At 41.8% G+C, this 107,065-nt stretch overlaps 2 protein-coding genes, 1 long non-coding RNA gene and 1 pseudogene across 4 annotated transcripts; 1 reads left to right on the top strand and 3 right to left on the bottom strand.

Moving 5' to 3' along the window:
• Positions 1-16,884: 16,884 nt before the first annotated feature.
• On the bottom strand, positions 16,885-61,918 carry LOC129857049 (FHF complex subunit HOOK interacting protein 2A-like; annotated as a pseudogene).
• Positions 61,919-66,491: 4,573 nt separating this feature from the next.
• LOC129853916 (uncharacterized) lies at positions 66,492-70,624 on the bottom strand. The gene is made up of 2 exons (XR_008759201.1): positions 67,384-70,624; positions 66,492-67,131 (listed from the first exon to the last, which is right to left on the bottom strand). It is a non-coding gene; the product is annotated as an uncharacterized LOC129853916 (long non-coding RNA).
• Positions 70,625-80,376: 9,752 nt separating this feature from the next.
• Positions 80,377-87,557, top strand: znf511 (zinc finger protein 511). 2 transcript variants are annotated; one of them, XM_055920421.1, is made up of 6 exons: positions 80,377-80,914; positions 81,499-81,572; positions 82,276-82,477; positions 82,603-82,730; positions 82,870-83,151; positions 83,492-87,557. In XM_055920421.1, exons 1-6 carry the CDS (start codon positions 80,714-80,716, stop codon positions 83,559-83,561), a joined length of 957 nt encoding a protein of 318 aa, XP_055776396.1. In that variant the 5' UTR covers positions 80,377-80,713; the 3' UTR covers positions 83,562-87,557. The 2 variants fall into 2 exon arrangements, with proteins under 2 accessions (XP_055776396.1, XP_055776387.1); XM_055920412.1 differs by having other exon boundaries at positions 80,379-80,914; positions 82,597-82,730.
• Positions 87,558-99,509: 11,952 nt separating this feature from the next.
• Positions 99,510-102,311, bottom strand: sprn (shadow of prion protein). Its single transcript, XM_055920398.1, has 2 exons — positions 102,174-102,311; positions 99,510-100,300 (listed from the first exon to the last, which is right to left on the bottom strand). The coding sequence occupies exons 1-2, from the start codon at positions 102,213-102,215 to the stop codon at positions 99,836-99,838; spliced, it is 507 nt and encodes a 168-aa protein (XP_055776373.1). The 5' UTR covers positions 102,216-102,311; the 3' UTR covers positions 99,510-99,835.
• Positions 102,312-107,065: the final 4,754 nt, after the last annotated feature.

Here is a 107,065-nt window from a genome sequence, read left to right as displayed (position 1 = left end):
AAAAACATACCCAATTCCACTCCATGTTAAGCAGCAATGGAGGTTTTAACGATTAAATGCAGTAAAGATTTTTTAAATCAAAGATCTACAGTGATTGGTCTAAGGTGATACATAACAGGAAAGGAAACAAAATAAGTTGGCATCAGATTTTGCAATAATAATACTGCTAGAATCTTGCCCAGACAAAGAAATACAAGTCCTGTATACCTTCACAAATCAAACACAAAAGAGAGTGCATCCTGTGTAACAAACAAACCCAAGCAGTGAAACAATTGTCTATTTTTAAAAGTTATTGAGAACCACAGTGTGATTGGCATTGTTGTATTTCCCTGTCAGCTGTCAGCACTGCTCCTCTTCGGAAGACACTAAGAAATCATTATGGATGGGAAGAGAGAGCCCGGTTCCAGATCTGTTTGGCCCGTTTTCCCAATTCCTATGGTAATTTGCGTGACGTTGGCCAGACCGCACAAACTGATCTGGGACTATGCTAGGAAAGAGGCTGCTTTCCTCATTACTATAAATTATATGCAATGATATGCGTTTACACCCAGCAGCAGGTCCAGAAAAGTTTTTCTTCTATTAAAATAGAAAGGTCACTGCTACACTATATATACAAAGGTATGTGGATATGGCCATTTCAGCCACACCAGTTGCTGACAGGTGTATTTAATCGAGCACATAGCTATGCAATCTCCAAAGACAAACATTGGCAGTAGAATGGTCTTACTGAAGAGCTCAGTGACTTTCAAGTGGTACCGTCATAGGCTCCCACCTTTCAAAAAAGTCAGTTTGTCAAATTTCTGCCATGTTAGAGCTGCCCGGGTCAACTCTAAGTGCTGTTATTGTGAAGTGGAAACGTCTAGGAGCAACAACGGCTCAGCAGCTAAGTGCTCACAGAACGGGACCGCCGAGTGCTGAAGCGCGTAAAAATCCTCTGTCCTCAGTTGCAACACTCACTACTGAGTTCCAAACTGCCTATGGAAGCAACATCAGCACAAAAACTGTTTGTCGAGAGCTTCATGAAATGGGTTTCCATGGCCGAGCAACTACATACAAGCCATCACCATGCACAATGCCAAGCGTCGGCTGCAGTTGTGTAAAGCTTGCCGCCATTGGACTCTGGAGCAGTGGAAACGGGTTCTCTGGAGTGGTGAATCACGCTTCACCACCTGGCAGTCCAACGGACGAATCTGAGTTTGGCGGACGCCAGGACAACGTTACCTGCCCGAATGCAGTTTGGTGGAGGAGGAATAATGTCTGGGGCTGTTTTTCATGGTTCGGCCTAGACCCCTTAGTTCTAGTGAAAGGAAATCTTAACGCTACAGCATACAATGACATTCTAGACAATTCTGTGCTTCCAACGTAGGGAAGTTTAGGGAAGACCCTTTCCTACTGGAGCAACGTCCATACAGAAATGTTTTGTAGAGATCGGTATGGAAGAATTTGACTGGCCTGCCCAGAGCCCTGACCTCAACCCCATTGAACACCTTTGGGGTGAATTGGAACGCCGACTGCGAGCCAGGCACAATTGCCCAACACCAGTGCCCGACCTCACTACTGCTCTTGTGGCTGAATGGAAAGCAAGTCCCAGCAGCAATGTTTCAACATCTAGTGGAAAGCCTCTTCAATCAGAAGAGTGGAGGCTGTTATAGCAGCAAAATGGGGGACGATCTCCATATTAATACCCATGATTTTGGAATGTTCAACGAGCAGTTGTCCACATATCTTTGGTCATATAGTGTACATCCTAATTATTTTTTGGTTTATTAAAAACATTTTAACAGTAATAGTCAAAAGATTGGACACACCTACTCATTCATTTTTATTTACTTCAAAGTACCCACCCTTTGCCTTGATGACAGCTTTGCACACGCTTGGAATTCTCTCAACCAGCTTCACCTGGAATGCTTTCCCAAAAGTCTTGAAGAAGTTCCCACATATGCTGAGCAAGTAGAAAGAGGAGGAAAGGAAGCGCTACTAAGGTACACAATAGTACATTTTGGTAGACAGAAGGTACTCTTTGGTAAAAGGGGTGAATTGGTCATCAAAAAGGAGGACCAAGGCACTCCACATATAATTAATTAAAATGCCTTTATTTGTATGGCATGTTCAATAGAAACAATGTTCAATAGAAAAATGTTATATACAGTCGTGGCCAAAAGTTTTGAGAATCACACAAATATTAATTTCCACAAAGTTTGCTGCTTCAGTGTATTTAGATATTTTTGTCAGATGTTACTATGGAATACCGAAGTATAATTACAAGCATTTCATAACTGTCAAAGGCTTTTATTGACAATTACATGAAGTTGATGCAAAGAGTCAATATTTGCAGTGTTGACCCTTCTTTTTCAAGACCTCTGCAATCTGCCCTGGCATGCTGTCAATTAACTTCTGGGCCACTTCTTGACTGATGGCAGCCCATTCTTGCAAAACCAATGCTTGGAGTTTGTCAGAATTTGTGGGATTTTGTTTGTCCACCCGTCTCTTGAGGATTGACCACAAGTTCCCAATGGGATTAAGGTCTGGGGAGTTTCCTGGCCATGGACCCAGAATATCGATGTTTTGTTCCCCGAGCCACTTAGTTATCACGTTTGCCTTATGGCAAGGTGATCCATCATGCTGGAAATGGCATTGTTTGTCACCAAACTGTTCCTGGATGGATGGGAGAAGTTGCTCTCGAAGGATGTGTTGGTACCATTCTTTATTCATGTCTGTGTTCTTAGGCAAAATTGTGAGTGCCCCAAACAATCGGAAAGGGGATTCATCAGAGAAAATGACTTTACCCCAGTCCTCAGCAGTCCAATCCCTGAACCTTTTGCAGAATATCAGTCTGTCCCTGATGTTTGTCCTGGGGAGAAGTGGCTTCTTTGCTGCCCTTCTCGACACCAGGCCATCCTCCAAAAGTCTCCGCCTCACTGTGCGTGCAGATGCACTCACACCTGCCTGCTGCCATTCCTGAGCAAGCTCTGTACTGCTGGTGCCCCGATCCCGCAGCTGAATCAACTTTAGGAGACGGTACTTGCGCTTGCTGGACTTTCTTGGGTGCCCTGAAGCCTTCTTCACAACAATTGAACCGCTCTCCTTGAAGTTCTTGATGATCCGATAAATGGTTGATTTAGGTGCAATCTTACTGGCAGCAATATCCTTGCCTGTGAAGCCCTTTTTGTGCAAAGCAATGATGAAGGCACTTGTTTCCTTGCAGGTAACCATGGTTCACAGATGAAGAACAATGATTCCAAGCACCACCCTCCGTTTCAAACTTACAGTCTGTTATTCGAACTCAATCAGCATGACAGAGTGATCTCCAGCCTTGTCCTCGTCAACACTCACACCTGTGTTAACGAGAGAATCACTGACATGATGTCAGCTGATCCTTTTGTGGCAGGGCTGAAATGCAGCAGAAATGTTTTGGGGGGATTCAGTTCATTTGCATGGCAAAGAGGGACTTTGGAATTAATTGCAATTCATCTGATCACTCTTCATAACATTATGGAGTATATGCAAATTGCCGCCATACAAACTGTCATCGTCAAAACCTTTGGCCACGACTGTATATATACATACATATATACACACATACATACACATATATAAACACTGCTCAAAAAAATAAAGGGAACACTTAAACAACACAATGTAACTCCAAGTCAATCACACTTCTGTGAAATCAAACTGTCCACTTAGGAAGCAACACTGATTGACAATAAATTTCACATGCTGTTGTGCAAATGGAATAGACAAAAGGTGGAAATTATAGGCAATTAGCAAGACACCCCCAATAAAGGAGTGGTTCTGCAGCTGGTGACCACAGACCACTTCTCAGTTCCTATGCTTCCTGGCGGATGTTTTGGTCACTTTTGAATGCTGGCGGTGCTTTCACTCTAGTGGTAGCATGAGACGGAGTCTACAACCCACACAAGTGGCTCAGGTAGTGCAGCTCATCCAGGATGGCACATCAATGCGAGCTGTGGCAAGAAGGTTTGCTGTGTCTGTCAGCGTAGTGTCCAGAGCTTGGAGGCGCTACCAGGAGAAAGGCCAGTACATCAGGAGACGTGGAGGAGACCGTAGGAGGGCAACAACCCAGCAGCAGGACCGCTACCTCCGCCTTTGTGCAAGGAGGAGCACTGCCAGAGCCCTGCAAAATGACCTCCAGCAGGCCACAGATGTACTGGCCTGTCTCCTGGTAGCGCCTCCTTTATTTTTTTGAGCAGTGTATATATATATATGGACTGGTGCAATTCACAAAATAGATGTCATCATGCGGTAGGAAAATGATGTGGATATATTGAAGCAACATCTCAAGACATCAGTCAGGAAGTTAAAGCTTGGTTGCAAATGGGTCTTCCAAATGGACAATGACCCCAAGCATACTCCCAAAGTTGTGGCAAAATGGCTTAAGGACAACAAAGTCAAGGTTTTGGAGTGGCCATCACAAAGCCTTTACCTCAATCCTACAGAACATTTGTGGGCAGAACTGAAAAAACGTGTGTGAGCAAGGAGGCCTACAAACCTGACTCAGTTACACCAGCTCTGTCAGGAGGAATGGGCCAAAATTCACCTAACTTATTGTGGGAAGCTTGTGGAAGGCTACCCAACACGTTTGACCCAAGTTAACCTGTTTGGGGTGCAAGCCCGACCTCGGACCGAAAATGACACCCCTGCAGAGCGCGAAATTCAAAATCTATTTTTTAAAAATATTTAACTTTTACACATTAACAAGTCCAATACAGCATTTGAAAGATAAACATCTTGTCAATCCAGCCAACATGTCCGATTTTTTAAATGTTTTACAGAGAAAACACCACATATATTTATGTTAGCTCACCACCAAATACAAAAGTGGACAGACACGTATGAATTATGATTATGAAGTATGAATTATGATTGAAGTAGCATGCACAACCAACCGAAATAAACTAAAACCAACCTAAAGAGCCCAGAAAAAACGACCTCAGATGACAGTCATATAACATGTTACACAATAAATCTATGTTTTGTTCATAAAAAGTGCATATTTTAGCTATAAATCTGTTTTACATTGATGCTACCCAAAAATGCTAATACATAGCTACAGTCTGAATCCAGCCGGGAGTAGCCAGAGAAAATACATACACCAACGTCGGCTACTAATTACACCTCATAAAACATTTCAGAAAAACATATGGTGGATAACTAATGAAAGACAGATATCGTGTGAATACAGACAACATTTCCGATTTTCTAAGTGTTTTACAGCGAAAACACAATATATCGTTATATTAGCTAACATCATAAGCTAGCATAAGGCAGCATTGATTCTAGTCAAGCGCTAGCCTAGCATAGTTAGCAGAGTTAGCATTCAACAGTTCGACATATATATGAAAAAGCATCCCAAATTGGGTCTTATCTTTCTTGGTACTCCATCAGAATGTTGTAACGGGGTCCAATGTCCAGTAGAGTCTTTAGTTGGGTTCCAGAACGAATGATTTCCCTCTTTGGTTAGCTAGCACGGTAGCATTGCTGCGCCAGAAAGCGTTTCTTCAAAAAATTCTTCCGTCGTTTCACATCTAAAGTCCAGAATAAATTGCAATAATATAATTAAAGTATATTGAAAAAACCTACTTTAGGATGATTTTGTGACATGTAGCAAATAATATCGTAGTCAGGCATCATATTCAACGTTATCTACCTTGTTCCAGAAGCCGAGATCAAATTATCCTTCGCGCCCGGATTTTTATTTTAACTGCGCAGGTCTCACAAGAAGTTCTGTTATTCAGTCCAGCGACGAGATATTCGACTCCTTTCAATTCTCACTTCCGCATTACAGTCTGACGAACGCCTCTGACGTGTTAAAATGGTCCCAAGTCAAATGGCCTTTTATAGAGAAGGTCTTAAAGAGACACATCGCATTTTGGGAAACTCAATTCGGCTGGGAAAATGGCTGTAAAAATATTTCTGTTCGACTTAGAGAAACAATTCAAACCTTTTTAGAAACTACAGACTGTTATCTATCCAACAGTAGTAAATATATGCATATTGGAAAATAAAAAGTTTCTTAGGAGGCCGTTTGAAAATGTGCACACATTTTCCAGTTTTTTCAATATTCAGCGTGCAGCCCAAACAGGTTAAACAATTTAAAGGCAATGCTACCAAATACTAATTGAGTGTACGTAAACTTCTGACCCACTGGGAACGTGATGAAAGAAATAAAAGCTGAAATAAATCATTCTCTCTACTATTATTCTGACTAGAGGTCGACCGATTATGATTTTTCAACGCCGATACCGATTATTTGATGAACAAAAAAAGCCGATACCGATTAATTGGCCGATTTTTTTTACTATTTATTTGTGATAATGACAATTACAACAATACTGAATGACCACTTATTTTAATTCAATAAAATAAATTCAGCCTCAAATAAATAACGAAACATGTTCAATTTGGTTTAAATAATGCAAAAACAAAGTGTTGGAGAAGAAAGTAAAAGTGCAATATGTGCCGTGTAAAAAAGCTAACGTTTAAGTTCCTTGCTCAGAACATGAGAACATATGAAAGCTGGTGGTTCCTTTTAACATGAGTCTTCAATATTCCCAGGTAAGAAGTTTTAGGTTGTAGTTATTATAGGAATTATAGGACTATTTCTCTCTATACGATTTGTATTTCATATACCTTTGACTATTGGATGTTCTTATAGGCACGTTAGTATTGCCAATGTAACAGTATAGCTTCCGTCCCTATCCTCGCTCCTACCTGGGCTCGTACCAGGAACACATCGACGACAGCCACCCTCAAAGCAGCGTTACCCATGCAGAGCAAGGGGAACAACTACTCCAAGTCTCAGAGCGAGTCTGCGTTTACTCCATATAAAAGGAACTTAGCCATCCATTTACATCCTTTATTACCTTATTGGAGAGTAATACTGGGATCATTTGGATTGGGTAAAGTAGTCTAGGTAAAATGTTCATTTTCAAGAGGGATATTCTACCCAACCAGGAAATCGGGAGAGAGTTCAGATCCCAGATCCTGTCTTATTGTATCAAACAAGGGAACAAAATTGGCTTTGTACATTTGCTGGAATTTAGGAGTTACAAATATACCCAGATATGTAAAACCTGAGGGAGACCATTTAAAAGGGAACGGGGGAGAAGTATTAGGTACAGAGTGAAGGTTACCAAGTGGCATAGCCTCTGTGTTATGCTGATGAAGGAGGACCCAAAAGCGACGTAATAGAAACAGAGTCTTTATTCCAGTCTTAAACAAACAATGATGTTCCTGGATATTATCAAAGGTAATCCAAAACAGGAAACTGAAAACCTCTTGTCAGTAGAGAGGATCGACTGGAGACGCGACCACAGACTGCAGGTTGCTTCAGGAAGGCACAGACCGTAGCTGACATAGACACCTGCTCACACGCAGCTTCTGACAAATGCAAAAACACAACAGGGCGGAACAAGGACACAGAGCAGCTAACCTCAAACAAGAATCCGACAAAGACAGAAGCGGAAAACAGAGGGAGAAATAGGGACTCAAATCAGAGGGCAAAATAGGGGACAGGTGTGAAAGAGTAAATGAGGTCGTTAGGAGAAAGAGAAACAGCTGGGAGCAGGAACGGAACGATAGAGAGAGAGAGCGGGGGAGGGAGAGAGGGAGGAGGAGAGAGAGGAATAGAAAGAGGGAAAGAACCTAATAAGACCAGCAGAGGGAAGCACAGGGACAAGACATGAAAATCAAAGACAAAACATGACACTCTGATTTAGTTAAGCTTGTAGCCTGAGAATTCGCTGAATAATTCAATAATATTAATAAGAGATGTAGTTGAAGTCTCGGGACTAGAGATGAATATCAGGACATCATCAGCATACAAGCTTATTTTATGGTGAACATCACCAATGAGCAGCCCCTGTATAGCAGGCGTTACCCTGATGGCCTCGGCCTATGGTTCCATAACGAGTGAAGCCAGTTTGGTCTCCTTTCACAATTAGTGGCAGTGAGTCCTCTAATCTTGTGGCTAGAATTTTAGAAAGCAATTTTCTATCCACATTCAGAAGGGAAATTGGTCTGTACGAGGAACAAGACTCAAGAACAAGGACATTTTCCCTTTTTGAGAATAAGTGATATGTTGGCTTCTCTCAGCGTTTGAGGGAGCTGGTCATTTGAAAATGAGTGGTTAAACATATCACACAATGGCTCAAGGATCAGGCCATGGAACTCTTTATAGAACTCACTACAAAATCCGTCTGGTCCTTACCATTTTGCAGATTCTTAATTGCGAACATTATCTCTTCCTCTGTAATAGGGGCATTAAGGAGAGACCTCTGTTCTTCGGAGATAGTAGGGAGCTCAATCTTAGAAAATAAGTTCTCCATTCATTTGGGTGCATCATTTGGCAGTTCTGAGGCATAAAGATTTGAATAAAATTTCTTAAATTAGTAATTTATCAATTTATTTTCATATAAATGATTGCCATCAGACTCAGTAATAGTAGCTCAATATCAGCTCTCTTTTTAGCTAGGTACGCCAAGTACTTTCCTGGCTTATCGCCATGTTCATATAGCTTTTGCCTGACAAATCTCATTTTCTTTTCAGCGTCCTGTGTTAGGAGAGAGTCCAACGTTGATCTAAGAACTGATATTTCCTTTAATAGGGCAGGAGTGGGAGTTTTAATATAGTCCTTCTCTTCAGTTCCTAATTCACCCTCTAACGTTTTTTGCTTTTCACACTTTTTCCGCCTCTTAGAGGCTGTGTATGACATAATCAGACCCCTGTCGTATGCTTTACAGGTTTTCCAAAGGAGCGAGGGGTTATCTGTTGATTGAGAGTTAATAGAGAAAAATGCTTTAAACTCTGTAATAAAATATGTTGTGAATGTATGTTCTTTAAGGATGGTTATATTCAACCTCCAATGTCTTGACAGATTGAATGCCCCGTTGAGTTTTATGTCCAGGATCACCTCCGCATGATCAGATATGACTATGCTTCCTATCCTAGCGGATAAAACAGACTGCAAAGACATCCTGGGCATAAAAAAGTAATCTATTCTAGTCTGACATCCATGAGGTGCAGAGAAAAAAGTGAACTCTCTGTTGGAGTGGTGAAAAGTTCTCCAAACATCAGCATACCCCAGATCATCACAAATAGCTTTAAGTGACTTAGCTCGAGGAGAGAGTGAAGCTATACCGCTGGGAAACTTATCAATAAGGGGGTTCAACAAACAATTAAAATCTCCTCCAACCACTGCAGTGTCTTAGTTTAATTCTGAAAAGTCTAGAAATACCTTAGTGAGGAAATCAGGGGGGTGGGCAGGGGGGAAGTAAATTTTCATTCTGGAAATGTGCTGCCCTTGTAAAGTACCATTAATTATAACAAAGCGACCAAATGTATCTTTCACACAATTCAAGACCTTAAGTGGTAAGTTCTTTTTCACAATAATTGCTGCACCTCTACTTCTGGATGTAAATGATGAGAAAAACACTTGACTTTGTTGTAATTTCAGATGCTCCTTATCATCCAAATGAGTTTCTTGCAACAGGGCAATATCAATATTTTCTATTTTCAAAAAAGACAGTACCTTCTTCCTTTTAATGGGGTTATGGCTCCCTCTAATGTTCCATGTACATACACGCAGTCTGTTACCTGCCATTGCACTTTGACCATTCAATGTCCAGACTGAATCCTACTGTAAAAGTGGGGTGGTACCTTTTTCCATGTGTTGAACTCTCTTCTATCTCACCGAGCATAAACAAACGATATGAACCCTGAACTCTAACTATACTAAACCCAAAAATTAAACATGTAAAGATCCAAAAGGGGGTTTTCCCACTAGCTAACATGCAGGGGATTTCAACTTTCCAATGTAGACTCTTAAATCTGCATTGCCACTCAATAGCCCCATTCTTTATATATATGGAAATGAAAATCAATAGAAGATTGAGGCTCTTCCACCTAAAACCAAGCCTGGGCACCAATATAGATTCACACATATCTCAGCCTGAGCTATAGCGGCAGTTACTTTAGCAAGAAAAATAATAAAGATACGAATATTATTGAACCGGAGCACGTGAGAACTCACACCACTGTTTTTTAGGCAATCCGTTAAACATAATCTTCAATGTGGCCGGGTACAGCAGTGCGTAGTCCATCTTCATTCTCTTGAGTCGAGCCTTCGCCTCATCAAACCCTTTGCGTCTTCGTACAACCGCTGTGGAATAATCATTGAAGAATGAGACCTTTGGACCTTTACGTTGACTACCGTCAGAACCAATGTTTCTAGCCGCATCCATGACGCGCTGCTTGTCGGTGAAGTTGCTTGTCGGTGAAGTTGTGTAACTTTATAACCACTGGCCGTGGGTGCTGGTTGGGACCGGTTATCGGTGCTTGAGAGCGATGGGCTCTGTCCAGCTTCACACGACCAGCCTTAGTGTCAATTTGTAGGTAGTCAGGGTTCTATTCTTCCAAAAAATTTACTGTACGTGTCCCTTCAGAATTTTACGGGAGTCCCACGAATATTGCATCTGTGTCCTCGATTATCCAAGTCGTCAATGTGCTCCGCCATTTCGCGCACCTGTTTCTCGAGTGCTTTTATCTTAGTGTCCATAGATGTAGTCGAAGTTTCCACTGTAGCAATTCTTCCTTCCGCCTCATCAACATGTTTGACAACGCTCTGTAGTTCAGCTGAATGGCCTGCTATTGCTTCCAAGACCGTTCTTATCTTAACATCGATCACTTTAGTAATGTTATCAGTCATCTTTTGAATCATCAGGTCCATTGTGCCTGGATCCGCAATGGTGTTAGCTAGCTCCTCCTGCAAATCTACAGGGATGTTGGTTTTGGTTGAGTTCTTAGTAGTTCTGTTGGGCATGTTGTCGGAGATTTTTGAGAAATAGCCGTCAAGACTCATTGTAGGATAACTTATTTAGCCAATTCTACCACTTTTTCAAGCTAGGAGATTAATGTAAAAATATAAATTTACGAATGCCACGGGAGCTCGCTGAAACACAGTGTTCTCTCTACGGCGCCATTTTGTCCCCCCAGAATGCTGTTTATGGACTATAGCTCATCATCAAGCTTGAGGCCCTGGGTTCGAACCCTGCCCTGTGCAACTGGGTCCTGGACTTCCTGATAGCCCACCCCCAGGTGGTGAAGGTAGGAAACATCACCTCCACTCCCTACAAGGGTGCGTGCTCAGCCCCCTCCTGTACTCCCTGTTCACCCATGACGGCGTGGCCAAGCACACCTCCAACTCAATCATCAAGTTTGCAGACGAGACAACAGTAGTAGGCTTGATTACCAACGATGACGAGACAGCCTACAGAGAGGAGGTGAGGGCTCTGGGAGTGTGGTGCCTGAAAAACAACCTCTCACTCAACATCAACAAAACAAAGATGATGATTGTGGACTTCAGGAAACAGCAGAGGGTGTACCCCCCCCCCCCCCCCATCTACATCGACTGGACCGCAGTGGAATGCTTCAAGTTCCTTGCCGTACACATCACTGACAAACTGAAATGGACCACCCAAACATACAGTGTGGTGAAGGTGACGCAGCAGAGCCTCTTCAACCTCAGGAGGCTAAAGAAATGTCACCTAAAACCCTCACAAACTTTTATAGATGCACAATTGAAAGCATCCTGTCGGACTCTTTCACCGCCTGGTACGGCAACTGCACCGCCCGCAACCGCAAGGCTCTCCAGAGGGTGGTACGGTCTGCCCAACGTATTACCGGGGGCAAACTACCCCCCTCCCTACATCACCCAATGTCACAGGAAGGCCAACAAGATCATCAAGGACATCAACCACCCGAGCCACTGCCTGTTCACCCCGCTATCATCCAGAGGTCAGTACAGGTGCATCAAAGCTGGGACCGAGAGACTGAAAAACAGCTTCTATCTCAAGGCCATCAGACTGTTAAACAGCCATCACTAGCACATTAGAGGCTGCTGCCTACAAGCATAGACTAGAAATCACTAGCCACTTTAAGGAATGGAACACTAGTCACTTTAATTATGTTTACATATCTGGCATTACTCATCTCATATGTATACTGTGTTCTATACTATTATACTGTATCTTAGTTTGTTCTGCACTGACATTGCCCGTCCATATGTTTATAGTCTTAATTCATTCATACTTACGTTTGTGTGCATTGGGTATGTGTTGTGTAATTTGTCGGAGCTAGCACAAGCATTTTGCTCCACCCGCAATAACATCTGCTAATCACGTCTATGTGACCAATACAATTTGATTAGATTTTGATATGATTTGACAGCCTGCTTGGAGTTTGCCCAGAGGCACCTAAAGACTATAAGCTTGGCACACCTGTATTTGGGGAGTTTCTCCCATTTTTCTCTGCAGATACTCTCAAGCTCTGTCTGAGAGACCATGACAAAACAAGATTTTTTGGTCTGATAAAACCAAGATTGAACTCTTTGGCCTGAACGCCAAGTGTCACGTCTGGAGGAAACCTGGCACCATCCCTACAGTGAAGCACGGTGGTGGCAGCATCATGCAGTGGGGATGTTTTTCAGCGGCAGAGACTGGGAGACTAGTCAGGATCAAGGGAAAGACGAACGGAGCAAAGTACAGAGAGATCTTGATGAAAACCTTCTCCAGAGCGCTCAGGACCTTAGACTGGGGTGAAGGTTCACCTTCCAACAGGACATCGACCCTAAGCACACAGCCAAGACAACGCAGGAGTGGCTTCGGGACAAGTCTCTGAATGTCCTTGAGTGGCCCAGCCAGAGCCCGGACTTGAACCCGATAGAACATCTCTGGAAAAACCTCAATATGCCTGTGCAGCGACGCTCCCCATACAACCTGACAGAGCTTGAGAGGATCTGCAGAGAAAAATGGGATAAACTCCCCAAATACAGGTGTGCCAAGCTTATAGTGTCATACCCAAGAAGACTCGATGCTGAAATCGATGCCAAAGGTACTTCAACAAAGTACTGAGTAAAGGGTCTGAATACTTGTGTAAATGTGATGTAATTACATTTTTATTGGCAAAAATTTCTAAAAAACTATTTTTACTTTGTCATTATCGGGCATTGTGTGTAAATTGATGAGGGGAAAATACAATTTAATCAATTTTAGAATAAGGCTGTAAGTCTATGGGTATCTGCTACCATTGCCAAAATCATGAAGTACCCCTTTATTAAATATCATTTTGTGCTTGTTTATAAACTGTAAAATCAATCCACAACGGACCAGGACGATAATATTTTATGTCCCCAGCCAAATTGGATTTGATGACAAGGTAAAGACCATCAATACGATATGTGTTGCGATTCTCACGCAATTCTTACGTTTGGCATGTACATGTTCAGACTGCAATTTAGTAGGCCTACCTAGCACCTATATCAATGTGAATGCTATTGCCTGTTTAACAATGTATTTCCATTTTGATGCAATGCAAATAGAACAATGTAGACATGTTCAACATGTTCAACATATTTAGCAAATATGGGGCAGGCTATTTAACAAACTAGGCTATAACGGACTAACATTATAATTGGAGTTGATGATACATAAAAGCCCATAAATACACAACTTGAAGCAACCACATCTTTAGTCATGGAGCACGTTCTGATTGACCAATGAGGGGCCAAGCCTCGACACACCCACAACTTGTTTAGTCATACAAATCTAGCCCTGTCACGCCACTGCCAGCTACTGCGCCTGGTTGTGAAAATAGCAAAAATATTTCGGACACACCCCCGAACCTATAACGGTGCAACAAACACTCAGATGTACCATTGCGTTAGGTTTGTTCAAATAGCCCACTGTGTCAAACTTCAATATATCCACGTAAAGTACATTTGTTTTATTACATTTACATTTAAGTCATTTAGCAGACGCTCTTATCCAGAGCGACTTACAAATTGGTGCATTCACCTTATGATATCCAGTGGAACAACCACTTTACAATAGTGCATCTAACTCTTTTAAGGGGGGGGAGGTTAGAAGAATTACTTTATCCTATCCTAGGTATTCCTTAAAGAGGTGGGGTTTCAGGTGTCTCCGGAAGGTGGTGATTGACTCCGCTGACCTGGCGTCGTGAGGGAGTTTGTTCCACCATTGGGGTGCCAGAGCAGCGAACAGTTTTGACTGGGCTGAGCAGGAACTGTACTTCCTCAGAGGTAGGGAGGCGAGCAGGCCAGAGGTGGATGAACGCAGTGCCCTTGTTTGGGTGTAGGGCCTGATCAGAGCCTGAAGGTACGGAGGTGCCGTTCCCCTCACAGCTCCGTAGGCAAGCACCATGGTCTTGTAGCGGATGCGAGCTTCAACTGGAAGCCAGTGGAGAGAGCGGAGGAGCGGGGTGACGTGAGAGAACTTGGGAAAGTTGAACACCAGACGGGCTGCGGCGTTCTGGATGAGTTGTAGGGGTTTAATGGCACAGGCAGGGAGCCCAGCCAACAGCGAGTTGCAGTAATCCAGACGGGAGATGACAAGTGCCTGGATTAGGACCTGCGCCGCTTCCTGCGTGAGGCAGGGTCGTACTCTGCGAATGTTGTAGAGCATGAACCTACAGGAACGGGTCACCGCCTTGATGTTAGTTGAGAACGACAGGGTGTTGTCCAGGATCACTCCAAGGTTCTTAGCACTCTGGGAGGAGGACACAATGGAGTTGTCAACCGTGATGGCGAGATCATGGAACGGGCAGTCCTTCCCCGGGAGGAAGAGCAGCTCCGTCTTGCCGAGGTTCAGCTTGAGGTGGTGATCCGTCATCCACACTGATATGTCTGCCAGACATGCAGAGATGCGATTCACCACCTGGTTATCAGAGGGGGGAAAGGAGAAGATTAATTGTGTGTCGTCTGCATAGCAATGATAGGAGAGACCATGTGAGGATATGACAGAGCCAAGTGACTTGGTGTATAGCGAGAATAGGAGAGGGCCTAGAACAGAGCCCTGGGGGACACCAGTGGTGAGAGCACGTGGTGCGGAGACAGATTCTCGCCACGCCACCTGGTAGGAGCGACCTGTCAGGTAGGACGCAATCCAAGCGTGGGCCGCGCCGGAGATGCCCAGCTCGGAGAGGGTGGAGAGGAGGATCTGATGGTTCACAGTATCAAAGGCAGCCGATAGGTCTAGAAGGATGAGAGCAGAGGAAAGAGAGTTAGCTTTAGCAGTGCGGAGCGCCTCCGTGACACAGAGAAGAGCAGTCTCAGTTGAATGACTAGTCTTGAAACCTGACTGATTTGGATCAAGAAGGTCATTCTGAGAGAGATAGCAGGAGAGCTGTCCAAGGACGGCACGTTCAAGAGTTTTGGAGAGAAAAGAAAGAAGGGATACTGGTCTGTAGTTGTTAACATCGGAGGGATCGAGTGTAGGTTTTTTCAGAAGGGGTGCAACTCTCGCTCTCTTGAAGACGGAAGGGACGTAGCCAGCGGTCAAGGATGAGTTGATGAGCGAGGTGAGGTAAGGGAGAAGGTCTCCGGAAATGGTCTGGAGAAGAGAGGAGGGGATAGGGTCAAGCGGGCAGGTTGTTGGGCGGCCGGCCGTCACAAGACGCGAGATTTCATCTGGAGAGAGAGGGGAGAAAGAGGTCAAAGCACAGGGTAGGGCAGTGTGAGCAGAACCAGCGGTGTCGTTTGACTTAGCAAACGAGGATCGGATGTCGTCGACCTTCTTTTCAAAATGGTTGACGAAGTCATCAGCAGAGAGGGAGGAGGGGGGAGGAGGGGGAGGAGGATTCAGGAGGGAGGAGAAGGTGGCAAAGAGCTTCCTAGGGTTAGAGGCAGATGCTTGGAATTTAGAGTGGTAGAATTTGGCTTTAGCAGCAGAGACAGAAGAGGAGAATGTAGAGAGGAGGGAGTGAAAGGATGCCAGGTCCGCAGGGAGGCGAGTTTTCCTCCATTTCCGCTCGGCTGCCCGGAGCCCTGTTCTGTGAGCTCGCAATGAGTCGTCGAGCCACGGAGCAGGAGGGGAGGACCGAGCCGGCCTGGAGGATAGGGGACATAGAGAGTCAAAGGATGCAGAAAGGGAGGAGAGGAGGGTTGAGGAGGCAGAATCAGGAGATAGGTTGGAGAAGGTTTGAGCAGAGGGAAGAGATGATAGGATGGAAGAGGAGAGAGTAGCGGGGGAGAGAGAGCGAAGGTTGGGACGGCGCGATATCATCCGAGTAGGGGCAGTGTGGGAAGTGTTGGATGAGAGCGAGAGGGAAAAGGATACAAGGTAGTGGTCGGAGACTTGGAGGGGAGTTGCAATGAGATTAGTGGAAGAACAGCATCTAGTAAAGATGAGGTCAAGCGTATTGCCTGCCTTGTGAGTAGGGGGGGAAGGTGAGAGGGTGAGGTCAAAAGAGGAGAGGAGTGGAAAGAAGGAGGCAGAGAGGAATGAGTCAAAGGTAGACGTGGGGAGGTTAAAGTCACCCAGAACTGTGAGAGGTGAGCCATCCTCAGGAAAGGAACTTATCAGGGCGTCAAGCTCATTGATGAACTCTCCAAGGGAACCTGGAGGGCGATAAATGATAAGGATGTTAAGCTTGAAAGGGCTGGTAACTGTGACAGCATGGAATTCAAAGGAGGCGATAGACAGATGGGTCAGGGGAGAAAGAGAGAATGTCCACTTGGGAGAGATGAGGATCCCAGTGCCACCACCCCGCTGACCAGAAGCTCTCGGGGTGTGCGAGAACACGTGGGCAGACGAGGAGAGAGCAGTAGGAGTAGCAGTGTTATCAGTGGTAATCCATGTTTCCGTCAGTGCCAAGAAGTCGAGGGACTGGAGGGAAGCATAGGCTGAGATGAACTCTGCCTTGTTGGCCGCAGATCGGCAGTTCCAGAGGCTGCCTGAGACCTGGAACTCCACGTGGGTCGTGCGCGCTGGGACCACCAGGTTAGAGTAGCAGCGGCCACGCGGTGTGAAGCGTTTGTATGGTCTGTGCAGAGAGGAGAGAACAGGGATAGACAGACACATAGTTGACAGGCTACAGAAGAGGCTACGCTAATGCAAAGGAGATTGGAATGACAAGTGGACTACACGTCTCGAATGTTCAGAAAGTTAAGCTTACGTTGCAAAAAATCTTATTGACTAAAATGATATAGTACTGCTGGCTGGTGAAATAGGCTAGCTAGCAGTGGCTGCGTTGTTGACTTTGTTTGAAAGTGTAGCTGGCTAGGTAACCTCTAACTGGCTAGGTAACCTCGACAATTACTCTAGACTACACAATTATCTTGGATACAAAGACGGCTATGTAGCCAGCTAAGATCAAACAAATCAAACTGTTGTACTGTAATGAAATGAAAATGTAATACTACCTGTGGAGCAAAGCGGAATGCAACTACTCGCTACAACCCGGAAGTGCGTATCGTAGAGGGAGAGGCAATAGAAGTGTTGTTTCTTGTATTATTGTCTTTTGTGTCTTTAGAGGACTGCTTCACCTTAATGTCCCCTTTCCCCCCTTTCCCTTTTCTTCTGTCCTTATTTTGTCCCACTTTGTCCCTTCTTTGTCCCTTCTTCTCTTCTGCCAACTAGACACTCCTTGTTAGCTAGCTAGCTTCTTCCAGGAATGTCCCTAGCAACTGCCTAGCAACAGGTAAACAACTTAGCTAGCTAAGAAAACGGTATAATTTTATGAAAAAATTGTTACTTTTTCAAAAGCCTTTCTTCTTTGTTTGCTGCTTGTTTGGTCTCCTATTCAGTTTGCAGTTTTCTTTTGATTTTTTCGATGTACTTTACTCTAAAAAAACATTTAAATTTCAATATTTGTAGGAGCTCATCTTTTCAGCTGCTGCTGCTTAATTTGGAACTCCGGAACTTTTTTTCGACTTTTTTTTATTTTATTCTCTGCTTTAGCACACTCTGCCAACCCGGATGTCCTAGCCATGTCTGAATCCTGGCTTAGGAAGGCCACCAAAACCCCTGAAATTTCCATCCCTAACTATTAACATTTTCCGACAAGATAGAACTGCCAAAGGGGGCGGTGTTGCAATCTACTACAGAGATAGCCTGCAGAGTTCTGTCATACTATCCAGGTCTGTGCCCAAACAATTTGAGCTTCTACTTTTAAAAATCCACCTTTCCAGAAACAAGTCTCTCACCGTTGCCTTTTGCTATAGATCACCTTCTGTCCTCAGCTGTGCCCTGGACACCATATGTGAATTGATTACCCCCCATCTATCGTCAGAGCTCGTATCGTAAGGTGACCTAAACTGGGACATGCTTAACACCCCGGCATTCTACATTCTAAAGTAGATGCCCTCAATCTCACACAAATTATAAATTAACCTACCAGGTACAACCCCAAATCCGTAAACACGGGCACCCTCATAGATATTATCCTAACCAACCTGCCCTCCAAATACACCTCTGCTGTCTTCAACCAGGATCTCAGAGATCACTGCCTCATTGCCTGCGTCCGTAATGGGTCTGCGGTCAAACGACCACGCCTCATCACTGTCAAACGCTCCCTAAAACACTTTAGCGAGCAGGCCTTTCTAATCGACCTTGTCCAGGTATCCTGGAAGGATATTGACCTCATTCCATCAGTAGAGGATGCCTGGTTATTCTTTGAAAGTGCTTTCCTAACCATCTTAAATAAGCATGCCCCATTCAAAAAAAATTGAAACAGGAACAGATACAGCCCTTGGTTCACTCCAGACCTGACTGCCCTTGACCAGCACAAAAACATCCTGTGACGTACTGCATTAGCATCGAATAGCCCCCGCGATATGCAACTTTTCAGGAAAGTTAGGAACCAATGTACACAGGCAGTTAGGAAAGCAAAGGCTAGCTTTTTCAAACAGATATTTGCATCCTGTAGCACAAACTCCTGAAAGTTCTGGGACACTGTCAAGTCCATGGAGAATAAGAGCACCTCCTCCCAGCTGCCCACCGCACTGAGGCTAGGAAACACTGTCACCACTGATAAATCCACGATAATTGAGAATTTCAATCAGCATTTTCCTACGGCTGGCCATGCTTTACACCTGGCTACTCCTACCCCGGTCAACAGCCCTGCACCCCCCACAGCAACTTGCCCAAGCCTCCCCCATTACTCCTTCACCCAAATCCAGAGAGCCAATATTCTGAAAGAGCTGCAAAATCCGGACCCCTACAAATCAGCCGGGCTAGACAATCTGGACCCTCTCTTTCTATAAAATTATCCGCCGCAATTGTTGCAACCCCTATTACTAGCCTGTTCAACCTCTCTTTCGCATCGTCTGAGATCCCCAAAGATTGGAAAGCTGCCGCGGTCATTCCCCTCTTCAAAGGGGGAAACACTCTAGACCCAAACTGTTACAGACCTATATCTATCCTACCCTGCCTTTCTAAGGTTTTCGACTCTGTCAATCACTGTATTCTTATCGGCAGACTCAACAGCCTTGGTTTCTCAAATGACTGCCTCGCCTGGTTCACCAACTACTTCTCAGACAGAGTTCAGTGTGTCAAATCTGAGGGCCTGTTGTCCGGACCTCTGGCAGTCTCTATGGGGTGCCACAGGGTTCAATTCTCGGGCCGACTCTTTTCTATGTATACATTAATGATGTCTCTCTTGCTGCTGGTGATTCTCTGATACACCTTTACACAGACACCATTCTGTATACTTCTGGCCCTTCTTTGGACACTGTGTTAACTAACCTCCAGACGAGCTTCAATGCCACACAACTCTCCTTCCGTGGCCTCCAACTGCTCTTAAATGCACGTAAAACTAAATGCATGCTCTTCAACCGATCGCTGCCCGCACCTGCCAGCATCACTACTCTGGACGGTTCTGACTTAGAATATGTGGACAACTACAAATACCTAGGTGTCTGGTTAGATTGTGAACTCTCCATCCAGACTCACATTAAGCATCTCCAATCCAAAATTAAATCTATAATTGGCTTCCTATTTTGCAACAAAGAATCCTTCACCCATGCTGCCAAACATACCCTCGTAAAACTGACTATCCTACCAATTCTTGACTTCGGTGATATCATTTTTCAAAATAGCCTCCAACACTCTACTCTGCAAATGGATGCAGTCTATCACAGTGCCATCCGTTTTGTAACCAAATACTAAATATACACCAAATATACTACCCACCACTGCGACTTGTATGCTCTCGATGGCTGGCCCTCGCTTCATATTCGTCGCCAATCCCACTGGCTCCAGGTCATCTATAAGTCTTTGCTAGGTAAAGCCCCGCCTTATCTCAGTTCACTGGTCACCATAGCAGCACCCACCCGTAGCACGCGCTCCAGCAGGTATATTTCACTGGTCACCCCCAAAGCCAATTCCTCCTTTGGCCGCCTTTCCTTCCAGTTCTCTGCTGCCAATGACTGGAACAAATTGCAAAAATCATTGAAGCTACAAATTGCAAAAATCACTGAAGCTGGAGACTCATATCCCCCTCTCTAACTTTAAGCACCAGCTGTCAGAGCAGCTCGCAGATCACTGCACCTATTCATAGCCCATCTGTAAATAGCCCATCCAACTACCTCATCCCCATACTGTTATTTATTTTTGCTCCTTTGTACCCCAGTATCTCTACTTGCACATTAATCTTCTGCACATCTATCACTCCAGTGTTTAATTGCTAAATTGTAATTATTTCGCCACTATGGCCAATTTATTGCCTTACCTCCCTTATATTACCTCATTTGCACACACTGTACATATAATTTTCTATTGTGTTATTGACTGTATGTTTGTTTATCCCATATCCAACTCTGTGTTGTTGTTTGTGTCGCACTGCTTTGCTTTATCTTGGCCAGGTCACAGTAAATGAGAACTTGTTCTCAACTGGCCTACCTGGTTAAATAAAGGTTAAAAAAAAACATCTGGCTAGTGGCTAGCTGAATGCTGCCTGAATTCAACGCGTCTTACTATCTTTTGTGGGGAACAGAAACGTTTCACAGAGTACTTACTTCAAGCCCTCTGGTTCGAGGCCAAGCAGTCTCTTTCTCACCAGCAGGAGTTTGGGTGTGAAGTCTGGGATGAGCTGAATCCTCAACATGAGGTCCCCAACCACCTGATAGAGTGAAATGTACAGGGACAATCAGTATAAAGGCTCAGAGCAAGTTCAATAGTGACAATGTGGGATTTTTTTATGTTAACATAAATGTGACTATAACATCATTGCTATTACTAAATTGATACTCAAGATTTACTCTATTTAACAAGAACATTATACTTCCTCCATAGGCCCACAACCTTAATGGGGCAATCTGCAGTTGAAACAATATCAAAGCATTCTCAGCGCCACTGTTTTGGTAATAAGCTGAGGATTGGGGCTGGAGAAATGTAACCACTCTTAAATTTATAGACCGAGCTATGGATGCATGGATTGATCATCCATGATATCAAAATTATTTTTATTTTATATTTTTGTTTGTTTAAAAAACATTCAAGTAAACAAGCTTATACTTTGGGTTTTGATGGGCTACATTAGTTGAACTAAGCTCATGAGGCATTTAAAAGTTATATTAGAGCTGGGCGATATGCCCAAAATATTATCTCTACATTTTTTCACACTTATGGGTGATTCACGATATACATTATCTAACTTTTTAAAAATGGTATTCTCTCTAAATAAAGGTTAGTTGCACAATTAAAGGTCAATACACTGCATTAGGAATAATCTAATGTAAAATTATACCTAGGCTAAATATAAGCCTTCAACCATAAGACCCACTCATACACAACAAAAAATGGAAATGCAAAATGCAACAATTTCTAAGATTTTACCAAGTTAAAGTTCATATGAGGAAATCAGTCAATTGAAATAAATAAATTAGGCCCAAATCTATAGATTTCATACGACTGGGAATACAGATATGCATCTGTTAATCACAGAAATATTTTTTTTAAAGTTAGGGGCGTGGATCAGAAAACCAGTCAGTATCTGGTGTGACCACCATTTACCTCATGCTGCTCGACACATCTCCTTTGCACAGAGTTGATAAGGCTGTTGATTGTGGACTGTGGAATGTTGTCCCACTCCTCTTCAATGGCAGTGCAAAGTTGCTGGATATTGACGGGAAATGTAACACCCTATCGTACACTTCGATCCAGAGCATGGGTGGGTGACATGTCAATGGGTGACATGTCTGGTGGGTATGCAGGCCATGGAAGAACTGGGACATTTTAAGCTTTCAGAAATTGTGTACAGATCCTCGCGACATGCGGCCGTGCATTACTATGCTGATACATGAGGGGATGGCGGCGGATGAATGGCACAACAATGGGCCTCAGGATCTCGTCATGGAATCTCTGTGCATTCAAATTGCCATCGATAAAATGCAATTCTGTTCATTGTCTGTAGCTTATGCCTGCCCATACCATGACCCCATTGCCACCATGGGGCACTCTGTTCACAACGTCTACATCAGCAAACCGCTCGCCCACACGACACCATCTCCCCGGTACAGTTGAAACCGGGAGTCATCCGTGAAGAGCACACTTCTCCAGCGTGCCAGTGGCCATCGAAGGTGATACTTTGTTCACTGAAGTTGGTTACAACAAAGCACTGCAGTCACGCAAAGACCCCGGTGAGGACAACGAGCACACAAGTGAGCTTCCCTGAGACCGTTTCTGACAGTTTGTGAAGAAATTATTCGGTTGTGCAAACCCACAGCTTCATCAGCTGCCCGGGTGGCTGGTCTCAGAAGATCCCGCAGCTGAAGAAGCCGGATGTGGAGGTCCTGGGATGGCGTGGTTACATGTGGTCTGCAGTTGTGAGGCTGGTTGGACGTATTGCCAAATTCTCTGAAATGACGTTGATGGCAGAGAAACGAACATAAAATTATCTGGCAACAGCTCTGATGGACATGCCTGCAATGAACATGCCAATTGCACGCTCACTCAAACTTCAGACATCTGTGACATTGTGTTGTGTGACAAAACTGCACATTTTAGATTGGCCTTCTATTGTCCCCAGCACAAGGTGCACCTGCGTAATGATCATGCGGTTTAATCAGCTTCTTGATATGCTACATCTGTCAGGTGGATGGATTAGCTTAGCAAAGGAGAAGAGTTCACTAACAGGGATGTAAACAAATTAGTGCACAAAATTTGAGAGAAATAAGCTTTTTTTGTGCGTATGGTACATTTTTGTGATCTTTTATTTCAGCTCATGAACACTTTACATTTTGCGTTTATATTTTTTTCCGGTATAATTTAATTATTTTATAAAAATAGTTTAACCTGCTTTTTTTCAATAATCACTGATCTGGCTTTCAAGCCTGTCTATGGAAATGTAATTTTTGTTGAACCATGCACATCCACTAATAATGAGTGGTAGCAGGCATTATAGAAAATTAACACAGGTCTCATAAACAATCACTTAAGCACAAGCCCAATGCTAGTGAGTAGCCAGCAAATCTTTATATTTAAAGTCTAGCCAATTTGGATCCATTTGCTTGCTAAAAAGGTAGAACAGTTGAAGTGTTATGAATACACCCTCCTATCCATCTCCAACTGTTTGAACAATATAGCCTGTTCATTTTGTTTAGATGTTGAAATCAAGTGGCCTACCTGCATAACAAACATGCTAATTTCTCAAATTGAGAACGTGTTGCCAATTCCTTACACAAATGCATCTTTTTATGCTCATTGCACATTTATAAAACAAAGACTAGACAGCTAGCACAGCTGTGTGCGAGTGGGGGGTTCACAGTGCACACAGCATAGAAGAGCAAAGGAGACAAACTCATAAAAACTGAAGAAAAAAATGCAATACAGGCATTTGGAACATCGTCCAGCCCTATGTTATATTCTTCAAGAATCAATGGGGACAGATCATTCATTTATAAATCCAGTGAAAAAGGCTAGGGGTTGCAAATCCCAGAGCCCATGTGTGTTTGTGAGCAGGGGTTTTGAGAGAGAGCTTTCAATTTTGTGCAGATATGGGATATATATTTTTTAATACATTAGTAATATAGTTTATTTATTTACTGTCCTATCATGATGGAATGGTCCCCAACCCTATACACCCACCTGAGCAACCTATACACTAAAGAGAAGTCCTTATCTGTTTTATGGGCCTACTGTAAGTAGCCTATACGCAACCAAATCAGAAAGATGAATGTGATGAATGAATGTGTCAGAGACCTACTAAAGCAGCACCGCCCCCTTAAGATTCTGAGCCTGCCTGGCAGGGTTGGTCCTACAAAACAATGCCCCCTGATCGGAGAGCATAATATACAAGGAAATTCTCAAAGCTGCTAATGAGAACCTTGACGATGTTGTTCCTAGACAGTGGGGATTCCGGTAGGGTGCCCCCACCCAGGCAGTGGCAGTCCTGGCAACACTAGCTGCAGTAACCCATGGGGAGGGGGGGTCACACTCAGACATTCAGAGAGGGGGCATATTATTGTGGCCCTGGTGGCACAAAATCAAAGGTCTGACTGCACAGAGAAGCTTGGGAATATGGTCACAATGGGGGACCAGTGTGTGGGTGTTTCAGGGGAAGGGGGTGTATCTGATCTCCCTTACCTAGGATTTGACAAAGGTTAATCAAATCTCTCAATTATTGCATGCCTTCTCATACAGCTGCAACTGTTTATGCATTCGTAAATCAAGTCCTTTCTTGAATTGGGCTCTGGGATGGAACAACTGTTGAGCATCTGAGTTTATGGTTGTTTATGTGGGAAAGGGGTTGAGTGTGTATGAGTGTTTGTGTGTATCCCACAACTGTTGCTAGGGAGTAAAGATGTTAGGGACAACATAGGATGAATCACAATAATTGTTTGCTAAAATAATAACTGCTTGCCAAAATGTAATTTTTGTAATGGCAATCCTGGTAAGAGGCAACAATCCTTTGCATGAACTACCTACATATTTACATATATTAATTGTTAATTATGGAAATTAAGATAAGCAGGATTTCTATATATTTTTTTTAATAGCTATATATAATACAAATTGAAGTGAGAGCGATGGAAATACTTTTTGGCAGCTGATCTGCTTCTGTTCTGTGGGTGGTACTGTGTGCTCTTTTTTTCGAAGGATTTGGTCACGGTCTCTCGGGGGCCTTGGTATCCGGGGTGGTCTGCCGGTCACTGGGATGACAACCCAACTTCGGATGTGGAGAAGTTTTAGCAGGTGGAAAAGTGGGGAACAATTGGGGGTTTACTTAGTAGCAATGCAAATATCATGGTATAGCTATATGGACACTCAATCACTATGGTACATTTTAATGGTGCGTTTACAAACATATATTATGATAAATAGATTTGAAACTTGTATTTCATTATGGTAAATGGTGAAATAAGTGCAGCCAGTTATAATTATAATGGCTTAGCAGATAATAAGAAAAGAGTCAGTATTTACATGGCTAAAAGACAAGGAATATAATATCTATTGTTTACGGGAAACTCATTCAGCAATTTCAGATGAAGTTGTGTGGTAAAAGGACTGGGGGGGGTGCGAAATATATTTCTCCCATGGGCAAAGAAATTCAAAAGGCGTGATGATATTAATCCAAATGTGCAAATTGACCACAGATCCTCAAGGTAGATGGATGATCTTAAATATGTTATTGGACCATAAACAGATATGACTCATTAACCTATACGGTCCAAATAATGATGATCCACGTTTCTTTGAAAATATATATAATAATTTATCAACGCTACAAGCAATACAATACTCTATTATTAAGGTGGGAGATTATAATATGGTTTTAAAAACATTTACGGACCGTAAAGGAAATCACACTACAAACTATCACCCTCATGCCCTTAAGGAAATCATGAATGTCATGGTTATATTGGAATTAGTGGATATATGGAGGCTTAAATATCCTGACCTAGTGAGATATACATGGCGGAGGCTCAATTAAGCTAGTCGTCTTGAGTACATTCTTATGTCATTCTCTCTGGCACCAAAAGTTTAAAAAGTGTTGATAGGGGACAGAATGAGGTCAGACCATCACATAATTGGCATATATATTATTCTTACAGAATTTCCACATGGGTTGGAAATTGAATCAGTCTATTGGATGATAACTTGTTTTTAACTAGGACAGAGGAATGTATAACGGACTTTTTCCGACATAGCATACGTACAGCAGATCCCCTTATTGTATGGGACACTTTTAAAATGTGCCTTTAGAGGTACTCATCTCTAAAACAAAAGCAATTTAGGTCAAAAGAGTCCATATTAACAAAAGAAATGGAAGGACTAATAGTACAGATAGATAGCAATAAAAACTGCACCATAAAGGCTCAGAATAAGTTAAAGGAAAAACAAAAAATAAATTGAGGCTAATATATTATAAAAATAAGGCGAACTGGATGGAATGTGTGGAAAAAGCACCGTATATTTAAAAAAATCTTCATAGAAATTACACCAAAAATTATTTACTGCAACTTGTTACAAATGATGGAGTAACCCATGATTCACCAAACAATATTTTGAAAGAGGAAGTACTTTAAGCATGTTTTCGTTTCATTTTCCTCCATCTCCACTAACCAAAGCTAATTGTATGGCTTTCTTTTACTATTGTAAAATGATGCATTATTATGCAATTAAAGCCTTCAAGTCTGGGAAAACTCCAGGGCTGGATGGCATACCAGTGGAGGTATACCAAACCTTGATATACTCAGAGGACCGTTATCAGCAAGTTTGAACCATTCCTATATAAAATGGTAGATTATCAGACACTTAACAAGGTCTGATTTCATTATTACTGAAACAGGATCCAAGTGGTAAATAAACTCAGCAAAAAAAGAAAAGCCCCTTTTTCAGGACCCTGTCTTTCAAAGACAATTCATAAAAATCCAAATAACTTCACAGATCTTCATTGTAAAGGGTTTAAACATTGTTTCCCATGCTTGTTCAATGAACCACAAACAATTAATGAACATGCAGCTATGGAACAGTCGTTAAGACCCAAACAGCAGACGGTAGACAATTAAGGTCACAGTTATCGAAACTTAGGACACTAAAGAGGCCTTTCTACTGACTCTGAAAAACACCTAAAGAAAAATGCCCAGGGTCCCTGCTCATCTGCGTGAACGTGCCTTAGGCATGCTGCAAGGAGGCATGAGGACTGCAGATGTGGCCAGGGCAATACATTGCAATGTTCGTACATACTGTGAGACGCCTAAGATAGTGCTACAGGGAGACAGGACGGACAGCCGATCGTCCTCGCAGTGTCAGACCACGTGTAACAACACCTGCACAGGATTGGTACATCCGAACATCACACCTGCGGGACAGGTACAGGACGGCAACAACTGCCCGAGTTACACCAGGAACGCACAATCCCTCCATCAATGCTCAGACTGTCCGCAATAGGCTGAGAGAGGCTGGACTGAGGGCTTGTAGGCCTGTTGTAAGGCAGGTCCTCACCAGACATCACCGGCAACAACGTCACCCTATGGGCACAAACCCACCGTCGCTGAAGCAAACCCACCGTCTCTGAACCAGACGCTGAACCAGAAGAGCAAAAAGTGCTCTTCACTGAGGAGTCACGGTTTTGTCTCACCAGGGGGGATGGTCGGATTCGTGTTTATCGTCGAAGGAATGAGCGTTACATCGAGGCCTGTACTCTGGAGCGGGATCGATTTGGAGGTGGAGGGTCCGTCATGGTCTGGGGCGGTGTGTCACGGCATCATCGGACTGAGCTTGTTGTCATTGCAGGCAAATTTCAATCCTGTGCGTTACAGGGAAGACATCCTCCTCCCTCATGTGCTACCCTTCCTGCAGGCTCATCCTGACATGACCCTCCAGCATGACAATACCACCAGCCATACTGCTCGTTATGTGCCTGATTTCCTGCGTTCTGCCATGGCCAGCGAAGAGCCCGGATCTCAATCCCATTGAGCCCGTCTGGGACCTGCTGGATCAGAAGGTGAGGGCTAGGGCCATTCTCCCCAGAAATGTCCGGGAACTTGCAGGTGCCTTGGTGGAAGAGTGGGGTAACATCTCACAGCAAGAACTGGCAAATCTGGTGCAGTCCATGAGGAGATGCACTGCAGTACTTAATGCAGCTGGTGGCCACACCAAATACTGACTGTTACTTTAGATTTTGACCCCCCCCCTTTGTTCAGGGACACATTATTCAATTTCTGTGGAACTTGTTCAGTTTATGTCTCAGTTGTTGAAACTTGTTATGTTCATACAAATATTTACACGTTAAATTTGCTGGAAATAAACACAGTTGACAGTGAGAGGACCTTTCTTTGTTTGCTGAGTTAACACACACATCCAAAAATGGACGCAGCAACTACAGATTGCCCCTTTAACAACCTTCCTACAATCACTTCAATATCAATTCAAGATAGATCAATACTGGGTATCTGAGAATCTGCTCATGTTGATTCCTCAACATACCCTGACAATGACAGAAAAGAGGGACCTGCAGCCAGGGCCCAGGTTGATGTAGGGATCCAGCAAGGACTCATGCATGTGTGGGTGGGGTAACAGAGACAGCTTGGACAGCACTGACGTCACCTGCAGGTTCACATCATAAGGCTGGAGGACAGAGAAGGGACAGTCAGTGAGCTCAGGTACACCTAAGTGAATGTAGATCTAGACACCACAATATCGCTAAACTCACAAAGCAGATTTAAGTGTTTAATCCAATTGATGCCCCGGTTGAACATTCTGAGCCGGTTTCCCTGACAGAGATTAAAGTGCTTCTTAGAGTCTTGGACTAAGAAGCACTTTCAATGAACAGGATATTTTAGTCTAGGACTACACTAAAACTGTGTCCGGGAAAACATCCCTCTGAGATCTTTCCTTACTTCAAACTCACCTGATCCAAAATACGGCCCATCATGTCGAAGAGGACTTTAAGGAAGTGGCCCTCAAAGAAGGGACTGTCCAGGTTACACTTATCTAGGGCTTTGGGGGTGCCGCGCCAGTCCCATCTCTGACATATCCCACAGTAGTCCCTGAACTGAAAGAGATGAGGACAATGATAAAATGTTGAGTATAACATTGGGTAGACAACAGGGCTTCAAACTAACATTGTCCCCTAAGTTTTTCAGTTTTCGGCACAAGCCCATGATTTGGTTGCAAACATTTCTTCCTACGGCATCACACAATATAATTTTTTTTGTATCATCTTATAAAGTCATTCACAGTGCTTTATTAATAAGTGTAATAGACTGCTGAGATATATTTTCATGTGCAACCTAATCCAGTGATTGTCATGCATTTTGGGTTGACAATTAGGCTATTGTTATATTTTACTGTTAAAATAGTGCTTCAGTATTTTTTGGGGTTCAATAGAGGTGAATTTACCTGCATCTTTATGTGTACTAATATTACAGGCAAATGTATTTGGGGCTAATTCACCATCTGAGTAAGTGGAAACTTTAAACACATTAGCTAGATTGCGAATTGTAAATATAATACCCACTGCTAATAGCAATGTATTCATCTAACAGTAAATGTAATGTCCTAAAATAACTTTGCAGTTGTAGCCTACCACCCAATGAGGCCTATGCAATCGCAATGGCCAATGCTAGGGCCCTATAAAATCCATTTTATTTTTTGCCTGATTCCGTTTACTTATTTCAGGTTTCTGTTTTTAGCTCTTAAAATCATACTTTTTTTAATCCCTTACAATCATGGAAATTTGCCTATATGGATAGGGCCACATTTTTATGTTTCTAACAGAAGAAATATAAAAAGCATATGCATGACCATGGTAGCAATTGAAAGAGAAAACTTTGGAGATTATGGGGAAATTATGATACCAGAAGGTGAGACAAGACTGAATACAAACATTACACATTTGATTGTACATGCATTTTACATTTATTGTACTTTTTACAGCATCTGTCAATAATGAAATCTGAAAATACTCTGGATACATTCAGTGACATAATAAGAATATTCATAGACATTTTGGAGGAGGTGCAAGATAAGAAAAAACTATTAGAAGTGGTCTAACTGGTGTCCCTAAGAGGCCACACACCCATCCAAACAGTACACAGTTCCTAAGTAATTTCAATGCACTTTTATGACTCAAGGAAAGAGCCTTCAACTATAAAAGGTGCTTTTTGAACTCTCCTAGCTTTGCCATTGAGGAACTGAAGCAAGCACACTTACAATTACTGTTGTTGTTTTTACGCAATCCAAAAACGTTCTATTATAAATCGCAATCTGGGTCAGGTGGGCATAATTCGAAAACGTATTCTATTACAAACATGGCTAGCTAAGTTATAACATACAATCTTGCAGTATTAGGCTTTCAAAAGGCACTAAAGGCACTAAAGATTGTAATTTTGGTGCGCATAGAATTAAGTCCTGAGTGCAATCAAGTGCATGTTCCACGGCAAATTTTCTTCACAATATAACAAACATAGGCTCATTCTGTTCAGGACAATCAAGGGTATAACGCAAGTCATCCTTCTAACTGTGGATCAAACATGGCGATCATAAAGGTTGATAGTGTAAATGACATGCGTTTTCAAATATGGAAATGTGAAGTGGACATTTGGACTCATGGGTGTGTGGTTTGCTTGTATGACATCAAAGTGGTATTTATTATAATGCTCAATCTCTCATCTTTCAGAACACATCGACCCTATCGATTTACAGCATTTCCCTCACTCAGACAGCAACAAATGTGCAAAAGTAGACCAATTAGCGGGAGGGATGGGGGAATCTTCTTGTCACGTGCTGTACTCAAGTTTATAACAGCTTTCAGTCCAAACCCATCCAGCGCTGTGAAGCGGAGAACCTGAGCTCTGATGTCATGTCTAGCATGTTACTGTACAGGCAATGCGTTCCAATTTAGGCACTTGTCAATGAAAAATGACAAGGGCTGTGAGTGGAAAGGGTTAATAAAAAGTCCATAACAATGCTTAAACTACATCAGGAGACCACTTCTGAGGTCTGGGAAAAATCAAAGAAATGTTGCTTTTAGGGTGTAGTGACCATTTAATGCAAGTGTGCACCAGCAAGAGACCTTGTTTGATTAATGATGTTTCTGTAGCGCTCACGTGATTGCAGAGTTTGCTAAACAAATGGCCACAGGATTAATGCAAATTATCATGATATCATTATGCCAGTGTCTTGTCAAAACTATCTTTAAATGTGAAGACTTATTTTATCAAATCAATTCTACGTGTAATTATTATTACGTGATTAAACTAACTCATGTAAACTTTAAGTAACTAGGAAGTCGGGGCACCACAGAAATTTCTTTATATAGTGTCAATTTCCCGAATATAACTTCTCAGATATTTTATCTTATCGATTAGTCATTCTCATTAATGTATTATTATTACCTCATCAGTTCTCATTACTGAACATTGCAAACCCTTGGATATCTGCACAAACCCTAGCCTAAATCATGAATCAGCGATATACAAATTGGCTTTACTAACTAGCAAAATAATCACACAGAATTACAAACAAACACTAAATCATGAATCAGCGATATACAAATTGGCTTTACTAAATAACTAAATAATCACACAGAATTACAAACAAACAGTAGCTATTTGGATTATTACATGATGCAAAGAAAAATTCCCTAGCGGACGAAGCCGATATGATGGCTTGCTAGACAAAGGAAAGGGGTGGGGACTGAGAAAGAGCGGGAAAGACCAAATGGATTCACTAAACACAGTTGATAATTATATCCATTGAAATGCTAATACTTTGCACATGAATGACCGCTCATTCGAGAGGGGGAGCAATGATATACAACCCAAAGGGCCATGTCGTGACACCAGGTAGGCAGACAACTCTGCAGGTTACATTTAATTGAGAAGGTTTTATGGAAAGCCTTTCCATCTCTACCAGAAGAAGTTCATCATAGCATCATCGCTAACGACATACGCGTGCACCACACACATACAGACGGGCATTCCTGAAGTTGCAGGAAAATACAAATCACTGACGCATTTTGTTCATGTCTTATGATTAACTTGGTTCAATACACTGAGTTTCCTACTAAGTTCAATAAATTGTTGAATAATGTTGAATTACGTTTTGATGTCTGGATCGGAGCGAAGAGCTTACAATGAAATGCTTACTTACGAGCCTCTATCCAACAATGCAGTTTAAAAAAAATATGGATAAGAATAAGAAATAAAAGTGACAAGTAGTTAAAGATCAGCAGTAAAATAACAATAGCAAAACTATATTCAGGGGAGTACCGGTACAGTCAACATGCGGGTGCACCGGTTATTTGAGGTAATACGTACATGTAGGTAAAGTTATTAAAGTGACCATGCATAGATGATAACAACAGAGTAGCAGCGGTGTAAAGGCGGGGGGGGGACAATGCAAATAGTCTGGGTAGCCATTTGATTTGGTGTTCAGGAGTCTTATAGCTTGGAGGTAGAAGCTGTTTAGAAGCCTCTTGGACATAGACTTCGCGCTCCGGTACAGCTTGCTGTGCGGTATCAGAGAGGACAGTCTATGACTAGGGTGGCTGGGGTCTTTGACAATTTTTAGGGCCTTCCTCTGACACCGCCTGCTATAGAAGTCCTGGATGGCAGGAAGCTTGGCCCCAGTGATGTACTGGGCCGTTTGCACTACCCTCTGTAGTGCGAGGCGGTCGGAGGCTGAGCAGTTGCCATACCAGGATGTGATGCAACCAGTCAGGATGCTCTCGATGGTGCAGCTGTAGAACCGTTTGAGGATCTGAGGACCCATGCCAAATCTTTTCAGTCTACTGAGGGGGAATAGGTATTGTCGTGCCCTCTTCACGACTGTCTTGGTGTGCTTGGACCATATTAGTTTGTTGGTGATGTGGACACCAAGGAACTTGAAGCTCTCAACCTGCTCCACTGCAGCTGTCGATGAGAATGGGGGCGTGCTTGGTCCTCTTTTTCCTGTAGTCCACAATCATCTCTTTTGTCTTGATCATGTTGAGGGAGAGGTTGTTGGCCTGGCTAGGTCTCTGACCTCCTCCCTATAGGCTGTCTCGTCGTTGTCAGTGATCGGACCACAGTTGTGTCACCGGCAAATGTAATAATGGTGTTGGAGTTGTAACTGGCCGTGCAGTTATGAGTGAACAGGGAGTACAGGAGGGGACTGAGCACGCGCCCCTGAGGGGCCCCTGTGTTGAGGATCAGTGTGGCAGAAGTGTTGTTAACTACCCTTACCACCTGGGGGCAGCCCGTCAGGAAGTCCAGGATCCAGTTGCAGAGGGAGGTGTTTAGTCCTAGGGTTCTTAGCTGGGCCTGAGGATCTGGGCCTGTTCCCGAGAAAGCAGTATATCTTTCACGTCGGGCTCGTCAGACTCGTTAAAGGATTCTGCCAGTTCTTGGAGAGTAATCGCAGTCCTGATGGCCAGAAGTTATTTTCGGTCATAATAAACGGTAGCGGCAACATTATGTACAAAATATATATATATGTTACAAACAACGCAAATAAACAAACAAAAAAACACAATCGTTTGGGGACACGTAAAACGTCTGCCTTCTCCGGCATCATCCTTTCAGTTTTAGTTACAAATCAGAGATCCAGGGCAGTGTTCATTAGGCTCGAATCAGAAGCCAACAGTCCAAAGCCAAGTGACATGGGCAGATACAATCTGAACAATTAGAAACATGTGCAAAACGGTTTCCAACGGTGTACCCTAATGTACACAACCCAGATGTCTATTGAGTTCAGTGAATAAGTGAAAGCTAGGAAACATGAGGGACCTGGAGAGAACTCACCTGTCTGTGTGCATCTCTTAGGTATGTGTCATAACCAGTTCACTCCACATGAGATGAGGATTTGGCCTCATCAGGCACCAAACACAGGAAACTGAAGTGAACACATTTAAAACTGAATAAGGTTATATGATGCCTGTAAAACACTTGCTAAAAATAGTTTTAAATATATAACAAGATGCGGCCCATGTTACATAGGAAATTATGGACCTGTTTACAATCTTGTGGACCTCAGTCTTCCCATCAGGCTTATCATGGTCAGGGCTAAGTGTCGAGGAGTTGCTCAACCAATCAGGCCTGGACAACCTGTTGTTGGCAGAGAGGTCGTCCCCGAACAAAGGGTCCTCTTCAAGGTCTCTGAAAAAGACAACAATACACTCAGTTTACACATTCACTATAAAAAAAACATGACATTTTACACTAAGGATATTGGCTACATTTAGCTTAGGGATGTAAAATTGGTAACTATCTTATATAAAAAGGAGGAGTTTCTGACAATATGCTTTCACATTATTGGTAATTTCAACCTAATGTTTGTATACTAGGCATGGGTAATGTATTTTCTAATTCAAAAAGACAGTGGATCACAGTGAGATGCAGTCTCTCTTATTAGTCATTTTGTTAACCGATTATTTTTTTTGTTGTTGCCATAATTCAGTAAGGAGTGATATTCCATGACATTTTCATTAGCGGGCCAAACTAATCTCGGCACCCAGAACCAAATCTCACATGTGCACTGGCCAGGCCAGCTAATGTTTCATCTGTTCCGAGGGACTAGGCCTCAACATACTGAGGAACCATGCACATTAATTTCACATATTCACATTCCATGACGTCTATGCTCAAGTCACTATGATGGTATTCATTAAAAAAAAATGTGTGGTTGTTGTAGTGCATTGCCATTTTATTAATGGTTCCAAGTTATGGACAGCACAACAAAAAAACATTCTGTGAAGTACTGTGTATTGTGGCAGAAGGAACAAATACACTTTTTATTAATTTTGCTTCTATAAATAAATGTGCTTCTATAAATGCAGTTAGATAGTTAGACCCCCAGCTCTCATGTAGCCAGCTCTGAGGATAGTCTCGTTGGATGGATCCCTTACACAGTGTCATGGGGCTGGCTATTCTCCAGGTGTTCCTTCTCCTGGGGCTTGTTCTCCAGGTAGTTCCTCTCCTCCAGGCTGCGTAGCACCAAGCTGTGGAGGATGTGCTGGTTGGGTTTCTGGATTAGGTGCTCAAACAACCGCAAAGTCATGATGCTGATCTGTGAGAAATATGGTTCAAGGCAATGAGATTAGGTTTTCTCCTGTTTAATGAAAAGCCTCAAGGAGCTACGCTATAAGTGGGAAGCCCAAACTGTATTTTGTTCTTAATAATGGGATATACACAAGGCAGAGGGGCACAGATATGAAAGTGGCAGAGATGGGGCTCAAACCCATAGAGATTATATTATTCTATGCTCAAACCATTGTCACCTGAAGGGATATATAGTCTGGAGTCGGCAGCACTACCACTAGACCAGACTCAAGCACTGGTCCAAACTTTCTTCTCTACTTCAGCAGCATCGCACTGAAAAGGCAGTACATATGTCCTATGTACAACCCACCACCAGAGTTTGTGTATCACGGTCTACACATGATCTAGGCATTTCAAAGTGTAAGAAAAAAATCTAGAAATTTGCTGAAATATAATAAATAAAAAGTCTTTACACCCCTTGCTGTGGCACATCTAAACAAGTTAAGGAGTAAATATTTATAAGCACTAAGCCTATATACAGTGACTTTTTCCAAATTTTGTTAACGTTACAGCTCTTACAGCCATTCTAAAATTGATTCAATAGTTTTTCCCCCCTCATCAATCTACACATCAATCTACCCCATAATGCAAAAGCAAAAACAGGTTTAGACATTTTTGCAAATGTAAATACAATTTAAAAAATTAAAAATCAAAATATATTTATGAGAATTCAGACTCTTTACTCAGTATTTTGTTGAAGCACCTTCGGCAGTGATTACAGCATCGAGTCTTCTTGGGTTTGACACTACAAACTTGGCACACCTGTATTTGCGTAGTTTATCCCATTTCTCTCTGCAGATATGCTCAAGCTCTGTCAGGTTGGATGGGGAGCGTTGCTGCACAGCAATTTTCAGGTCTCTCCTGAGATGTTTGATCAGATTCAAGTCTGGGCTCTGGCTATGCCACTCAAGGACATTCAGAGACTTGTCTTGAAGCCACTCCTGCTTTGTCTTAGCTGTGTGCTCAGGGTCGTTGTCCTGTTGGAAGGTGAACCTTCATCCCAGTATGATGTCCTGAGCGCTCTGGAGCAGGTTTTCATCATGGATCTCTCTACTTTGCTCCATTCATCTTTCCCTCGAACCTGGCTAGTCTCCCAGTACCTGCTGCTGAAAAACATCCCCACAGCATGGTGCTGCCACCACCATGCTTCACCGTAGGGATGGTAACAGGCTTGCTGTAGATGTGACGCTTGGCCTTCAGGCAAAAGAGTTCAATCTTGGTTTCATCAGACCAGAGAATCTTGTTTCTCATGGTCTGAGTCCTTTAGGTGCCCTTTGGCAAACTCCAAGTGGGCTGTCATGTGCCTTTTACTGAGGAGTGGCTTCCATCTGGCCACTCTACCATAAAGGCCTGATTGGTGGACTACTGCAGAGATGGTTGTCCTTCTCGAAGGTTCTCCTATCTCCACAGAGGAACTCTAGAGCTCTGTCAGACTGACCATTGGGTTCTTGATCACCTCCCTGACCAAGGCCCTTCTCAACCGATTGCTCAGTTTGGCTGGGCGGCCAGCTGTAGGAAGAGTCTTGGTGGTTTTAAACTTCATCCATTTAAGAACGATGGAGGCCACTGTGTCCTTGGGGACCTTCAACGCAGCAGAAATGTTTAGGTACCCTTCCCGAGATCTGTGCCCTGACACAATCCTGTCTCGGAGCTCTATGAACAAATCGTTCGACCTCATGGTTTGGTTTTGCTCTGACATGCACTAACAACTGTGGGACCTTATATAGACAGGTTTGTGCCTTTCCAAATCATGTCCAATCAATTGAATTTACTACAGGTGGACTCCAATCAAGTTATAGAAACATCAAGGATGATCAATGGAAACAGGATGCACCTGAGCTCAATTTCGAGTCTCATAGCAGGGTCTGAATACTTATGTAAATAAGTATTTCTGTTTTACACTTATGGGGTATTGCGTGTAGATTGCTAAGGATTTCTTTATTTTATTACTTTTTTTATCCATTTTTTTAATAAGGTTGTAACATAACAAAATAGACACCAAGTAGTGGTTATGATGATTCAATAAAAACGTCCTCTGTCTTTCAAACAATAATTCAACCTCAGAGCCACCAATGCTTTTAAAACATGTTAGTGATACATTTTTAGGCATGCACATGTCAGGGGAGGTTACAAAATAATTCCAAGACACTGAATATCCCTTTGAGTATGGTAAGGAGATAATTGTTTCACTGAAAAATACAAGTATGCACATTTTAAGACTAAAGACACACCAGAATGGCGTTCCAAGAGGTGTTGAGGGTCCCTGAGTGGTCCAGTGTCACTCAGTGTTGACATAAATCTGTTCAATAAGACTTTAAATACTGATGTTGATTAATGATCCCCAACCAAATTGACTGACCTTGAGCAATTCTGTCAAAAACAATGGATATATGTTGCTCCAAGAGTTGTGCAAAGTTGGTGAAATCTTTTTCAATACGATTCACAACTGTAATTGCTGCAAAAGGTGCTTCAAACAAGTATTAAACTCTGGGGTGTGAAGACATATGCAATTCAGACATCTTCGTTTTCTATTTTTCATTAATTAATTCTAATGTGAATTTGACTTTGAAATATGTCAAATCAAACTTTGTCACGTGCCGAATACAACATTAGCGTGAAATGCTTACTTACAAGCCCTTAACCAACAGTGCAGTTCAAGAAAGAGTTTAAGAAAATATTTATCAACTAAATAAATATTTAGAACTTGTTGAGGATCTGGGGACCCATGCCAAATCTTTCTTTCCTGAGGGGAAAAATGTGTTGTCATGCCCTCTTCACGACTGTCTTGGTGTGTTTGGACATTGATAGTTTGTTAGTAATGTGGACACCAAGAAACTTGAAAACTCTCGACCCGCTCCACTACAGCCCCGTCGATGTTAATGGGGGCCTGTTCGGCCCGCATTTTCCTGTAGTCCACGATCAGCTCCTTTGAGGGAGAGGTTGTTGTCCTGGCACCACACTGCCAGTTCTCTGACCTCCTCCCTATAGGCTGTCTCATCGTTGTCGGTGATCAGGCCTACTACTGTTATGTTGTCAGCAAACTTAATGATGGTGTTGGTGTTGTGTATGGCCACGCAGTCGTGGATGAACAGGGAGTACAGGAAGGGACTAAGAACACACTCCTGAGGGGCCCAGAGTTGAGGATCAGCGTGGCAGACGTGTTGTTGCCTACCCTTACCACCTGGGGGGGGGGGCGGCCCGTCAGGAAGTCCAAGATCCAGTTGCAGAGGGAGGTGTTTAGTCCCAGAGTCCTTAGCTTAGTGATGAGCTTCGTTGGCACCATGGTGTTGAACGCTGAGCTGTAGTCAATGAACAGCATTCTCACATAGGTGTTCCTTTTGTCCAGGTGGGAAAGGGCAGTGTGGAGTGCGATTGAGACATCTGTGGATATGTTGGGGCGGTATGCGAATTAGAGTGATTCTAGGAAATCCGGGAGGATGCTGTTGATGTGAGCCATGACCAGCCTTTCAAAGCACTTTATGGCTACCGACATGAGTGCTACGGAGCGGTAATCGTTTAGGCAGGTTACATTCCTTTCCTTGGGCACAGGGACTATGGTGGTCTGCTTGAAACATGTAGGTATTACAAACTCGGTCAGAGAGAGGTTAAAAATGACAGCAAAGACACATGCCAGTTGGTCCACTCATGCTTTTGAGTACACGTCCTGGTAATATTATGTTATTGACTGTACGTTTGTTTATGTGTAACTCTGTGTTGTTGTTTTTGTCGCACTGCTTTGCTTTATCTTGGCCAGGTCGCAGTTGACAAACTTGGCCAGGTCGCAGTTTTCAAGCCCTGCCACATCCGACAAGCGTCAGAGCCGGTATAGTATGATTCAATCTTAATCCTGTATTGATGCTTTGCTTGTTTGATGGTTCGTCAGAGGGCAGAGCGGGATTTCTTATAAGTGTCCCAGATTAATTTCCGCTCTTGCCTTTAGCTCGATGCGGATGTTGCCTGTAATCCATGGTTTCTGGTTGGGATATGTACGTACAGTCACTGTGGGGGCGACATCGTCAATGCACTTATTGATGATCCGGTGACTGAGGTGGTATACTCCTCAATGCCATTGGATGAATCCGGGAACATATTCTAGTCTGTGCTAGCAAAACAGTCCTGTAGCGTAGCATCCACGTCATCTGACCACTTCCGTATTGAGTGAGTCACCGGTACTTCCTGCTTTAGTTTTTGCTTGTAAGCCTGGAATCAAGAGGATAGAATTATGGTCAAATTTGCCAAATGGAGGGCGGGGGAGAGCTTTATATGCATCTCTGTGTGTGGAGTAAAGGTGGTCTATAGTTTTTTCCCCTCTGGTTGTACATGTGACATGCTGGTAGAAATTAGGTCAAACAGATTTAAGTTTGCCTGCATTAAAGTCCTCGGCCACTAGGAGCGCCACTTCTGGATGAGCATTTTCTTGTTTGCTTATGGCCTTATAGAATTGGTTGAGTGCTGTCTTAGTGCCAGCATCGGTCTGTGGTGGTAAATAGACGGCTCGAATAATATAGATGAGAACTCTCTTGGTAGATAGTGTGGTCTACAGCTTATCATAAGGTACTCTACCCTCAGGGGAGCAATACATCGAGACTTCTTTAATATTAGACATTGCGCACCAGCTGTTATTGACAAATAGACACCCCCCCACCCCTAGTCTTACCAGATGTTTTTCAGAGTCAGAAAGGCCTCTTTAGTGTCCTAAGTTTTCATAACTGTAACCTTCCGTATGTAAGCTGTTAGTGTCTTAACGACCGTTCCACGGGTGCATGTTCATTAATTGTTTATGGTTCCTTGAACAAGCATGGGTAACATAGTTTAAACCCTTTACAATGAAGATCTGTGAAGTTATTTGGATTTTTACAAATTTATCTTTGAAAGACAGGGTCCTGAAAAAGGTATATTTTTTTGCTGAGTTTATGCGTTTTAATAAAATCAACTATTCATGCACTGAGCATGCACACTGTTTGATGAAATAAGACTCCAATGACTCAAGAGGGAACCAAAGATCAAGATAACCAAAATAAAAAAACTCCCACTCCTACTGGCTTGGCAGATACTGCAGTTACTCTCCTGAAGTTGCTGGTAATAGGCTACATGAGGAGTCGGCAACCTTTCTTATTTGGAATTCCAATTTATCTTACCATTTCTACTGATCTTGCCTGCCAGTTATGGTTTTGATATGCACATTTTCGTGGAACAGTTTCATTTCATTTATAATAACATTGTCGTATCGCAAAAACATTGTCGTGGTAAAACTAAATTCTATCCAAATCTAAATGAAAGTTATACAAACCTAAAATTGCCAATGCCAACGACGTAAAAAAATTACCTATGAAGCAAACAAACAAAAACATTGCAGCCTGAAGGTAGAACATATCCTGATAAAAATAAATATCATGAATCCCATTGGCTACGCATGGCCTGTCTGCAATGAACTTGAAACATTGTAACAACTATTAACTTGGGTCCAACCTGAAGCTGTGCTAAGAAACTTGAAACATTATATAATATATTCTGAGCTCTCAGAGTTTCCTGCTCCAGTGAGCTCTGGACAGACACAGCTGTAGGCTATGTCTGTCCCGAGCTCACTGGATAAGTAATCAGGTAGGCCGACTTTATGAAATTTCCACTGGATTAGAGCATGACATTTTCCCCTTTCACGCTAAGTGGTTATCGAAAGGGAGAAAGCTGGAAAGATTTTTTAAATACATTGAGGAACAATTGTCCTTTTCAACGGATGTAAAAACAGACTTATTTGCTTGCTGTTTGAGGTAAAGAAAACATTGAGAAGCCCCACAGCTCATTAGTGATGGGGCGTTAAGCCAATCAGAAATACTATCAGATCCCCGAATGGGCACATTTATATGCCTACATTTGCGCGCAGGCCAGGTAGCCTATAGGCCTACTTCTAGCGTAAGGCGGTGGCCCGTTCCTGTAGGTTCATGCTCTACAACATCCGCAGAGTACGACCCTGCCTCACACAGGAAGCGGCGCAGGTCCTAATCCAGGCACTTGTCATCTCCCGTCTGGATTACTGCAACTCGCTGTTGGCTGGGCTCCCTGCCTGTGCCATTAAACCCCTACAACTCATCCAGAACGCCGCAGCCCGTCTGGTGTTCAACCTTCCCAAGTTCTCTCACGTCACCCCGCTCCTCCGCTCTCTCCACTGGCTTCCAGTTGAAGCTCGCATCCGCTACAAGACCATGGTGCTTGCCTATGGAGCTGTGAGGGGAACGGCACCTCAGTACCTTCAGGCTCTGATCAGGCCCTACACCCAAACAAGGGCACTGCGTTCATCCACCTCTGGCCTGCTCGCCTCCCTACCACTGAGGAAGTACAGTTCCCGCTCAGCCCAGTCAAAACTGTTCGCTGCTCTGGCACCCCAATGGTGGAACAAACTCCCTCACGACGCCAGGACAGCGGAGTCAATCACCACCTTCCGGAGACACCTGAAACCCCACCTCTTCAAGGAATACCTAGGATAGGATAAAGCAATCCTTCTGCCCCCCCCCCCCCCCCTAAAAGATTTAGATGCACTATTGTAAAGTGGCTGTTCCACTGGATGTCATAAGGTGAATGCACCAATTTGTAAGTCGCTCTGGATAAGAGCGTCTGCTAAATGACTTAAATGTAAATGTAATCAGGTGCACGTCCTTACTCGACATTGACAGGAGTGCTCCGATCAAAGCACATGGACTAAATTGGCAAAAAATAAATACATGTATTGTTCCTATTTTCTACATTGTAGAATAATAGTGAATACATCAAAACTATGAAATAACACATATAGAATCATGTAGTAACCAAAAAAAAACGTTAAACAAATCAAAATATATTTTATATTTGAGATTCTTCAAAGTAGCCACCCTTTGCCTTGATGACAGCTTTGCACACTCTCGGCATTCTCTCAACCAGGTTCACCTCAAATGCTTTTCCAACAGTCTTGAAGGAGTTCCCACATATGCTGAGCACTTGTTTGCTGCTTTTCGTTCACTCAGCGGTCCAAATCATCCCAAACCATCTCAATTGGGTTAAGGTTGGGTGATTGTGGAGGCCAGGTCATCTGATGCATCACTCCATAACTCTCCTTCTTGGTCAGATAGCCCTTACACAGCCTGGAGGTGTGTTGGGTCATTGTCCTGATGAAAAACAAATGATAGTCCCACTAAGCCCAAACCAGATGGGATGGAGTATCGCTGCAGAATGCTGTGGTAGCCATGCTGGTTATGTATGCCTAGAATTCTAAATAAATCATTGACCATGTCACCAGCAAAGCATCCCCACACCATCACATCTCCTCCTCCATGCTTCACAGTGGGAACCACACATGCGGAGATCATCTGTTTCACAAAGAGGTTGGAACCAAAAATCTCAAATTTAGACTCAAAAGGACAGATTTCCACCGGTCTAATGTCCATTGCTCATGTTTCTTGGCCCAAGCAAGTCTCTTCTTATTATTGGTGTCCTTGAGTAGTGGTTTCTTTGCAGCAATTCGACCACGAAGGCCTGATTCATGCAGTCTCCTTTGAACAGTTGATGTTGAGATGTGTCTGTTCCTTGAACTCTGAAGCATTTCTTTGGGCTGCAATTTATGTGGCTGAATTTATCCTTTGCATCAGAGGTAACTCTGGGTCTTTCTTTCCTGTGGCAATCCTCGTGAGAACCAATTTCATCATAGCGCTTGATGGTTTTTGCAACTGCACTTGAAGAAACGTAAAAATTTCTTGAAACTTTCCAGATTGACTGACTTTCATGTCTTTGCTTATTTGAGCTGTTCTTACCATAATATGGACTTGGTCTTTTACCAAATAGGGCTATCTTTTGTATACCACCTCTACCATGTCACAACACAACGCATTAAGGAAAGAAATTCCACTAATTATCTTTTAACAATAGGTGAACCTGTTAATCGAAATGCATTCCAGGTGACTACCTCGTGAAGCTGGTTGAGCGAATGCCAAGAGTGTGCAAAGCCGTCATCAAGGCAAAGGGTGGATGCTTTGCCTAAGGTAATCTACCGAAGGTCCTACAGAGGGTTCAATCAGGACTCATTTGTGGATGAGATTAAGAATGTGCAATGGTTAGAAGTGTGTAGTAAGGATGATCCTGAAATGTCACTAAGTTTGTTTATGAAATTATTCATTGGGTTGGGGCCCCCCCTTGGGTTGTGTCGTGGCGGACATCTTTGTGGGCTATACTCTGCCTTGTCTCAGGATGGTAAATTGGTGGTTGAAGTATCCCTCTAATGGTGTGGGGGCTGTGCTTTGGCAAAGTGGGTGGGGTTATATCCTGCCTGTTTGGCCCTGTCCGGGGGTATCGTCGGATTGGGCCACAGTGTCTCCCGACCCCTCCTGTCTCAGGCTCCAGTATTTATGCTGCAGTAGTTTGTGTCGGGGGGCTAGGGTCAGTCTGTTATATCTGGAGTATTTCTCCTGTCTTATCCGGTGTTCTGTGTGAATTTAAGTATGCTCCCTCTAATTCTCTCTCTGTCTCTCGGAGGACCTGAGCCCTAGGACCATGCCTCAAGACTACATGGCCTGATGACTACTTGCTGTCCCCAGTCCACCTGGCCGTGCTGCTGCTCCAGTTTTAACTGTTCTGCCTGCGGCTATGGAACCCTGACATGTTCACCGGATGTGCCAACTGTGCCAGGCCTGCTGTTTTCAACTCTCTAGAGACAGCAGGAGCGGTAGCAATACTCTGAATGATCGGCTATGAAAAGCCAACTGACATTTACTCCTGAGGTGCTGACCTGTTGCACCCTCGACAACCACTGTGATTATTATTATTTGACCCTGCTGGTCATCTATGAACATTTGAACATCTTGACCATGTTCTGTTATAATCTCCACCCGGCACAGCCAGAAGAGGACTGGCCACCCTCATAGCCTGGTTCCTCTCTAGGTTTCTTCTTAGGTTCTGGCCTTTCTAGGGAGTTTTTCCAAGCCACCGTGTTTCTACACCTGCATTGCTTGCTGTTTGGGGTTTTAGGCTGGGTTTCTGTACAGCACTTTGAGATATCAGCTGATGTAAGAAGGGCTTTATAAATCAATTTGATTTGATTTATGAGTATAGCTGATAAGCATGCCCCTTTAAGGAAATGCACTGTGAGGTCAAAAGGTGCCCCATGGATTGATGATGAGCTGAGAAATTTAATGACTCAACGTTATGTCAAAAAAGTAGCAGATTAATCTGGTGCACTGTTTGATAAGCTAAGTTATTGTAAATTAAGAAATCTTGTGACCAAGCTAAACAAAGGAAAGAAGGGATTCTATCAGCACAAATTGATGAAGTAAAGGGTGATGGGGGAAAACTGTGGAGAAAGTTGAACACTATTATGGGTAGGAATTCGAACATGTCCGCCTCTTTTGATGAATCAGAGGGTATATTTATTACAAAACCACATGACATCGCAAACTTTCTTTAATTAATATTTTACAGGCAAAGTGGACAAGTTGAGGAATGCTATGATTCCAATTGATGTCTTCATGTCATATACCCTTGTACAAGATTGTATAATGAAGGAAAAGGCAATGCATGTTTGAATTTCATCAAGAGGAAAGAGTTAGAAAGGATGCTGTTGTCTCTTTTGGATGTCAAGTCACCTGGTACAGATAATCTTGATGCCAAATTGCTTAGCGTTACAGTTAACCAAATATCTACCCCAATCTCTCATATTTTGAATAAATGCTTGATGTATGGGGTGTTCCCAGAAGTCTGGGAAGAGTCAAAGGTTATTCCACTACCTAAGGATAAAAAAATCTGCATTCACTGGTCCTAATAGTCGTCCTATATGTGTGTTATGTAAATTATTTGAAAAAAATGTATCTGTACAAATCAAGGATTATTTATCACGTAATGGTCTGATAACGGGTTTCCTGCATGCATATAAAGAAGGGCATTCTACGAGTACTTCTACGAGTACGGCCTTAGGACAAATGACAGATTGGTTAAAGAGTATGGATGACAGGAAGTCAGTTGGTGCAGTGTTGCTAGATTTCAGTGCTGCTTCTGATGTAATTGATCATGAACTGTTACTAAATCCAATCAAATGTTATGGTTTTCAGTCTGCAGCTCTATCCTGGATGGAAGGCCATCTATCCAGGAGAAGGCAAAAAGTGTTCTTAATGGTAGCTTTCAAACAGTAAAGATTTACACTGTGGTGTTCCTCAAGGAAGTTGCCTAGGACCACTTCTCTACTCTTTTTACTAATGATTTACCTTTAGTAATGAACAAAGCAAGAGTGGCCATGTATGCTGATGACTACAATGTATACCGCAGCATCCGAATGTAATGAGCTAACAGATGTACTGAGCAGTGAACTAAGAATGGTGTCTGATTGGGTTGATATGAACAAATTGGTGTTGAACATTTCTAAAACGAATTGTATTGTATTTGGTTCAAGATATATGCTTGCTGATGATCCCGAATTGAATTTGTTGCTGAATAGAACGCATGTAGAGCAAGAGAAAAAAACGAAACTACTAGGCGTCATGTTGGACACAGCTTTATGATGGTCAGAACACATAGATAATATTGTTATTAAGATGGGCAAGGGAATTGCTGTTACAAGAAAATGTTCAGAGTATGTAACATCTATCACACTGAATCAGGTGATTCAATCCCTGGTCCTATCACACTTAGAGTACTGTCCAGTTATATGGACATCTACAGAAAAGAAAGATATAAAAAAGCTAAAAATCGCTAAAAACAGGGCTGCCAGATTAGCTCTTCATTGCTCTATCTGTATGAATACTATCCAAATGCATCACAATCTCTCATGGCTTCACGTTAAAAACAAATTACTATCCAGTCTTCTGATTTTCTTTAGGAATGCTACATTTTTCAACAAAAAAAGTATTTTTCAGGACAGTTACTAGCAACACGCAAAACCACCAAACCAGACAGGCAAATTCAGGGCAGCCAAGACAACCTAAACCAAGGACAAATCGCCCTAAATCTACAGTTTTATATAGAGCCATAGCTGAATGGAACTCTTTACCAATCCATATTTCTCAGGCAAAAAGTAAATCCAACTTCAAGAAAAAAAGAGAAAAAAAAGAATATCTAATGCGATAGACCAGGAAATAGAAAGCATCAACTGAATGTTAAATGTGTTTCCTGTCAGGTATTTTAATTGTCTGTATTGTCTACTTGTTGAATGTTTGTGAAGTCTTGATTTGTGGTTTGTAATGTCTTATTAACTGGTGTTGGACACCAGGAAGATTAGCTAGCGTTATGGCGTTAGCTAACGGTGATCCTAATAAAACATTTATTTTTTATCTCAAATATAAAATATATTTCCATTTGTTTAACACTTTTTTGGTTGCTACCTGATTCCATGTGTGTCATTTCATAGTGTTAATGTCTTCACTATTATTCTACAATGTAGAAAATAGTCAAAATAAAGAAAAACCCTAGAATGATTAGGTGTGTTCAAACTTTTGACTGGTACTGTATGTAATGGGGAATTGATAGACACTAACAATCAAACGCAAATACTTCACACAGTGAAGTTACGAAACAATGAATGTGCACAAATTGGCGGGAGAGGTCGCATTCTGGAGAGAGACGTGCATTGTGCATTTTAGCCACAATCCCCTTCTTCTTGAACTGTGCTATCCTTGCGGCCTCCGCAAAGGATTAGTCTTGTCCTCCACAATGGATTAGTTCACTGAGATGGGCACGAATAAGACAGGTGTCTCTCGTGTGCAATAAAAAAAAATATATAGATATATATATTTGCTCCTGCTCGACTAAAAAAATATTGGTCGACCAAACAATCGACCAGTCGACTAATTGGGGTCAGTCAGCCCTAGATTATACCCACATTCCCATAACAATGTCTCATCACTGAAGGACGTGTATTGGCATATGACCAAGTCTTCTTTCAATGTCAATGGATGTATTGGGCAGACATACACACACACACAAACAAAGAGGCATCTATGAGTGTTCCCCTGATGATTCTGAATGGGGACTTACGTCTGCATCAGCTGGGGTTCCATGACCGTCACAAAGAACATCTTTCTCACTGCTTTAGCCAACACTGCAGCTGCAGTCTGAGGGTACAAGACCAGGAAATATTTCATTACTCCCAAAGTCACTGATATAAAAACTCATGATAGAAAATGTATGTAATGCGAGTCTTGTATGTATAGCTAATTGTATCATCTTCTGTCTTTGTTGTTCCCCAAAGAATGTAAGGAACTTTCTTCAAGCCACTCTTCTATTTAAAGCATTTACCAGTCAATGGTGTGTCAATGTTGTTGCTCTGTACCTTCTGTGCCTCTTTGATGAGCTGGTCGCAGTAATCGAGCCAAGATAGGAATGAGATGAGTGCTCGCTTCCCAGTGAAGATTGCAGCATCATCCTTCATGTTATACACGTCCAGTCTGCAACAGAGACAATTTAAATATTATACTTTTCAAATTCTGATCCTTAATTGATCAAGATGTGGCGGCAGGTAGCCTAGTGGTTAGAGTATTGGGCCAGTAACCGAAAGGTTGCTGGATCGAATCCCCGAGCTGACAAGGTAAAAATATGATGCTCCGCCCCTGAACTGTTCCCCGGTAGGCCATCATTGGAAATAACAATTTGCTCTTAACTGACTTGCCTAGTTAAATAAAGGTTACATAAAAAACGAAGATGCATATTCATTCTGTAGTTGTCTTAACACAGATTGGTGTGTTTTAACTGAGGAATCATGGAATGTTTCTATTTTGAACTGTGGCCACTGTTTGGCTATAGGTTTCTCTCAGGTGGGGCTTTTAGACTGATGGGGTCTAATGTAGCTTGTTAAGTGTCCAGTGCAAGCAAACATTGATAAGTCATTACACTGATTTGATAAATCAATTCTTCCTTAGCAGGCCATTCACTAATAAAACATAAAGAGTATATTGTGCACTACTATGGTTGGGGTTCTTAAAGTGGAGTACTGAGGTACTTGCAGGGGAACAGTAGCAAAATCAAAAAAAGAAAAAAAAGAAAATAAATTAAAGTATGAAAACAGATATACTGTACCAATCAACAGTTTGGACTCATTCAAGGGTTTTTCTACATTGTAGAATAATAGTGAAGACATCAAAACTATGAAATAACACATATAGAATCAAATATTTTATATTTGAGATTCTTCAAAGTAACCACCCTTTGATGACAGATTTGCCTTAAATGTGGCATTCTCTCAACCAGCTTCACTTCGAATGCTTTTCCAACAGTCTTGAAGGAGTTCCCACATATGCTAAGTACTTGTTGGCTGCTTTTCCTTCACTCAGCGGTCCAACTCATCCCAAACCATCTCAATTGGGTTAAGGTTGGGTGATAGTGGAGGCCAGGTCATCTGATGCATCACTCCATAACTCACCTTCTTGGTCAGATAGCCCTTACACAGTCTGGAGGTGTGTTGGGTCATTGTCCTGTTGAAAACCTAATGACAGTCCCACTATGCCCAAACCAGATGGGATGGCGTATCGCTGCAGAATGCTGTGGTTGCCATGCTGGTTATGTATGCCTAGAATTCAAAATAAATCATTGACCATATCACCAGCAAAGCATCTCCACACCATCACATCTCCTCCTCCATGCTTCACAGTGGGAACCACACCGTTCACCTACTCTGCATCTCACAAAGACACGGCGGTTGGAACCAAAAATCAAAAATTTGGACTCATCAGACCAAAGGAAAGATTTCCACCGGTCTAATGTCTATTGCTCGTGTTTCTTGGCCCAAGCAAGTCTCTTCTTCTTATTGGTGTACATGAAGGCCTGATTCACGCCGTCTCCTCTGAACAGTTGATGTTGAGATGTGTCTGTTACTTGAAGTCTGAAGCATTTATTTTGTCTGCAATTTCTGAGGCTGGTAACTCAAACTTATCCTCTGCAGCAGAGGTAACTCTTGTTCTTCTTTACCTGTGGCGGTCCTCATGAGAGCCAGTTTCATCAAAGCACTTGATGGTTTTTGCGACTGCACTTGAAACGTTCAAAGTTCTTAACATTTTCCGGATTGACTGACCTTCATGTCTTAAAGTAATGATAGACTGTCATTTCTCAAGGCACACCTGTTCATTTAAATGCATTCCAGGCGACTACCTCATGAAGCTGGTTGAGAGAATGCCGTTCGTATCTATTCCTCAGAGATCCTAGAAAGTAACAACACTTCACTATTTCATTAGGGGTGTAGTATATCCTATAGGACACCATATTTGGTCAGAGAGCAACGCCTTCATGGCACGCCTATGACGCGAGAGGCCATCACTTGAACAACTGTATCTTTGTGAAATAATCGGTGTCAAACAAGCTAGCTAGATAGCCAATGAGCTGGGCTTTAGGGGAGTATCCGGAAAACAGGTAAAACAGTTGTGTGTGTGTGTGTGTGCAAAGCTGTCATCAAGGCAAAGTGTGGCTACTTTGAAAAATATCAACAAATCTGTATACTTGGACTTTGATTTAGCTTTCCAAGTATTAGTAGCCATATTATAAGTTCAACATTTGCACAAAAAAAAACAGTTTTCATAACTTCATAACTGAATATACTTATAATTTTCGTCAAAAATGAAAAGGCATGCTGTCGTACAAGGTTAGTAGCTACATTTTACGACATATACCTGTTTTCCGGATACTCCCCTAAAGCCCAGCTCATTGGCTATCTAGCTAGCTTGTTTGACACCGATTATTTGACAAAGATACAGTTGTTCAAGTGATGGCCTCTCGCGTCATAGGAGTGCCATGAAGGCGTTGCTCTCTGACCAAATATGGTGTCCTATAGGATATACTACACCCCTAATGAAATAGTGAAGTGTTGTTACTTTCTAGGATCTCTGAAGAATAGATACGAACGTGATTTGACTCGTTGAAATAACGTTTAGGGTGAGATTTTCAGATTCCTTTCTTTGCAAATTGAACGAGTGGAAATACAAAATCGATCGTGCAAGCTATATGGACCTTTTTAGGATATGAAAAATTATTTTATCTAACAAAACGACACCTCATGTTATCTCTGGGACCCTTTGGATGATACATTTTGAAATCTTGGTCTAATTTAAGTACACAATTCACCTTCAGAGGTGAATTTATCAAACCTATCGCGGTGAAAAAAGTGTTTTGTTGTTAGGAACTCTCCTCAAACAATAGCATGGCATTTTTTCGCAGTAATAGATACTATAAATTGGACAGTTCTGTTATATTAACAATAATTTAAGCTTTCAGCTGATATAAGACACATATGTACCAACATTTGTTGTTTCTCTAAAATCTGCGATCTTGACATAACGCGCTGCATGATTTACAACTGTCCCATTTTACGGAACGCCGATCCTTAAGAAGTTTTAACACTTTTTTGGTTAGTATATGATTCTATATGTGTTATTTCATAGTTTTGATGTCTTCACTATTCTATTCTACAATGTAGAAAATATATATATTTTTTTAAACACTGGAATAAGTAGGTGTCCAAACTTTTGACTGGTACTGTATGCACGCACGCACGCACGCACGCTTCATTGTTTTAGTGAAATATTACTAACAGCAACAGATTAAACATTTGGTTAGACATTTGGCCCATGCTCTGGCTCAGAGTTTTCGTTTGGAGCATCTGACGCAATTAGGTGAAATTTTAGTTGTGGGTTTCCATTAATAATGGGCCCTGATAAAAAGTAGTGCACTAAATAGGGTGCCATTTGGGACACACATATAGCATCACAGACAGATCTCTGACAGAGCAGAGGTAGCTTGAATAGTGGACAACGAAGCCTCACCCCCAGTTGACAGACTCCACTGTCTCAATGTCCAGCCGATCCATGGACGTGGGGAGAGCCTTGTAGAAGGCTGAAAGTCTGTCAGTCAGGAGCTTACACAGCTCAGTGTTCTCCGTCAGATACTTGACCGCGGCCGGCTCAGGCAGACTGACCAGCAGCATGAGACCCTCGCAAGCCTTCACCACTATCCTGCCATCCTGAGAGACAAGACAGAGAGAGGGAGGAAGGGAAGGAGAAAAGTATGAATATAAATGCTACTAAAACAACACAAACACAGTTCAATCTACATCAAAAACACAACTGAAGCTATTCCCGCTGCAACCTCATATCAAAACAGACTATATTCCATAACAGTGTGGTATGAGTAACCTGGTTCGGGATCTGTGGTATGAGCAGGTACTGACCGGGCTCTTCGTGAGGTTGAGGAGAGACGTGACGATGTTGTAGTTGTTGATGTTGTTGTTGTTGGACTGGTCAGCAGCAGCCTTGGGCTCATCAGGTGGTTCAGCTGCCTTTCCCTTTGCCTGGGGCTGACCTGTGTCTGGTGAAGCCAAATCCTCTCTGACTACCTTTGCACCGGGACTCTTTGGGTCAGGCCTCTTCAATTTATTCTGTGAACAAGGAGATACAAGACACAAACTGTTGAAGGATTAACACTGTGTGACATCAGTTCAGCTGTCTCTCAAGTCTCCTTACTGAAACCTCCTGGGTCGAGCTCATTTGAGCAAACTAACAAAACATTTTGCAACAAATAGTACCTCTACTTCACTCCAATTCAGAGCATTTGGTGACTAATGAACACAACTCTGCTGTCTCTGTAAAGGTAGCATCTTACGGACAGCATACGTACCTCCAGGAAGAAGTTAACAAGGTAGGGGTCCTGCTTCAGTTTGGCACAGACGATACAGAGGAACTGGATCTCCTCGTTCTCTGTGGGAGCAGCCAGGATCTCTCCACACAGACGGATTAGTTTCTAAGGAGACAACCAGGGAGAAACGTTGCTTCACACTGAAACAGTGTACAAATACCATTTACATGTTAAACATTAGGGATGGGCGATGTCAACCTTTGTCCTATCGTGATTATGTACTCATAAAAAGAAAAAGTGATATACGATGATATCACCCTCTACTGGCCAACCACAGCTGGGCTATAGCACGAAATCGCATAATAAAACTAGAAGAATCATGACGAAAGATAATGTTTTTGAAAGCCCTGGCAGAGGCTAAGTGGAGGCAAATATTTTCCAATATTTCTGGTGGAGCTTCAACATGGCCAGGTCAGGTGTGTGTCTGTGTGTCACGCAAATGATGGGAGCGACAGACAACTGACGACATAGATTTTGGCCTTTACTCTAAAGCCCATAGAAACGTATTGAATAACACATTTATTCATAAATGCAAAAAAGTACAGTCCTCAACAACAAAAATCATAAGAAACAACGTTTTGAAGTGTCTGTCCTAAATCTAGGAGATTTAAAAAAGGGGTTGAATGTGTAAAAAAAGGAAACATATAACATGTAGTAACCCAAAAAAGTGTTAAAAACAAAGTAGCCACCCTTTGCCTTGATTCTTTGCATTCTCTCAACCAGCTTCACCTCAAATGCTTTTCCCACAGTCTTGAAAGAGTTCCCATATATGCTGAGCACTTGTTGGCTGCTTTTCCTTCACTCTGTGGTCCAACTCATCCCAAACCATCTCATTGAGGTTGAGGTCGAGTGACTGTGGAGGCCAGGTAATCTGATGCAGCACTCCATCACACTCCATCACTCAAATAGCCCTTACACAGCCTGGAGGTATGTTGGGTCATTGTCCTGTTGAAAAACAAATGATAGTCCCACTAAGCCCAAACCAGATGGGATGGCGTATCATTGCAGAATGCTGTGGTAGCCATGCATGCCTAGAATTCTAAATAAATCATTGACCATGTCATCACATCTCCTCCTCCATGCTTCACAGTGGGAACCACACATGCGGAGATCATCCGTTCACCTACTCCGTGTTTCACAAAGAGGTTGGAACCAAAAATCGCAAATTTGGACACAAAACGACAGATTTCCACCGGTCTAATGTCCATTGCTCATGTTTCTTGGCCCAAGCAAGTCTCTTCTTATTATTGGTATCCTTAAGTAGTGGTTTCTTTGCAGCAATTCGACCATGAAGGCCTGATTCATGCAGTCTCCTTTGAACAGTTGATGTTGAGCTGTGTCTGTTCCTTTAACTCTGAAGCATTTCTTTGGGCTGCAATTTATGCGGCTGAATTTATCCTTTGCAGCAGAGGTAACTCTGGGTCTTCCTTTCCTGTGGCGATCCTCGTGAGAACCAATTTCATCATAGCGCTTGATGGTTTTTGCAACTGCACTTGAAGAAACGTTCAAATTTCTTGACATTTTCCAGATTGACTGACTTTCATGTCTTAAAGTAATGATAGACAGTCGTTTCTCTTTGCTTATTTGAGCTGTTCTTACCATAACATGGACTTGGTCTTTTACCAAATAGGGCTAGCTATGTGCCTTGAATTGTAAATAAATCACTGACAGTGTCACCAGCAAAGCACCACCACACCTCCCTCTCCATGCTTCACGGTGGGAACCACACACGCGGAGATCATCCGTTCACTTACTCTGCGTCTCACAAAGACACGGTGGTTGGAATCAGAAATCTCACATTTGAAATCATCAGACCAAAGGACAGATTTCCACCGGTCTAATGTCCTTTGCTCGTGTTTTTTGGCCCAATCAAGTATCTTCTTCTTGGTGTCCTTTAGTAGTGGATTCTTTGCAGCAATTCGACCATGAAGGCCTGATTCACAGTTGATGTTGAGATGTGTCTGTTACTTGAACTCTGTGAAGCATTTATTTGGGCTGCAATCTGAGATGCAATCAACTCTAATGAACTTATCTGCAGCAGAGGAAACTCTGGGTCATCCTTTCCAGTGGCGGTGCCCATGAGAGCCAGTTTCATCATAGCGCTTGATGGTTTTTGCGACTGCACTTGAAACTTTAAAAAAAGTTCCTGAAATTTTTCAGATTGACTGACCTTCACATTGTTTCTCGTTGCTTATTTGAGCTGTTCTTGCCATAATATGGACCTGGTCTTTTTCTTCTGTATACCCTACCACCACTACCTTGTCACAACACAACTGATTGGCTCAAACACAAATTAACTTTTAACAAGGCACACCTGTGAATTGAAATTAATACCAGGTGACTACCTCATGGAGCTGGATGAGAGAATGACAGGAGTGTGCAAAGCTGTCATCAAGACAAAGGGTGGCTACTGAATAATCTCAAATATATTTAGATTTGTTTAACACTTTTTTGGTTACTACATGATTCCGTATGTGTTATTTTATTTTGACGTCTTCACTATTATTCTAGAATGTAGAAAATAGTAAAAATAAAGAAAAACCTGTAGGTTTGTCCAAACTTTTGACTGGTACTGTACATTCTTCTCTTGCCTTATGCATAACATAATTATTGCTATAGCAAATTGGAATAGACAAATTACTCAGAATGTCACTAGTGTGCTGCCCTGCTGTGCGCTGCCCGACTCCCCTTTACTGCACGGCTCCAGTCATGTTCAAATACGTTAAACCACCGTCTGCAATATCAAGATGTCATCACTATCGACGATGGTTGTCAATCATTGTCAATAGACTACACTGGTTCTTCCTGTAAAAGTTGCATCATACTGCAGCACACCTTACGGGCTGCCGCAGAATTCTATGGCACGCTATTTAATTGTCAGCCATTGTTACCATTAATGCTAGTTTGTGCTAGAGGGCATCTTTGAGAAGCATTTGATAGCCTTCAATATCGGCTGTACTAGAGAATTTAAAACCTTTTTGTAAGAATATAGTATATGGGATTGATTTGAAGAAATGTAGCATAATTAATTTGATTAATATTACAGTGTTTCGGGCGCCGTACAACGTGACCGGTCGGGAATAGGCTACAGTACTAAGAGCATAACATTTCCACACCCTAATTATAGTCTAACCGATACCCAAACGGAGATTCAGTGAAAATAAAATCTCATTAATTTATCAAGACCAGTCCCCATGCTTGTCTCAGAGCAGTGCGAAACAGTGCTGAAATAGCTGACAATTGCTTCAAATCCTATTGCTTCTAACTTCAATATGCTTCTTAAATAAATAAGACCAACACTACTTTTAACAGTACATGACTCAACACTAGTGAGACTCATGTCGCCTATGGTAGACCTACAGTATATTGAAAAATATGTTTTTCAATGACGTGACTCTCCGCCAATAATTCGATTTAGAATTAATATCTAGAGGGCATTTTTCATCAGGGCAAATCTGATCTGTGGGAATATCTAAGGAGCTTTAATATCATTCTAAATTAACCAGCAGATCTATTGTGTTATATTCTCCTACATTCAATTCACATTTACACAAACTTCAGAGTGTTTTCTTTCAAATGGTGCCAAGAATATGCATATCCTTGCTTATGGGCCTGAGCTAGAGACAGTTAGATTTGGGTATGTCTTCAGGCGGAAATTTAAAGAAGGGGGGGGTAGCTGTAAGAGGATAACGGGATCGATTTAACAACAGCCAGTGAAAGTGCAGGGCGCCAAATTCAAACAACAGAAATCTCATACTTACAATTCCTCAAACATACAAGTATTTCACACCATTTTAAAAATAAACTTGTTGTTAATCACACCACAGTGTCCGATTTCAAAAAGGCTTTATGACGAAAGCACACTAAATGATTATGTTAGGTCAGTACCTAGTCACAGAAAAACACAGCCATTTTTCCAGCCAAAGAGATGAGTCACAAAAAGCAGAAATAGATCAAATGAATCACTAACCTTTGATGATCTTCATCAGATGACACTCATAGGACTTCATGTTACACAATACATGTATGTTTTGTTCGATAAAGTTCATATTTATATCCAAAAATCTCAGTTTACATTGGCGCGTTACGTTCAGTAATGTTTTGCTTCCAAAACATCTGGTGATTTTGCAGAGAGCCACATAAGTTTAAAGAAATACTCATCATAAATGTTGATGAAGATACAAGTGTTATGCATGGCACTTTATAGAAACTTCTCCTTAATGCAACCGCTGTGTCAGATTTCAAAAAAGCTTTACCAAAAAAGCACACCATGCAATAATCTGAGTACGGCGCTCAGACACAAAACCAAGCCATACAGATACCCGCCATGTTGTGAAGGCAACAGAAGTCAGAAATAGCATTATAAATATTCACTTACCTTTGATGATCTTCATCAGAATGCACTACCAGGAATCCCAGTTCCACAATAAATGTTTTTTTTGTTCGCTAAAAGTCCATAATTTATGTCCAAATACCTCCTTTTTGTTCGCGTGTTGAGTTCACAAATTCAAACTCACGACGCGCGGGCAAGTCCAGGCGAAAGTTCAGACAAAAAGTTCAAAAAGTTATATTACAGTTCGTAGAAACATGTCAAACGATGTATAGAATCAATCTTTAGGATGTTTTTAACATAAATCTTCAATAATGTTCCAACCCGGAGATTTCCTTTGTTTTTAGAATTGCAATGGAACGCAGGTCGCTCTCACGTGAGCGCGTGTGATCAGCTCATGCCACTCTGGCAGACCTGTTACTCAATCAGCTCTCCTTCGCCCCCACTTCACAGTAGAAGCATCAACCAAGTTTGTAAAGACTGTTGACATCTAGTGGAAGCCTTAGGAAGTGCAATATAACCCCATAGACACTGTATATTCGATAGGCAATGACTTGAACAACTACAAACCTCAGATTTCCCACTTCCTGGTTGGATCAGGTTTTTGCCTGCTATATGAGTTCTGTTATACTCACAGAAATCATTCAAACAGTTTTAGAAACTTCAGAATGTTTTCTATCCAAATCTACTAATAATATGCATATATTAGCAACTGGGCCTGAGTAGCAGGCAGTTTACTCTGGGCACCTTATTCATCAAAGCTACTCAATACTGCCCCCAGCCATAAAAAGTTAAAAGCTAGTCGCGATGCTGCCATCTCCATCGACGCCATTATAACATCCATTGCTTTGTTTTTAAACCATAACGACATTTTGGACATTATTTTGTTTTCAAATAACCTAAAGTGAACGATTGTAATCTGAATAAAGGCCAAAATAATATTCATAAAGGCCAAAATATTTCTGTTTTTAGAGGGAGAGAAACCATAAGCCCACCATGCCTATTTTTTGGACAAGGTCATCCTGGCCGGGTAAACTCTCCCCTAAACCGGACGATGCTGGGCCAATTGTGCATCGCCCAATGGGACGCCCAAACACGGTCGGATTTGATACAGCCTGGATTCGAATCAGGGACTGTAGTGATGCCTCTTGCACTGAGATGCAGTGCCTGCGCCACTCGGGAGCCATGACCAATATATATTGTCTTGCTAATAGCCCATACTAGAAACGTTGTTTGCAGAATTCACAGCCTGCTACGCTTGTGAAAAACATGGTTAATAATAATAATACTTTCCCTCCCTTCCACATGTTAAAAGGTTCCAATTGATAACGTTTTTTTTTAATCAATTAGTATATTTGAGTTTAACCACAATATTTATTGTATTATTTAGTCGTTTTTTTCTGGTGGATTAAACTGAAACTGCAACCACATTTCTATGGCTTGTTTAAAAAATAATGATATTTTGGAGATTTTTTTTTTTTCAAATTACCAAAAGTGAGCGAGAAAAAGGCGATTCTTACTGAGAGGTGAGACATTCTTACTAATTTGTAAATAAAGCCAGGTTATTATTTAGAATGATTTATTTCTGTTTTTAGAGGAAGAGAAACCAAAAAAACCCTGTCGCCTCATAAAACCTTTTGTAAAAACATAGTATATGGGATTGATTTTAAGAAATGCAGATTCATTCATTTGATTCATATTATGGTGTTTCTATTCCAAGAAAAATGAAAAACGAAACCCTGTACAACGTGACCTTTATTTAACAAGGCAAGTCATTTAACAACAAATTCTTATTTACAATGACGGCCTACACCGGTTGTGATACAGCCAACTTAACTAAGAAATACATTTGACCTTCTTGGCAAGAGTCTGTTGTCCTGCTAATAGCCCATAATGGAGCTGTACAATGTGACAGGTCGGGAGTAGGCTACAGTACTACAGTAAGAGCAAAATAATCCTAACATTTCCACACCCTAATTGTAGTCTAACCAATACCCAAACGGAGATACAGAGAAAATAGAAATCTTGTTGATTTATCAAGACCAGTCCCCATGCTTGTCTCAGAGCAGCGCTGTCTTGACCTCTGAATGCTGTCTCTTCCATTCATTTTTATTGGTATTTTCCAGTAAGCAAAACTTTGTGTACCTAAATTCGCCTACTTTGTTCCAATATCTGTCATTCAGTGATATTTAATCCCATAAAATAATTTGTTATGGATCCATAACGAAATAAACATTTGCATTTCGAAAGAGTATTTTTTCATTAACGAAAGCATAAAGATGCTGATTAAGAAATACACTACTGTACAGTATATGCTTTATCTGACATTTTGCAGTTGCATGAGGTTGCCCACACGCACTTTAAACATTTGGATAATAAAGCATTTAAAGCATTTTGAAGATAGAAGCCACCTGCATTTGTTTATTAGGCTACTGTGCAGTCTGACAAGTAAACATAGCCTACAGTACATACTGTAGTAAATATGGTAAAGTAATTCATAATTCCTTACATAAGGGAGAGCAGGCCATGTCTAAACTTTCTCGGTGACCTCAAGTCACTCTGTCTTTAATGCTTTTTCAGGTTGCATCAGTCACGGACAGAAACTTCTGAGACAGTTTTAATAATGAACACCCAGAGCCACATTTGCCTCGGGATCCATCGCAGTTGGTATTCTGTGTCCACTCGTGGAATCTCTCTTCGGTTACACATCCTTGGAATAGCAGAACAGCGTAACGGTCCGGACGGCCCTTGCTGTGCCTGGTGAGTAGTTGGTCCAGTTCTGTTGTCAGAAGGAGAATGGAAATGTCAGGGTGAACCGACGACCTCGCCACATATGTTGACTCTGCCTGTAGGAGGTGAAGTTCCAGAGCTCACAGGTGTGCCTGGTATGGATTGTGACTCCATCTCGTTTCTCGCCCTCTTCAACGCGTCATTCTCCGCCTGACTCTCCGCCAATGCCGCCTGACTCTCAATGTCAATGACGAGTGACTCTCTGCCAATACTGCCTGGCTCTGGACCAATGCATCAGCTGTCGCTCATATCTCTGCCCTCAGATAATGTTTCTCTTTCTGCTGGTCTGCCTTCAATGACTCGATCTCGGTCTTCAAAGTTTGAATCTGATCCATGTGCACCTTCATCAGATGAGCAGAATGGTACCGCCCTGAGCCACCATCAATTACAGTGGCCTATGATAGAAACGGTAGATCAACTAAGAATTAAAAGTGACTCCAACACACAAATGCTGCGTACAGAAACACATTTTAAGAATCTAGCAAAACGAACAGCTTTTTATGGGAACCATGCGTTTTTTCGGTGCGGCCCATTGTCCACTGATCTCCACGGATGGTTGGTTGTAATGATCTGCAAAAACACATTCACGTTTTTAGTACGCAATCATTTTTTATTTCACCTTTATTTAATTATCAATTTTATTACACAGTATGGCTACACATTGATTGTTTTTTTTAAGAAAATGCACTGAAACCAAAATACCTTTAGTTTTTGTGATCCTCTCAGCTCCGGCTCATTTTCAAGTCCTCTGGTGGTTACGGTCCTAACCCTGGAACGGGTAGCACCATAGAAAGAAGCTGGCTTGATGAAAACGATGTCCATTTCGTCTGTTCTCTTTGGTTGCAATGCCATTTTTTAAAAGATAAACGGCTCGAGGAGTACTGGTAAGGTGTGACTTTCAGCTTAAAATAGGCCATAAGTATACAGCAGATCGCCGATTGTCCTCACTTTGGTTATGCTGTAACAACATACTGTAGCAATATGACCAGGATCTCTAAATTTAAGTGAGCAGATTAGGGCCTTCAGGATGAACGGAAAATCTAGTACAGCCAATAATTTTTTTTTTTACCAATTTGTATATTTATTTGAGTTTAACCACAATATTTGTTGTATTATTTGTTCTGTCGTTTCTGGTGGACTAAACTGAAATTGCAAGCAACTTTATATAGCTTGTTTAAAACCATAGCGATATTGTGGAGTGGATTTCAAAGTTTTTAATGCTGACCAATTGCCTTGCACAAAGGATCAAAATACAGAGAGGTGTTGGAAAGAGTCTATTGTCCTGCTAATAACCCATAATGGGCTATTATAATAACCAAAACATTTCTTTATTAAAGAGTATCAGAAAGAATGTTGGTACTTATTTATTTTGATCCAAAGCCATGAATGACTGAGTCACTCAGCTTTATGTAGGTGCCGAGGCTATATGACTGCGCCATCAACTTGATTATTTAGCAGACATCCCTTGATTATATTCAGTCAACACATATCTTAACAATATCATGGAATATAATTGACCATTTTCGTTTCTCCAAGAATAAAAACCTTAGTGTAACAACAGTTTTAGTAAGTAATATTGACGAGTAGAAACAAGGGGGTAAACGTGCAGGACAGAGGAATAGCAATTCTTACATTATTGTTCTAAATTCAATCACCTTCTTCATCCTCATCATTCAGTTGATTGAAATGCAATATTCAAGTCAATTATCAGTTTCTATTTGGTTTATGTCGCACATTCATTGTCAGTTAGAGACATATTAGCACCTTGGGACCCAAAAGCATAATCAGTGCTCTAACTCCCGCTTGCGCTGGTCTGGATCAATGAAGTAGTGACGCAGGGTACCGTACGAAATTACCTCCAAATCCCGCAGCATAATCTCAAAACTTTTAGTTGAGCACCCACTGTATGCTATCATAATATCACCCAACCCTAGTAAGCATATCTACATGTTACATGTGAACTTCTGGGATCTCACCAGTACAGGTCTATGGACATTGATGTGGGGCAGAAGAGGCTGGCGAATGCGTCCTAGCAGCTTGGTGTAGAAACTCAGGACCTGTTGCTTCATTCCCGGAGGACACTGACGGCGACAAAACACCACTAGATTAAGATGAAGAAACATTGTGGTACTTTTCATACATGATCTGGTATGTCTTACATGGTTTGGTATGGGCTAACTACCCAATAGAGCGCAGTGAGGTATTTTACTCTTTTCACACTACTGAGCCAAGTCTTGCTGTACTGTGCTGGCCAGGTTACGCATCCACTAAAGTTGCAGAAAAGGACAATGTGAAAATAAAATATCCAAGCCAGCACAGTGTGGTTTGAGTTGGCATGATAGTGTGAAAATGGCATTGTTCCCCTTACATCTGCCTTGCCCAGGGTGTAGAGGGTCTCTAGGATCTTGTGGTGCAGCAGGTACTCCATGCAGGGCCCAGTCTCTCCAGACTCTCTCTCTGACTCCTCCTGCGTCAGGATGTCCAGCATCTGCTCCAGATGGGACGGGATGTTGGTGTCTGTCACAGTGTCTTTGTCATCTGACAAGGTAGAAATAAACCAACATTGCTTTCGATGCACATTGTCATTAGGGGTAATACATAATTAATAACATCTATTCTCCATGTATGGTTACAGTGATTTGAAACTCATACTGTATTTCTATTAAGTGCTGTTTATTACCCGATGTCTCTATGTAGTAATGTGTGATGGCTTTCCAGTGATACACAAAGTCCTCCTGCAAGGGCAGTGAAGGCGCAAGCTGAAACGGAGAGATTCAATCAAAAGCATGTTTACCACACAAGATTGAGATATGAGGATGGGATAAGTCCAGTGTTTGCTTAATTCGTTTAGAGATCTCTACTCTAGGCCTAACCCATTCAAGCACACAAACATCCTTTAGTGCCTATTGAAGATAGTATTTTCTGTCCGGAGGAGCTTTGTTAAGAGACCAGATGCTCGTTAAAACGCATCGCATTAAAACGCATCTCAATAAATCAAGGTTAAATTACTACACACCTTAATAGGGTTAGGGTGTTCACACGGCCATATTTCCATGTTACAGCGCTTGTTCACAGAAAACAGACGGAAGATAGTCATAGCTGTGCTAATTACGCCCTAGCTATCTGCGTCACCGAACACGCGTGTAAACGGAAGACAGACGCCACAAACGTGGTGTCAGTGAAAAAATACTGTTGGCTGCAACTGTGTTAAAACTGGTTAACACAGTGAACAGTTGGTTTCTCCCATCACCAGAGGAACACTGGAGCTCTGTCAGAGTGAGCTCTGTGACTGACAACACGTTTGTGGTGTCCGTCTTCCGTTTACACACAAGTGTTTGGAGACGCAGATAGCTAGGACATAATTAGCACTCCTTTAGTCCATTATTGGGCTACTATAGGCCTATAGCCAGTTTGTGTGTAAAGCATGCACTCTTGTCCAGGCAAGATGCACAAAAATGTAATCTGCTTGAGGAGATGTTTTCACTCTCTCTGCACACGTAGGCCTACTCCTTGTAGCCTCAACTGTAGTGTCTTAAAAACCGTATAAATCACTTTTCTACCTAGCTTCAGATTGTTACACCAAATAATGTGATTTAACCAAAGATTTCTGGTATTCATTACTGGCCGTTACCGGATAGGTACTAGGGATATCTCCTTTCATGAACGATTTGATACGCATCCAGATACAAGGGCTCCTATACAGGAACAATACACTATAGTTTAAAAAAATTCTGCTTGATTAGGGAACAAATTGATGGACAATTTTTTTCTGCGTGAACAAATACATTTTCCATTTTAAATCTACAGTGGGCAAAAAAGTATTTAGTCAGCCACCAATTGTGCAAGTTCTCCCACTTAAAAAGATGAGAGAGGCCTGTAATTTTCATCATAGGTACACTTCAACTATGACAGACAAAATGAGAAGAAAAAAAATCCAGAAAATCACATTGTAGGATTTTTTATGAATTTATTTGCAAATGATGGTGGAAAATAAGTAGGACAACAATCTCTGCAGCACTTCACCAATCAGGACTTATGGTAGAGTGGCCAGATGGAAGCCACTCCTCAGTAAAAGGCACGACAGTCCGCTTGGGGTTTGCCAAAAGGCACCTAAAAGACGCTCAGGCCATGACAAAACAATGAAACCGAGAATGAACTCTTTGGCCTGAATGCCAAGCGTCACGTCTGGAAGAAACCTGGCACCATACCTACGGTGAAGCATGGTGGTGTCAACATCATGCTGTGGGGATGTTTTTTAGTGGCAGGGACTGGGAAACCAGTCAGAATAGAGGTAAAGATGAACAGAGCAAAGTACAGAGAGATCATTTATGAAAACTGCTCCAGAGCGCTCGGGACCTCTGACTGGAGCGAAGGTTCACCACCAGCCCGGACTTGAAGCCGATTGAACATATCTGGAGAGACATGATAATAGCTGTGCAGCGACGCTCCCCATCCACCCTGACAGAGCTTGAAAGGATCTGCAGAGAAGAATGTGAGAAACTCCTGAAATACAGGTGTGCTAAGCTTGTAGCGTAATACTCAAGAAGACTCAAGGCTGTAATCACTGCCAAAAGGTGCTTCAACAAAGTACTGGGTAAAGGGTCTGAATACTTATGTAAATGATATATATATATACATTTTTATTTTTTAATACATTTAACAACAAAAAAATGCTTTGTCATTATGAGGTATTGTGTGTAGATTGATGAGGGGGGTGACAAACCTTTTGAATAAGGCTGTAACGTAACAAAATGTGGAAAAAGTCAAGGGGTCTGAATACTTTCCCGAATGCACTGTACGATGTCAGTATAAATGTGTGTGCATTTTGTGTGTGAGCGTGTGTGGTGTCGAGCCTTCTTCACAACTGTGCGCATGTACACCATTAAGTATATGTATGCTTTTTGTCCCCACACTTTTCATCTGAAATCACCATCACCAACTGATTAATGTATTTTTGCAGATAAAAAATGTGAGCTAGTTCTATGACAATATCTATCTTTAGAAATTATCATGGCATTTAGCCAATTAATATAATGCAGCTTTGAATTTCTCAAAAGCGAATGGTTTAGACCATTTGGAATTTTCCTGAGAGTTTATCCCACGTCAACAATGCTCAGCTCCAAAAATGTATTGCTGTCCTTTATGAAATTACACTGTTCAACTATTTCTTATGGTTAACCTGAACAATCTAAATAAAATCTGAATGACTGTACCTCAATCAGTATTTGGATGGGAGTTACGTCCACTCCGGTAGACTATACAACTCCCGGTAAAAACACAATTTTCCACAGCGCAATTGGTAACTATTAGTTGAGTTACAATTAGTTGAGTGACAAACAAATTACATTGCTTGTCACTCAACTAATAAAGCCTATGATTTGACATAGTGAAAGCAATTTTACAAGCATCTGAAAGCTGAAGATGCCGCGCAGATGTACAAAATGTGAATAGAACAGAGATATGCCTATCTCTCGTTTGCACAAGCAGCTGTGTAGCCCGCACTGTTATCTGACAGTCATATGCAGTTGCATGGATAACAGTTCGATAGGCTACAGGGCTTGACATTACCTTTTTATAGCCACTTGGACAAGTAGGGCCGCCCCAAGGTGGTGAATGTAGGAAACATCACCTCCACTTCGCTGATCCTCAACACTGGGGACCCCACAAGGGTGCGTGCTCAGCCCCCTCCTGTACTCCCTGTTCACCCATGACTGCGTGGCCAAGCACACCTCCAACTCAATTATCAAGTTTGCAGACGACGCAACAGTATTAGGCTTGATTACCGACGATGACGAGACAGCCTACAGGGAGGTGAGGGCTCTGGGAGTGTGGTGCCTGGAAAACAACCTCTCATTCAACATCAACAAAACAAAGGAGATGATTGTGGACTTCAGGAAACAGCAGAAGGTGCACCCCGCTATCTACATCGACGGGACCGCAGTGGAGAAGGTAGAAAGCTTCAAGTTCCTTGGACACACATACATCACTGACAAACTGAAATGGACCACCCACACAGACAGTGCCGTGAAGAAGGAGCAACAGGGCCTCTTCAACCTCAGGACGCTAAAGAAATATGGCTTGTCACCTAAAACCCTCAAACTTTTACAGATGCACAATTGAAAGCATCCTGTCGGGCTGTGTCACCGCCTGGTACGGTAACTGCACCGCCTGCAATTGCAAGGCTCTTCAGAGGGTGGAACGGTCTGCCCAACGCATTACCGGAGGCAAACTACCCGCCCTCCAGGACACCTACAGCACCCGATATCACAGGAAGATGAAAAAGATAATCAAGGACATCAACCACCTGAGCCACTGCCGGTTCACCCCACTATCATCCAGAAGGTGAGGTCAGTACAGGTGCATGAAAGATGGGACAAAGAGACTGAAAAACAGCTTCTATCTCAAGGCCATCACTAACACAGAGGCTGCTGCCTACAGGCATAGACTTGAAATCCCTGACCACTTTAAGGAATGAAACTTTAATAATGTTTACATATCTGGCATTACTCATCTCATATGTATATACTGTTTTCTATACTATTCTACTGTATCTTAGTTCGTTCCACTCTGACATCGCTCGTCCATATGTATATAGTCTTAATTCATTCCTACTTAGGAAGTGTGTATTGGGTATATGTTGTGTAATTTGTTAGATATTACTGCACTGTCGGAGCTAGAAGCACAAGCATTTTCGCTACACCCGCAATAACATCTGCGAATGACGTGTATGTGACCAATAAAATGAGATAAGATTTTTGATTTGACTGATATTTTACTTACCCGAAAGCAGAAGTCACTTAAAAATGTGACTGAAAAATGTGTTGGATAATGCAAGGAACCACTTCACAAAATAACATTCATTGTTATCACTGGTACAGACAATGGAAGGCTGTAGGTCTCTGATCCCATGTATTATACATTATCGCCTTGATTAAAGCACTTAACCCCACCAAAGTAAAATACTGCACTGATAGGCTACTGTATAAAACACATATGGTCCATCGACCCTCCATCTGGAGAGCTACTGGGTGTGCAGGCTTTTGAGCCAACCCTGCTCAAGCACACTATTGAGCAGCTGATTTTTTTTGTGGTGTGTTTGAGCAGGGCTAGACCAAAAGCCTGCACATCCAGAAGCGCTCCTGGAATCTCCTGGAGGATGGTTGGCCACCTTGCAACATTACTATTACAACCAAATACTTTTCATGTCTTTATAAAATAAATTCCCTCATTCAATGAACGAGGGATCAAATGGCTAAGCGGGCGAGGTAACTAACTCAGATGTGTATATATTTATAAGGTTAAAATATTCAATGTTCAGGGGATATCTTGACAGCATTTTAGTTTGTCAATAAGGCTATTCGAAGAATATATTTTTTACTTTTCATATTACATGGCTAGTATTGAAAAGAGGAGAATCCTAGCCAATTTTGAGTGCTTGAGACGGTTTTACAACTGGAGTATGCAGCATTGGTTTCCTCAACTGTGCACCCCCATCAACTGCAAGTCCGCCATTTGCAGCTATACACGAGTGACGATGAAAGTTATTTTAGGCTAATCGGACATGACAATAACATTAGTATATGCTAATAGCTAAATACACTGAACAAAAATATAAAAGGCAATATGTAAAAAAGTGTTGGTCCTATGTTTCATGAGCGGAAATAAAAGATCTTATAGCACAAAAATCTTATTTTGCTCAAATTTGGTGCCCAAATTTTTTTACATCTTTGTTAGTGAGAATTTCTTCTTTGCCAAGATAATCCATCCACCTGACAGGTGTGGCATATCTAAGGCCCTATGAAATCAGATTTATTATTCTCAAAATTCCATTTAAATTTTTCTGAATTCTGTGTTTTACAATTTACGCAGATTTTATCATCAGAAAGACTGTCTAATAATGAATGAATAAAAAGTCAACAATTTAATAAGATGTAACATTGCACTATTTTTTATAGAGACAAGTGCTTCAACACAGAGTCCTACTAAGCGTTTCATTATAAATGGAAAAAAAGTAATGCAAGAATATAGGCAACAATGCAGCAACCTTCTCCTCTGTTTCCAGCTGGCTGAGGATGTTTGTGACTGTCTGGGATGATGACTTTTCTGCCACCAAAAACTCTGTACAGATGAACTGCATGATACTTCATTGATTCAAACCAGTTATTCCATCTGGAGCACACTGTTTCAAGAGGATCCTTGGCCAGCACAAACTCCTTCATAATGAGGAAGTTCACCCATCTTCTCTTTCTGGCAGGCTTCTTGAAGAAGACAGATCTCATCCATGTCACAAGTGAAATATTTGTAGTGCTGCCAGGTCTCACCCACCAGATTGATGACATGGCAAAGACAGGTTACATGGACACTGTTGGGCATCACTCCTTTCAGAACCTTCATGCATGCCTTCAGGCAGTATCTGTGACCACTGCCCAGGCATCATTCAGGTTTAGATTGTTGCTGTGGAGGGAGGCTAGTATTACTTGGGAAAACGTTGAGTAGATGCATCTGTCCATGAAAACGGCATCCACCAGAAAGTACTGGTTTTCAACACCTGCAACGAAAGATAAGGAAAAACTTGAATTATGTTTTAACCTAAAATAATATTTTGACAAAATAAACACAATATAGATACAGTGATTGTTAGCTAGATGGAGAGGAAGACAGCTGCTAACATTCCGCATTGCTATATTTCACGATAGTTCATCGTTTGGAATATAACAATTTGCATACGTACAATTCACATTTCAGAATGTAAATGTAGGCTATTGCAATGGTATATTAATAGGCTGCTCAGTTAACTCACCAATGACTCATGTTTAGAACAATGCACTCCCTTGCATCTGTTGTCTTGTCAACAACCACCACAAACTTCTTCCCACAGATCTTCTGTAGAATGGCAGTCATATGTTGGTCGAACACACCGGGCAGGTGCGTTTGACGGAGGCCGCTCTCATTTTCGGGCAATGCTCCTCCCTGTTTGCAATGCTTCAGCTTTTCTAAGGGGATGTCAGACTCGGTGCACACAGCCACAAAGTCCTGAATAAATTATTGTCTTGAATCTGCTGATGCGCTTGCACTAGTAATGTTCTTTTTAAGAGGGCTGCTCTGGCTAACACATTGCTTTTCCTTGTTCTTCACATGGGCTTTAGACTTTAAGTGGTCATCACACGTACATATACGGGTCCAATCAATAGTATGTTGACAGAATTTGCAAAACAGCTTATTGCCTGACTCATAATAGTCCTTTGGGTATTGCTCTGCTCTGAATTTAGGGGTTAGGGTCAAAAAAAAAAAATTGTGGGGCCCTCTCAGACCTCTTTGACATGTTTCTCAAAGTGACAGCCAAGTTGTGAGGTGACGTAAGGGCGCACGACCAACAAAACACCCCAATCGAAAACGGAATTATTTCTCTAGGCCTACTCGTCTGTAATTTTGCAATTATGAAATAATTTAGGTTACTACAGTCATTAGGCCTACTTCTGTTTTTTAAATCAATTTCAGTCAAATTATGGAAAACTCTGAAATATTCCACGGTTTAGTTTTTTATTACCAAATTCCACAATTCCATCTGAGTTTTCAACATCGCGGAAATCATAGGGCCCTACATATCAAGAAGCTGATTTTGTAAATGTTTTTTAGCCTTTATTTAACTAGGCAAGTCAGTTAAGAACAAATTCTTATTTTCAATGACGGCCTAGGAACAGTGGGTTTAACTGCCTTGTTCAGGGGCAGAACGACAGATTTTTACCTTGTCAGCTCAGGGATTCGATCTCGCAACCTTTCGGTTACTAGTCCAACGCTCTAACCACTAGGCTACCTTAAACAATATGATCTTTACACAGGTGCACCTTGTGCTGGGGACAATAAAAGGCCAGTCTAAAATATGAAGGTTTGAGACAACGCCACAGATGTCTCACGTTGAGGGAGCGGAGCGTGCAATTTGCATGCTGTGCAGGAATGTCCAGAGAGTAGCCCAAGGGTGAGTGATTCAACTGGGAGCCCCCCGAGTGAGTAGGCCTGAAGAGGATGATCCAAAAAGGATGAGTTTTAGTAAGGTTGGATTTCTTTCGTTTATAGTCATGGTGATAAACAGCACTGCGCTGATGGAGGGGAAATTTCAGAAGATAGATGTGTTCAAAAAAAGTTGCAGCAGCAAAGAAATATTTGGGGGTGAGAGATTTTAGTACTTCTACAGGAAGTTTTGAGAGAAGGGGTTCCAGCCGCCCAGGCCAATGGCCTGGTGTAGGATCGTTTAGGGACAAAGTAGTGGGATGGGGTGGTGGTTTTGGGGGGATATTGTCAGGTGCAGGGTTGGATGGTCTTCCCCATTCCCCTTTTTCTTTGGGGGGGGGGGGGTTACAAATGGGCAAACCTGCTGAAGGCAGAAATACATCACACATCGTCTAGTCTGCCAGAAAGCCACACAAAGAAACAGAAGAGGAGACAGGTGGGTCCACCCCAAAGTGCTGCAGTCATAATGACGCTCACCTGTCTCGATCAAAGTGAGAAGATTTGAAATAGATAAAATGGCGGTGTACATATTGTTAGATTACTTCCTGGAGCGAAAAAATATATTTCAATAACGGAGCATTTTCTAAATTCAAACACACCATCTGCATCTAGACACGGACATTTTAGAATATACCTTAGATGTTTGGCCGAATTGAGAACGAAGATAGTATTGACACGTTAAGGTTGGTCGAAAAGTCTCTGTGCTACACTAAACAGTGCCTATCCTGTAACTCCCAATAATGGATACCAAAAATCTTTGGTTAAATCATATTATCTAGTGTAACAATCTGTAGCTATTTTCTACCGTCAATCTTGTTTGGACAACATCGATAAGTGAAGTCACATTAACAAGGTTGTGGAGAAATCGACCACAGATGGAACCCAGCTCACGTTTGACGGCAGATGAAAACGTCGACCAGCTATACAGGAAACCCATACAGCAGAAGGCTGGTACCAGATTGCAGAGACGTATCAGAATCAGCTATCGTACAGACGTACGATACGTATACGTACGTATAGACGTACAGCAGCTAGCTCAACTCGTTAGCTCATGTGACATCAGCATAAACACGTCAGATATGCTAACGCTAGCCACTAGTTAGCATTAACTAGCTAGTTAGTTAACAGTTCTAACAATTAGGATAGCAAATATTAATGAATGCATGCCAATGTTAGCTAACACCTTTATGCGAATAATTTCAATCGCATTGCTTGAACAGAAACAAGCCCGGAAAACAGAGGGAACGCTTTAGCTTGCCAGGCTTTGTAGGACATCGGTTGTTAACATTAGCAGCAGACGGGCCCACATCTGGCAAAGCTAACAGAGCTACGCTATTTAGCTAGGTTATTACATAGCTAACTGTACAGCAGTTAACTAACTAGTTAGTTACTTGGCTAACTGAAATTGAACGTCAAGTTGGGCCCAATTGTCCCCGACCTCGATTGAACCATTCTTTGAGGTTTGACACCTTTCTACAGAAATTAAAACTCACCGCCTCGACTGCGTGCTGTAGAATAGATGTACATTTTGAGAACATTTTGTTCTTTGATTGGACAAGTTTGTCACGAGAAGACCAAGATAATTATTCTATCTTCTCCCTGTTGCTACCGCAGCGAACCAGATTGGAGGTTTCATATAATGACAGTTGAAGGAAAATAAATGCCAACAGTAAAAAGCAGAGTGGACTCTGGCTTGATAACCACTGTAAACACACAAGTTTGGCACGTCCCTAGACAAGCAGTAATGTCTTTTACTAGCAGGTGGCGCACCTTACTAATAGTATAATAGCCCTTGACACCATAATGACGTTGAAGCAATTACGCTGAACAAAACTATAAACGCAACATGTAATGTGTTGGTCCCATGTTTCATGAGCTGAAATAAAAGATCCCGAAAATGTTCGATATGCACAAAAAGTTATTTCTCTCAAATTTTGTGTACAAAATGTGTTTACATCCCTGTTAGTCACCATTTCTCCTTTGCCAAGATAATCCATCCTCCTGACAGGAGAGAATGCCAAGACTGCAAAGCTGTCAAGGCAAAGGGTGGCTACTTTGAAGACTCTAAAATATAAAATATATTTTTTATTTGTTTAACACTTGTTTGGTTACTACATGATTCTATATGTGTTTTTTCATAGTTTTGATGCCTTCACTATTATTCCAGAATTTTGTAAAAATAAAGAAAAACCCTTGAATGAGTAGGTGTGTCCAAACGTTTGACTGGTACTGTACATATACACTTACATATACCCCTCCCGTAATTGGAGTAAACTAATGAACAACAACATTTAGGCTTCTACATACTATATACATTTTATGTACACATATTTTTCAATAGCTATATTGTTTGTTTTTAGTCCTGTCCTTCCTCTACCCTCAACCTCGCCCATCTATTTCTTATGTCCATCCAATTTTATTTATATTTGCCATATATTTTTAAACTGTGCTGTTTCATAAAAGTTCTGAACCTATATACATTTTACAGACACAGTAAATTTTACATTAGTTATCTAGTCCCACCCTTCAGCTCCATTCTACCTCTCCCATCTATCTCTTAACACCATCAATATTGGATTTCTATTTGCCATAAGCACAGCTGTCAATTTTTTAGGTCCTTAAATTAAACTGGTATACTTTTTTATTTACCACAATTTTCTTTAACCAATTTTGGTCTTTAAAGCTGGGCCGACAGACAAGTTCCTTACTTTTTCCCCATTCCACTTCCCTCTTTCATCTGTGCGGTAATGCTGCAATTAGTTGGTTGTAATTTTGGGTAGAGCAGACATTCCCATATATTTTTATTAGCTGCATGCATGAGATAACTCCACCAGTCCTATTTAATGATATAATTTACAAAGATATATATATATTTTTTTTAAATCAAGTTTATTTGAGTTTAACCACAATATTTGTTGTATTATTTGTTCTGACTTTTCCAGTGGATTAAACTGAAATTGCAACCAACTTTCTATGGCTTGTTTTAAAAATATTGATATTTTGGAGATTATTTCATTTTCAAATAACTGAAAGTGAGAGGTTATAATCTGAATAAAGGAGAAAAGGCCATTCTTAAACATGGGGTGATACATTCTTACTAATTTACTAGAGAACCCGGTCGGATTTAAGAATAACTTTTGTATGACTGAAGCCTTTAGTGAGAGGTCTAATAATTTAATATTTAATAATTGCTGCCCTCAAAATCATATTCATTATAAAAATAGGCCCCCTTTAATTTTGTCTGGCTTGCCATTCCAAACAAAATTAAATATTTTTGGGGTAATTTAATATTTATATATATATTTTTAAACAGGTCGCTAGGTGTAGGCAAGACCATAAGCAAATCGGTAAACTGGGATATGACTAAAGAGTTAATCAGGGTGATTTTTCCACAAATAGACAGGTATTTTTCTTTCCATGGTAGCAAGATCTTATGTATTTTTGCTTATTTTATATTAAAATGTATTGTAGTGAGATCAATTCTTTCTTTTGGGATATGTATACCGAGTATGTCCACATCACCGTCAGACCATTTTATTGGTATACTACACGGTAATGTAAAAGTATTTTTTGTGTGTGTGTGTTCCAATACGTAATATAATCCAGAGATGTTAGAAAAGGTATTGAGATCCTCAATGAGGCTGTGGAGGGATCCAAATTGTGGATTTAAAAGAAAACATGAATCAGCGTACAATGACACCTTTTGTTTTTAAGCCCTGGATTTCTAACCCCTTGATATTATTGTTGGATCTGATTTTAACAGCTAACATTTCAATGACAATAATAAATACATATGCCAATAGTGGATAACCTTATTTTACTCCTCTTGAGTTTAAAACATGAGAAGTAGCCATTATTTCCAATTTTACACCTAGGGTTACTATACATAACTTTAACCCATTTTATAAGCGATTCTCCAAAATGTAAGTATTCCAGGCATTTATAAATAAACTCCAGTCTTACAATATCAAAAGCCTTTTCAAAGTCAGCTATGAATAGTAGAACTGGTTTCCCAGATATTTCATAATGTTCTGTTTCCAGTACTTGTCTTATATTATCGCCAATGTATCGTCCATGTAAAAAACCTGTCTGATTAGGATGAATAATATCCAACAAAACCTTTAATTCTACGCACTATACATTTGCACTGAAGTGTAAGAGGTCTCCAATTTTTTTTAGGGACTGGATCTTTATACAGTGGGGAGAACAAGTATTTGATAACCTGCAAAATCGGCAGTGTTTCCTACTTACAAAGCATGTAGAGGTCTAATTTTTATCATAGGTACACTTAAACTGTGAGAGACGGAATCGCAACAACCCGCTACATCTCAACCCCCCGTGGAGTGATGAAAAGTATGTGATCGTAGGTGCGGGGAAAGGACGACAGAGGCAGAGAAAAAATACCGATGGACGGAAAGGGGCTGGACAGAACCAAAGCAAAGAAAGTAAAAGTTGAAGAGTCCCCTCTCCATCCTGCCTTCCCACCTAACCTTTAGCACGCTAAACAAAATACAGGGGGTGGTCTGCCCAGGTCTTGCCTAGTGTGCATAGACATATTAAATACTACTGGTTATGTATGCCCGCAGACCTCTTGCCAAAACACTTCCAGGTGCATTCCCCTTCCCCTTCCCCCCTGGGAACAAATGAAACAATAATTACCAATACTTTAAGTGAAGAATTTCATCAATCAAAAACACTATGTCCTATTGGCATACACATACCTCTGAAGGAGCAGCTACAAAATAATATCAACAAAACTTTTACCAACCAACCAACCAACCAACCAACCAACCAACCAACCAACCAACCAACCAACCAACCAACCAACCAACCAACCAACCAACCAACCAACCAACCAACCAACCAACCAACCAAGGACATAACATTTTTTTTTTTTTTTAAAGAAGCTCTCCTCCCTGAGGGAAGAACACTGGCTTTTATCAAGCTGGAGAAGGAGTTGGTAATTGAAGAGACAGCTGTATCCCCTGACGAGAGGGAGGGGTCAGAGCGCCAATCAGCGATGGGGCTGACCAATCAGCTGCTTTTGGAATCCAGGAAGACATTTCCTGAAATACACACACTTACAAACCTATAACAAAACAAATTGTGGAATGTAATATCAAAAAAGGTTTGGAATACCTCCACTGTTATGCCATCCAGCCCTGGAGTTTTCCTGGACTTAAAAGCTTTAATTGTATCTAGGATTCTCTGAAATGTGTCTTTTGCATTATTAGCAGACAAAAATCCACACAATTAGCTTCGGTTAGTAGAGATAGAGGAGACTGAAATGTAAACATATGCTTAAAGTACTTCCTCTTTCAAAATATTGTTTGGTGAATCACAGATGACAAGTTCAGTAAATTCTTTTTGGTAGCATTTCTATGTTGAAAATTTTCATATTCCATCCAGTCCACTTTGCATGTATAGTATATTACACTTGATCTTTGTTGAATAAGTTCCTCCATTTCTTTTTTGTTTTTTCCAACTTATTCTGAGCCTCAATGGTACAGTTTCTATTGCTATCTATCTGTACTGTTAGTCCTTCCATTTCCTTTGTTAATATGGACTCTTTTAACCTAAATTGCTTTTGTTTTAGAGATAAGTACTGAATTGCATGGCCTCTAAAGCCACATTTAAAAGTGCCCCATATAATAAGGGGTTCTGCTGTACCTACAGTTGAAGTCAGAAGTTTACATACACTTAGGTTGGAGTCATTGAAACTCATTTTTCAACCATTTCACAAATGTCTTGTTAACAAACTATAGTTTTGGCAAGTCGGTTAGGACATCTACTTTGTGCATGACACAAGTCATTTTTCCAACAATTGTTCACAGACAGATCACAATTCCAGTGGGTCAGAAGTTTACATACACTAAGTTGACTGTGCCTTGAAACAGCTTGGAAAATTCCAGAAAATTATGTCATGACTTTAGAAGCTTCTGATAGGCTAATTGACACCATTTGAGTCAATTGGAGGTGTACCTGTGGATGTATTTCAAGGCCTACCTTCAAACTCAGTGCCTCTTTGCTTGACATCATGGGAAAATCAAAAGAAATCAGCCAAGACCACAGAAAAAAATTGTAGACCTCCACAAGTGTGGTTCATCCTTGGGAGCAATTTCCAAATGGCTGAAGGTACCACGTTCATCTGTACAAACGCAGCCATCATACTGCTCAGGCAGGAGACTCATTCTGTCTCCTAGAGATGAATGTACTTTTGTGCGAAAAGTGCAAGTCAATCCCAGAACAACAGCAAAGGACCTTGTGAAGATGCTGGAAGAAACAGGTACAAAAGTATCTATATGCACAGTAAAACGAGTGCTACATCGACATAACCTGAAAGGCCGCTCAGCAAGGAAGAAGCCACAGCTCCAAACCCGCCATAAAAAAAGCCAGACTACGGTTTGCAACTGCACATGGGGACAAAGATTGTACTTTTGGAGAAATGTCCTCTGGTCTGATGAAACAAAAATAGAACTGTTTGGCCATAATGACCATTGTTGTGTTTGGAGGAAAAAAGGGGCGGCTTGCAATTCAAAGAACACCATCCCAACCGTGAAGCACGGGGGTGGCAGCATCATGTTGTGGTGGTGCTTTGCTGCAGGAGGGACTGGTGCACTTCACAAAATAGATGGAATCATGAAGCAGGAAAATGATGTGGATATATTTAAGCAACATCTCAAGACATAAGTCAGGAAGTTAAAGCTTGGTCGCAAATGGGTCTTCCAAATGGACAATGACCCCAAGTATACTTCCAAAGTTGTGGCAAAATGGCTTAAAGAAAACAAAGTCAATGTATTGGAGTGGCCATCACAAATCCCTGACCTCAATCCCATAGAACATTTGTGGGCAGAACTGAAAAAGCGTGTGCGAGCAAGGAGGCCTACAAACCTGACTCAGTTACACCAGCTGTCAGGAGGAATGGGTCAAAATTCACCCAACTTATTGTGGGAAGCTTGTGGAAGACTACCTGAAACGTTTGACCCAAGTTAAACAATTTAAAGGAAATGCAACCAAATACTAATTGAGTGTATGAAAGCTGAAATAATAATTCTCTACTACTATTCTGACATTTCACCTTCTTAAAATAAAGTGGTGATCCTAACTGACCTAAGACAGGAAATTTTTACTCGGATTAAAAGTCAGGAATTGTGAAAAAAATGAGTTGAAATGTATTTGGCAAAGGTGTATGTAAACTTCCGACTTCAACTGTATGTTACGTCGGAAAAAGTCAGTTATAAATTATTCTGTCCCATAGTTATCATCCAATAGGCTTTGATTACATTTCCAATATCCTCGCCCAGGTGGAAATCCAGTAAGATTAATGTATATGCCAATTATTTGATGGTCCGACCGCATTCTGTCCCCTATCAACACTTTTGGTGCCAGAGAGAATGATGACTAGCATGATTGAGCCTCCGCCATGTGTATCTCACTAGGTCAGGATATTTAAGTCTCCACATATCCACTAGTTCCTATTTATCCACGACATTTGCGATTTCCTTAAGTGCATGAGGGTGATAGTGGGTAGTCTGATTTCTTTTACAGTCCATAGAGGTTTTTAAAACAGTATTATAATCTCCCACCATAATAATAGAGTCTTGTATTGCCTGCTGGGTTGATAAATTATTATATATTTTTAAAGAAGTGTGGATCATAATTATTTGGACCGTATAGGTTAATGAGCCACATCTGTATATGGTCCAATAACTACCTTGAGGATCTGTTTGGACAATCAAAATTACTGTCGATTAATATCATCACCCCTCTTGAATTTCTTTGCCCATGGGAGAAATATATTTTGCCCGCCCAGTCATTTTTCCCCACAACTTCATCTACAATTGTTGAATGAGTTTCCTGTAAACAATAGATATGATATTCCTCCTCTTTTAGCCAGGTAAATACTGATTGTCTTTTCTTATTATCTTGCTAAACCATTATAATTATAACTGGCTCTACTTATTTCACCATTTACAATAATGAGACACAAGTTTCAAATCCATTTATCACAATATATGTTTATAAACCCACGAAGACTCTTCCTAGAGCTGGGCACCCGGTCAAACTGAGCAATTGGGTGAGAATGGCCTTGGTCAGGGAGGAGACCAAGAACCCGATGGTCACTCTGACAGAGCTATTGAGTTCCTCTGTGGAGATGGAAGAACCTTCAAGAAGGACAACCATCTCTGCAGCACTCCACCAATCAGGCCTTTATGGAAGAGTGGCCAGATGGAAGCCACTCCTCAGTAAAAGGCACATGAAAGCCCGCTTGGAGTTTGCCAAAAGGCACCTAAAGGACTCTCAGACTATAAGAAACAAGATTCTCTGGTCTGATGGACCCAACATTGAACTCTTTTGCCTGAATGCCAAGTGTCACCTCTGAGGGAAACAAGGCACCATCCCTACGGTGAAGCATGGTGGTGGCAGCTGTGAGGATGTTTTTCAGCCGCAGGGACTGGGAGACTAGTCAGGATTGAGGCAAAGATGAACGGAGCAAAGTACAGAGAGATCCAAGATTTAAAAAATTCACCAGAGCACTCAGGACCTCAGACTGGAGCTAAGGTTCACCTTCCAACAGAACAATGCCCCTAAGCACACAGCCAAGACAATGCAGGAGTGGCTTCGGGGCAAGTTTCTGAATGTCCTGAGTGGCACAGCCAGAGCCCGGACTTGAACCCGATCAAACATCTTTGGAAAGACCTGAAAATAGCTGTGCAGCAACGCTCCTTATCCAACCTGACAGAGTTTGAGAGGATCTGCAGAGAAGAATGGGAGAAACTACCCAAATACAGGTGTGCCAAGCTTGTAGTGTCATACCAAAGAAGACTCAAGGCTGTAGTTGCTACCAAAGGTGCTTCAATAAATTACTGAGTTAAGGGTCTGAATACTTATGTAAATGTGATACTTCAAAGTAGCCTTTGAGTCCTGCCTCAAGCAGGCCAAATGCACAGTTGTCAATAGGCATATGGACGCATTACCACTTGACTGACACCACTGGTATAGAGATGGACACCATGGAATACTGCATAAATCCTGTCTTCATTCATTAATTTCGTTAAAGGCTATACTTTTGGCCTATTCAATAGTAGCGTTTTGTATCGTAGGCTAATTGTCCAGTCAAAGTAGCCTATACTTATACAGAATATTTCCCTGACAATCAAGGCTAGGATACTGCAAAAAATACCAATGTGTGAAATTGCTGGGAAGTAATTTATCCGATGCCTCCCATCAAGCTATATGGTGAGCTGCTCTACGCCCCTGCATTGTAAAGGCATAGTAGCCTACATATTTAGACAAATAAATGTTGTAAATCATAGCTTAATAGCATTGCCAACTTGGCTGTTGAACTGTGAGGCACTTTCCCTGGGAATGTCACCTAAGGTGATGGAGTCCAGGAGAGACCGGACGGGTCAGGTCTTAAACACTCAGTTGCGCATCTGAGAGTTTCAAAGGACATATCATCTCATAGGTCTGTGGAAAGAGCTAAGTTTTTATATCATACCTAATTGTTGATGTAGGTTTATAGGCTCATCAGAAATATCCAGATCCTGAAATCAACAAAACTAGAAACTGTTCACCATTGGTTATGACCACTGTGTAGATCATTGGTCATTGACACGAATTTTACCAGACCCCGGCTTGCCTGCCCATGGTAAATAATACCTCTATAATTAAATGTCGAATGATATTCATGCTTTCCTGTAAAATCTATTGATTGTTGTCTAAGCTCGTAGGCACTGAAGCTTGTGGTGATGAGTTGCATGTTATTGAGCCTATCCACAAGACTACAGGTTAAAGTGCTTGTAAAAGTTGTGGAAGTGGCTGTCTCACTGACCTAGGCAAATTTGGACTGGTCACATGACCCACTACAATAAGTTATTCTTTGGGTTTAATGGCAGCAGGTAGCCTAGTGGTCAGAGTGTTGGGCCAGTAAGCAAAATGTCACTGGTTCAATTCCCAGAGCTGACTAGGTGAAAAATCTACGGATGTGCCCTTGAGCAAGGTACTTCACCCTAATTGCTCCTGTCTGCTAAATGACTAAAATGTAAATGGTGTATTATTACCCAAAAGCCTCCACCAACTGGAAGGGGTTGAAAAAAAAGAAAATCCATAGGTGATAGGGAAAACTAACTTAATCCATTCAAGTAAAAATTGTACAAAACCAAGACTCCCACTTCATATCTCAGGCTATAGGCCAGGGCCTGAGAGGGTGGTATGGCTTGTGACAATCCTCCATTCAACTCCTCCACTGAGAAGTATTTCAGGCCCAGGAGCTGCATCGATAATGATATATATTTTCTGGGACTTCCTCTCCACCTTGGCAGTGTCATTAATCACCATAGCTATAAAGTCCACCTTCTTAACCTTTAAAATATCTGGGTCCTGCTGGTGAAAGGCATCCCCTGCAGTGAAGGCCTATCCACCACCATGGACTCTTCAGGAGCACCATTCGAACCCTCAACCCTTTTAAAAGTTGCTGCATATAAAATTATCTGGACAGCCCTGACTTTGGCCACCTCATTCTCTTTCACCTTTGTCGGGTATTCCAAAGACGTGGCTTCATGGTTCCCACCACAATAGCAACATGTCACATTTTCATCACTTTTAAAACATATGATCCTTTCCACAACTTGTACATCTTGGCTTCTCCCTTCTTCAAACACTTGAAACATGTCCAAAAGTTTTAGTGATCACACTGCATTGGTTTTGAGATAACTGCTCTGACTCTGTAGTTTATATACCTCAACTGCACTTGAGAAGGGAGACTCCACATCAAAAAACTAAAGAACAGATACTCTTCACTTTTTCTTCATTCACCACATGATTCACCTTACATGCATCAATCATTCCAGGAATATTTATCATCTCTGCAACATCGACTTCCCTCGAGACGCCAGATATTACCCCCTTGAGTGGGCCCTGTTCCGAAGAGACACACATGACATGTCAAACTTCTAAAATCGGGTGAGATGCAACACACGTTCCTTCTGATCCTCAGAAGTACAAAACATCTAAACAAGCCCGCCTCTCGTGACCCTCATAGCCTTCACTTTACCCAGGACTCTCCACCAGTTTGGATATCTCAAAGGGATTCTTCAATTTTGGTAAGAAGGGACATTCTCAGCATTGTACGCTACTTTGCTCCATTTTCCATTCTTTTAGAGAATATTACAATTCTCCTTGATTACACCGTTATTAGATTCAAGATCCACATCAGCGTCCGCTACCGCCATCTTTTCCTTCTTCTTCCAACATGTTTGCCACTACAATGACTGTCAATGATCACATAATTGGAATGAGAAACAAAAAAGAATCAATAGGCCTAAATAATCTTTATCTGTTTATTCTATTACATAATATGTAAGATAAAAATCATGAAGAACAACCCATTTATAATTTTCTGTGTTGTTAGAAAGTCACAACTAGTAATAGGCCAAAACGTGTGGTGCATGGGTTGAACCAGAAATTATAATTAAAAACAATATATTTGAATAATCAAACCATTTACGTTATTCAGTTTCTCGTTATTTAATATTTCATTTAATTTAAACAATAAAAACTAAAAACTAAACCGTTTGTGTTGTTTGACTTCAGATTCAAATCAAATAAACAAAGAACGATCCTTTACTCGTTTTGTATCATGTCTAATATGAAATATTAATTGGCCAAAAAGTACACGGACCTTTAAACATATCTTATGTCAATTTCTAACTGATAACGACGAACGTTTGTTGTTCACTATGTAGGTAACGGTTGAACTGTCGCACGTTTTGAACGTCATGCCGTGTGACGCCGATGCACTTTCCGCGTTCAAAACAACTGGGAACGAGGAACTCGTGAAGGTCCGACGACAGTGCGTTCAAAACAACTGGGAGCTCTGGAAAAACAACTCAGTCTGGGAAAAATCATTTTGTACGGTCATCCAACTCGGAATTCCACTTGGGCCTCATTCTCTTTATTTGACTACCTATTTTCCGAGTTCTCAGTTGTTTTGAACGCGGCAACTGTTCTTTGGCATTACACGGCCATGACGTTCATAACAACGCACTTTCGTAATTATCAGTTCGTAATGTCAGAGAACTTGGTAGTGACATAAAATCCTCGTTCGCAAACTAGCTACAATGCTGCCGCCTGAATTGATACAGCTTTTGACAGCGAGTGATTTGGTTGATTTACGAATCGACGCAATTCCTAAATTGCAGGTGGGCTTTAGACCGGAGAGTTTGTTCAGTTCGTTCACATCACAGGACGGGGAGGCGAAGTTAACGTTCACCTTCATTCCACATCAAATACTGCTCAACAAGGACCACGAGTTCTTTGAGGTAATCTAGCTGCTGCTGCTAAATCTATAACTGCTGAAAAACTGAATGTAGCCTATGTGTTCTGTGGTTTTCACCAATTTTCTCTTTAGCATTTTGATGACCGCAGATAAGGAAATGCAACCAGGTCTTAGATCGTTTCATATTATTCTGTCCATTTAACGTAGTATTGTATTTATTTGTGGATGTCCAACACTCATTTTGTATATGTAGCAAATTCCTATTATGTTACGAATTTTCCAAACGTTCAATATTTTAAGTATTTGCAAAACGTATGATATGTTCAGATTCTAGTTAACGTTAGGTGGCTAGCTGGCTAACTTTAGCTAGGCTAAACTCTAAAATAGTTAAGGTTAGGGGAAGGGTAACCATCTGTCTTATGTAACCATAGTAATTATATTATATGCTATATAAGATGGGCTGTTCGGGGTAATAAAATGTATGTTTAAAATAACTAAAACAATAAATATTTTTTTACAGTGTGGTAATACACCATCATTACCACCACCAGCAGTGTTATAGTCACATGCAGAGAAGCTACAGCGGTGTAACTGACGTGTGTGTGTGTGTGTGTGTGTGTGTGTTAGGATGGAGACATACATAGACACCTGTACCTCCAGAACCTCTCTACCTGCCCAGCTTATGACTCACCTACAGCCAGGTAACAATATTATCATCACCATGGTGATCAACAACAGATTTTACAGTATAACCCATTCACATGGTAAGACTGTGGGGCATGGGAAAGAATTATGTATGTTACAAATAGCTGATGACTGTTAAAGAGCAGTATTTTCAGATACGTTTACTTAGTCAGGTGATAGACTTGAGTCAGTTAAAAAAAAGTTTTAAAAAGTCAGAGGCACGGTCGAAGTAACAGCTTTAACACAGTGTTCTGGGTACATGCAGTCACATTCACAAATGCAAGATGCTAAGACAAGTCACATTCAAGATATGATGGCTTCCTCAGTCTTGATTATTCAATGTCCTTCTGGCACAAAACATACGTTTATTGTCAGTGTCTAGTTTCTGCTAAATGGCATTAGGCCTAATTGATAGAGAGCTGATCTTCAGCTTCTGCCTTCTCACATGGAACCAAAAGTATCTTTTGAATTCAACTATTTTTTATTTCTGTGCCATGGTGTCCAGAATACAGATCAGCAGTTTAACTTAGTTCAAGGTTAAATTGTGGAGGGATTCATGAGACTGTTTTCTGTGTCCCGTGATATCTGGAGAAACACTGACATAGTACTTCAGACAGTTTTTAGTTAGGTTACCAGATTTGGCATTGAAGTCATTAGAATAACCCTCATGTTAACTTTTCTGTATTTCTCTCTTCCCCCCCCTCCTTTGTTTTCTCTCAGGCAGTGTGAGTTCAGGTGTCATATATCTGGCTGTAGCCAGGTGTTCAGTACTGTGGAGGACTATGAGCATCACTATAACACGCTCCACAGACACGTGTGTTCTTCCTGCCAGAGGTCGCTGCCCTCCGCTCGCCTGCTCGACATCCACATCCAGGAGTGGCACGACTCGCTCTTCAGTATTCTGGCTGAAAGGCAGGACATGGTAGCTAACATACATGCACACAAACGCACGTGCACACACACTCACTATGTTGCTCACTCTGGCCTTGACTTGGACCAGTCTATGCACACTGTTTCTCACTCTCTCTTTTTCCCCCCAAGTACCAGTGTCTAGTGGAGGGGTGTGGTTTGAAGTACAGAACCAGAGAACAGAGGAAAGACCATATGATCAAGATCCATAAGTACCCTTCTGACTTCATGTTCGACAAGGCGAAGAGGATCAAGAAAATCAAAATGTAAACACAAATTCAAGGGTTCTCACTGTGTCCAACAGGTGGTGTCAGAATGAGTCATCTCTCAGCATTCAGGACTGGGTAAAATCTGTGAATGAAGTATGTGTGTGTAGAGGATAAAACATTCCCCTCTTTCTTACAGAGCGAAGAAGAATATGCTGCAGAAAGGCACAAGTATGGAGGTGTCCATGAGCGTGAGTGAACCTAAGGGTGTGTGTGAGGTGTTGTCTGACCAACCAGAGGAAGAGGAATATATGGAGATAAATCACTCTCTGGAACCAGGTATCCTGGACCCTGCCGGTAACCCAATTAACACAGTAGAGCTGTCCACAGATCATGATACTGCCCCAATCCTCTCTGTCACCATCCAGCCCACCACAAACCAACAGAGACCACAGCACAACAGAGAGAGACACTCCTACAGGTCAGTATTCACTTCAAATCTCAAATGGCACACTATTTCTCTACATGGTGCACTACATGATTCTAATGTATTTCCCTTAGACCTACAGTTGATGTGCAATGACCCTGAATGCATACATGAATATAGAATAATATATTTCAAGTGGGACTGGTGAACTGCAATGCCTTTACATAGTCTATGCAATTTTTGTTATATTTTTTTAACTATGCAAAATGAAGCCAAGTCCCACTACAATGGGAGTGGTATAGCTGGATCTACACAACCGCTGTCATGGGACGCGGTAGTGCACTTCGCAGGAACGGACTGTGTATGTTTAGTGGACTGTGTTCTGTGCCACCAGGGTTCCTAGGACGGTGTGTTTCGGCCAGGGTTCTGTCCAAGGGTTCAGAGGTCGTGGCAGGAGGATTTAGAGAATCTTTAAAGGTGATGACTCTCAGACAGGATGCGACCCTTGCATCGGTCTGGTCTGGCGTGTGTTTTAAAAATAATATTTTCGACAATAAATCATGTTTGTTTAACTCAAGATAATGTGTCAAATGTTATAGCACTGGTAATAGCCTAGCTAGCTCAACACCAATTTAAAATAAGATACTAAAATCATTCCAATCCAGATTGAAAAGGCAAAAGCGATTACAGACCTGCCAATATGCACGCATTTTGCGTACCAGCTACGCAATTCTCTGTCCATGTAAGCAGGTACGAGATCCAAGTTAAAAGTACGCAGAAATGAATACAGCCAGATTATTATTTATTTTTGTAAACTTTTTTGTAAAAACAAAATTCATAAAAATAAATCCACTGAGTAAATCTAACATCTCGATTCTCGAGCTGCAACACACAGACATGTACGGAGTTTGTGTCAACGGACATGGATATTAATACATCATTACTCGACGTAGCTACCCCGTGTCTGCCCCTCTTTGTTGTGATGCAAAGTTTGCCGACTGTCAGCTGTAGGTAAACACATGGACAAATCCCTTTTCGACTCTGTGTGTTGTGGAAAGGTAAACACTAATTGCTTCAAGCTAAAGTTAGCGAACATAAGATGGACATTCAGTGGGCTCTAAAGTGCCAGCAGTTCACTCACATTTGCTAGTGAAAGAAATTAAATGCAAATATGAAAAAGAACTGGTCGCATTTGTGCGAGTGTGATATACATTTAATTCAGCGTCTCATTGGTTGTATTTTCCACGTAACATGAGGATCACGCAACCTGATAGACTAACTATGATCCACGTCACAAAAAGCACAACAAAAGTATAATCAAAAATAAATATAAACATCATGGCATTAAATGGAGTCGGGAGTTTAGAAGACGCGATGAAGAATTAATGAGTGTCCGGTGTTAGCTATAGAGGCAATGCTTCTAAAATGCCTTTGCACTAGATTTGAGATCAATTTTGAAAATCTGAAATGATGTATATGCTGCAAAGAAATACAATAGGCACCTTTACATAGGCTGAAGCACCGGACTCTTCTAGCGAACAGTGTTCAGATTCCCTTTGCAGTAGCCTACTTAAGCTTTATGTAGCCAGTTTGTGGTCTGTGTCGATGCGATTTTTTTTTATTTATTTTCCCAAAAAAGGTTTAGCTTTTAGTGTTGATTAGGAACCATGTCTAAAAAGCCAATACTAGTGGTTGGCCCTGTTTGAGAGGTGACAACACGTTCCTCTACTATAGAGACTAAACTTGGGGGCATGTGCTAATTATCTACAACGTTTTTCTTATCTCCATTCTACACTGTACATGTAATGGATTAAACATAGACAGTCTGTGCTAATTCCACAAAACATATATTTATTTTATTTTTTTATTTTATTTTATTTATTTTACCGTTATTTTACCAGGTAAGTTGACTGAGAACACGTTCTCATTTGCAGCAACGACCTGGGGAATAGTTACAGGGGAGAGGAGGGGGATGAATGAGCAAATTGTAAACTTATATGTTCTGTACTCATCAGTATGAATCTATGTTCTGTAAATATCTCTTCAGAGGACTGATCTGAACCAGGTGTGATCCATAATGTCTAAGCACATGAATCTCCAATTTGCCCCGTGCGTCTGGTGCTCTAAAAAGCTTGTCAGGTCTGCGATTAGTGTTATTAGAGGCTTGCTTTAGGACCATGCTGACAGGCAGGCTGTTTAGCGGCAGTAGAGAGTATGTTTTAAGACCATGTGGACTCTTCGGAGCGGGTGGGAAGACTGTATGCCTGGCTGGCTGTACATGGATGCAGCTGCAGTGAAGAGCAAAACTTTTCTCTCAAAACAGTACAGAGGTGGAGATGGCTGTAGATGTCTTGGTAACTGCTGTTTGACACAGCATGAACCTAAACTACAGTTTTTAATCCTGGTGCTGAGCAGCTAATTGCTGTATGACATGTTTGTAGAATGTTAAGTCCCCTATCGACTGAGTTGAATGAAGCTTCAGCAGCCAACGTAATGGTTGGAGTAAAAGTGGCTTGTTTTTGTAATCCAAATGCTATTAGTTTTTACATTGTATAGAAATGCAGTAAATGAGCTTCAACTTCATAAAAATAAAGTTGAAGCTCACCCTAGGTTTAGCTGAAAAAGGCAAGCCAGGAGACTAGGCCTACATTGGCCCAATTTTGCCATTCTCCCATATGATGGCGCTGCAATATCAGCAACCATTGACTTATAAGTAAATATCGGCAGCAACATGTTGCAGATGTAGTCTCGAAAACAAGACCCTAGGCAACAGTAGCTATGTTTCCATTAACTTGTCCAGTAATTGTTTTTGTCGACATTTAGAAAGTTTGCATAGAAAACAGATTCGATAATTGGTGTGTGTCTAATTAACAATCTTGTGTCAATTAAAAACAGCTGGACGTAATGACGTCACACCATTTAGGCAAATTGCGCATTTAATAAATTGTTGACAGCCTGTATGCCCTCCCACCTACCTGTGTCTCGGGCAGCATGGATAGAATGCAAGAATTTACTAATATTTGCCATATTCTAATAATTCTCATGTGTCAACATATCACTTCCTCCGCCGCGTCCGATGAGAAGCAGTTTGCCGGCCGCATTCAAAGTGGGAAAGTAGCTAGTAGCGTCGCAGGACTTGGAAAGAATTCAGCCAGCTGTGATTGACTGACAGATAGCAAGCTAAATACCATGTTACATGTAAACTCAGCAGACTAGCTAACGAATTAGGTAGAATTACACATTTTCAGATACAAAAACTAGTCATGCTGATGGACGAGCTCTCGCCACACTTTCAGTCTGTATATTTGCATTGTGTTCTGCTACCATGTCCCCCATGGCAAGGGGTTGTTAACAATGATGTGCATTTGGAAAGTATGTTACGTTACACCCTTATTCTAAAATTGATAAAAGTACTTTTTTCCCTGATCAATACACACACACACACAATCCCATAATGACAAAACAAAAACAGGTTTGTAAAATACAGAAATTACTTATTTACAAATGTATTCAGACCCTTTGCTATGAGACTCGAAATTGAGCTCAGGTGCATCCTGTTTCCATTGAGCATCCTTGATGTTTCTACAACTTGATTGGAGTCCACCTGTGGTGATTGGACATGATTTGGCAAAATGGCTTAAGGACAACAAAGTCAAGGTATTGGAGTGGCCATTACAAAGTCCTGACCTCAATCCTATAGAAAATTTGTGGGCAGAACTGAAAAACCATGAGTGAGCAAGGAGGCCTACAAACCTGACTCAGTTACACCAGCTCTGTCAGGAGCAATGGGCCAGAATTCACCCAACTTATTTGTGGGAAGCTTGCGGAAGGTTACCCAAAACGTTTGACCCAAGTTAAACAATTTAAAGGCAATGCAACCAAATACTAATTGAGTGTATGTAAACTTCTGACCCACTGGGAAAAGTGATAAAAGCAATTAAAGCTGAAATAAATCATTCTCTCTACTATTATTCTGACATTTCACATTCTTAAAATAAAGTGGTGATCCTAACTGACCTAAGACGGAATTTGTACTAGGATTAAGTGTCAGTAATTGTGAAAATCAGTTTAAATGTATTTGGCTAAGGTGTATGTAAACTTCCGACTTCAACTGTATATACTAGACGGTGTCAGAGGAATGGCCAAAAAATTGTCTGACTCCAGTCACCCAAGTCATAGACTGTTCTCTCTGCTTCCGCAACTGAGCGCCAAGTCTAGGTCCAAAAGGCTCCTTAATAGCTTCTACCCCCAAGCCATAAGACTGCTGAACAATTTATTCAAATAGCCAAACTGCCCCCCTAAACCCGTTTTTGCTTCGTCATTATGGGTATTGGTGAGGGGGGGGAAACGATTTTATAAATTTTAGAATAAGGCTGTAACATAACAAAATGTGGAAAAGGTCAAGGGGTCTGAATACTTTCCGAATGCAATTTGTTTAATAAAGCTGAAATGTTGATTGATATGTCTCTTGAGTTTCATCTGTTATTAGGTCAATGCTAGATGGGATACAGCTTTTGACATATTTTACTTTTTGTAGCAGGTTAGAACCTTACGCATCAGATTAGGAGAATTAGGTTAAGTTTAGGAAAAGGGGTTGCAACATCAATAACAAAGTCACCTTTTGACATTCGTTTGAGAAATGCTGTATTGGTTCTAGCCATGACCCTGGTATGGGATTTCAAACCATGAATAAATGAATTGTCAATCAGCTGCCCCCTTTGTCTTCCCCACAGAAGTGCACTTGTGAGAATAAGCTTATTGGAGAGAGTGGTAGGTGAAGTCTCAGTAACTGATGAACATAGAAAATATGATTGTTTAGGATGTACAATGGAAAACATTGCAATCGTTTTTGGTTGATAGACAAGTCTGAGAGCGCTCGCTTTGATATACCTTACATCACTTCTGGAGGTTGTTCACCTCAGAGAGACTGCTATGTCAGTAGGTCAATTTGCAGTTAATGCTATTGGGGGTCCCCACTTACCCCAAATTGGGCATTGCATCGGTCAATAGGGGCCCACTTTCATTTCAAACATTTAGGTACAATATAGATTAGGTTGAAGGCCTACTGTTACATTTGTACCCTGTCATGTATAGCCTACATTGTTTCATACTTCAATGCTCACTGTACTAACCCAGGGTCCTGTTTCTAATAAATATTCAAACTGTTTCCTTTTCTTTCTTTTTTGGGGCAAAAGGATCCAGTACAACCCTCAGATTGTGTTTTCATTTTTCTTGATTTAAAGCTTGAAACTAGTTTCATAAGAAAGATGCTCCAGCACACTGGACACAATTTGCTAGGCAAGTCACATTATTTAACTAGGCAAGTCAGTTAAGAAAAAATTCTTATTTACAATGATGGCCTAGGAGCCGTGGGTTAACTGCCTTGTTCAGGGGCAGAACAACAGATTTTTACCTTTTCAGCTCGGGGATTCAATAGCAGCCTTTTAGTTACTGGCCCAATGCTCTAACCACTAGGCTACCTGCCACCACAATAACATGACTGAAGAGCAGAAAGGCAATAGGATCCACCCATAACTGCTGTCCTACATTGCAACCTGGACTCAGGGGTAGAGGTAACATAGTAAACCAAAATCTGTGACACTCAAATGAGTATATGTATAAATTTGTGGATGTCCATAATCCATTTTGTATGATACAGTGCCTTCAGAAAGTATTCATACCTGTTGACTTAATCCACAGTGTGTTGTGTTACAGCCTGAATTCAAAATGTATTAAATATTTTTTTAAATCTCACCCATCTACACACAGTACCCCATAATGACAAAGTGGAAGCATGTTTTTAGAAATTTTAGCAATGTATTGCAAATAAAATACAGACATCTCATTTACATAAGTATTCACACCCCATTGCTGATACTCTAAATTGAGCTCAAGTGCATCCAATTTCCTTTGATCATCCCTGAGAAGTCACTACAACTTGAGAACCTGCCAGAAAGACAACAGTCTACAGCGCTTTACCAATCTGAGCTTTATGGGAGAGTGGCCAGACGGAAGCCACTCCTTAGAAAAAGACACATGACAGCACACCTGGAGTTGCTAAAAGGCACGTGAAAGACTCAGACCATAAGCCAAAAGATTCGGTTGTCTGATGAGAAAAACATTTGACTCTTTGGCATTAATGCAGTGCTATGTCTGGAGACAACCAAGCACAACTCATCCCTCTTCTAACACAATTCCTACCGTGAAGCAAGGTGGTGGCAGCATCATGCTATGGGGATGCTTTTCAGTGGCTGGAACATGTAGACGGGTAAGGATAGAGGGAACAATGAATGGAGCCAAATACAGGCAAATTCTTGATGAGAACCTGCTTTAGGGTGCAAACGATCTTAGACTGGGGTAAAGAATTACATTCCAACAGGACAATGAACCAAAGCATACAGCCAAAGCAACGCAGGAATGGCTTCAGAATGAGAGTGTGAAGGTCCTTGAGTGGCCCAGACTTTAATCTCATTGAAAATCTGTGGAAAATTTGAGATTGCTTTTCACTGCCACTCCCCATCTAATTTAACAGAGCTTGAGAAAATCTGCAAGGAAGAAAATCCCCAAATCCACGTGCAAAGCTGATGGACATACCCAAGGCGACCCAAAGCTGTAATCGTGGCCATAGGTGCTTCTACAAAGTATTGATTCAGGAGTGTGAATATCTGTCTGGCCACTACCATAAAGGCCTGATTGGTGGAGTGCTGCAGAGATTGTTGTCCTTCTCGAAGATTCTCCCATCTCCATAGAAGAACTCTAGAGCTCTGTCAGAGTGACCATCGGGTTCTTGGTCACCTCCCTGACCAAAGTCTTTCTCCCCCAATTGCTCAATTTGGCCGGGCGGCCAGCGCTAGGAAGAGTTTCGGTGGTTTCAAACTTCTTCCATTGAAGAATGATGGAGGCCACTGTGTTCTTGGGGACCTCCAATGCTGCAGACATTTTTTGGTACCCTTCCCCAGATCTGTGCCTCGACCCAATCCTGTCTCGGAGCGCTACGGACGATTCCTTCGACCTCCTGGCTTGGTTTTTGGACAAACACTGTCAATTGTGGGACCTTATATAGAGAGGTGTGTGCCTTTCCAAATCATGTCCAATCAATTTAATTTACCACAGGTGCACTCCAATGAAGTTGTAGAAACAGCTTAAGGATGATCAATGGAAACAGGGTGCACCTGAGCTCAATTTTGAGTCTCATAGCAAAGGGTCTGAATAGTTATGTAAATAAGATATGTTTGTTTAAATTTAATACATTTCCAAAACATTCTAAAAACCTGTTTTCTCTTTGTCATAATGGGGTATTGTGTGTAGATTGCTGAGATTTTTAAAATATATTTTTTAATCATTATAGAATAGGTAATGTATCAAAACGTGGAAAAAGTCAAGGGGACTGAATCCTTTCCAAAGGCACTGTTTCTGGCACTAATAGTGGAATGACAGTGTTTCACATTATTACTTACCCATTGTTTTCTCCCGCTGGAGTGGCATCTGTCAAAGTGCGAAAGCTGTTCAAGCTGTGGCGAACTGCTATCTCAAGGCCCTCATCCATCTACTTTGGCAGATAATTTTCCTGACGTCTCTTTGGCCACTGTTCACTCTGACGTGCCATGTGCTCTTTTGCTTGGCGTCTACAACATAAAAATCACAGGGAAGTGCAAAGATTAACTAAAAAAGAAACTAGTTCTAAACTGGGTGACATTAAAGCAATAGAAACTGTGTAAGAGAATAATTATATTCTTTGTATGGACATGTTTGACGAAGGATGACATCCTCATCTTTTTCCAGGAAGAAGCCCTTTTAGCACTAAATAGAGTTAGACTGCAATATTACATCAAACCAAAGCACCAAGGAAGGGGTGGCAGTTAGCCTAGAGTTTAGAGAGGTGGGTTTGCTAGTTCGAATCTCAAATATTTGACCATGTTACTCCAACCTCCCTGTGTGTGTTTGTGTGTGTGTCGGAGGGGTTTGGATAAAGCAAAGTCTAATCACTGTCCCATAATTTTTCTTCATGGAAAATTATCGTCTAGTTGACAATTAATCTGCTTCTAAAAAGAATACCAACTGCAATCTAACATCACAAACATACACTGAGTGTACAGTCATGGCCAAAGGTTTTGAGAATGATACAAGTATTAATTTTCACAGTCTGCTGCCTCAGTTTGTATGATTTTCCAGCATGTTATGAAGAGTGATCAGATGAATTGCAATTAATTGCAAAGTCGCTCTTTGCCATGCAAATGAACTGAATCCCCCAAAAACATTTCGACTACATTTCAGCCCTGCCACAAAAGGATCAACTGACATCATGTCAGTGATTCTCTCGTTAACACAGGTGTGAGTGTTGACGAGGACAAGGCTGGAGATCACTCTGTCATGCTGATTGAGTTCGAATAACAGACTGGAAGCTTCAAAAGGAGGGTGGTGCTTGGAATCATTGTTCTTCCTCTGTCAACCATGTTTACCTGCAAGGACACACGTGTCGTCATCATTGCATTGCACAAAAAGGGCTTCACAGGCAAGGATATTGCTGCCAGTAAGATTGCACCTAAATCAACCATTTATCAGATCATCAAGAACTTCAAGGAGAGCAGTTCAATTGTTGTGAAGAAGGCTTCAGGGCGCCCAAGAAAGTCTAGGAGACGGTCCTGGCGATTGCTGAAGTTGATTCAGCTGTGGGATCGGGAAACCAGCAGTGCAGAGCTTGCTCAGGAATGGCAGCAGGTAGGTGTGAGTGCATCTGCATGCACAGTGAGGTGAAGACTTTTGGAGGATGGCCAAGTGTCAAGAAGGGCAGCAAAGAAGCCACTTCTTTCCAGGAAAAACATCAGGGACAGATTGATATTCTGCAAAAGGTACAGGGATTGGACTGCGGTAAAGTAATTTTCTCTGATGAATCCCCTTTCCGATTGTTTGGGGCATCCAGAAAAAAGCTTGTCCGGGGAAGACAAGGTGAGCGCTATCATCAGTCCTGTGTCATGCCAACAGTAAAGCATCCTGAGACCATTCATGTGTGGGGTTGCTTCTCAGCCAAGGGAGTGGGCTCACTCACAATTTTGCCTAAGAACACAGCCATGAATAAAGAATGGTACCAACACATCCTCCGAAAGCAACTTCTCCCAACCATCCAGGAACAGTTTGGTGATGAACAATGCCGTTTCCAGCATGATGGAGCACCTTGCCAAAAGTGATAACTAAGTGGCTCGGGGAACAAAACATTGATTTTTTGGGTCCATGGCCAGGAAACTCCCCAGACCTTAATCTCATTGGGAACTTGTGGCCATTCCTCAAGAGGCATGTGGACAAACAAAACCCCACAAATTCTGACAAACTCCAAGCATTGATTATGCAAGAATGGGCTGCCATCAGTCAGGATGTGGCCCAGAAGTTAATTGACAGCATGCCAGGGCGGATTGCAGAGGTCTTGAAAAAGAAGGGTCAACACTCCAAATATTGACACTTTGCTTCAACTTCATGTAATTGTCAATTAAAGCCTTTGACACTTATGAAATGTAATATATAAATATATATAAATATACATAATATATATAAATATACTTCAGTATTCCATAGTAACATTTGACAAAAATATCTCAATACACTGAAGCAGCAAACTTTATGGAAATTAATATTTGTGTCATTCTCAAAACTTTTGGCCACAACTGTACAAAATATTAGGAACACCTGCTCTTTCCATGACATAGGTGACTAGAGAAGGATTTTTGAGCCTTGAGACAATTGAGACATGGATTGTGTGTGCCATTCAGAGGGTGAATGGGCAAGACAAATATTGAAGTGCCGTTGAACGGGATATGGTACTACATGCCAGGCGCACAGGTTTGAGTGTTTCAAGAACTGCAACATTTATGTTTTTTTTTTTACATTGAACAATTTACCTTGTGTATCAAGAATGGTCCACCACCCAAAGAACATCCAGCCAACTTGAAATCAAATAATTTATTACATGCGTCGAATACAACAGGTGTAGTAGACCTTACCGTGAACTGCTTATTTACAAGTCCTTAACCAACAATGCAGATGTTTTTATTTAATTAAGTATATAAGTGCACTCAGGCTATCCGGAATACAAAGTTAGTTACTTTAAGGAGCAGTTCTCTCTCTGTGGGTCTAACCCTAAGAAGTTCTGGAAAACGGTTAAAGACCTGGAGAATAAACCCTCCTCCTCACAGCTGCCCATGTTGATGATGTGGTTGTTACTGACAAGAAGCACATAGCTGAGCTCTTTCATCACAACTTCATTAAGTCTAGATTCCTATTTGACATAGCCATGCCTCATTGTCCATCCAACATTTTCTCATCTCTCACCCCTGATGCCTCTCCCTCTTTTTCCCCGGCCTTACAAAATGTCTCCCTGCCGGCAGGCACTGAGTCCGAGGTGCTAATGGAGCTCCTTAAACTTGACCCCCCAAAAAACATCTGGGTCAGATGGTTTAGACCCTTTCTTCTTTAAGGTTACTGCCCCTATCATTGCCAAGCCTATCTCCAACCTTTTTAACCTGTCTCTCCTTTCTGGGGAGGTTCCCATTACTTGGAAGGCAGCCACGGTTAGTCCTTTATTTAAATGGGGGAGATCAAGCTGCTCCTAACTGTTATAGGCCTATTTCTATTTTGCCCTGTTTATCAAGTGTTGTCAATAATCAACTGACTGGCTTTCTTGATGTCTATAGTATTCTCTCGGGTATGCAATCTGGTTACTGCTCAGGTTATGGATGTGTCACTGCAACCTTAAAGGTTCCTCAATGATGTCACCATTGCCCTTGAATCTAAGCTATATTGTGCTGCTATTTTTATTGACTTGGCCAAAGATTTTGATACGGTAGACCATTCCATTCTTGTGGGCCGGCTAAGGAGTATTGGTGTCTTTGGACTGGTTTGCCAACTACCTCTCTCAAACAGTACAGTGTATAAAATCGGAAAATCTACTGTGTCAGCCACTGCCTGTCCCCAAGGGAGTACCCCAAGGCTCGATCCTAGGCCCCACGCTCTTCTCAATTTACATCAACAACATAGCTCAGGAAGCTCTCTCATCTATTTATTTGCAGATGATTGTCTTATACTCAGCTGGACCCTCCCCGGATTTTGTGTTAAATGCTCTACAACAAAGCTTTCTTAGTGTTCAACAAGCTATCTCTATCCTTAACCTTGTTCTGAACACCTCCAAAACAAAGGTCATGTGGTTTGGTAAGAAGAATGCCCCTCTTCTCACAGGTGTTATTACTACCTCTGAGGGTTTAGAGGTTGAGGTAGTCACCTCATACTAGTACTTGGGAGTATGGCTAGATGGTGCACTGTCCTTCTCTCAGCACATATCAAAGCTGCAGGCTAAAGTTAAATCTAGACTTGGGTTCCTTTATCGTAATCGCTCCTCTTTCACCCCAGCTGCCAAACTAACCCTGATTCAGATGACCATCCTACCCATGCTAGATTACGGAGACATAATTTATAGATCGGAAGGTAAGGGTGCTCTCGAGCGGCTAGATGTATTTTACCACATTCGGCCATCAGATTTGCCGCCAATGCTCCTTATAGGACACATCACTATACTCTCTACTACTCTGTAAACTGGTCATCTCTGTATACCTGTCGCAAGAACCAATGGTTGATGGTTATTTATAAAACCCTCTCAGTCCTCAATCCCCACTATCTAAGATAACTACTACAGTCCTCATCCTCCACATACAACACCCTTTCTGCCAGTCACATTCTGTTAAAGGTCCCCAAAGCACACACATCCTCTTTTCAGTTCGCTGCATCTAGCGACTGGAACAAGCTGCAACAAACACTCAAACTGGACCTTCTTACCTTCTTGCCCTTTGTGCTGTTGTCTGTGCCCAATAATGCTTGTACCATGTTTTGTGCTGCTACCTTGTTGTGTTGCTACCATGTAGTTGTTATGTTGTGTTGCTACAATTCTTTGTTGTCGTGTTACTGCCTTGCTATGTTGTTGTCTTTAGGTCTCTCTTTCATGACTCTGACAGGCCCCGATCCCAGTGATCTGCGTGAAGAGGAGGAGAAGAAAGAATGGCTGAAGGTCAGGCTGCCTTCTGATAATTCGTAAGCGATCGAATAAACCCCCACTTCCCTCCATTCTGCTAGCAAACATGCAATTGTTGGAGAATAGAATTGACAAGTTACGTGGAAGATTAAGCTACCAACGGGACATCAACTGTAACATCTTATGCTTCACGGAGTCATGGTTGAACGACGATAATATCAACATACAGCTGGCTGGTTGTACGATGTACCGGCAGGATAGAACATTTTTGTATTTTTGTAAACAACAGCTTGTGCACGATATCTAAGGAAGTTTCGAGCTATTGCTCGCCTGAGGTAGTGTATCTCATGATAAGCTGTAGACCACACTACCTACCAAGATAGTTTTCATCTGTAGTCTTTGTAGCTGTTTTCATAATCATACAAGAAAACACTCACCCACCCTAGTAGCCAGGGACTTAAATCCGTTTTACCAAATTTCTACCAGATTGTTAAATGTGCAACCAGAGGAATAATAACTCTAGACCACCTATACTCCACACCCAGAGACGCATACAAAGCTCTCCCTTTCCCTCCATTTGGCAAATTTGACCATCATTCTATACTCCTGATTCCTGCTTACAAACTAAAATTTAAAGCAGGAAGCACCAGTGACTAGATCAATAAAGAAGTGGTCAGAGGAAGCGGATGCTAAGCTACACGACTGTTTTTCTAGCACAGACTGGAATATGTACCGGGATTCCTCTGATGGCATTGAGGAGTACACCACATCAGTCAATGGCTTCATCAATAAGTGCACCGATGACGTCCCCCCCACAGTGACTGTACGTACATACCCCAACCAGAAGCCATGGAGTACAGGCAGCATCTGCACTGAGTTAAAGGCTAGAGATGCCGCTTCAAGGAGCGGGACTCTAACCCGGGAGCATATAAGAAATCCCTCTATGCCCTCCGATGAACCATCAAACAGGCAAAGTGTCAATACAGGACTAAGATTGAGTCATACTACACCGGCTCTGACGCTCGTCAGATGTGGCAGGGCTTACAAACCATTACAGACTACAAAGGGAAGCACAGCTGAGAGCTCCCCAGTGACACGAGCCTACCAGACGAGCTAAACTACTTCTATGCTAGCTTCGAGGCAAATAACACTGAAACATGCTTGAGAGCACCAGCTGTTCCGGAAGACGATGTGAGTAAGACCTTTTAAACAGGTCAACATTCACAAGGCCGCAGGGCCAGACGGACTACAATAATGACCAACTGGCATGTATCTTCACTGATATTTTCAACCTCTCCCTGTCCGAGTCTGTAATACCAACATGTTTTAAGCAGACCACTATAGTCCCTGTGCCCAAGAACACTAAGGTAACCTGCCTAAATTACTACCGACCCATAGCACACACGTCTGTAGTCATGAAGTGCTTTGAAAGGCTAGTCATGGCTCACATCAACACCATCATCCCAGAAACCCTAGACCCACTCCAATTTGTATACCGCCCCAACAGATCCACAGATTATGCAATCTCTATTGCACTCCACACTGCCCTATTGCACTCCAACATGGACAAAAGGAACACCTATGTGAGAATGCTATTAATTGACGACAGCTCAGCATTCAACACCATAGTGCCCTCAAAGCTCTAAAATAATCTAAGGGCCCTGGGACTACACCTCTGCAACTGGATCCTGGACTTCCTGGCGGGCCGCCCCCAGGTGCTAAGAGTAGTTAACAACACATCCGCCACGTTGATCCTCAACACAGGGGCCCCTCAGGGGTGCATGCTCATTCCCCTCCTGTACTCCCTGTTCACTCATGACTCCAACACCATCATTAAATTTGCCGATGACACAACAGTGGTAGGCCTGATCACGACAACGATGAGACAGCCTATAGGGAGGAAGTCAGAGACCTGGTCGTGTGGTGCCAGGACACCAACCTCTCTCAACGTGATCAAGACAATGGAGATGATTGTGGATTACAGGAAAAAGAGGAGCAAGCACGCCCCCATTGTCATTAACGGGGCTGCAGTGGAGCAGGTTGAGAGCTTCAAGTTCCTTGGTGTCCACATCACCAACAAACTAACATGGTCCAAGCACACCAAGACAGTCGTGAAGAGGGCACGACAAAACCTATTCCCCCTTAGTAGACTGAAAAGATTTGGCATGGGTCCTCAGATCCTCAAAATGTTCTGCAGCTACACCATCGAGAACATCCTGAGTGGTTGCATCACTGCCTGGTATGGCAACTGCTTGGCCTCCGACCGCAAGGCACTACAGAGGGTGGTGCGAACGGCCCAGTACATCACTGGGGCCATGCTTCCTGCCATCCAGGACCTCTATAGCGGGCGGTGTCAGAGGAAGGCCCTAAAAATTGTCAAAGACCCCAAGCCATAAGGCTCCTGAACATCTAATCAAATGGCTACCCAGACTATTTGCAGTGCCCCCCTCCCACGCCTCACCGCCTCTTTGCACCGCTGCTACTCTCTGTTGTCATCTATTTATAGTCACTTTAATAACTCTACCTACATGTCCCTCAAATAACCGGTGCCCATTGAATCTGTATCTGTACCCCCCCTGTGTATAGTCACGCTATTGTTATTTTACAGCTGCTCTTTAATTACTTGTTACTTTTATCTCTTATTCTTATTCATTTTTTTTTTAAACTGCATTGTTGGTAAGGGGCTCGTACAGTTGAAGTCGGAAGATTACATTCAGCTTAGCCAAATACATTTAAACTCAGTTTTTCACAATTCCTGACATTTAATCCTAGTAACAATTCCCTGTCTTAGGGCAGTTAGGATCACCACTTTATTTTAAGAATGTGAAATGTCAGAATAATAGTAGAGAGAATAATTTATTTATGCTTTTATTTCTTTCATCACATTCCCAGTGGGTCAGAAGTTTACATACACTCAATTAGTATTTGGTTGCATTGCCTTTAAATTGTTTAACTTGGGTCAAACGTTTCAGGTAGCCTTCCACAAGCTTCCCACAATAAGTTGGGTGAATTTTGGCCCATTCCTCCTGACAGAGCTGGTGTAACTGAGTCAGGTTTGTAGGCCTCCTTGCTTGCCCACACTTTTTCAGTTCTGCCCACAAATGTTCTATAGGTTTGAGGTCAGGGCTTTGTGATGGCCACTCCAATACCTTGACTTTGTTGTCCTTAAGCAATTTTGCCACAACTTTGGAAGTATGCTTGGGGTCATATTCCATTTGGAAGACCCATTTGCGACCAGGCTTTAACTTCCTGACTGATGTCTTGAGATGTTGCTTAAATATATTCACATAGTTTTCCTCCTCATGGTGCCATCTATTTTGTGAAGTGCACCAGTCCCTCCTGCAGCAAAGCACCCCCACAATATGATGCTGCCACCCCCGTGCTTCACGGTTGGAATGGTGTTCTTCGGGCTTGCAAGCCTCCCCTTTTTTCCTCCAAACATAAAAATGGTCATTATGGTCAGTTATATTTTTGTTTCATCAGACCAGAGGACATTTCGCCAAAAAGTACGATTTTTGTCCCCATGTGCAGTTGCCAACCGTAGTCTTGATTTTTTATGGCGGTTATGGAGCAGTGGCTTCTTCCTTGCTGAGCGGCCTTTCAGGTTATGTCGATATAGGACTCGTTTTACTGTAGATATAGATACTTTTGCACCTGTTTCCTCCAGCATCTTCACATGGTCCTTTGCTGTTGTTCTGGGATTGATTTGCACTTTTCGCACCAAAGTACGTTCATCTCTAGGAGACAGAACGCGTCTCCTTCCTGAGCGGTATGACGGCTACGTGGTCCCATGGTGTTTATACTTGCGTACTATTGTTTGTACAGATGAACGTGGTACCTTCAGGCGCTTGGAAATTGCTCCCAAGGATGAACCAGACTTGTGGAGGTCTATATTTTTTTTCCTGTGGTCTTGGCTGATTTCTTTTGATTTTCCCATGATGTCAAGCAATGAGGCACTGAGTTTGAAAGTAGGCCTTGAAATACATCCACAGGTACACCTCCAATTGACTCATATTATATCAATTAGCCTATCAGAAGCTTCTAAAGCCATGACATCATTTTCTGGAATTTTCCAAGCTGTTTAAAGGCACAGTCAACTTAGTGTATGTAAACTTCTGACCTACTGGAAATTGTGATACAGTGAGTTATAAGTGAAATAATCTGTCTGTAAACAATTGTCGGAAGAATTACTTGTATTATGCACAAAGTAGAGGTCCATCTGATTTGCCAAAACTATAGTTTGTTAACAAGAAATTTGTGGAGTTGTTAAAAAACGAGTTTTAATGACTCCAACCTAAGTGTTTGTAAACTTCCGGCTTCAACTGTATATAGACCGGTATACGCCCACACTCACACCAATCTGTTGTTTGTGAACAGGACAAGCATGGGTACAAAGAAAAGCTGCTTTTTAACATACTTTATTTCTAATTTCCCTCATATTGTAATTCATTATTCAGTAATATTTCATACAAATCTTGGACACTGGACAGCTACTTTAAGTGAAAGATTTTTTCCCCACAAATAATGTGATGCTGACTTATAAACTTATACATTTTAGTTTCCACCATTGTCTGGCCATCCTGACTTCTGACTTAGATGCTAAAGAAGCTTTGCCTCCTCAGGGCATGATAACAGACCTGTAGATCGAGCCACCAGGCTCCTATACATGTATGCTGATTATTTTGCCTTATTAAATCATAAATATCATTATCTAACAAATATACGCATCTAAAGTATATTCTCTAATACGTGAACATATCTGGGGAATACAGAAGCGACGATGATGACAGAGATGTATGAGAGTGACGGTTGGTTCTGATTGGATCCTGACACTCTGGTCATGTAGCAAACGGTCCTGTTGTAATCCTCCCCATCATAATCCGAGTTGACATGACTGCACCGGTAGGCTGAGCGGTGCAATCTATCAGCTGTTAATGCAACTGCCGCACCAGCTGCCGCCGCGCTCGCAACACGCACTGGGGATGAGCGCCCAGGCATGGTCTTGAACCAGGCCTTTGTTGAATGGGTCCTGATCCGGAAACGGCCACTGCTACGAGACGAGCCCCGAGATGAACCCCTGCCCCCCCCGCGGCCGCCCTTGGACAGGACAGGCTCACACAGCAAGGCAAAGAGCAGGAGACACAACCAGCACGTAGCCACCAGCCGCTGCTCCATCACCAGACGCCTATCTGTCTGGAAACAACAGGAGAAGACATAATGGGGTTAATCTCCATACAGCAGCTTCCTCTCCTCCATCTCAATACAGTGGCTTTCTCTCTTGTCCTTTACTTCCTCTCAATAGTCTACAGTGGCTTCCTCCCCTCTTCGTCATCCTCCATCTCAAAAGTCTACAATAACTTCCTCTCCACTCCTCCCTCTCAATTGTCTACAGTGTCTTCCTCTCCTCTATCTCAATTAGGGTTGCAAAGCTAACGGTAATTTACTAAAGTTACTGGAATCTTCAGTAATTGTTGTAATTAATAGAAAATATATGTAGATCTATTGCAATTTTGGTAATTTATACTTGAATAACTTAAAAAAAAAAATTCATATATATTATTCATTTTTTTATCTGTGTCCATAATTGTCAATAAGTTTCTAGTAGATAGCCTAATTCTTGAAAGATACCAAAATACTGGTAGTTTACTGGTAGTTTCCAGTAATATACCCTCCCGTTGCAATCCTAATCTCAATAGTCTACAGTGGCTTCCTTTGCTTCCACCTGTCAAGTTATTTTACATCAGCACAGTTGAAGGAATGGAGGCACAGAGAGGAAGCCACTTTAGACTATTGAGATGAAGCCTTGATGTACAGCCTGCTCACATCTCTAGTCCCCCCTTTTCATTGAGTATGCCAAGTTGTTGCTGTCTTGGGGCAGGTCTTTCTTTTAAAATATGTTTTTATTTCAATGATCATCTACAGGTATAAAGGATAAATAAAATACGGTTCACGCTACCATAGATATCATGTATAGATATGAAAATGGCGTCACTGGTCCACTCTCCCCCCATGCAATGGCATGGATAGAGGAACAGCAGCTGAGATGTTGAACGAAGGAGAAACACTGTGCATCCCAAATGGAACCCTATTCCCTATAGTGCACCATATGGGTTAAAGTAGGTCAGTTATAAACAGAACAGGCAACAACACAGGACGCTCCCTCTCTCTACCAACACAGAGGATGCTCTCTCTGGCTTTCTCTAACGCTCTACTTCTCTGACTCTACCTTTTCCCCTGTCTCCAGAGTAGACTATATGTAATGCCCGATATAAGATGCTTCATTCTCTATAACGCATCTTGTGTCAGGTGAACAAATAACTTGGTTGAAAATACAATATAGTAATTGGTTTGCTTATAGCGATAGAAAGAAATGTGAGTTTGAATAGGGCTGTGGGAACAAAATGTATAACCAATATTACGCGCTTGATTCGGGAAGATGTAACGGTTTTTGCAGTGCCTTTCGTGCGCATTGATGAGAGATGAGCCATTTCTCTCTCTGTATCGCCATTTCTTCTTTCCTGCTTACTTTATTTTACATTGCACACCTATTTTATTGTCGGGAATCAGACTACTATAATTCATAATTAATTAAGATAATAATGATGGCAATGTAGTTCTCATAAATAGACTAATTATAAAAACAAATGTATAGTCTTACCCCACAGCGCTAGTTTTCTTCCACGGAATGTAGTTGGAAATAACCAATAATCAGTCCGTTAAACCGGAATCAATAGCCAGGCTCGCAGCTAGTGAGATGGTAGAATAAACCACGTGATATCCCTCATGAGACTGAAGATGACAAAACATGGTAGAAGCTATTCTTATCTAATTGAGAGAAAAAACATTATTGTTTATCATAAGTGATGAGCTCTATCTGTGACAGAAATGTTTGAGGTGTCGTGATGATGATGTTAAGGATGTTAATGATACAAATGATGGTAGTGATGATGATGAAGATGATGAATGGTGGTGTTGCTGCTCCTGCTTCTTGTTCACTTTATGTGTCCATATCCATATTGTACAATCAAAATATAAAACATAAATGACATCTCAAAGACAAACCTACTGGGCACAGACGTAAATTCAACTTCTTTCCACGTAATTTCATTGAAATTGTCACGACTCCGACCGAAGGTGACTCCCCTTCCCGTTCGGGTTGCGCTCGGCGGTCGTCATCGCCGGCCTACTAGCTGCCACTGACTCTTTTTCCTCCCCCTCCTTATGTGTTTATTTGTTACACCTGTGTTGAGGTGATTATAATTAGTTGGTCTTTATTAGTCAGTACGTTTCTTTGTGCGGGATTGATTCAGTTGTACCTTGGTATCGGGAGTAGACAAACGTATTGTTTATTTCGTTCGTAGAGTGTATTTGGACTGGTTTTTTGTCCCCCGTGTATGGGGCATTTGCTTGTACACCCAGTGTTTTCGTGGGGACATTGTTTACCGTGTGTGCATTAAAAGCACTATATTGAACTCTCTGTTGTTCCTGCGCCTGACTTCACACCCCCGACACCCAGAGCGTTACAGAAATGATGTGGACACAATGTTGATTCAACCAGTGTGTGCCCAGTGGAAAGACTGGAATGAAACAATTTATTATTTTGAAAAAATCTATTCATAAAGATCAACAGCAAAATAGATTAAATAGCAAAAACAAAGACCAAATCGATCAAATTAAATCTCAAGAGTCAGTGGATACATGCATGAGAGTCAGTCAATCCCCATAGAGCTAAAATCACCATCTTCCTAAACAGCTACCAGCCTACCCTTCCTATCATAGAAGTTGGAACCAACCATAGAAATATAATTATATTGTTGAAACACCACAAAAGTGGTGTGCATCAAGCAAATTCCCCTAGCCATAGGAATCTAATTGTTGGGGTATGTCTGAATGAAATGGTTCACTCAATCATGGTATGTGTTGAGTACTTATGGCTCCCTCAACTTCGCAGTAATCAGTAGTAAATGGACTACTCATCACTATCAAAGCATAATTGAAATATGTTAACTTTTAGGGAAATTTTAATAGTGGTGATGGAAAAACAATATAAGCAAAATAAAGGGTGAAACAAAAAAAAGGAGAAAGATGTGTGTGTGAGTCAACACAATTCCTGTGTGTACACTACTGTTACACTTACTGTTACATCTCTCTCTCTCGGTCTGTCTGTCTGTCTGCCTGCATATCAGTTCTCAGAGCATTGTGTTATTGCACGAGACACACTATTGTGACCCTATTGAGATCATTTCACCTCTCTTCCACTAATCATCCTTGACTACCGCCCATGGATCACTTTACAGCACATGGTTGACCTGAACCTCAGAACTAACACACACATATCTCCAACCTCAGAAAATATATTGATAATAAACTGTCTCTGTACAGTTGGTACAGTCAGTCAAGGCATTGAAGAATATGATGTGTGTGTGTGGTGGTAACATGGGGTGAAAATGTCACATTACCATATGGTACGAACCAAACGTCGACACAAGGTTACAGCTTGTCATGCTCTCCCTTATCAAATCATGCCACAACAATTATTGCTTTTTCGCCTCATTGATTTGAACTTGTGGTGTGAAACAGATAAATTAATATCTTATAAACATGACTCACTCAAGATGGGCTGTTTTTGATGCCTTTGAGGTTGTCTATCTGCAGAGCAGAGAGAGGAGCACAACTCTCAGTCGTTCTGATTGGTCCCAGAAACTGATGGGGTGGGCCAGAGCCAGAACACGTGGGTAAAGTGGCAGTTTGAAAATGTGTCATTGGCTTTGATACTCTGATTGGTTAGAGATGATCCAATCGCTGATTACTTTGTTTTGTACAGCACTCCTCATTTTGACGTCACCACAAACGACTTCAATGATGGCAGTCTCAGACTGAAATGTGTAGTGAACAATAGAGTTGTCAGGCAAAGGCCTAGGCACTGCACTTATTGTTATTAATGCTTTCATGTTTTTAAAGTGCTGCTGTTTAGAGGGGGAGGAGAGGAGATTAGAAGAGTCTATTGGGAGGGGACTCCCTAAAACACGCCATTTCGATACAGCTATGACCAGAAGGGACTTTTCGTAGCAGGTTAGGACAGCATTTTTGTAACCCTATCCCTTTTCCTAACCTTAACCTAATTATCCTAACCTTCTACATGAATTATCCTAACTTACTGCGTAAGTTCTCATAACATGCTACAAAAAAGTTACTTAAAGTCATAGCTGTATCGAAGTGGGGTGTTTTTTAGGGAATATTGTATAGGGAGGAGAAGGAGAGGACTACACTAGCTGCACTGTTGGAATGTTGGAACTCATCCCATGTGCCTCTAACCCAGTGGTCACCAACCAGTCGATCGTGATCTTCAAGGCATTCCTAGTCAATCACCAAACATTTCTGTACAAAAGCAAATGATAAAGGCTTGAACTGCTTTTTCCCTGTGTTGCGCTGTTGGCAGTAGGTGCACTTGATTCAAAAGCGCTGCGCTGATGGTGGTAGGTGCACTTGATTCAAAAGCCCTGCACATCGGGCAGGCAAAGTGTTCCCATTTTGAACCATTTAATTTGTAAGAAAAGACCAGATCTGCACACCTGGCGGACCAGGAGATCTGTGGCTAAATTGAGTGTGCCTACTGCCCTGGCCAATCATTGTGCCTACAGCTTCCACGACCCTGACCACAGCAAAGTTTGACACTAGCCTACGTGACATTTCATAACTTTTAAAACCATGACCAGAGAAAGACTGTCAAATAATACAGCAAAGAGATTCTGTTTTTATGAGCGAGTTAATGTCTACGTTTTTATTCAGCACTGTCAACACTGTTTTTATTCGAACGTGCTTCTCCCTACTTCCACTCGCGCTGCAGATGAAATGAATGAGTAGCAAAGTGCAGCTCATCATATATATTTTAATATCGAGGAATATTTCACTTTCTCTGGTCATAGGAACAACATGCATTTGTGTATGAGGCAGATGCTGTGTGACTCGAGTTTCGCCATCAGGTAGAAGACGGTGTCCCCTCTCTCTGGTCAGTCTCATTGGAGGAAAGGAAGGAGAGAGCAGGGACCTTGAGAGGTGGACACTCGACTGCTCTCTCTCTCCCTCCGCTGAGACTAATGCATGTTCTGGGAACTTAGAAATCTCAGACTTTCGACTTCAGTGCGTTCAAGACAAATGAAAACTTAAAAATAAAAAAAACGAGATCCGACTGGGAAAATTTGTTTTGAACGGTCATCCTACTTGGAATTCCATCTTTCATTCTAAAGCACCGACTTTCCAACCTGAGGATCACTGAGATGCGCGGGGGCTTACCGAAGAGGACTAGACTTGTGATGCTGCAAACAGTTTGGGGGGAGACAGAGTGCAGCATTTGGTGGATGCCAATTGCAGAGAGGCTCAAATATATAGAATCAATCATATGCTGAGGCTGTAAGACAGAACTGAGGTTTCTGCTGGTCCTGGCATGGTTTCGAGACCTGTTCAGAAATCTTGCAATCATGAATGTGCTGTTTCAAAGGACACTTCGATAGTGAATAAAGTTAACACAGCTCGGGTTGTGGAAAGCAGAAATGCTGAAGGTTATAGTGGATACGGCAAAATAGTTATTGGGGATAATAGATGTTACTGTCAAAATGGTTGTTGACATGCTGAATAATCCTAAGGGTGGATTGTTTCGGCATGATATAGATACATGAGACAATGACTTATCAATTACCCAAATCCAGCTCAGCTAATCTCTACCATTGTGACACAGTTGTCATAATGCTTCAGCAAATGTACATTAGACCAGGGGCGTTGGTAGACAATCTAAGTAGCCTAATGTATGTCCCTCTAACTGCCCTGAATGCCTCTGCTGATCCTACAGCTAATGTATGCAGTAAGCATGTGCCTATGAACCAGATTTATACTGTTAGCACTGAGCTGGTGTGCTCTAGGAGGAAGTCCACTGTGTGCAGCTCACCCTGCACTAATATAAATGACATGAGCATATCTACGTCTGCTAAGCTTCCCAGTAAAGCAATAAAAACAAGTAAGCACCCCAGAAGAAAAGTGCTCAAAATAGCCCACGTTAACTTCTTTGGGAAAGGGGGGTAGTATTGAGTAGCTTGGATGAATAAGGTGCCCAGAGTAGACTGCTTGTTACCCAGGCCCAGAAGCTATGATATGCAAATAAGTAGTAGATTTTGATAGAAAACACTGTAAAGTTTCCAAAACTGTTAAAATAATGTCTGTGACTAACAGAACTCATATGGCAGGCGAAAACCTGAGACAAATCCAACCAGGAAGTGGGAAATCTGAGGTTTGTAGTTTCATTTAAGTGATTGCCTATCCAATATGCTGTGTCTATGGGGCCAGAATGCACTTCCCAAGGCTTCCAGCAGATGTCAACAGTCTTTATAAAGTTGTTTGAGGCTTCTATTGTGGAAGGGGGTTGAATAAGAGCTGTTTCAACAAGTGGACTAGGCTGAGGTCAATGAGTTGTTTACTGTGCAGTCACGCGGGCGCGCCGTTCCTTCTTTTTCCTCTGTAATGAATACGCTATTGTCCGTTTGGAGTATTATTGAAGATTTATTATAAAAAGATCCTAAGGATTGATTGTAAACATTGTTTGACATGTTTCTACAAACTGTAATAAACTCTTTTGACTTTTCGTCTGGATTTTGCGCTCGCGCATTGTGCCTTTGGAATAGTGAACTAAACACGCAAACAAAACGGAGGTATTTGGACATAAATATGGACGTAATCGAACAAAACAAACATTTATTTTCGAAGTGGGAGTCCTGGGAGTGCATTCCGACGAAGATCAGCAAAGGTAAGTGAAGATTTATAATGCTATTTCTGACTTTTGTTGACTCCACAATTTGGCAGGTAACTGTATGGCTTGCTTTGGTGGCTGAACGCTGTACTCAGATTATTTGATTTGTTACAGTATTTTTATTGGAATTTCACAATTTTCACCCATATTAAGAGATACAA

Source organism: Salvelinus fontinalis, chromosome 1 (assembly GCF_029448725.1).
Source record: "Salvelinus fontinalis isolate EN_2023a chromosome 1, ASM2944872v1, whole genome shotgun sequence".
NCBI lineage: Eukaryota > Metazoa > Chordata > Actinopteri > Salmoniformes > Salmonidae > Salvelinus > Salvelinus fontinalis.
Note: the sequence above shows the minus strand (reverse complement) of the source record. Positions and strands in the feature narration are given on the sequence as shown.

Bases quoted from the DNA above. Each gene is read 5' to 3' on its own strand.
- sprn (XM_055920398.1), bottom strand. From the start codon at position 102,215: ATGAAATTACGTGGAAAGAAGTTGAATTTACGTCTGTGCCCA. The intron at 100,301-102,173 runs GTAGGTTTGTCT...TGTTGTTTCCAG, and splicing joins TGAATTTACGTCTGTGCCCA to ACAGATAGGCGTCTGGTGAT.
- znf511 (XM_055920412.1), top strand. From the start codon at position 80,714: ATGCTGCCGCCTGAATTGATACAGCTTTTGACAGCGAGTGATTTGGTT. The intron at 81,573-82,275 runs GTAACAATATTA...GTTTTCTCTCAG, and splicing joins TATGACTCACCTACAGCCAG to GCAGTGTGAGTTCAGGTGTC. The intron at 83,152-83,491 runs GTCAGTATTCAC...CTGTGCCACCAG, and splicing joins AGAGAGAGACACTCCTACAG to GGTTCCTAGGACGGTGTGTT.